Below are 136,107 nucleotides of genomic sequence, written 5' to 3' on the forward strand. Positions count from 1 at the left end.
TGCCTTTTAAATTAATTGACCATCCCCTCAGGTCCTGTAGGAGGAGATGGGGAGGGAAGAGCGCAGCCTGATCTACCTTACCTCCTCTCTTCCCTTCATTATGGTGGGTAGCTGGGCCATGTCCCCGAGCTTCATCGCCAGGGCCAGCTCCGGCTTTTCTGCCGCCCCAAGCGGCGAAGGAAAAAAAAACTAAACTAAAAAACCCAAGACTGGTTGAACTGCTGCCGAAGTGCCACCGAAGAGGAAGAGAGGGACTGCAGGGCTGAGACCCGGACGTGCTGCCCCGATGACGGACGGCGTGCCGCCCCGGTGACGGACGGCATGCCGTCCCTTTCTGTTGGCCACCCCAGGCCCTTGCTTCCTTCGCTGGTGCCTGGAGCTGGCCCTGTTCATCGCTTCCAAGGCCAGAAGGGACCACTATGATCATCTCATCTGCCCTGCTGTGTAGCCCCGGCCAGCCAATTCCCTGGAATTAATTCCTGACTGATCCAGAGCAGGTCTTTAGAAAACCAGCCAGTCTCAATTTAAACACTGCCAGTGACAGCAAATCCCCCACGCGCCTTGGTAGCTTGTTCCCATGGCTAGTTATCCTGGCCCACACGTCCAGTCTGAATGGAGAGAAGGGCGTCATCTGATTTGCCCTCCGTCCCCGAACACCGTGGGTTTGCACTCTGCTACACGTTCAACAGAGCTTTGCAGCGAGCTGGCCACAGCGGGATTGCCCCTCCCGTGGTTTCTATGAGAGGGTGGATGGCCCAGTGGTTAGAGCACCAGCCTAGGCTTTGGGAAACCTGGGTTCAAGTCTCTGTTCTACCAGAGGACATCCCCCCATGTGATTTAGTCTCTTTGTGCCTCAGTTTCCCACCCATAAAATGGGGCTAATAGCTCTGCCCTGCCTCCCAGGGGAGTTGTGAGGCGAAACACGTTACAGATCGGGAGGTGCTCAGTCACCGTGATGGGGACCATAGAAGCACCCGAGACAGATAAACGAGGGGCTCAGATTATTCCTGCTGACGTGTGTCACTTTGCAGGTGGCCTCGGGCTGGCCGGCCGGCTGGTTTGTAAATGGAAAGAGAGAAGCTGTGCCACCGCTAGGAATCATTTGGCCAGTGCTGCTTTTCCAGGGGGGATTTGAACAAAGAGGAGGAAAGTAGGCAAAAACATTAAAGAGTAAAAAGCATGAGCCAGATTTGCTTGAAGACACACGTGCTGCGTTCCCTGGGGCACCTGGGACCAGAATGTGGCCTCCTCCTTAGATAAAAGCGTTCTTAGAAATGCTGGACACTGACTCAAGAGGAGACTCCACCCTAAGGTACGTAACGTTGTTGGCTGTGAGGGATGGCGTCCTCTAGTGACTGGACTCACAGCGGGGATAAGAGACTTGATACTGCTGCTGGCGGAGGGAGATCTCCAGTAGCTTCAGTAACAGGGATGCAGTTAAAGAATGAAAGGAGGGTGATATAGTTAATGCCCATCCACACGGGCTTATGGAAAATAGATCCTGTCTAACTCGCTCGGTGTCTTTTAGATGAGATGACAAGTTTGGCTGATAACAGGAATAGTGTCGCTGTAACAGATTTCTGTGAGGGGTTTGACGTGGTACCTTATGATACTTTGTATTTTTCTAGTTTTTAATCAAAATCAGTGTGGCACGTCTTAAGGAGATTAAAAGCTGACTGAATCATAGAATATCAGGGTTGGAAGGGACCTCAGGAGGTCATCTAGTCCAACCTCCCCTGCTCAAAGCAGGACCAATCCCCAATTTTTGCCCCAGTTCCCTAAATGGCCCCCTCAAGGGTTGAACTCACAATCCTGGGTTTAGCAGGCCAATGCTCAAACCACTGAGCTATCCCTCCCCCCAGAGTAACTGGTCTCAAAATGTAATTCTAGAGGGGAATCACCATTGAGGGGGTGTGTCCCCAGTGGGGTCCCCCAGGGATCGGTTCTTGGCCCTACGCTACTGAAGGGGTTTATCAATGACCTGGCAGAGAACATGTAAGCATCACCAGTGCATTTTGCAGGTGACGCAGAATTGGGGGAGTGGGAACTAGCAGAGAGGGCCGGTCACTGATACAAAGTGACCTGGATCGCTTGGTAAGCTGGGCACAAGCAAACAGTGTGTGTTTCAGTACAGCCAAATGTGAAGTAAAAAATCTTGGAGCAAAGACTGCCGGCCATAGGTACAGGGTGGGGGACTCTCTCCTGGGAAGCAGCGGCGCTGAATAAGATTTGGGGATGGGGATGGAGGACCAGCTGAATGTGAGCTCCCAGCGTGATGCTGTGGGCAAACGGGCGAATGGGACCCTGGGAGGTACAAACTGTAAGCTTGCGTAAGAGGAGGGAGGTTATTTTCCCTCTGTATGTGGCCCTGGTGCCACCGCTGTGGAGTCCTGGGTCCAGTTCTGGTGCCCACAACGCAAGAAGGAGGTTGATAAATTGGAGAGGGGGCAGAGACAAGGCAAGAGAATGATGGAAGGATTAGAAAACCTGCCTATAGGGAATGGACTCGAGGAGATCCATCTATTTACCTTAACAAAGAGCAGGTGGAGGGGTGACTTGATCAGTCTGGGAGTACCTGCGTGGGGAGCAAAGAGCTAATAACGGGCTCTTCGATCTAGCAGAGGAAGGTCTGACACGATCCAGTGGCTGGAGGCTGAAGCTGGACAGATTCAGACTGGAAGTGAAATGAGGGGTAACATTTTTAATGATGAGTGTAATTAACCACTGGAACAATTTCCCAAGGGTCGTGATGGATTCTCCATCACTGGCCATTTTTAAATCAAGATTGTTTTTTTTCCTAACAGCTCTGCTCTGGGAATGACTTGGGGGCAAGTCTCTGGCCTGTGTTACACAGGCGGTCACATGGGATGGTCACACTGGTCCCTTCTCGCCTGGGTGGTAATTGTGCCTTGCGAGCATCCCGCGTCCTGGTGAAGCTGATGCTAGATGCCTGGTGGGCTGCATGGGGGAGGGTACCCAGCATTGTAGAAAGTCACGAAGCCGCCCCACTCTGAGAGCTGCGTCTCTGTCTGCAGATTCCGGGGCAAACAGAAACTCCCCAGAGGCAGGCCCAGCCTTCGTGCTGTTGTAACCCACACACCTTTGGTCTCGGTGCCCCTAGATGGGACAGAACACCACATCCAGAAGGTGCGTGGGTTACACTGCCACATGGTCAGATGGTTTGTCCCGCTAGGAATCCAGATCTGCGTTCAGATTTCCATGTCCCCCAGCTCTGCACAGTTGGGGCTGGTTGAAGCTGGGTGCCTGGATTAGGCCCTCCCTAGGAGCCACTGGACTGTAGCAGCCGCTGTCCCCCAGGAGCATGTGGGGCGAGGGCACACATGTGCAGATGGGATGTGGAAGGGAGCAGAGGGTCCTGCCAGGGAGGCAGCTCAGGAGAAGGGGGAGCAGAGAGACTCCTGCAGGAACTCCCCCCATCCCATCCGGAGAGGCCTAATAGCAGCCGTCCAGGAAGGTAAGTAAAGGCAGCAGAGATGGTTCCCCGCTGGGTGAGGACCAGAATAAATGGCATCTGTGTCTTCCTCCTGCAGAGCAGAACAGCCCATCAGGATGCCCTGCTTGCTGCCAGCTGGCTCTGTGGGAGGACGGGCAGCCCCCCAGGGACACTCGGCTCTGCATGGAGCATTGCATGCTGGGATTTGTAGTCTCCAGGGACCGCACCGTTGCAGATCCAGATGCAGCTCTGCCTGCTGGCCCCGGTTTTGAGGAGCACCATTGGGCCTGCAAGGGCTTGTCTATCCATGCAGCTGGCGCAGGCTCCCGAAGAGACAGGGCTGTTGAGAGGCCACGGGGCTGCCCAGCCCTCCCCTACTGGGGCCCGTCACAGGGAGTCGTAGCGGGTCAGCGCCACGCTGCCGGGCATGGGGCCCTGGCTGTACAGCGCTGGGTGCACAATGTCTCCTGGATGGCTCACCCACACGTCATACACGCTCTTGTTGGGGGGCATGCCCTGCATCGTGTGGTCCAGGTCCACGGAGAGGCCAGGAAGTTGTGGGCCCTGCTGCCTGGGGGCCACCGAGGGGCCTGGCCTCAGGTCCCAGTACACCGGGCTGACGTAGCTGGGGGGTCTGTAGCTGTAGTACGGCAGGCCCGGCATGGTGGGGAAGGCAAAGAACGGGGGGCCGCTTGGGGGAGCCACAACGTTGGGGGCCACGCACTTGGTGTAGGAGGTGGGGAGCTGCTCCCAGCACGGCCGGGGCATCAGCGTGGGCGATGGAGCCGGGGTGCAGCCTTCGGAGCCGTCGGAGTCCGAGCTGGAACCGCTGCTCTCACGGGCAGCCAGTAGCCGGGGGCGCTTGGCCGGGGCACGGGAGCCTCGCGCCTGCTTCGACCGCCGGCTGCCGGGGTCCCTCTCGTCGGACGACAAGGAGCTGAGGGTGGAGATGCTGCTGGAGGAGGAGGAGAAAGACTGCGGTGCAGCCAGACTGCACAGGGGTCGCCAGGGCAGCGACGGGGGCCCAGAGGAGACACGGAAGATGGGGACTGGGCCCCACAGGTCCATGCTGATGGGAAGGGAGTCTCCCGCTGACTGGCTGGGAGGGGGCTGTATGGGCTGGGGGTGGCCCCCGTCCTCCCGGGGCTTCCCGGACAGACCCACCTCCTGGAAGTCACTGAGGAGGGAGTCGATGGTGAAGGAGCTGCTCGGCCTCGGCGCCTCGCCGAGCTGGTAGCCGCTCTCCTCATTGTCAGAGCCGGTGTGGGTGGAGGAGGCCCTGGCGCCCTGCAGTTGGTGCTGTGCCCCCTGGCAGCCGTAGGGCCAGCCGTGCAGGATGAAGGGGGCCAGGTCGCTGGCGAAGGAGGCCGCCTCCTGCCGAGAGATGGCCGTGTTCTGCAGCTTCAGGGCGTCCGGGGGGATCTGGCTCACGTCCACCGTCCAGAAATTCCCTTTGGCCTTGGGCTTCGCGGGATCCTTCAGCAGCTGCCAGGCAGAGAGCGAGACGGGCTCAGTGCGGGGATCGGCCTCCGGGGGAGCCATGGAGCAATCCTGAGCCTGAGGAGGCCCCGACCCCAACCCCAGGAGCTCGGGAAGTCAGGGCAGAGCTTCCCTGTGTGTCAGGCCTGACTGATTCACCCCTCAGAGCCTAGCACCCCCCACCGCCTCATCCTTAGCCCTGGGCTCTCCCGCGGCCCTTCTCCAGCTCCATCAACCCTGTCCTGGGGCCTGACAGTCCATCACCTACCCCCAAAGCTGGATCCTTACTCCCTCAGGCTCCCCATCCCATCCCCCTACCCTCGGACCCAGTCGTCCCCCCCAACATATTGTATCTCCAGAGCCCCCCGGAGGCTGTTCTCTTCCCCAGCCCCCGCTCCCTCATTGCACCCCAGCGCTCACCTTGGAGAAGCAGCGGTTGGAGGACAGGTTGTGGCGGATGGAGTCCTTCCAGCCCTGGTAGCCCTCGGTGAAGAAGGGGAAGAGGGCGCCGATCTCCTGGATGATCTGAAACCGAGAGACGGGGGGTGAGAGCCCCTGGCCGCGGGCGGAGCAGACCCCAGTGCCAGGACCTGTGAGACTGCTCCGTTCAGCGTGCCTCAGGCTGTCCCCGCCTGGACTGCAGGGCTGCTGGCTTTGGTGCCACCCCACTGGGACCCGCGTGGGACACAGCTCTTGTGCCACACAGTGAACAGGGAGCCAGGTGGGCACCTCAGATTGTGGTGGCACAAATTGGGGAGGCTCCTCCCTCCTGGGGCCTTGTGTGCAAGTCCCTGACTGCTGGGGGCTGCGGCCGGCCCTCCGCTGGCTCAGAGTCCTCGATTCCAAGGCCAGAAGGGACCAGCGTGACCATCCAGGCTGACCCCTTGTGCAGCACGGGCCAGAGCCCTGCCCCCAAGTTGTTCCCGGAGCAGAGCAGTTAGAAACACAGCCCATCTGGATTTAAAAATCGTCAGTGAGGGAGAATCCACCACGACCCTGGGTAAATTGTCCCAGTGGTTAATGACCCTCACTGTCAAAATCGTGTGCCTTATTTGCAGTGTGAATGTGTCTAGCTTCAACTTCCAGCCACTGGATGGTGTTAGACCTTCCTCTACTAGACTGAAGAGCCTGTTATTAAATGTGTGCCCCCCGTGTAGGTACTGGGATCGAGTCCCCCCTTAATCTTCTCTTTGTTAAGCTAAATAGATTGATCTCCCTGAATGTATCCCTGCAAGGCAGGTTTTCTAATCCTGGAATCATTCTCATATCTCCTCTCTGACTCCTCTCCAGTTTATCACCATCCTTCTTGAACTGTGGCCCCAGGACTGGTCTCAGGACCCCAGCAGCGCTCGCACCAGGGCCATATACAGAGGTGACATAATCGCTCTGCTCCTCCTGGAGATTCCCGTGTATACGTCCCAGGATCGCATTCGCCCTTTTGGCCACAGCGTCGCACTGGGAGCTCACGTTCAGCTGATTATTCACCATCACCTACACATCTTTTTCAGTGTCCCTGCTTCCCAGAGTTCTCCATCCTGTAAGCCTGGCCAATGTTCTCTGTCCATAGATGTACACGTTAACATTTAGCTGTATAAAAATGCATATTGTTTGCTTGTGCCCAGCTTACCAAGCAATTTAGACCTGGTCTCTTTGTTACTTACCACTACCCCAATTTTTGTGTCATCTGAAAACTTTGTCAATGATGATTTTATGTTTTCTTCCAGGTCACTGATAAAAATGTTAAATAGCCCAGGGCCAAGAACCGATCCCTGCGGGACCCCACTAGAAACACATCTTCTCTATGACGATTCCCCATTTACAGTTACATTCTCAGATCTATCCGTTTGCCAGCATTTAATCCATGTAATGTGTGCCGTGTTCATGTTATATCTTCCCAGTGTTTTAAACAAAATGTCCTGTGGTACCAAGTCAAATGCCCAGAAGTCTAAGTAATAGCGTATCAACACTGTTACCTTTTCCTTCCAAACTTGTACTCTCATTAGAAAAAGATACCAAATTAGTTTGACGGGATCTCTTTCCCTAAACCTTTGTTGATTGGTATTAATTATATCACCCTCCTTTAATTCTTTGTTAATCAAGTCCTGTATTAGCTGCTTCATTATTTTGCCTGGGATTGATGTCAGATGAAAGGCATATAATTACCTGGGTCATGCTGTTTACCCTTTCTAAATAGTGGCACAACATTAGGTTTCTTCCAGTCTTCTGGAACCTCCCCACTGTACCAAGACTTATTGAAAATCAAGATTAATGGTCAAGCCAGCTCTTTTAAAACTCTTGGATGTAAGTTATCCAGACCAGCTGATTTAAAAATATTGAATGTTAGTAGCTGCTGTTTATCATCCTCCTGAGAGACTAGTGGAATGGATGAAGTGTTATCATCATCATATGATGAGACGCCATCATCTAGGTTTTTTTCCCCAAATACAGAACAAATATTTATTGAACTTTTCTGCCTTTTCTGCATTATGATTAATAATTCTACATTTCCATCTAGTACTGGACCAATACTATTGTGAGGATTCTTTTTGTTCCTAATATACTTTGAAAACTACTCCTTATTGTTCTTAACTCTGCCGGCCTTAGATTTCTTGTGTTCCTTTGCTTCCCTTATCAATTTTCTACAGTTCCTAACCTCTGATTTATACTTATTGCTGTCAACTTCCCCTTTCTTCCATTTGTTATACATTATTTTTTAATTTTGTATAGCTGCCTTCACTTTCCTCTGAACCAGGTCAGCGTTTTAACCAATAGGGTCTTCCTTAATTATGGCTTTTTTGAGCATCTAACAAAGTGTTGTTAAACAATTCAGAGTTTTCTTATGTCATCTTTCACACCTGTGCAAAGCGGGCTGGTGACGCTTCATTCCCCCCCAGCGCAGATGAGACTGACGGCACAAGGTGCCAGGAAGGAATTGTCAGGCCCCTGGTGGTCATGGACTGGAGCAGATTGCAGCTGGCTGCATCTTTAAGGAGGCACTGTAGCCTGTCAGGAAGCAAGGCTGGGGCACAGGGCGTGGTGCAGAGTGGAGGGTTTAATCCCCTCGAGGACAGCCATCGTGTTGGTCCTGTCTGGCTCTTGCTGGATCGTGACTGTAGCCATTGGGTGGCGTGTGAGACCCAAATATGGAGGGGTGCATCCCCGTTCCTAGCAGGCCAGGGGACACGCTGTGCAGCCCCCCCCGCCACCACAACCAGCACTAACTAGCCCTCCACAGGGGCCAAGGACCGAACAGGCCAGGGAGAGGGAGCTCCCCTTTCCCACAAGGTGGAAAAGGCTGGTGCTGGGGCACCCCCAGGTCTGCTCTGCCTCTGGGTGCACACCTGTCCCCGCGGCCTCTCCCCCATGCCCGCCCTTCCTCTGTGTGAGCTCAGCTCACCCACCTGCTCCCAGTGAACCCACGGCACCGGGAGCAGAGGTTACATGGGAGCAGGGCTGGGCTCTGGTTCCGGTAATGCCCATCTCCCCTCCCGGCCCCGGCAGAGGGCCTGAGCTGCACCAGCACAGAGCCCCTGCAGCATCCGTGAACCTGGGCAGGGGGGCTGGGATTACTCAGCACGGCAGGCTGTTGGGGGCTCCCTGATGCCTCCTGCTGGCTTCCAGCACTTGAACAGCACCCCAGGGCCAGGGCTGGGCCACTCACTGGCAGCAGCCCCCCAAAACAGCCCACAGAGCCCACGGCACACTCCGGGGAGAGTCTCCCCCGGCTCTGCCCTGCCATTCCAGAGGAGCTGGGGACCCCCTCCCCCGCAGCACTTGCCCCTCCGGATCTCAAAGCCCCCAGCCCCCACTATTAACCCTTGCAGCACCCACAGTGCCATGGGGCAGGGCAGCTGGGGCACCAAGCGGTGAAGGGGTCCGAGCAGAGCTGAGCATGTGAGTCCAGTCTGGTACCTGACCCCCCACCCCATGCAGAGCTGATCTGGGTGGAGCTGATTGGCTGACTCGTCCAGGCCCCGCCCCCTCCCAGGTTGCCCGGGGATGTATGTGCCGGCTGTTAGCCTGGCTTAGTGGGGGGCCAGTACCGCAAGCTGGGGGCAAATGCCCAAGGGGAGCGGGTCCCTTAGGGTGAGTGGCGTGCCGTGCCGTGCCGTCTAATGGCTAGAGCAGAGCACTTGGAACCAGGCACCTGGGTTCCGTTCCCACTGGCTGGGGGACCTCGGACGGGCCCCGTGCCTCAGTTTCCCCAGTGCAGTGATACTGTCTGGCCTTGCGCTCCGTGTTTGTAATGTGCTCTCTGAGCTTCTGGGCTTTTCGCAGCCGCCGGCTCCCGGCAGCTCGGCCCGGCGCTGGCCCAGGCAGCTGTAAAGCCTCGTGTGACCCCTTAGACCCTGGCCTGGGGGTCGAGCGAGCTCTCCATCCCAACGTGCTAATCCCCCCCTCCCCGTGTCTGTACAAACTCCCAGGTCACCTGACCCCCGAGGAATCCCCCCCCCCCCCCCGCTGTTCCTAATCTCCTTCCCCGGCCGACCCCTGACCCGCGGCTTATCTACACCATATACAGTAGGCGCGGGGCTGAATGGGGCTCGGCTCAGCCGCCGGGTCCCGGCCGCTGGGAGCAGCGGGAGCCAAACCCTCCCTCCGCGGGGGTCTGTCGCCTGCCCCCATCCCCGATCCGCCGGCCGCTGCACGCGCCCAGCTCGGCCCCAGAGCAGGCCCTGGGAGGGGAGGGACAGTGCCCGGGTCTCCGGGCATCCCCCTCGCCCACCATTGGTCCTGGGGCTCTCCCAGAGCCGTGCAAGCCTAGCAAGGGGGGGCAGGCCCTGTACCAACTGGAGCCCAGTGTCCCCCTCCCTCCCTCCGGCTCTGGGCTGCCCGGCTCTCCGAGGGGCGCCTGGAGCGGCGGGGGGATTAGAGCAGGGGACCTGGGGGATGCGCATGGCCTGGGAGGTACAGGAGGTCAGACTAGATGGTCCAATAGTCCCTCTGCCCCCCCTCCCCGGTCGCCCAGCCTGTGGGACCGGGCACAACAGGGGCAATCAAGGCCCCCAGACTCCTGGGCCCCTGCCCTGCTCTTACCTGGGACAGCTTCAGCTTCCTGCCGGGCGAGGCCTGGATCACCAGGGCGATCATGGCCAGGTAGGTGTAGGGCGGCTTGGGGTGGCGGTTGTATTTCTTCTTCTTCTTCTTCTTCCCCTTCCTGCCGGAGTCCTGGGGCTCCTCGCCCGGCCCCGCTCCATCCCCAGCGCCCGGACCTCCCCGCTCCGGGGCACAGCGCTCGGGCGCTTCCCCCGGGGGGCTCGGGCAGCCCCCCGCCTCTGCGCCGCTCTGCCCAGGGGCTGCATCTCCCGGAGGGTGGGACATGGCCCGGGCGCTGCTCCAGCCGCTGCTGCTCCGGGTGCCGGCCCCGCTGAAGGTGAAGGGCAGCCCCGGGCCAGGAGGGGCAGGGGGCGGGCTCAGGTGGGAGGCAGGGGCTCTCCTGCTCCGACTCAAGCCTTTCTCATGCTGATCCGCATCTCTGCCCCAACTGGGGAGCCAGACTGCTGGCACCAGGGGGCAGGGCCGGCCGGCCAGCCGACAATTAGCAGGGCTCTGTTAAGCGGGGGGCCTGGGAGGACGTTAAAGGCTGATGGAGGTGAGACCCAGCTGGGGGAGAACCTGCGGCCTCGCAGCCGCTCTCCTGGGCCGGCCTGCTGGACCCCACTAGCCCGCAGGGGACTGGCCCGAGGGGGGCTTTGGCAGCCCATGGTAGAGCTGAGTCTGAAACATCTGTCAGGCCCCCCTGGCCAGGGCCAGAGCCTGAAGCCCATGGGCATCTGGCCTGGGGAAGGCCTGAGCAAGGGGTTCAGGATCTGGCCCGTTCTCCCCTGCCCCGGGTCCAGGCCAGGGTCACTCCTCACACTGGACCTGGAGGGCTTGGGCCAGTCTAGCCAGATGGCCTGAGAGCTGGGGCCTCGCCTGCTTCCCAGGGAAGCTGAGTCCCCCAGCCCCGGGCAGACCCGGGACGCCAATCCACAGGGGGGGCTTCGCCCCTAGCGCCCCGAACAAAGGTCCCCAGCAAGGGGCCCAGTCAGCAGCGGATTTTGGTGCCTGTAACTCCCCGGATAGACATGGAAATGTGAGGCCCCGGGCCATGCAGCAGCTGTGGATGCTCAGGGCGGGTTTCCAGCTGAGTTTGCCAGGCCTGGGCCCTGTGACTCTCTGGGACTCGCAGTGGGTGACAGTGAGCGACTGTGGGCCATGGGGGTGGGGTGCCTGCCAACAGCCCCAGACCTGGCACAGGACTGGCCCAACAAGCGACTCCGAGGAACCTCCAGCCTGCTGGAGGGAGCGGCATTGGGGACTCAGGAGGGGGCGCTCCCCACTCTTGGACCTTGTTTTCCCGGTTTGGCTGTGACAGGGCAGGTTACCCCTGGCTGGAGTTTACAAAGTCTGGGCACAGTCCCAGAGTCCTGCCCTGGGGCCCGGCCATATAACCAGGAAAAGGAGAGGCTAGACTCAATGTGAGGAGCGCATTGTGCCAGCTGCCAAGGATGACCAGATGCCCCCATTTTATAGGGACTTTTCCGATATTCAGGGATAGGCGCCAGTTCCCGCCTCCCCTCCTGAATTTTCACACATGCCACCCTACTGCTGCTATGGGTTGCAGGTCTCTAGCCTGACCGGGCTCTCGGGTTACGTCTACACTGCAATTTGCAGCCCCATCCCCACAAGCCCGAGTCAGTGGCCCTGGCCTCTGAGACTCAATGCCACGGGCTTTTCACTGCGGTACCCACAGAGACCTGGCTGTGCTGACTGGTGGCTCGGTGGTTGCTCTGAGGTCAGCTAAGCAACTCCTTCCCTGACCTGGTGCCTAAGGGAACATGCCTCCTAGGACATAAAGGAACCCAGAAGTTCTGGGGGCCAGGGTTGGTTTGGAGGCCTCCCTCTTAAAGGCCTATTAGTTTGGAGCTGGCCTCTCCCTTCTCAGCTCCCGTACAGGGGAAGAGGCAGTTTCTAGCATTCCTGCAGCTTAGCTGATCAGGGCAAACCCGAGGCTGCCCCTGTAACACCTGTGGCAATTGCAAACTGCCTTGTCTAGGTTTCCCTGTGGGGAGACGGTGCTGTCCCGTGTCATCACTCAGCAGGGACTTCCCTAGTGTGGCTGCAGTCAGTGCTAGCCCCAATGCCCCAGGGTGGCGCTGGGGCCGCTGCACTCCAGGGAGCAGGGGTTGGGCTCAGGAGGGGGTACTGGAGTGCTGGGAGTGGGGCAGGGGCTCAGGAGGGGGTGCTCTCCCCTGGCAGTCGGTGCTGACCCCAATGCCCTGGTGTGGTGCTAGGGGGTCTGTGGTGCAGGCAGTGAGGTGGGGGCTCAGTAGGCGGTGCTGTGGTGCGGGGAGCGGGGCTCAGTAGGGGGCGCTGTGGTGCAGGGAGTGGGGCGGGGGTCGGTAGGGGGCGCTGTGGTGCAGGGAGCAGGGCGGGGGTCGGTAGGGGGTGCTGTGGTGCAGGGGGCAGGGTTTCAGTAGGGGGCGCTGTGGTGCAGGGAGCGGGGCGGGGGTCGGTACGGGGCGCTGTGGTGCAGGGGGCAGGGGCTCAGTAGGGGACGCTGTGGTGCAGGGAGGGGGGCAGGGGTTCAGTAGGGGGCGCTGTGGTGCAGGAGGCAGTGGCTCAGTAGGGGGCGCTGTGGTGCGGGGAGCGGGTGGGGGTCGGTAGGGGGCGCTGTGGTGCAGAGGGCAGGGGCTCAGTAGGGGGCGCTGTGGTGCAGGGAGGGGGGCAGGGGCTCAGTAGGGGGCGCTGTGGTGTAGGGATCCGGGCGGGGGTCGGTAGGGGGTGCTGTGGTGCAGGGAGGGGGGCAGGGGCTCAGTAGGGGGTGCTGTGGTGCGGGGAGCGGGGTGGGGGTCGGTAGGGGGCGCTGTGGTGCAGGAGGCAGTGGCTCAGTAGGGGGCGCTGTGGTGCGGGGAGCGGGGTGGGGGTCGGTAGGGGGCGCTGTGGTGCAGAGGGCAGGGGCTCAGTAGGGGGCGCTGTGGTGCAGGGAGCCAGGCGGGGGTCAGTAGGGGGTGCTGTGGTGCAGGGAGGGGGGCAGGGGCTCAGTAGGGCCGCTGTCCCTCGCAGTCTGTGAGTTTCACACCTGCTGTGTCCTGCTGTCGGCCGCGCCCGGTTTTGGCGCTGTCTATTTCAGGGCCCCAGGAGTCTGTAACCCGCTGATCAGCAGCAGTGCAGAGCTCTCCACTGGCACACGGCCATCGCTTGTAACCACCGAGCGCCTCCTGACTGTGCCAGTGACGCCGACTGACACCCCTCGCCTGGCGGCCTTGCAGGCACATGCTGCTCTCACGGTTAAAACCGAGGCTGGGGAGTCAGGACACCTGGGTTCTATTCAGGGCTCTGCATGGACTCGCTGGCTGGCCTGGGTGTCCCTTTCCCCTCTGCAGCCTGCCTGGAATGATCTGTCCCCACGCGGCGGGCTAGCGGTGGGTTTGGGATGAATCCAGCCTGGGGCGTACGGTGCTTTGGGTGCCCCGCCCAGTGGAGGATGGAGATCAGCACTGGTAAATCGGGACTCCGGAGCCCCTTTGGTCCCGAGCATGGAGCCTTATGGGCTGGCATGTGTCATGTTCCCAATATCTGTCAAGAGACATGCCCAGATCCCCTACCCCACCCCCTGGCTTTCCCACTGCTAAGGAATTTGGCTGGGGTGGGAGCTGACTCCCTGGGGATGACAGTATGGCTGGTGCTGTCCAGGGGCTGGCCATGTTGTTGTGTACCCCACCCCCACCCCCGCCCTGGGGGGAGCTCATGGTGCGGGAGCCCGGGGCCAGCCCAGGAGCAGAGGTTGGGGAGCTGGGAGATGGCAGTGGCTGAGCTGGCCAGGGCAGGGCCGGGCGAGGAAACACACCCGCTTTTCCCTTTGCGACCTGAGCCCCCCCAGACCTGTGTCGCTAGGGGTGGAACCTCAGCAGGTGGGACAGGTGCAGCTCCAAGGGGGCTGGTTTGCACCCGCTGGGCTGTGGCCGGGACGTGCACCGGTGCCCCTGGGCCCCGTGGGTCGTAGGGACTTGCTGGCTGGCAGGCGGCTCTGACCCCGCACAGGCTTTCCGTCCCCGTCTGCTCCGTGTGCCCTGCCTGCCACCTCCGTCATGCCCCCAGCGCCACTATGAGCCACGTCCTCCCTAGTGCACTCTCCAAGCCGTCCGCCAGGCTCCCAGCCCAGCCCTGGAGCAGCGAGTGCCCATGCCAGTGCCCGGGAGATCTCGCCTCCAGCCTAAATCCGCTGTCATTAATTCCACCCCCGCCCCCGGCTCTCCCCAGCCAAGCCTGCTGGTTCCCATCCCCCCATGGCATGCAGGGTGCAGGCCTGTGCGCCCCATTTCTGGCTGCTCCCCCCCTTGTCCTTTTGACCCCAGAACTGGCATTGGTGCATTTGTCACCTCCCCGCCAGGGCTGCTCCCCCCCAGAGGTGTCTGCGGCCATCTCCCTGCCGCCAGGCCAGGCAGGAGCTCCCTTTGTTGGGCTGGTGATTGAGCTCAGCAGGGCCTCCCCAGCCCCATTGTTGTGCGAGATCAGGGGGGATGGGGCAGGAGCTGGGAAAGGCTTGTTGATGTGGCCGCTTGACTTGGCCAGCACCAGGCCTGACAGTCCCCATCGCCCTGGGGAGGAGGGATGTGGATTTCCGTCTGCGGATGTGAAGGCAGGGACCCTGGCTCCATGCCCTGGGCAGGGGGAGGAGGTGGAACAGCACCAGCTGCATCAGGCCCAGAGCAGAGAGGGTCTGTGCAGGCTTCACAACCCAGCTCTGCCCGTGCCCCTCAATCGCGACCTGCAGCCCGCCAGGTAGCCCAGCCCTGGGCTCCCCACCCCCCAGCTCTGACGATGCCCCTCAATCCCGACCTGCAGCTCCTGCTGCTGTCCCAGCCCTGGGCTCCCCCCACCCTCCATGTTCTGCTGGTTCCCCGCAATCCTGACCTGCAGCCCCCACTGCTGCTCCGAGCCTGGGCCCCACCCAAGCAGGATGGGGAGAAGTGAGGGAGGTTTTAAAAAAGGGGGAAACAAAAACAGCAGCAAGGAGCAATGGGGGAGGGGGAGGTGGGGGCAGTATCTGGGTCTACAGAGAAGCAGGCGGAGTGCAAACCTGGGGCCGGGGCTCGTCTCTGGTGGGGGGGGTGTTTGTGTGTGTGACGGGGTGTGGCTGTGTCATGGGGGGGGGTGTGTGGCTGTCTCGTGGGGAAGGCTCCGTGGGAGAGTTTCTTGCCAATTCTTACATCTGGTGTTTTCTTAAAGCCCCAGCTACTGGAGTCAGGTGAGCGGGTGAGATGGGCAGCTTCGCTTTACAAAGGGCCCAGTGCTCCCTGGTTTGGGGGGGAAAGCTGGAAACTGTGACCCCAAAGGCCCAGTGACCAGGAGACAAGTGAAGACTCAGCCTCGATTAGTATGAAAATCACAGGGTCTCTAAGCCAAGCTTGTCATTTGGGAGGGTGGGGGTGGGGGGGAGATTATGTGATTTTTGACCACTAGGCGTGAGCAATACTCTCTGTGTGTGTGTGTGTGTGCGCGCCCAGCTCCTTGCTGTAGGGTGGCTGAGCTGTGTGTCTGTTTGTCTGTCTGTCTGTTGGTTGTGCCCGGCTCCTTGCTGTAGGGTGGCTGAGCTGTGTGTCTGTCTGTCTGTCTGTCTGTCGGTTGTGCCCGGCTCCTTGCTGTAGGGTGGCTGAGCCGTGCGTGTTGGTCCGTCTGTGCACAGGTGTAGCCAGGTGTTGGGGGACTGTGCCTGTTGTTTCCGTGGCTGCAGGGCCCCTGCTGTGGCCTGCCCCAGCGCTCTGGGGGTGGGGGTGCGTGACAGACCCCAGGGCATTGCTCCTTTGAGGGGGCTCCTGGCTCCCTTCCCAGGCGCCAGCCTCGCTAAGGAGACACACAGCGACCTCTAGTGGTGCAATGATGTATTGGTCCCTGTTTTCCTCTGGCCTTGGTGCAGAGTGAGCCATCAGCGCCCTCAGGCCAGCCCCAGGCTCTCCTCCCTCCTGGGAACCGGCCCTTTCACCCCAGTGGGGAGAGCTGGGCTGGACCAAGGGGTGCTGCCACCCCGGGGGGCTCCTGCACCATCTCGGAAAGCATCACATGGCACGGAGCCACCAGGGGCCCCTGGCATTCCTCAGGCAGCCTGTGGCCCCGATCCCCCCTGCCCGGCTCCTCCCCCGCTGATGGACACATCACTCGGACACTGGTGTTCTCCGCAGCCCCCACGCTCCCTGGGGGACCCGTCCCAGGCTGCCGGCCCTGGCCATGGGTCTCTGCAGGCCCCAGTAGCTCTGAGCTCCTGCCTGGCCCCCAGGCTGGTGCCCCCCTCATTCCACGGTTCCCCCCTTCTCCTTCCCTGGTTGCTCAGGCAGAGGGTACCTGGGTTGTCATGGGCCCTGCTCTTTATCCGGTGCCCTGCAGCCCAGCTCAGCCCGCCTTTGCCCGTCCGTGGCTGTGGCACACGAGGCTCCCACCATGTAGGTGCTGCCTGACCCCTCTCCTGAGTTGGTCCTGGGGCTACCAGCTCCCCCCCCAGCTGAGCTGCAGGCAGATCACAAGGGACTAGTGATGGCTGTTGCGTTTCTCCACAAAGCTTGGCCTCTTCTTCTTCATGGTGTCTCCCTTCCGCCGGGAGCCCTGGGGCCTCCCCTCAGTCACGGCCTCAGGCCGGGGCGCCTCTCGCCAGGGCTCCCTGGAATTGGATCGGGGTGGCCTGGAACCGCTCCGAGGCTGCCGAGCCAGCCGGGCCCCTCGGTGCTCCTTTGACGCCACTGCCCTGGTTCTTCTGTCCAGCTCCCTCTGCCGGGCGGCTTGGAACAGCTTCTCCTGTGCTGCTGCCTTGGCCTCCCTGCGGGATCGTCTCTCGAAGGCTTCCACTATCCTCTGGACACGGCTCTCGGCCTGCAGCTTGGCAGCTGCAGCCTCGGTGGCAGAACAGGTGCCGGGCCGAGACTCGTTGGCGTGGTCTCCCCTCCGCCGGCCTGGTTCGGAGCCCGGGCCGTGTCTCTGGGGCTCACAGAAGAGGCAGGAGCACGTGCCCTGCGGGACGGTCGCTGCGTTCAGCTCCTCGTGGCCAAGGCCCCTCGCCACAGGCTAAGGCAGAGAGAGGTGGTCACGCAGTGCAGTGAGCGGGCATTGCGGGGCTCCGACCCCCAGGGCATCAGGTGCTGGGGGAGGGACCGGGACAACCATGGTCCATCTCATCTGGGTACACCCCACCTGCCCGGACCAGGACAGACTAGGGTCCATCTCATCTGCCCCCCCTCCCCAGACCAGGACAGACGATGGCCTGGGCCCCCCTTCCCCAGACCAGGACAGACCATGGTCCATCTCATCTGGGTACCACCCCACCCTGGACCAGGACAGACCATGGTCCATCCTACCCCCTGCCATAGCAGGACAGCCCAATAGCCCATCAATCCTGGGACCCTGTCTCCCATGCCAGATGCTCTGTGCAAGTTGGACATTTGCCAGGTACATCTAACTGCAACGCTGCCATGGAGGGAAATGGTTTCCTGACGCCAGCTGGTGATCCGCCCTGAGGCCTGAGATCTCTTGTTGTGCCCACTGGGGAAGCTGCAGCTTAGCCACAGGAGTGACTAATCCTTTCCCCAACCCCGGAAATCGGAGTGGGGTGGAGAGACCTAGCAGGTCATCTGGGACGTCGGCTCCCAAACGGTGGCCTGCAGGGCACTGCTGGCAGCCCCCGGAGAGCGGCTGGGCACACTTGCATGGAGGCAAACGCTGTGGCCTGCTCCCTCTCCCAGCGCGAGCTCCCCATCCCCAGCAGTGGGGCTCCCACCCCCTAAGCCGTCCGTTCTGACCAAGCCCTGAGCTGAGCCCTGTGGGGGCGGGGGGGGAGGGGTTAGACAGGGCCCAATCCTGCGCAACTTGCTCCATTTTCACTCCTTGCAGTCAAGGGTGTGTTCCCAGTGACGGGGGAGCAAGGGCCCTCTGCTGTGTAATAAAAGGGGTGCCAGGGGCTGCCTTCTCTGCATGCCCTTGTGACATTTCCCTGATAGACCGTGCACCCTTGTTCCTTGCCAGTGAGCCCGGCCCGCTAGCCTGGCTCCTGTTCCACCTCTGGCTGAGCGTCTGTCTATTGCCAGACAGGCTGGACACAGCCGGCCAGTGGTGTTTGGTCCCAGTTCCCATCCCCCTCCCCGTAATCCCTGAAAAGCCCCTGCTCTCCTGTGGGGGGGCGCTGTGCCTGGCTTGTCAAAGCCCTGGGCCACGGCCATGGGGATTCGCTTTGAGGGGGAAGGTGGGCAAGGCTGATGGAAGCAGCTAGTCCCTGCCTCCGGGGCTGGGCTGGTCCCTCCGGAGTCTCCAGGTTTTTGTCTGGGCTGGTTTTCAATGGCCCAGGCAATGGGGCTCGAGGCTGCTCCCCACACGTAGCCCCTCCGTTCTGCCAGGCTGGTGGATCTCCTCCCTGCAGCTCGGCCAGCGGCTAGCACCAGCCTGACGGGGAGCCCTGACCTCGTGACCTGGGCTCACAATGCCACCACGCTGGCTACTGACAGCAGGACTATTGCACCGCGCAGGGGCCTCTCTCTCCCCCTTCCCTTGCTGTTAAGCCTCCCGGCCCCTCCTCACCTGGTGGTGCGGGGGGTTTCCTGCTTCCCGTTTCCCTCTCCTGCTGCCCCACTCCGCAGGCTCTTTGCGGTTCCCTGGGTCCCCGTCCCGCTCCAGCCTCCTCCAGGTCCCACCCTCTTTCTGACCCAAGTTCCTGTAGCTCTCACAGGCATAGAACCAGCCTGGGGCAACCGGGCTTGGGGCCCTGTGGGTCTCTGGCCCCGGACAAAGTGAAGGCTCCTCGGCCATGGATTGCTCCAGCCATTTCTGGACCTCGGAGAGCCTCTGCCGGAGCTGCCTCTGCGAGGGTGCTGCTGACCTCGCCCTTCTGCTGGGGGCGCTCTCCTCTTCCCGTGGGGCCCAGCTGTTCTCGTAGGTGGCCTCCTCCCCAGGCCAGGCCTGCAGGCTGTGGTTAAACTGCTGGCAGGCCGTACAGCTCTGGAGATGAGCAATCACGCAGTGTGGCAGTATCCGGGGCGGCCCGCCTGCCTCCAGGCAAGGTCTGCTGCACCCCCTCCTGTGGGCAGGCTCTTCCCACCCCGGCCCTGCTGCTGTCCTGTCCCCTGGCTGGAACGGCCCCAGGCTCCGATCGAAGGCTGCGGGGTTGGGGGCATCTCCAGAACTGGGCAGCCGCTGGAGGCCTCCGCTGTCCCTCCTCCTGTTCCTCTGTCTGGTGTGACTCCGTCTGGGCCTCCCACCCTGGTCCTGGGGGGCCAAACCACCCTGCTGGGCTCCTTCTCTCTGATGCACCAGCTGCCCCTCTCTGTCTGTGCCGCTGTGGGCCCTCCTCCTGCTGGCAGCCTCCGGCCCTGGCTCATCACCCAGGAGCTCCTCGTTCGCATAGGTACTGGAGTTACCCCGGGCAGGGCGGGGTGGTGCGGGGGCCTCTTCACAAGCTTTGAGCTTCTCGTAGAAGAAGGTGTCGAGCTTCTCGGCAGCGTTGCACTCAAACACAGAGGCCCTCTCGATGCCCGTGCCCGCGGAGGAGTGCAGGTAGATGCTGGGGTACGGCCGCAGCAGGCGAGTCCCGGTGCCTGGCCGCGGGCTCCGTTGGATTGTCTCTCGAGAGCTCTGGAGGTGGCTGTCCTCAGCAGTGGGCGGGCACCGGTGCCCCCTGTTCTCGTAGGATAGGACACGGGGTGTGCCTGGCTTCGCCGTGCCAGGCTGGTTCAGCTCACAGCCACGGATGGAGTTCGACAGATCTGAAACAATCCCAGAAAGGAGAGTAAAATCCAAAACAAGCAAGGCAGGGTAATTGCCCTCCACCTTCTTCTAGTGCCTTCCCTGGGAGGGGAAACTGAGGCCTGCCCGGGGCTGTGACACACAGCTTGCTCAGGGTTTGAGCTGGGCAGGGCTCCTAATTCCCAGCCTCCTGCTCCTACCATTGGTCTGAACTCCCGCAACCCAGAGCACGTCTAGTGATGGGGCATACAACAGACAGTCTGTTCCCACAGGGGGCTGTCCAGCAGGACTCGCATTTGCTACGGGTTCTGTTTCCTGGTCCTGCCATCATCGAGTACGTGTGTGCTTTCTCCCCCTTCCCCACACATTACTCTGTGTCTGTGTGTGTGTGTACAACGTGACCTTTCTCTCTCCCCCGCCCCCAGGACATTACACTCTGTGTGTGTGCATCATGCATCTCTCTCCCCCCCCTCGGACATTACACTTTGACGGACATGGTTGAATTTGTAGTAGAAATGGGACCAAAGGTTCCCATTGGGTTGGGTCACAGACTCAAACGCTGCAGCAGGGACCGTTCCCAGATTGTTACTGGAACCCACATCGGTGAGCCCTGGAGCTGAAAGTGAGTAGAGAGGTGTAATGGGCAGTGTTCCCTCTAATTTTTGACAGTCTGTGTGCGCAAAAAATTTCTTCTGTGCAAATTGTTGTGCGCGCGGTGTTTTGCCGTGTGCACAGGGTTTAGGATCTGTGTGCACACGCGCCCAGCTTAGAGGGAACAGTGGCAATGGGTCTTCTTGGGGCACACAGCAGTACCCACGTCTGTTTGGCTGGTGGTCAGTTTCCCTACCTCACACCTGCACGGACATCGCTCCCCCTCGGCCCCACATCCTGCCCCAGGCTGTTTCCCAGCTGAAGCAGCAGCAAGGCTGAGGCTGAAAGGGCAGCAGGAAGGAACGTGCCTGGGAGAAGGGAGAGGTTGGCCCACATGTTCAGTGCTCTCGGCCCATCCACACATCCCCACGGGCAGGCAGAACCCCTGCGGTTATTGTCAAGGGTCTTTTCCCAGCATTCTCCCCGGTCCTTACCAGAGATGATGGAGGCAATGGAGATCTCAGAGCAGGCTCCGTGGCCATCCCCTGACCAAAAGCCTCTCTCGGTGGCGTCATTTATATAGTCCGGGTCGGTCTCCCAATCATCGGCTTCATCTTCACAGGAAGGAAGGAGCCCAGACCTGTCTATTCTTCCGTGGTGCCCTCCTCTCCTGCAGGCATGAGGGGATGCGCCCCACGCTGGCCCAGCCTGGGCCATGTCTGGGGGCTGGGCCAGATCTCTCTGACGGTGTGTGCTGAAAGGTGGAGGCCTGCTGGCCCGGAGATCCTGCGCTACGGGATGTCTCCGGGGGCCACCAGCTCCGCGGGCTGTGGAGTCTCCCCACTGTGATGTCAGCAGAATGCTCCCATGCTCTGGTGGTTCCCCCATCCTTCCGAGAATCCACCTGCAAAGCATGCTGGGTGGTGAGTGACTGGCAAACAGGGCGCTACTGAGCGCCAGCTGCCCTGCCTAAAGGTGATGGGTGCTGTGAGCCGTCAGTACCTCGGGGAATTTGGCTCAGGAAGGCTTAGCAGAGTCAGGCCGGCTCAGTGTCTGGATGGGAGGCCACCAGAAAAACCAAGGGGGCTGAAGGACTTAATGGCTGCTTTCATGAGACGGTGCTGAGCCCGGTGCTGGACTGCAGGGGAAGGTGTGGATGATTTTAGGGCGGGAGGCTCCCTCGCCTCGCAGTCAGTGCTGACCCCAATGCCCCAGCACAGCGCTTAGGGGTGCTCAGTAGAAGGCGCTCTCCCCAGTGAATTTGCACTGATCCTAGTGCCCCAGCGTACGGCTGGCATTGGCGGTTCAGCGTGGAATTCCCATTGGTACAACACTTTGAACATGTGAATTGCTGTCAGTGTTAATAAATAAGGAGAGGTGAGGCCATTCTGGTGGTCATCAACTTAGGTGATCCCATTCTAGCTCTCCCTAGGTTTGCAGCCAGGATGTGCTCTGTGTCCGAGCTGCTGGGGAGTGTTACTGGGTGCTGGCAAACAGTCTGTGCATAAAGAGCAGGGAGAAGCAACGTGGAAAAGCCCTACCTGGCCAGGTGTAACACAGAGGAGAGTGTGTGCGTGTGTTTCAGGGGGGTAATTCTCCATCGAGAACAAGTCTGAAACTGAAGCAGGACAAAATGTCACTGTGAGGATCTTTAGGGCAGGGGAGAGAGCAGGCAGGGAGGATGTGGAGAGCCCATCCTTGGGCGTGGGATTATTCAAGGCTGGAGTGGGGGGACGGACACTGTGGCAAGCTGCTGTTGGAACTGCTGTGCAGGAGAGAGAACCTGCTCCCAGGCTCCATTTGCAGACAATGCAGACTCCCCTGGATTGCACTGGGTGTTGGAGCCAGCCCTCGCTACCCACAGAGGTGCTCTCCAAGCTGAGCATCTGTGACTAGTCAGGATGAAAATAAGCCGACGTAAGCCTTGGTTGGAAAAGGCAGGATCTGTGATGCAGAGACTCCAGGAGAAGCTGGGCTTTCGCTCTATCCGCGGCTGCCTTTTCGGAGCTGGAACTGGAAACTGCCTCGGGGGGACATATCCAGGAGACACGGCTATTCCCCGAGTCCCAACTAAGTTCATGGGACCCTAAGGAGAACTAACAGTTGCTACACCTCCTGGCTATTCACTTGTGTGTTTCAGATCTGAAGCCCCTCCATGGCTGGAGTCAGACAGTGCAGAGAACTATTGATGTTCTTCTTCCATCCACCTAATATCCAAAACCCAGAACTGCTGCTCTCTGGCACATTTACTGCATAGGGAGTTGTGCTGAAAGAAGCTGGGGGATCTTAGGGGCTCTATGGAGTGTGTTTGCTAATGGGTTTTACAAAGCACTGTTCCTAGAAACGCTCGCAGGAAAGTAAAGGGGGGATGTCAATGGCAGCAGCTCTTTTGGTTTGGGCTGAACCTTCCCCTGGAGCTCTCACAACAGCCATGGTTGCACCCGTCCAATGCATCAGCACCAGCTGTCCTCGCCCTTCCTGACCTGCCTTGGCTAAGCTGCTGCCCCATCCTCTGACTCTCCCGGCTTTTCCTTTCTGCCCTTTCCCTTCTTGTCTCCTTTCCTCTGTCTGCTTCTGGGTTTGCTCCCCCTCCTGCCTCTTCCCCGTTCCCTGTCCAGCTCTCTCGCCCTCCCCAGCTCCAGTGCGGCTCCTAGTTATTCTTCTCGGCTGTGTTTCTACCAGTGATCACAGCATGTCTCTGGCTGGCCGTCCTGCCCCACTACCTCCACTTTGGGCCCCCCTTCCCCCTTGCCTGCTAGTCTGAGCCCTCCCCAGCTGTCTGGGCTTTCTTCTTCCTTCCATCCCTCACCCAGGGACTGGTTTCCCTACCCCCCTGCAGTGGCGGTTTCTCTCGTACTCCCTGTGTGAGGTCATGAACACTGCAGGGAGCAGCATTATGTAGCCCCAACTGTGGGGGAAAGTTGGAGAATATAGGTCAGGATCCAGCATGAGCAACAGTCATGCCCTGCCCTCGGGCACCCTCCACCGGTGGGAATCTCTTTGCTAGGGCATGCAAGCCAGGGGGAAACTGGCTAGGCAAGGGCCATTGGCTGAAGCAAAAGATATGTGGCCAGCACCCACCCCTAGGGCTCTGGAGAGGAGCATTTCTGGGAAAGGGAAGAGTAAAAAAGTCAATGACATTTTACATGAATTTATCCAGGTATCAAAGGGGTGGAAATGTACCATGGTTTGTGAATAGGATTTTTCTTTTTCTTTTACTGAAGTAGCAACAATTAACCTACAGCCATCAATGCAACACAAAGTAAAAGCTAGAGATGCTCTTGAAAGGGAGAAAAATCAACCCTCCAGGCAGACTGAAGACACAAACGAAGGCTGTGGAAATGTGGGAAGAAAACATTGCACTGAAAGGAGCAAAGCTCTTGGTCTAACTCCATGAGGGCCTGGGGTCAGGGAAAGGAGAGAATGTGCCGGGAACGGGGACAGCTGGTGCCTCGTGCTAGGATCCAGTGGATCCCATTAAAAAGCAGATGCTAGCTAGAGTATTTTTTCTGAGACTGGTCCAGTCCCACTTACATGAGGGGAATGTCCAGGGTGGTGAGATCTCTCAGGCCTCCTGCTGTGGTGTGAGCCCTGTTCTCCATTCGAAGGGCTCCCATTGGAGTCACTTGGAGCAGGATTGGGCCCTGGGTATAAGTGTAAATATGGGGGGTAGTGACATCCATCAATGGCACCAACTCTACATAGGCAGGCGGCATTCGAATGGCAGCCGGAGCCTGAGCTGAGGGCTATAGGGGCCCTGGCCCAGATGGCCTGGAAAACCCCGCTGGCCCTTTATGAAGGCAGGGCGGCCTGGGACCCTTGATGCAGGTGGGTCAGGACTCTGAGCTGGGTGGATCAGGAAACCCAGCTGGAGACGTGATGTGAAGGAGACGGGGCCCCTGGCCACTCCCCAGTGTGGAGGGGATGGGGCCCCCAGCTAGGCGTTGAGACGGGGGGCGATGGGGGCACCGTCCAGGCCCCAAGGCGGGGGGAGATGGGGCCCCCAGCTAGGCCTTGAGACGGGGAGAGATGGGGGCACTGTCCAGGCCTCGAGGCGAGGGGAGATGGGGACCCCAGCCAGGGCCCAAGGCTGGAGGAGATGGGGACACTGTCCAGGCCCTGAAATGGGGGAAGATGGGGACACTGTCCAGGCCCAGAGGCGGGGGGAGATGGGGCCCCTGGCCAGGCTCCAAGGCAGGGGGAGATAGGGACACAGTGGAGGCTCCAAGGCGGGCGGGAGGAGATGGGGCCCCCGGCCAGGCTCTGAGGCGGGGGGAGATGGGGACACTGTGGAGACCCCTAGGCAGGTGGGGGGAGATGGGGCCCCCGGCCAGGCCCCAAGGCGGGAGGGAAATGGGGGCCCCGGCCAGGCCCCGAGGCGGGGGGGGGGAGATAGGGCCCCTGGCCAGGTTCCGAGGCAGGGGGAGATGGGAACACTGTGGAGGGCCCCGAGGTGGGGGGGGATGGGGCCCCCGGCCAGGCTCCAAGGCGGGGGGGGAGGTGGGGGCCCCGGCCAGGTCCTGAAGTGGGGGGGGAGATGGGGCCCCCGGCCAGGCTCCGAGGTGGGGGGAGATGGGGACACTGTGGAGGCCCCAAGGCGGGGGGGGGGGAGATGGAGGCCCCCAGCCAGGCTCTGAGGCAGGGGAAGGGGGGGGTGGCTACACTGTGGAGGCTCCGAGGTGGCGGGGGGGAGATGGGGCCCCCGGCCAGGCCCCGAGGCTTTTCACTAAGTCGCCCCCAGCCCCGCCCTTTGCTCCTCCTGGCCCCACCCCCTACCGGCGGGGGCGTGGCCCGCACTCCCTTGGCCCCGCCCCCCGGCTTCTCGCCCACACTCGACATGGCGCCGCCGGCGCCTGCCCTGAGCCGCCCAGTTCCGGCGGGAGCTCCGCCCAGAGCGGAAGTGTGGATGGTTGCTATGGCGAGGCGCTCTGGGGACCCGCCCCTACTGGGGAGAGAGCCGGAGAGCGATCCGGCTCCTGCCGACGGCGGCGGGTGAGTGCAGCCGGGAGCGGGAGCGTCCCCATGACAGGGGGCGGGGGGCCTGTGCTTGGGGGGCCATTGGTGGGGGGGGGCTGTGGAGGGGGCGGGGGGCCTGTGATGGGGGGGCTGTGGAGGGGGTAGGGGGGGCCATTGGTGGGGGGGGGCTGTGGAGGGGGCGGGGGGGCCTGTGATGGGGGGGCTGTGGAGGGGGCCTGTGATGGGGGGGCTGTGGAGGGAGCGGGGGGGCCTGTGCTTGGGGGGGGCTGTGGAGGGAGCGGGGGGGCCTGTGCTTGGGGGGGGCTGTGGCGGTGGCAGGGGGGCCTGTGCTGGGGGGGGCTGTGGGGGGAGGGGGGCCTGTGATGGGGGGGCTGTGGAGGGGGCGGGGGGGCCTGTGGCGGTGGCAGGGGGGCCTGTGCTTGGGGGGCTGTGGCTGTGGCGGGGGGGGCCTATCATGGGTCAGTTGGGCTATGGAGGGGATGGGGGTACCATGGCATGATGGGTATGGAGTGGGTGGGGGTATGATGAGGACAGGGGTCTCATGGCAGGGGCCACCATTACCAGTGTCTAAAGCGGGGTAGGCGACCTATGGCACGCGTGTTGAAGGCGGCACGCGAGCCGATTTTCAGGGGCACTCACACTGCCCAGGTCCTGGCCACTGGTCCGGAGGGCTCTGCATTTTAATTTCATTTTAAGTGAAGCTTCTTAAACATTTTAAAAACCTTATTTACTTTACATACAACAATCGTTCAGTTATATATTATAGACTTATAGAAAGAGACCTTCTAAAAACGTTAAAATGTATTCCTGGCACGCAAAACATTAAATTAGAGTGAATAAATGAAGACTCGGCACATCACTTCTGAAAGGTTGCTGACCCCTAGTCTAAAGTGACACTTGAAATGCTGGTGGCACATATATTTCCCTCATTTCACTGTGTCCTGACACTTCTGGCAAGCGGGGTCGGGGGGAGCCCAGTTGGTCTTGATCCGAGTGAGCAAAGAAGAGAATTCCTATAGACTGAAAATGTAGCAGAGATTTCTTCTCCCCACTTTTCCATGTCTCAGGAACAGCAGGAGAGGGTTTTTGCCCAGCTTGGGAAACTACAGCTGGAGCAGAGAAATGTTCTGCAGGTGAGAATGTGGGGAAGGGAGGGTGATGGCTATTCATATATTATTTCATGTTTATGTTCTGGGGGCCCCAGTCAGGATCTGGGTGCTGTGTAAACACGTAAGTGACGTAGTCCTTGTCCCAGGGAGCTTTCAATCTAATAGGATGTCATACAAAACGTAATGGACAGGCAACACGGAAGATAGACACAGAACGTGGTTAGTTAATTTTCCCAGCTCCATTCTTCTGTTCAGGTGCTTCACCCAACTTGCTTTAGCAAGCTTAGTAACCGTGCCCTACTTCCACTCTGCCCATCATATTCTATTTGAATTCCACCACTTTTAGGTCATTTCAATGCCTTTTGCAATACTTTTCTTGCACTTCCCTCCCAGCGTCCTTTCCTTTCCTGATTAGAATGCAAGGCCCCCCAGCCATGTTTTTCCAGTTCAATCCAGTTAGTCGTTCTGGTCATAGTCGGGCCTGTGAAGGCCTGTTCCCTTCCTGCTCCATTGCCAATGCCTCTGTGGAACATAGGAATTGCCAGACTGGATCAGATTGCTAGTCCATCTAGCCCAGTATCTTGTCTCTCAAAGTGGCCAACACCAGATGCTACAGAGGAAGGTTTAAGAAGTCCCAGAGTAAGCAGATATGGGTTAATCTGCTCCTTGTGAAGGTCTTATCCAAATCACTAATAGTTAGAGATTAGTTTAAGTCCCGAAGAAGGAGGTTTAATATACCTTCCAAAATGCTTGTTAACGAGAATATCCAGGGTTATAATATTGAATACTATCCAATAAACGTCCAGCCTTTTTTGAACCTTGTGAAGTTCTTGGCTTCAATGACATAATTTCACGAGTTCCACGTCTAATTACATGTTGTGTATAAAAATATTTCCTTTTGTCAGTTAGAATTTGCCACCTTTTAACTTAATTGAGCGTGCCCTGTTCTTGTGTTAGAAAACAGGGAGGGAGAAGAGAGTTCTTGATCTGTGTTCTCTAGGCCATTCATTAGTTTGTATACTTTTATCATGTCCTTATTTGCCTGGTTGGGGATCCGTGGAAATGTGGCTGGCTTGGTCTCTCTACCCCACTGCTTCTCCTCCTCTTCTAATATCCATCTTCTCAGGGTGGGGACTGTACCTTTCTCTATCTTTTGAACCAGGACAGGTGCACTGTCAGTGTTAGTGACTAACAGCTTGATGTACACAACCTGAATTTACTTAGTACAAAGTGCATCATATTTGTATGGCACATGTTGGAGAACAAGATTTTCCCTAGGTGCAGAGCAATACTAAGGGTTTGTCTACACGCAGTTTTTTTGTACTCTCTAGTAACTGATGTAGTTAAATCAATTCAACCTCCTAGTGTAAATGCAGTTATACAGGCATAGATGTAAATTACAGAAATAAGCAATAGTGATATAAACACCTCTATGCCGGTATGCTCCTCATGTCCATTCTAGGGGGTTACACAGTTAAATTGGTACAAAGCCCCAATGCTACTGCTCTCCTCCAGTCCTGTGCATACTGCTTCTGCTGATCCTATTAATTAGCTGATGTCTGGAAGCTCATTTGAGGATGGAAAGAGCAATGTAAGTGCTAAGTACTATTAAGTATTATGATGCTAATGGGATTCACATGCATACATCGGCATGTGTGATCAGCTTACTTCTCCTGGGTGTAGCATAGCCCTGAAATAGGTGGCTCACCAGGAAATGTGTTAATGAGTGACAAAGTAGACTGCAAAATGCTAAAACCAGTTTTCTTCATAAAACTAGATCTGTGTAGCATTTGGCCTAGTTCTGGAGAACAGCAAAATAATCCCTGAATTTTCACCCTTTGTTGTTCTCCATGTTGTTCTGCTCTGGAGGCTGTTTGTTAATTTTTCTAGCACGTATTGCCATGGCAATGAGGCTTGTGGTAAGTACCTGAGCTCTCTGAGAAATCACTAAACTGGTTCTCGTCAGTGCATGACAAGTCAGGTCCATGGCCAGTGGGGATTTTGGGCTGGACTATATTTACTATCACTTCGGTGGCGCATAGATTGCAGTGCAAAATGTGTTAACCTAAGTAACTGGATTACCTCTGTTTTAAACTCCACAGAGCTTTTTAAAAAGGATTTTACAGCTATGAATTTCCTCCTCACCCTGAAATTTCTGGTTCTTTGCCAGAGAGTTTCTGATAACATTTTTGACACGATTTATTAGAACTGCCACTCCCTGGGCTTTGAACTTTAAAAGCCCAGGTTGCATGTCTCTATTTGTGTCCAATCAAATAATGCTTTTCTTCAATTGAGGAATGTTATCTTGTGGATAAAGGCAGAGGACTTGGAGTCAGAGTTGAGTTCTCATAGGGTCATAGACTGTAAGGTCAGAAGGGACCATCATGATCATCTAGTCCAGAGGTTCTCAAACTGGGGGTTGTGAGGTTATTACATGGGGGGTCGTGAGCTGTCACCCTCCATCCCCAAACCCCACTTTGCCTCCAGCATTTACACTAGTTTAAACCTGCAAGTGACCTGCACCCCATGCTGCAGAAGGAGGCGAAACCCTCCCAGGGTCTCTGCCAATCTTACCTGGGCAAAAATTCCTTCCCGACCCCAAATACGGCGGTCAGTTAGACCCTGAGCATGTGGGCAAGATCCATCAGCCAGACACCTGGGAAAGAATTCTCTGTAATAACTCAGAGCCCTCCCCAGCTAGTGTCCCATCCCCGGCCATTGCAAATATTTGCTGCTAGCAGTCGCAGATTAGCTGTGTGCTATTGTACGCAGTCTCATCACAACACGCCCTCCATAAACTTATCAAGCTCAGCCTTGAAGCCAGTTAGGTTCTTTTCCTGAATCCACAACATATTGCCTCTGGGAACTTGGACAAGTCCCTTGATTTTTACATGTTTGTGTCCTCTTCTGTAAAATACCTGCCTTGCAGGCATGTTGTGCAGATGAATGTTTGGAAAGCAATTGGGGGTGTAACATTCTATATAATTACGCTCAAGTGCTGGTTGGGTTTGGTAGGATTGCTCGATGTGGGGGCTGTTGTCGTTCATCTGGTCAGCACTAAGGCAGTCCCAAAGTGTGATGTACTTGTTGCACAATGGTACTCTTACGCTTGGATGAATAAGGACTGGCTTCACAGAAAGCTGTGTACGAGGATATTAGATTTCAGTAAATCATGGGAAATTACGACATGTGTGACCAAATTCTGCTTCCGCTCCTCACTGCGGGAGTGACAGAGTTATAAGGGTGATAGTGGGGAACAAGGAGAAATGAGCTTACAGTGCGCTAAGCTTACTAAAAGTCCAGTGTGACGTATGGGATGCATATGGAAATAACTACCCCTTTCTCAGGAGCTCTGGTGTGACCAGACCTGGAATATTTAATGCACTGTGGGAACCATGTTACCAGAAAGATGCTGATCAATTAGACGGAGTTCAGGGGAGAGCAACAACAATGATCAGAGGCTGCAAGGTTAGATGGGGGATGAGAATAAGCAAATTAACCATGTATCAGAGGGAGCAATTATTCAGAGTGATACGGGGTTGAGGGGCGGGTGGTTAGAAGTATTAGTAAGAGAGAGGAAGGAAATGAGAGAGGAAATTTAGGCTCAATCTCGATTAAAAACTTCCCAGCAGTCAGACCTGTGCATCTCAGTAGGGTCTGAGCTCCAAACCCTACTGCTTTGCGAGGTCTTGCTAACACCCACCCTGACCCAGGACTCGGCTGGTCTGTAGTGTCAGAGCAGCTGCATTCTGCTCCATTTCATGCATATTAGGCACCACGCTCAAGTGCCAGACAAGTTGTCATTTGTATTCCTCAGCTGGGCAAATTTGGGAAGCTTCTTTGTGGAAGGGCCTCTGCCTGCTCGGGAGGTGTGTGGCTGAGACTTTACCAATGGTAACAACCTGCAGTTCCCATCCTTAGAAACATACTTTTGTGGAAGCGCCCCGACATAAATCTGCCTTTGGCCACATTTTTCCCATGTGAGTGCTTAAAGCAGGGCACCTAAATAGATTGTTCTGCTTTTCAAAAGTGCTGAGCACCCACACAGCAGTGGCTTAAGGGGAAGCTGCAGGAGCTCAGCACTCCTGGGGGGACATGACTGTAGGGCCCTTCGTTTGAAAACTGTGGCCATTATGCACTACATCTATAAATCTTAAATAGCCCCAGTCCTCCTTTCTCCTGCTATGGTGCGCAATAACCGTGCCATCGAGCTAACCATCCTGATGCAGCCAAGCATGACAGTCAGCTATCAGGCCGCATGTTCACTTGCTCCATATGTAAATATTTCATATTATGAAACAGTCCCTCAACTCTCTGGCCTAGTGTTTGGTTGAGTGCCTTCTGTTTCCAGGTAGGATGGCGTTCGTGGTGTCTGAGCTGCCATTTCTCAGTGGAGTTCTCGCCTCACTCTTCTGTCTTTAACCTTGTTTCATTTGTCCACCGGAAAGTGACATCGCTGGCAAGTGATGTCAAGTGACTCCCTGAAGCTCCAAGGCAAGGCTAGTGCGCTCCAAGGCATGATTTCTGCTGGTTGGTCTCAAAAACAAAGCCCAAGCCACCTGCGCCGCTGCCGCTTTCAGAGAAAAAAGCATTAAAAGAAAAGATGAGCTTTCAGAGAAGGGCATCTGCATGGAGGTAAAATATTGTGCTCTATACTTCCGGTAGTGGGACGTTCAAAGGAACAGCAGCACAGTTCTCCTTAACCTTGCGCTTTGGTTGTCTGCCTGCATTTGTCCGGGCTGCCTGATTGCTTTTGCCGAGCTGGAGTGGGGTCCTCAGCCTTTCAGGGCTCAGTGCACAAAGAGACCTTGCATGAAGTCACAGAAATAAGAGATGGAAAAGGTTAGTGGTCCCCTGGAGTTCATACCTCTTTCTGGGTGGGGACCGTTTCCAAAAGTATATGCTCTAATGCCTTGCCCAGGTCACTTTCAGCTGAGGTTTCCATCACTTCCCTTAGGAGACTATTTTACAGTCTCTAGATTTCATTGTTAGGCAGGGTGGATTGATTTAAATCCAGGCATTTAAATCACCAAGTGGAAAGTCTCGATTTAAATAATCAATTTTAATCAATTTTTCCATTTGTACTTCAGTTATTTTCTAAAGAAAGATGCATTCTCATTGGTTGATATAGCTATTAAATTGATTTACAACTCAGTAAAGCCTTTACACTAATTTGGTATATTGTTTTGCCACCTAGGAGGGTACGCTATACATACATTTGTTAAGCAATTATATAGCTTAATATTGTCAGATTCTTATTAATTGTATACCTTTAGTATGTTAGAAAATGGTAAATGATATGTTGCTTATTTATTAGATAATTAACTTTTTGCTTATGATTTGTGTCAAGCTGAATTAGGATGGTAACTGGAATTTAATTAAACACACAAAACGGCATGTAAAATTTATTTTTATTAAACAAAATAACCTTAAATGTTTTGTTTACATAAACTTCTTTTATCAAAACATGTTCCACATTTATAACTAAATTATAAGAAGTTTGGGTTTTAACATATTTTTTATTAAACTCAGATTTCATTATAAACAAGTTTTTTTAAAAAAGGTATAATTTAAATAATTAAAAATCAATTTAAACAAAATAATTCTGATTTATCTATTTGTTTTAAATAATTGATTTTTATCCACGTTGCTGTCAGGAAACACTTCTTGGTGTCTGTCCTAAATTGAGAAATTCGAAGCTTAACTTTCTCCCTCCTTGGGCGGCACTGTAAATAATTCTTTCTACTTGATGTTTGCACCCTTCAAAAATTTGTAGACATTTGTCCTCACTTAGCCAAGCTAAACAGATTCAGCTCTTATAAATCTCTTCTTATAAACCAATCCCTTCAGGACCAATCACTCAGTTCTTCTCTCTATCTTAGAATCATAGAACCATGGTGTTAGAAGGGAGTGCAAGGGTCATCTAGTCTAACCCCTGCCAAGATGCAGGATTTGTTGTCTCTAAACCATCTAAGACAGATGGCTAGTGAGCCTCCTTTTGAAAACCTCCAGTGAAGGAGCTTCCATGACCTCCCTTGACAGTTTGTTCCATTCTCCTAGTGTTCTTACAGTTAGGAAGTTTTTCCTGAGATTTCATCTAAATCTGCTGTGCTGGAGTTCGAACCCACGGCCTCTTGTCCTGCCCCCTGTGGCAAGAGAGAACAACTTTTCTCCATCTTTTTATGGCAACCGTTCAAGTATTTGAAGACCACTATCATGTCCCCCCCGCAATCTCTTCTCTTCCAGACTAAACATACTCAGTTCCTTCAGCCTTTGCTCATCTGGCTTGCGTTCCAGCCCTTTGATCATCTTTGTGTCTCACCTCTGGATCCTTTCCAGTTTCTCTACATCCTTTCTATATGGCGGTGACCAAAACTGGACATAGAACTCCAACTGAGGCCTAACCAGTGCCAAGTAGAGCGGTACTGTCACCTCCTGTGACTTGCATGCTGTGCCTCTGTTAATGCAACCCAGAATTGCATTTGGTTTTTTTTGCAACAGCATCACATTGACGACTCATGTTGAGGTTGTGATCCACCACAACGCCTAGATCCTTCTCAGCGGTGCTGCTGCTAAGCCAGTTATCCCCCATTCTGTATTTGTGCATTTGGTTTTTCTTCCCTAAGTGTAGCACCTTACATTTGTCTTTGCTGAATTTCATTTTGTTGTGTAGCCCAGTTCTCCAATTTATCAAGATCTCTTTGAATTTGAACTTTATCCTCCGAAGTGTTTGTAACCTCCCCCCCCACCCCCAGCTTTGTGTCATCTGTAAATGTGATCAGTATGCTTTCTGTTTCTACATCCAGGTAATTAATAAAGATATTAAATAACAGCAGACACAGAACAGATCCCTGTGGAACCCCAATGTGTTGTTATTTTTCTGGCAGTAAAGTGCCCATCGTCAGCTATCCAGGGACAGTGTCACCAGTGCTATGGGAATTGAAGTGTTCTGAGGGAATACTGCCTCAAAAACACTCTTACTTAATACAAAATATAACTAAAATGTTGTTTGCAAAAGAACTGTGTTGATGAGAACTGTGAAGAGAAGGTATCTTTCCCCAGAAACTGCAAAAAGGGAATCATCTCCTTTGTTAAGCAGATTTCTTTGCTGCCCAGGTACTGATGTGGTCTGTGACTCTTGTTTCCAGACTACTGAATACTCACCTCCTACAGTTTGGATCTGGGGAGCCATGCCTTGTACATTTGTTTCCCCACAAGTACTTGGAAATTTGGTGATGACCAGATGGTACGTGGTATGGTAGTGAAGGACAGCGATTCGTATGCTGCAGTGCTGGCCTCAGATCACTTTCCCTTCAGAGCCCTGATTAATCCTTATAACAGTGTCCAACCCACCAAAGGCTCTGATGCTTTAACACAGGCAGCTGCTCGTAAATGTCCCAGGCTTAAAATCCGTGATGAAAAGTGGTTCCTCATGGGATCATCTCAGCCAGCCACATGACAGGTCCCAGTCCTCTCCTCTAATCAACAGCTGGCTATAGACCTGCCACTGTAGCAGTGATATCTTAAGCAGCAGTTGTTGCTATTGTTTGGTTTAGACATTTCAGAGACTATTTTAGTTTTCCAAGGCTAATTCTAGAAAGTATGTCCTGGAGTCCATGCAGGGGAATGAACACAGAGTTAGACATTCCTAGTCCTTTTTGGTTTGGCCACTGGATTCAGTGGGAACAGTTAGAGCTCTGTCAGACAAGTGCTCTTGGAGGCCAGAGATGGGTGAATTTAGAATTCTCTTTTGTCACGGGTGGTGTGTGTGTGGTGGTTGTGGGGGGGCAAGACATCCTGAGTGTGGGTTATTGTTTGTAGCCTTCGTGGGAATAATGAATTTTTGTGTTGTCCATTTGGGTAAAGAAATTATGTTTAAGAAGCCTGTGGGTTACTTTTTGGGGTTTGACAAATTCACTTCTTGTGCATCTCAGACAACTGATTGATCTGCCGCGACAGGGAGATTTTCCTAATGTCATTCTTGGGCTAGGTCAAGCTCTCACAAGAGCAGTGGGGTCTCTCACAAAGGGTGTTGGTCCACTGGTACTTGTGACCCCCTAGTGTCACTAAAGCCTTGGGTTGGAACAGTCCTAAGAAATGACTGGATTTATTTGGTCATCAATAGTTTAGTAGTTGGCGTATGTAAATCAGTGGTGAAGGCTGGAGGCTGTATGGTTGCCAAAGACTCGGAAAGGTGATTCAGCTGTCCAGAGACCAGGTTTGTGTTAGGCCATGTCTGCACTAGCACTTATGGTGACAAAACTTTTGTTGCTCAGAGGTGTGGAAAAAGCCACTCCCCGAGCAGCATAAGTTTTGCTGGCATAAGTGCTTGTGTGCACAGCGCTATGTCGATGGGAGGCGCTCTCCTGCTGACATAGCTAGTGCCGCTCATTGATCTGGCTTTATGTCATGTCAACAGGAGCGCTCTCTCCCGTCAGCATAACGCGACACACGGGCACTCTGACAGTGGCACAGATGTCTTAGTACGGCTATGTCGCTGTAAGCTTCTGAGTATAGACCTGGCCTTAGTCTGTGGCTTGCACATAATGCAGACCCTTTAGTAATGTTGTATGAGATCTTATAAAAAATGTTTTCTGCTGGAGTATTTAGCTCTGTAGCCTTGTTCCACCATGGGAAGGAAAAGCATCCCAACCAGAAAGGTCCTCAGGATTTCTGTTCCCCTCTTTCGAGGCCCTGCATTGTGCTGAGTTTCTTTGACTTGGTAGGACTGAATGTGAGTCATATTGGAACTCATCCCCACCACTCATGCGTAAGACCTGTGGGGTATCTCATGGCATTCCCCCTCACTTAGCTTAGCACACTGTTTCTGCTGCACTTTTGGTTCCTGCCAGCCTCAGGTGTGAGGCACGTAGCCTGAAAAGTCTAAGCTGGCTATCGCCTGTTTCCCCCAAATTTCTTGTTTTCCACGGGCATCAGTTAAACCCTCTGAGTGGTTTTGAATCGGTTTTACTCTCTTGGAGCACCAGACACTCCTTTCTTGCTGCTGACACCTCGTTTGTTGCTGGAAGTGTGGTGTTCCCTCCCCTCCTGCAGACCAGAACCAAACTTTTGGCTTCTGCTTAAAATTGAACACTGATATTGGCAATTGCTGCTGCTTTTCTTCTGCTGCAGATTTACCAGGTGTTAGGCCCTGTGGTGGTTCCCTGACCTGGGTACGGGCAGAGCCACGTTACTGTCTGGAGTGTCAAGAGGAAAAGCTGACCTGAAGAGTGAAAGTTTGGGAAAATTTCTGATGTCTGTGGAACCCCTTAAGTTCACAGACTTCTCCTCCCACCCTCGCCCCAGTCCCTCAGCCTGGTGCTGAATGCTTGAAGCTCTTGCTGCTGTTAGGAAGCCTTTAGCTGAAAACATTCCTGGGTCTGCACATTTCAGCAGCCGCTCATATGGCTCAACTATTTTGCACTTCCCATCTGTAGATCTCAAACCATTCTACAGAGGTAGGTGAGTGGCATTATTCCCATCTCACAGATGGGGAGGTTAGGTGACCAAAATTACGCAGTGAGTCAGTGGCAGAATTGCAAATAGAACCCAGCTCTTTACGGAGGCAGGCAGGCGTGACCGCAGTTCATGCAATATTGCTCTTGCTGCATTTGTACACACCGTCTTAAAGATAAAGACACTTTGGCCACAAGTGAAATGAATTTGGTCTTAGCGAATGTTTACCCACCGCATGAAACCATCCCAGAAATCGGTACACCTGGCAGTCTGACCGGGATACAAGGAACTGGCACTGCTGCCTGCTCAGTGTGTACCTGCAGCTATGGGGACTCCTGGTGTTATGCTGGATCATATTAAAGAAGTTCTGTATTAAAATCACAAATGAGTTTGATTCCCCATAGTTTAAATTCCAGGGTATTACTAATTAAGAGGTCTCTTGGTTTTTGGTCTCTTGTTTTTACTGTTTCTCCCTCTGAGTGTGAAACTTGCAAGCTGCTAATTGTGTTAGTACATAGAAGCATAGAATATCAGGGTTGGAAGGGACCTCAGGAGGTCATCTAGTCCAACCCCCTGCTCAAAGCAGGACCAATCCCCAACTAAATCATCCCAGCCAGGGCTTTGTCAAGCCTGACCTTAAAAATATCTAAGGAAGGAGATTCCACCACCTCCCTAGGGAACCCATTCCAGTGTTTCATCGCCCTCCTAGTGAAAAAGTTTTTCCTAATATCCAACCTAACCTCCCCCACTGCAACTTGAGACCATTACTCCGCGTTCTGTCATCTGCTACCACTGAGAAAAGCCTAGATCCATCCTCTTTGAAACCCCCTTTCAGGTAGTTGAAAGCAGCTATCAAATCCCCCCTCATTCTTCTGTTCCGCAGACTAAACAATCCCAGTTCCCTCAGCCTCTCCTCATAAGTCATGTGTTCCAGTCCCCTAATCATTTTTGTTGCCCTCCGCTGGATGTTTTCCAATTTTTCCACATCCTTCTTGTAGTGTGGGGCCCAAAACTGGACACAGCTCTCCAGATGAGGCCTCACCAATGTGCAATAGAGGGGAACGATCACGTCCCTTGATCTGCTGGCAGTGCCCCTACTTATACATCCCAAAATGCCATTGGCCTTCTCGGCAACAAGGGCACACTGTTGACTCCTATCCAGCTTCTCATCCACTGTAACCCCTAGGTCCTTTTCTGTAGAACTGCTGCCTAGCCATTCAGTCCCTAGTCTGTAGCAGTGCATGTGATTCTTCCGTCCTAAGTGCAGGACTCTGCACTTGTCCTTGTTGAACCTCATCAGATTTCTTTTGGCCCAATCCTCTAATTTGTCTAGGGCCCTCTGTATCCTATCCCTACCCTCCAACATATCTACATCTCCTCCCAGTTTAATGTCGTCTGCAAACTTGCTGAGGGTGCAATCCATGCCATCCTCCAGATCATTAGTGAAGATATTGAAGAAAACCGGCCCGAGTGCCGACCCTTGGGGCACTCCACTTGATACCGGCTGCCAACTAGACATGGAGCCATTGATCACTACCCGTTGAGCCCGACAATCTAGCCAGCTTTCTATCCACCTTATCGTCCATTCATGCAGCCCATACTTCTTTAACTTACTGGCAAGAATACTGTGGGAGACCGTGTCAAAAACTTTGCTAAAGTCAAGGAACAACACGTCCACTGCTTTCCCCTCATCCACAGAGCCAGTTATCTCGTCATAGAAGGCAATTAGAGAAGGCATCCTAAGACAGAGTCTGTTCTCAAAGCAATACTTTATAACAACTACTCACACAGAGAGAGACTCAAAGCGATACTTTGTAACAACAGAAACAGCACACAGAGACTCCCCGCCCTTTTGTTGTATTTATCTCGCTTTGTTAACAATTGTGATTAAAATAGAGATAGAGGATGTATGTGGATGGATGGTTGCTGTGGATAATAAATGAATGATCAGGGAGGTGCCAGCCTAAGAATCCAGAGTCCATCAGCCGAAGAAGGCATCAAGTGGAAACAACCAGAAGGCAGACTGGAATCTACCCAACAGCCTCAAGGATGGGCGAACCGAAGAACAACACGGAGCCGTCAGGAATGTGCCATCTGCTGATTGATTCAGCAACAGCATGATGAAGCAATTCCCATAGACTGGCATAGGAAGAAATTCCTATAAAAATGGACTCTAGAAACTGAGAACTTTGGGGTCTGATTCTGCAAACCAACTTCCAGGAGTGTCAGATGTGCATCTGACAAGGCCCAGCTCCCTCCTCGTGTCCAGGCCACCTGGCCAGTGGCCTGGCACGAGCAACAGTAAGGCTGGTAACTATGATAACAACCTTGCAGAACCTGTGTGTGTGTGTGTATGAATGAATGTGTGAATAAAGATGAGATTGAATGGAATGTTATAGCCATAACTAACTGCTTACTATGATTCTTTCTGTATTCACAATAAATGTGGCATTTTGCCTTTTCCCCTTTAATAAGATCCTGCTGGTTTTTATTTTATTGGTATAACCCTGGGTCCAGGTGCTGACCCCTCAGTAAGAACAGGTAGAAATGCAAGTGCCCCGGCCCCAGGGCCACGTGGTGGCTGCTTTGTGCTGACTAAGAGGTCAGTGGTAATACCTTGAGCGCTTTAGGGAATTAAAGTATCTCCTACCAAAGCTGGTCAAAAATGTTCTGATGGAACCTTTTCTGAGCGGGCAACCCCAGGAGGCAGCAGCCAGGGGAGTTGGGCAGCTGGGGCCAGGCTGAAAAATTTTGCATTTGTTCTCTGGAATTTTTCAGAATTTTTCTTCCTGTGAAAAATATGGGTTTTTTTGTTTGTCCCAGTGTAGAATGAAATATTCCCCCACCCCCTGACTGAAAGTTTCTACAATAGGGAGACTGAGCTGGTTGGAAAACAGACTCTCCTACTTCATCAAAGCCCTGCTCCTGGCAGGGGCGTGCAGCAGACTTCCCAGTGTCCACTCCTTGTTTTTCAGCCATCCACCATTCCCATAACTCCTTCCACAAAACACATCACCTGCTTCTCTTTCCCTGACTGAATGCTGTCTCCTCCCCAGTCAGCAGGTCTGGCTAGCAGTTTGGGTCAGGTGTGGGGAAAGAAAGTGATGCATTGAATCTTGGCTTTTGGGGTTGAAGGCAATTGAAAGGTTTGGCAGGATTTCCCCAATTTGCTTGACCCAGCTGTGTCAGGAGGGCTTTGGCAGGGGCCTGGAGCTCCCAGGATTGGAATATTAGGTGGGGCTGGATTGAGGTACTCTGGCAAGTCTGTGTGGTTGTGCAGGACTGCAATAACTCTGCAGTGTTGTAAGAAATGACCGAGGTACATTTAATAGAGCCGTCTGGGGGAAATCTTTTGTACTATTCCTTGTTTTTGCTAACTTTAGCCTTACTATTATTTATGACTGACACCATAATTGTGAGTGATGCTTTACAAAACAAGGAAATCACAAGGTGGAATTCCTGCCCAGAGGAGTTTACAATTGACATAAATAGAACAACAGGAGACAGCAAAACAGGTTGTCCGAAGGTGAAAACAGTACAAGCACGCAGGAATGCCTGTGAGCTGAGGTTTCAGAGTGGTAGCCGTGTTAGTCTGTATCAGCAAAAAGAACGAGGAATACCACAAGTACCTCTCATTCTTTTTGTGAGCTGAGGGTGCCACTGTTTTAATATATGCAAAATCATAGTTTGCCATGACCAATCCATACTCTGAGTCCCCAGTTTAAAAAATTGTCCCGTGGCAGTTAATCTTATTAAACAACCAAACAATGGGGATCAGATCTCTTAAATATACGAAATAATCCAGCAATCCTGTGTATTTGCCCTTTGACTGGAGAGCAGGTTTTCATGGAACTCTCCATAGTCTTCAGGAATATGCTGTTTGCTCCATCAGGCTGTGATCTCATCCATCTCCTAAACAGGAGTGGCAGAAGTACCCTAAAAGTGTGGGGGCCACAGGCGCCCAAACCATGGCCTTGCCCCCCACCATGCTGTGCCCCCACACTGCCCCTTCTCCCCATGTTCCTGCCCTCGCACCCTCTCTTCCCCCAAGGCCCTGTTCCTGTGCCACCTCTTTCCCTCCAAGACCTCACCCCCCACTTGCTCCCCTCTGCGTCCCCACCCCGTCACTTGTCCTTATGGCCTAGAAAAGGTGGGAGTCATGCTCCCTGGCCCGCCCTGTTCCGGCATCCCTGCTCCTAAACTAAGCCTGTTTTGGTCACTGGTTAGAGAAGACATCCAGGTGCTGCAGGAAAAGGGTGTCGGTGATTCAACATTCTTGTGAGTCAGGATTGAACTAGCACCTCAGCATAGTGTTAGGAGTGCTGACAAGGACCCAGCTACTACTTGCTCGCAGTCCTGGGCACCTTCCAATTTGGAAGTTACATTCTGCCTGCCTCTCCTTCCTCCCCCGCCCCCGGCTTCCTCCACTGTGGTTTTAACGGACACTCCACTCCTAAACTGTTGTGTATCATTCGGCTGCTGTTAAACAGCTGCTGCATTTAATCTCAGAGGTGGCTGTATTTCAGTGTTGGACAAAATAACTTCTGTATATATGGTAAAAATCTTTGAGATGCTTCTGAAGGAAAGGTTTCAGAGTAGCAGCCATGTTAGTCTGTATTCGCAAAAAGAAAAGGAGGACTTGTGGCACCTTAGAGACTAACAAATTTATTAGAGCATAAGCTTTCGTGAGCTACAGCTCACTTCATCAGATGCATTCAGTGGAAAATACAGTGGGGTGATTTATATACACAGAGAACATGAAACAATGGGTGTTACCATACCCACTGTAACCAGAGTGATCACTTAAGGTGAGCTATTACCAGCAGGAGAGCGGGGGGAGGGGAACCTTTTGTAGTGATAATCAAGGTGGACCATTTCCAGCAGTTGACAAGAACGTCTGAGGAACAGTGCGGGGTGGGGTGGGGGATAAACATGGGGAAATAGTTTTATTTTGTGTAATGACCCATCCACTCCCAGTCTTTATTCAAGCCTAAGTTAATTGTATCCAGTTTGCAAATTAATTCCAATTCAGCAGTCTCTCGTTGGAGTCTGTTTTTGAAGTTTTTTTGTTGAAGAATTGCCACTTTTAGGTCTGTAATCGCGTGACCAGAGAGATTGAAGTGTTCTCGAATTGGTTTTTGAATGTTATAATTCTTGACGTCTGATCTGTGTCCATTTATTCTTTTACGTAGAGACTGTCCAGTTTGACCAATGTACGTGGCAGAGGGGCATTGCTGGCACATGATGGCATATATCACATTGGTAGATGTGCAGGTGAACGAGCCTCTGATAGTGTGGCTGATGTGATTAGGCCCTAGGATGGTGTCCCCTGAATAGATATGTGGACAGAGTTGGCAACAGGCTTTGTTGCAAGGATAGGTGCCTGGGTTAGTGGTTCTGTTGTGTGGTGTGTGGTTGCTGGTGAGTATTTGCTTCAGGTTGGGGGGCTGTCTGTAAGCAAGGACTGGCCTGTCTCCCAAGATCTGTGAGAGTGATGGGTCGTCCTTCAGGATAGGTTGTAGATCCTTGATGATGCGTTGGAGAGGTTTTAGTTGGGGGCTGAAGGTGACAGCTAGTGGCGTTCTGTTATTTTCTTTGTTGGGCCTGTCCTGTAGTAGGTGACTCTGGGTACTCTTCTGGCTCTGTCAATCTGTTTCTTCACTTCAGCAGGTGGGTATTGTAGTTGTAAGAATGCTTGATAGAGATCTTGTAGGTGTTTGTCTCTGTCTAAGGGGTTGGAGCAAATGGGGTTGTATCGTAGAGCTTGGCTGTAGACAATGGATTGTGTGGTGTGGTCTGGATGAAAGCTGGAGGCATGTAGTAGGAATAGCGGTCAGTAGGTTTCCGGTATAGCGTGGTGTTTATGCGACCATCGCTTATTAGCACCGTAGTGTCCAGGAAGTGGATCTCCTGTGTGGACTGGTCCAGGCTGAAGTTGATGGTGGGATGGAAATTGTTGAAATCATGGTGGAATTCTTCAAGGGCTTCTTTTCCATGGGTCCAGATGATGAAGATGTCATCAATGTAGCGCAAGTAGAGTAGGGGCATTAGGGGACAAGAGCTAAGGAAGCGTTGTTCTAAGTCAGCCATAAAAATGTTGGCATACTGTAGGGCCACGCGGGTACCCATAGCAGTGCCGCTGATTTGAAGGTATATATTGTCCCCAAATGTGAAATAGTTATGGGTGAGGACAAAGTCACAAAGTTCAGCCACCAGGTTAGCCGTGACATTATTGGGGATACTGTTCCTGACGGCTTGTAGTCCATCTTTGTGTGGAATGTTGGTGTAGAGGGCTTCTACATCCATAGTGGCCAGGATGATTTTTTCAGGAAGATCACCGATGGATTGTAGTTTCCTCAGGAAGTCAGTGGTGTCTCGAAGGTAGCTGGGAGTGCTGGAAGCGTAGGGCCTGAGGAGGGAGTCTACATATCCAGACAATCCTGCTGTCAGGGTGCCAACGCCTGAGATGATGGGGCATCCAGGATTTCCAGGTTTATGGATCTTTGGTAGCAGATAGAATACCGCAGGTTGGGGCTCCAGGGGTGTGTCTGTGCGGATTTGTTCTTGTGCTTTTTCAGGGAGTTTCTTGAGCAAATGCTGTAGTTTCTTTTGGTAACCCTCAGTGGGATCAGAGGGTAATGGCTTGTATAAAGTGGTGTTGGAGAGCTGCCTAGCAGCCTCTTGTTCATATTCCGACCTATTCATGATGACGACAGCACCTCCTTTGTCAGCCTTTTTGATTATGAAGGAAAGGTGCTATATGAAATGTGAGATCCCTCTATCTGATTCTGATTTAAGGAGTTCCACCAGAGTAAATGTAGAGTAACTCTACTGATGTCTGTGAAATTATTTTGGATTTACATCAGTGGAATTGAGATTAGATTCTGGCACATTCTGTCACTACACAGTGCTACACGTAGAGCAACCATTCTAGCCACAACAGTCATAGTCTAGAAAGGTCTTTCGAAAAAAGTAGCATTTTATCTTCTGTTAGGACCATACATGCTGTATCACTGCCTCTCCTGCTTCCTGGCCGCCCGGATCAGTGTTTTAGGTGCCACAGGAAATAGGGCAGAGAGCCCTGGTTTTGTTCTCTTGGTGGTAAGATATAATGTGCCTTAATGCAAAATTAAGGTTTTGTCTCTTTAATTTGCATCTGCCTAGTGCATTTTCCTTGTCAACATATGTCTGCTCTCGGTGCCAAAGGTTTAAGCTAAACCTAAAAATGTTTAATGAGGTTCAGAATTGTGGTGAAATTCTTCAGCCTTCTCCCCCACTTCCCGGTGAATGTGAGCCTTAAGGACGAACTAAGCACATTCCTGTTTGTTTTTCCGTAGTGATTTTGGCTTTCAGAGGGAGATTATGGGTGTCACAGGAATTCTTGTTTGTCGTGCTATATATGGCATTTCTCCTGAGCTGTTCTGATTTAGTTCCTCCTGTTTGTGATGGGAGCCCCTTTTTTCCACTTGTCATACTGTGCAGACACACATTTCCACCAGGCACATGGATCAGGCTGATCACTTCAAGAAGCAAGCTGAAACTGCTCTGAAACAAATCCCAGTGGCTACAGTATTCTGGCTGTCTGCTGCTGTGAAGTTCTTGTGAGTTAGTGTTGTAACAAAGGCGAAGAGTCCTGTGGCACCTTATATGCTAACAGATGTATTGGAGCATAAGCTTTTGTGGGTGAATACCCACTTCGTCAGATGCATGTACGTCTGTTGTAACAGAGGTGCTGTTTTATGCAGCTACCGGCATACGCTTTTGGGTCTCTTGCCCAATGGTGTAAAACAGTGGTGTGGCCTCATCTGGAATACTGTCTGCACTGCTAGCAGTGATGGTTTGGCCAATGGGGCCCCGGCCAATTGGGGGCCCCCCGGAAAAACGGGCAAGCCCCAACACGCTCAGCCTCCTGCTTCTGGGCTTAAACCAATGTTTAACTAAGAGAGACGAGGGTGAGACTTAATAGCGGGTAGATTATCCCACGTCTGCTACTGTGGGGTTCTTACACATTCCTCTGAAGCATCTGGTGCTGACCACTGTCCGAGATGGGTTATTGGGCTAGATGGACCATGGGTCTGTCCAGTTTGGCAGTTTCTATGTTTCTGTGACTCCTGTTGACTGGCTGAGTGTGTGGTGTTTAGCTCAGGTTCTGCTCTCACTGTTGATCTGTCCTGAATGGCTGGTACCAAGAATACACTAGAAAAACGCCGGCGAATATTAGGGCCCGCCCCACTGTGTGATTTCGGTTGTGCACAGTGCTCTTCCATGGGAAGTGGTGTGTGGGAGAAAAGGTGGTCTTGTGGTTGTAGTAGAAGACTAGAAGTTGGGACACCTGGGTTCCATTCCCAGGTCTGTTACAGACTGGCTGGGACACCGCTCTGTGCCTCGGTTTACTCATTGGTAAAATGGGGATAATAATTCCGACCCACCTTACATTATTATGTGTGTTACTGTGGAGCCCGATCAAGGAGCCTCAGTCGTGGATCAGGCCCTCATTGTGCTAGGGGCTGTACAAATAGAGAACAAAGAGGCAGTCCCTCCCCCAAGGGACTAGGAGTGTTTTGTGCTCTCTGAAGGGCAAAGTGTGTGGTGCTGGTCACAGCTAGACTGGGAGTGCTAAGAGAGCCGGGGAGCAGTCCTGCACTGGCCCCAGAGATACGCTTAAGACCTAGTAAGTTTCCCTTCCCTTCTCTGATTCAATAATAAGATGAGGAGTACTTGTGGCACCTTAGAGACTAACCAATTTATTTGAGCATGAGCTTTCGTGAGCTACAGCTCACTTCATCGGATTCATCCGATGAAGTGAGCTGTAGCTCACGAAAGCTCATGCTCAAATAAATTGGTTAGTTTCTAAGGTGCCACAAGTACTCCTTTTCTTTTTGCGAATACAGACTAACACGGCTGTTACTCTGAAACCAATAATAAGATGCTTTGGCCAATTCTGGAAACTTCATGTCCTCAGGTAAGTAAATAATCTGTCCCTCGTTGGCAGGGACTAGTGACCCTTCAAGGTGAAGGAAAGGGTTTGTTTCCATGCTAGGCTGTTACACAGGAGCTTTCCTAGTGGGGTGGCTATGGTTACTGCTTTGAACTGCAGAATGTTCTTCAAATAAAGTCTGAGACAATGAAATAAGGTGCTTGGGAGATGGAGCGGCCTTGTCTCTGGCTCACCCTTTGGGGGTCAGATGCCTCTGTAATCCGCTAACTCAGTGCAACTGTGTTCCTAGAGGAAGCTTTTATTTTCTTCCTCTTGGTGCTCTGAATGCCAGTTTACCCAAGCAACACCCTGGATTGCAGGGGAGGCTGCGAGTTTCCAAGCCTTGGCAGGTCTGTCGGAATGCTGCTGGCACAAAGGTGTGCTCTGGAGGGTTGGCCTGTGCGGGCAGCTTCAGTGAGGGAGAAAGAAGCTTTCAATTGCTACTGGCAAAGCTCTGGGTAATTTGCTTAAACTTTGATTGTAGGTTAATCCTGGATTAACAGAGGGCAAAAACAGCATCGGGTGGGGTGCAGAGGGGGGTCAGGGTCTTGTAGGGAGGGGCAGGCTCTCTCCCCTCAGCAGTGCCCTAACACTCCTCCCCCCCCGTTTTTTTCCCCTTGTTCTTTTCTTTGCAGGACTCCTGAAGCTCCATGCTCCAGGCGTGCTTGACGGAGGATAGCAGGAAGCTCAGCCCAGCTTTCAAGTGTCACTGTGACTGACTGCAGGGAGGGAGGAGTTGCCAGCTAGTCCAGGGAGGCCGCCTGAGCACTTGCACTGACTGCCAGGATGCAAGCCGAGGTTTAGAGATCCAGCTCCTGTGCAGCTCTCCTTTGTGTCCACCCCGGGGAGGGGAAGTGCAAACACACCGCTTCCTCTTGGAGGGCTTTCAAGCAGCTCCAAGGGAAGCAGTTAACTTGCAGAGCACCGGGGGATGTGGAGTGAGGGACTCTCCCTCTGACAATGAGCATCCATGTTCTCAAAGCTCACCGAGCACCTGGAAGAATGTAAGTGGCAAAGACTGGAGACCACATGGAAGAAAGGAATGCAGAAGGGATTTCTCCCTGCAACCGCTGTGACAGGATTGTACAGTGCTGTGGATATGGTGACACAGATGGCGTGTGGATCTGCCTTTTCCTCCCATTTCTTCCGCTTGATATTTGATCTCGGTCCTTTGGGGCTGCTGGTTTCTGGTGGTAATGGGCACTAAATATTCACTGGTGTTTATCTCTTCCATTGGGCAGCTTTGAACGATCTCTGTGGGGAGGACACAACAGTCATAGACAGCTTTCTGGAACAACCTGTTGGTTCCCGGTACTGGGAGGAGCCCAGTTTAGAGATTGCTGCTTGGAATGAGGACAGCTGAAACTAAGTCATCAGTAAATTATCCCCTTACTTGCCCCCCCACGGCCCTGGCTTCATGAACACAGGAGGCAAAAGGGAGGACGTTATCCAGTAATTAGCTTCCGAGCATGGACTTGGTGACAGACAAAATAACTTCGTAATAATTCCCACTGTGAGTGTGCCTGAGAAGCCGTCCAGCCTTCCTCTGTACTATGAATTGCTGGGGTGTAAAGGCTCAGGTGGGGTCGCCTCCCACTGACTTAATACAGGACTGAACAGTAGTGCTGCTCTGGGGGACAGACAGATTTCCCGACTTAACTTCCCAAGGCTTCTGTCTGCTCCCAAAGAGTAGTGTGGACACAGAGCTGATTGGCTAACTCAGACCTTTAAGGTGGCTATCTGGATGGCTATACCTCCGGGGCTCTTAATTTAATTGTCTGCCTTTACCTTTGAAACCACGCAGGCAGAGCCGAGAGAGCATTGTACGGGTATCTTTGGGCCTCCTATGAAACCGTGTGTGGGTGGAAAGAGGCTGCAAAGCCCAATGAACGACGATTCTGTTGCTGCTGCTCTTCGTCCCTGCGTGGCCGTTTGCTGGGCTGAGGGCGTAGGAGTGGGAGCCTCTCTCACCCACGGTACAATGCACTTTACTTATTAGCTGGTTTGCATGGTGGGAGTTTTTCTGGAAAAATTGCTGACTCCCAATTCATGGGAAAGACCCCCAGTGTTTGAGGCCTGGGAAGACCATCAAACCACTCAGAGAGAAACCCAGAGAAGAGGGGTGGTTATGGAGCAGAACCCTCTATCTCCAGAAGGGGTGGCAGAACCCCAGAAAGCAGCCAGGATCCAGGTATAAGACAAGTTTGCACCATTCATGTTCTCTGAGGCTGTGGCCTGGTGACAGACCATTTGAGGTGGTGCAGGTGATGCCCTCTGGAGGCAGGGATCCTCACGCCTCTCTTCTATACACGCCTGGGCTTTCTTCCCAGCGCCTTGGGGCTCCTGTGTCTGGAACCGAGACGTTGAAGAAGAGCAGTCTGTATTCCCTTCCCTGCAGCAGCCATGGCGGAGCACCTGGAGCTGCTGGCGGAGATGCCAGCCGTGGCCAGGATGAGCACCCAGGAGCGGCTGAAGCATGCACAGAAGCACCGGACGCAGCAGCTGAAGAAATGGGCACAGTCTGAAAAGGAGGCCCAGAGCAAGAAGACGAGAGCAGAAAAGAGGAGGAAGAACAGCAGCAAGGGGAAGCGAGTGCTGTTTCCGGAGAGCATCAAGCTGCTGGAGGCAGCATCTCGCAATGATGTGGAGGAAGGTAGGAAGGGCCAGGTACCCCCAGACTGAGTGTAAGAGATGGGGGTGCGGGCTGTGGCATAGGCACTATGCGTTAGGGGTGCTGGATGGTGGCGGGGGATTGCAGGTGCCCCCATAAGACTTGGGAGGCTTAATTTTTAAAAATATCTTCAAGCAGAAATTGTTGTTCAGAAATGACGGGACCAGCCGCAATGGAATCTGAAGGCCTCTTGGGTTGAACTCTGTAGGTCGTGTGTGGTAAGCAGCTGCATCACTGCCTCTGCTCAGACTGAGGGGCTGTAAATATCAACTCACTCCTAAGCAAGAAAGGCCCCATTGTGGGGTGATCTTTTGATGTGGGCTTCTTTCCACTGGAGGAAGAGCTGAGTCATTTTATTGAAGGGTGAAGACTATTTACATAGCGTAGGGCCCTGACGAGTTCGAGTTCGGGCACGGGTAGCAGGTCACCTTCTCTTGTTGCAGGGGAATCCCATTTCCTCCTTCCATAGAGGATGTAGATAACGCTGCCCATCCCTGTATGCTTATTGTCTTTGATAACACGACTGGTTCTGGGCACCCGCGATCTGCTGTGGGGCCACATTCACCCTTCCCCACTTTGTGGGATAGGGTAATTCTTCTTGGGGGGGAAGGGAGGCAAACAACCCAGGATGTGCAAACCTCTTGCCCCTCTGGAAAGGTGGCATTTGGACACCATCAGACTTTATTTATATAACACAATCGATAAAGAAATGACGGTGAGTGTGCTGAAAGGTGCTGGTTCTCTGACAGCAGGCTGCTTTCAGTGTACCTACAGAACACGTAGTTCTGTTTACACTAATCCCTCGTGTGAAATCACTGCTGTCCTATGACTCACTGCGTGCCCTCGACTGCCATCGAGCTCCGTGAGAGCAGAGGGGCCTGTGAGGAATGGGCCTGGGTGCCTTTGGCCCGTCTGAATGGCGTCGGGGGAAAAGTGGCTACACCAGAAAGCACACGATGTCACCGGTCCCTCTCACCCCCTCCAGCATTTCTAGCTCTTCTGGGTTTACCTCAGGCTCCCTTACCATTTTGTTTTAAAATGGTGGCAAATCCAGAACAACGAAACACCTGCACAGCTACTGCAGTGCCAGTTCTGGCTAGCAGGAGGCACTAGAAAGGAATGGCAGAGGAGCATGGTCTCCATTCTCAACAGGAGTCACTGTACAAATGCGTAGCTGCCCGACATCACTTCTGAGGAGGCTGAACACTGTTGCCGCGAATCCTTGCCCCAAGTTGTTGGTCCCCTGAGGCTCCCTTTTCTCGTACGGTGTCCTGCAGTCTGCAAAACAGAGCTAAAATCCGTCGTGGGTGTCAGTCGGCGGTGCACAGCCTCCAAGGGATAAGTCAGGTCCAGAGGGGAGCTGGGGAGACCCCGGCTTTGTTTCCTGATACTGTGAAGAACCTGTGTCACAGGCCACAAGCTGAAATTTGCCTGTGATTTTTTCGACATTCAATTTATAGCCTTGATGCACCAAAGGAGAGACATGACTGGGAGAAGTTGCAGAGAAGGGGGCAAAGGGCGGGGGGGTGGGGAAGAGGTCATAGGTCTCTTCAGTCTCTAACTTCTCTGATTTATTAAGTCAAATCGGCTCCACCCCCTTCTGCAGGATTTTCCCTCTAGTGTCTCTTCCATATACGGAATTGTGCAAAGGGCACAAGTAGCTACAGAATTTGACCTACCAAGGAGGTTTGGTGCCAGGAAGCAGCTGGATTTAATGAGGCAAAGCTCATCTCTGTCTCTTGCAGTTGGGTGATCATAGTTAAAAGGCAGGTAGTGTTGCAAGTCTTAACAATATTTAACACGGGCCTGGTGAGAGAGAAGCCCAGCGGTTGAGGGTTTAGAACAGGGGTCGGCAACCTATGGCACGCGTGCCAAAGATGGCATGTGAGCCGATTTTTAATGGCACCCTGCTGCCTGCCTGGTCCGAGCCGCCGGCCCCGCTCAGCCCACTGCCGAACCCAGGTCGGGACCCTGGCAAGCAGCAGTGTGTCATTAAAAATCCTGCCCGCCCCGGCCCGCTCTTCTCCGTCCCCCCGGCGCCACAGGGGCAGGGTGAAGAAGCTTGGTCCTGCTGGCTGCTGCTGCAGGGCAGGCAAGCTCCCCCTTCCCCCGCCTCTTCCCCCAGCGTGCTGGGCTCCTCCCCCTCCTCCTCTCCCTCCCTGCTGCCGATCAGCTGATGGCCCTTGAGAAGAGTGGGAGAAGCGTGCTCTGCTCCCTGCTCCGGGGAGGAGGCGGAGTCAGAGAAGAGATGGGGATGGGGCCCTGGGGAAGGGAGGTGGAATCAGGGCATATCCCCTCCAGCCCTCTGCCATGAGCCGCTCTGGGCAGGGGGCTGGGAGCACCCCCACGACCCTAGTCCACATACCCCAGCCCTCTGCCCTGACCCCTGCACCCCCCCACGACCCTAGCCCTGACTCCAGCACCCCCACACATGCCCCCAGCCCTCTGCCCTGACTCCTGCACCCTCCTCACACACCTCCAGCCCTCCCACACCCCATGCCCTGACTCTTGCATCCCCCACATTCAGCACCAAACGGGAGCTCCTGCGCGCGCACACACCCACATTCCCACCTGCACACCTCGCACCAAATGGGAGCTTCCCAGGTAAGCACTCCACACCCAAACCTCCTGCCCGAACCCTGAGTCCCCTCCCTCATTCTAGCTCCTGGCCAGACCCTACACCCCAACCTCCAGCCTGCTCCTTCACCCCCAGCCCTGTGCTCGGTGCACTCCCACCCTCAGCTCAGTGCAGAAAGAGAGGAAGAGAATGGGCTAGAACCAGGGAGAAGGTAGGTACCTACTCTGTGTGGGCAGGGCCAGGATCCCAGACCAGCAGCGGGCTGAGCGGGGCCAGCGGCCGGGACCTGCCTGGCAGGAGCTGGTGGACGGAGTCTGGGGTTCTGGCTGCCGGCCCGTTGCCAGCCAGGGCACCGGCTGCCGGCCCCGCTCAGCCCGCTGCCGGCCTAGGTGAACGGAACCCCAGGCCGGCAGTGGGCTGAGCGGGCTGGCCGTGTAAGACCAGCATTTTAATTTAATTTTAAATGAAGCTTCTTAAACATTTTGAAAACCTTGTTTACTTTACATACGACAATAGTTTAGTTATATAGTATATAGACTTACATTTTAATGTTTTTAGAAGGTCTCTCTCTGTATCACTGTCACATGAAACCTTAAATGAAAGGGAATAAATGAAGACTCAGCTCACTGCTTCTGAAAGGTTGCCGACCCCCGGTTTAGAAAGAGAAAATGGGTCAAGGAGCTGTTTTCAGCTGCTGCCACAGACACACCGGAATTACATTCTGTAAATCACATACTTTGATTTGCCTTTTTTAAAACTAATTTCTGTAGAATCCCACAGTTCGGGTTAATTTTAGTTTCCTGAGAACTTTTTGACTAGAGTTCTAACAAAATCTTGATGGCTCTTGTGGGTAATGGAGCCATTAGATAATGGGCAGCTGCTTGAGCTCTATACAGTATTGAGAGTCTATTCAGCATTAGTGAAATGACATGAGAAAATGAATAGCAAACTACAATGATTACATTGCTTTTTTATTCTCTGCTGGACATTAAGTTGTCAGCTGAAGATGAGCTAATGGTGTTAAAAGGAGTATTGACTTAACAGTGACCTATAATTAACTATGTATCTTTATCATCAGTGAATACAAAAATGTACAAACTGCTTGCCTAATGGAGGGTTTATTAGACACCTGTAGCCTGAGGATTAATCCAGGGTGCAATTTGCACTAGTCACAGGTGACGGGTCCTTTCCCTTAGTGGCTATGTAAATTATTCAGCTGTACAGATGAGATTGGTGAATCACATGACTAGAAACATTCAGCCTTCATTTAGCAACAGCTGTGAAAGGAGTGTCCCAACCCATCAAATCCTGAGGCAATGCCCTGCTAAGAAGCCTGTCACCCCAGCTGCTGAGAATGATGAAGGGAGCAGCTCCTGGGACCCTCCTCTGTCTCTTGTATCAGCCTCTGGCTAGCAGGCTTCTGTTCATTAGAAGCATTCCCCTTGCCCGTTTCTGGCTTTTGAAAGGGTGAAGGAGCTTACCCTTTCCCTCTTCCCCTCGTGGCTGGAGGTGGTTTGCTGGGAGTTGCCTCTTTGCTACCTACCATATTCCTCTCCCAGCCTCCTTTATTTCTGGGGTTGACAGAGGGGTCCTCCCAGTGGTGAGCTGGCAAAAGCTGAAGAACCAGTTCCTTCAGTTGCTCCGGGTCTTCGGCGGCACTTCGGCCGCAGGTCCTTCACTCGCTCCGGGTCTTCGGCAGCACTGACGGACCCGCTGCCGAAGTGCTGCCGAAGACCTGGGCCGCTGAGTGAGTAAAAATTAAAAAGGGATTCTCAGGGGAGCCTCCACAGCTGAGAGCTCAGGTGAGCCGGACAGGCTGGAGTTTGCCCACCCCTTTAACAACCGGTTCTAAACCAGCTTCAAAATTTAACAACCGGTTCACGAGAACCGTTGTGAACCGGCTCCAGCTCACCACTGGGTCCTCCTCAGTTCCTGCTTTTACTGCTGTTCATTGGTTATTCAAGCAACAGCAGAGTGAATGTGCTGTGAGTATTTGTCACTTTCACTGCTGCCCACAGGATTCTGCCTCATGTTAATTTCTTAATTCTCTCTGTGCTTGGGAAAGATCTGAGCAGCATCGAAGGCCCTGGAGCTGTTTGCAGACTCAGAAAGACAACACTGCATCAGGTCAGATTTGGGAGGTTCCCTTCACAACTACGAGGGCTAGAAACAGGAAATGGATGGCGTAGCCATCTCACCGTGCTTGTCAGGAACTCTCTTCTACTTGCTATTGACAAATGGACAAATGAATTCCCTCTTAATACTCTTACTCTCCATTTGGATTAAGCAATTTACAATGGCCTTTTTTTCCCCCTCCTCTCCCAGCACAGATTCCAAGTGAAAGAGGGGATGCCCTCTCTGCCCCTCCCCCTCCCTCTGGCCTGACTAGATAATGACACAGTATGGTCCTCAAATGAAAAGGCAGACTGGCTAAAAATAGAAATGTTAACCAGCTGAATCTCTTCAGGACTCGGTTACGGGCTCTAGTGAAGGAACAGAAAAGGGGCTTTGTGGCTTTTTGCATTAAACTTCACATGGAGGAAAACTGCTGGCTCAGTCAACCTGGAGGCTGATGCTCTCTGTCCATATAATAGGTGTAGCTTCCCTACATTGCCCTGCCAGCTGGAGGGCTGACCCCTCTAGTGGCTTGGTCTCTGTGTAGGGTTGCCAACCATGCAGGACTGTCCTGGAGACCCCAGGAATTAAAGACTAATCTTAAATTAAAGATGATGTCATGTGATGAAACCTCCAGGAATACGTCCGACCAAATTTGGCAACCCTGTCTCCGTGGCCTGCTCAGACCTTCACCTCTCTGCCCCCAGGACTGGACTGAGATCCACCAAGTCATTTTACCCAGGCCACTAAATTGCCATCTGACTGGGCAACAGCTCTTGCCCATTACTGACCTGAGCCCTGTTTGAGAGGAAAGGCTCCGTATGCCCCTCCTCAGTTCTATTATCTGTCTGTGGTTGCTGCAGGATAGTGTTTGGTAATTGTTCCTCTGCCCCTAAGAACCCTGTCTGGAGGTTATCTTAAAGGCCTATTTTATCCCCTCCTGTTCCTGATGTATATCAGGCCATTGGGAAGGTAAGGAGGGGTGTAGTCAATATGCTGGCATCTAGCTCTGTTTCATCACCACTGACCTGGCCCGGTATCTATATGAGTTGGAGCTTGGCTGAGGCTCAGTCCAAATTATGTTGGTGTCCCTGTTTGATGGAGTGTGAGACCATCATTTTGTTGCTGTGATGTTGCTCAGAATTTTGCAATCTGGGAGTGAAATTCTGGCCTCGCTGAAGTCAGTGACAAAATTCCCTAGGTGGTGTGAGGTCCTATGTTACTCTTAGACCTTGTCTACACTACAGGAGAAATTCGATTTAAGCTACGCAATTTGAGTTACGTGAATAGTGTAACTCAAATCAATGTAGCTTAGATCTATTTACCGCGGGGTCCACACTGCGCGATGTCAATGGGATTCGCTCTTCCGTTGACTCCCCTTACTCTTCTCGATCCGGTGGAGTACAGGAGTTGACGGGAGAGCGATCTGTGGTCGATTTAGCGGGTCTTCACTAAACCCGCTAAATCAACCGCTAATGCATCGATCGCTGTGCAAACTTTCCATCTCTGCTTTGCTACAAGAGTGCACCTTGTCCTTTCCAGTATGGGCTTTGCTTCAGTTATGCAAGCACTTGTCACCTCGATTAAATTGCTGTAATGGCATTGTATGATGTTGTTCAGAAACTGAAACTATTGTAGAATGTGGTGCTTTGCTTATTATATTGTGCCCTGGACTCAGTCCTAGGTGCCGGTAAGCCTCCGAGTGGAGATCAAAGTGCTGTGTTAAGCTGTGAATGCCCTAAGTGGTTTGGGATGCATTGACCTGAATGGCAACCTCTCTCCCTGCATGGTATAACCAGTTTAGATGGGAGGGGACTGGCGAGACGTTCCGCAGAAGGGACTTGACTTTGGAACTGGCTCCTGCTTGGGACCCATATAGCCCGGGTTTGTTAACACTCTATAAAGCTCATTTCATAGAATCATAGAATATCAGGGTTGGAAGGGACCTCAGGAGGTCATCTAGTCCAACCCCCTGCTCAAAGCAGGACCAATCCCCAACTAAATCATCCCAGCCAGAGCTTTGTCAAGCCTGACCTTAAAAATATCTAAGGAAGGAGATTCCACCACCTCCCTAGGTAACGCATTCCAGTGTTTCACCACCCTCCTAGTGAAAAAGTTTTTCCTAATATCCAACCTAAACCTCCCCCGCTGCAGCTTGAGACCATTACTCCTTGTTCTGTCATCAGCTACCACTGAGAACAGTCTAGATCCATCCTCTTTGGAACCCCCTTTCAGGGAGTTGAAAGCAGCTATCAAATCCCCCCTCATTCTTCTGTTCCGCAGACTAAACAATCCCAGTTCCCTCAGCCTCTCCTCATAACTCATGTGTTCCAGTCCCCTAATCATTTTTGTTGCCCTCTGGTGAACTCTTTCCAATTTTTCCACATCCTTCTTGTAGTGTGGGGCCCAAAACTGGACACAGTACTCCAGATGAGGCCTCACCAATGTGGAATAGAAGGGAACGATCATGTCCCTCGATCTGCTGGCAATGCCCCTACGTATACATCCCAAAATGCCATTGGCCTTCTTGGCAACAAGGGCACACTGTTGACTCATTTGCTCTGACGGGCATTTGAGGAGGATGTTGGAGTGATGGGCAAGATGTATAGGGTTTGATCTGGTGATTATTTGTTTAGCTTTCACAATATGGTCACTGCTGTGCAAGATCCAAAAATAGCCAGTCCTTGCCTCTGAGAGCCCAGTGTGAGAGATTCAAAGGATGGGGCCTACTGGGAAATCCGGAGAGAGGGACGATATAGTAATCACAATTTATTTAAAAAAAAAAATTCTCTCTCACTTTTTGCGGACCATGAGGAAACATGTTTGTAGGACAGACTGGAATGAAGGTGTCTCTCAGAGCAGCCTAGCCTGGTGAATGTGTGTGTTGATAAAGCCTTGGTGGCTGTTAATATTCCCAGTAATTTCTTATGTTGTCCTGGGTGTAAAATCCTTTAAAGGAAAATTCCTTTGTGGGCTTTATACTTGGGACAGAGAGGAGATGGGGAATAAGTGGTGACTAACAGAATGGGGAGTGAAGAGCTGAGGGAGAGTGGGCCCAGGGCACCCAAGCAGAAGAGTCTAGTGGCAGATCTTGTGGACTGAGCTGGGTCCCTCACTTCCTGTGCTGGCAAGGCCTGGTAAAGCACTCTGCCCCTACGGGAAAGATTCTTACCTCTTATGTCCTGTTTAGGACTTCTTCTGTCTCTCTGACAGAACAGAAACAGTAGCTAAATCCATCCATCCTCTCTGAGGGAGGGGACTCGCTTGCGGGGCCTGGATGGGGTAAATGGAGAAAATAGGGAGGACCTTGGAAGTGCATGAACCTTCTTTCTTTGTCACCCTAAGAATGTGGGGAGAGTGGGATCAAAAGGGGAGCTAGAAACGTAGGCCCGAGGATCAGGTGGAGAAGAGGCGGAAACAAAAGGGTCTGAAGGAGGAAATTCGAAACCCAGCCTGAAGCTGATTTGTGGAGGAGAGGGGGAGAACGCTAGAGACAGACGTGTGCCGCCTTACTGCCTATTTGTGTGGGTTTCTAATGGCCGAAGGCCCTCTCTGCACGCTTGCTTTAGAATGAGCTTGTAAGCAATTCTAGACAGCTGAGCGGAGACTACTGCTGCTACTCAAAACTACGCACACAACATACTTACAGCTGGTGCACAAGTTTGTATAATTGTAACTTCATCCTGCCTCCTTGCTGGCTTGTTTCACCCACCAGTTGCATTTTGTCTCTAGATTGTCAGCTTTTGGGGCAGGGATCATTTTTGTCTATATGTCTGTACAGAGCCTGGCAGAGTGGGACCCAGACTACCTAATACAAATAATAAAAAGGAAATAGGAGATGTGGTCATCTTTAACCATGGTTTATATTTATACATCACAAGGGTTCATACTTATTTAGTAGTCACGGTAGCTCTGTGCAGGGCCCTGTGTAATCTGCAATTCCATGGTCACTGAATTTGTTGTGGAATTCACCCTGGTGCAGTAGAATTGTGCTCCAGACTCTGACGAGTCATTTAAAAAATTGTCCACTCCTGAGGGTTATGGAAAAAATATGACCCAAGTGTAAACTTGATGTAATGTCATCTGCCTGTGGCTGCAGAGTCTGGAACAATAACTCTGAGAGGTGTCACCTGCCCCGTTTATCTCGTCCAGGGCTGTAGTGACTCCACAACTCCACGACAATGTAACTCGGCACTTTGAGAGCATCTGGCTTAGATTTTAAGTTCTTGAAAGTCAGTGAGACCTGGTCATCTACACTTAAAAGTTTTGCTTGGTAGCATAGCAAGGTAGGCTAGTCCTAGTGTAGAAGTATTTATCCTGTTGAAAAGGCCCTTTCCCCAGTATACCTTATTTTGCTTGGGGAACTGGTATAAGCTATGCTGGCAGAAGAACTCTTTCTGGTATAAGCTGTGTCTCCACTATAGGAGGATTTGCCACTATAGCTATGGCAGCAAACCCTTTCTAATGTAGACGTGGTCGGAAAGTTTGGCACCCAACTCCCTCTGGCCTCGTTGTGAACCCCAGTCTAAATCTTTCATGGCATCATAATGGTCCCTCTTCCATCTGCTGAGTGAAGTTCGATCCTTTCCTTACAGGTAATGAATGACCTCTTCAAAATAGCATCGAAACTAAAGCCCTGTGTGTAGAAAACTAAAACAATATTTAAAACAAAAGTGCAGAAATAGTACTGGCGCATACTGTACATATTCTTGCACTGTATATTTAAGAATATATGCAATAGACAATAAATGTGCCCTGTATCTGGCATTTTTGTTTCCATCCATATGGTCCGTTCAGTACCAATTTTGGAAATGAAAGAATCTAAAATAGGCTGTGATCGGAACTGAAGAATCTAATGGGTGACAGTAATTCCATAATCTAGTTCAATATGATCCTCCCTGGGTTTTCATGGCCTGCTGTCAGATCAGATTTGTCCCCCAAGTTTAGGTTTTGGTACAAATGAGCTTTTACAAAAGCTGAGACTAGTAGCCACGCTACCACGATCCCTTTAATTAAAAAAACGCAAAAACCACCAAGGCAAAGCCTCTTGTCAAACGTATCCCTGCTGCATTTGCAACCCAAACATTACATCCGTGTTCTAGGGCATGCGAACCCTGAGAGGGAAACTGGGTAGTACGTTTCAATTATCCAAAATGGGTGACATGCTGGAAGTAAACAAACAGCATAAAGAGGCATCATTGTCCCATGTATAAGGCACTAGATTGGAACTCAGGAAACCTGCATTCTGTTGTCGTGACTGACTTGCTGTGCTATCTGGGGGAAGTCACTTTCACTTTTTTCTCCCCCTCCCCCCCCACCATCCTTTTCTGTCTTGCCTGTTTAGCTTGTAAGTTCTTTGGGGTGGGGACTGTCACTTATGACTAAGTTATTACACTTATTACGGAATCCGTGACTTCCACTGACCTCCGTGACTTCAGCCTGCGGTGGTTGGGAACTGCAGGGTCCCCCACCGCCCGCTGGGGCCAGGAGCTCTGGAGGCTGCCAGAGGCAGCGGGGGACCCCCTGAAGATCACTGCTGCCACGGGTGGTGGGTGCCCTGGCGCTGTGGGTGGTGGGGGAACCCCGCAGCTTCCATGAGTGGCGGGGGTTACCCCTGTGGGCAGCAGGGGCCCATGGAGCTGCGGGCAGTGGGGGAAGCCCCGAGCTCCTGGCCGTGGTCGGCATTAGGGGCCCCCGGAGCTGTGGGCGGCAGAAGATCCCTGCAGCTCCCAGCCACTGCGGGCAGCGCAGGATCCCCAGAACTGCAGGCGACAGGGTTTCCCCGCAGCCCCCAGCTGCTGCAGGCGGTGGTGGCCCCACAGCTTCCAGCCGCTGCTCAGCTGTTCCACTGCAGGTGCTGTGGGGATCCACTGATCCCCATTTTGTCACAGATATTTTTAGTAAAAGTCATGGACAGGTCACGGCTAGTGAATTTTTCTTTATTGCCCGTGACCTGTCCATGATTTTCACTATGAAGTGAGCTGTAGCTCACGAAAGCTTATGCTCAAATAAATTGGTTAGTCTCTAAGGTGCCACAAGTCTTCCTGTTCTTTTTACTAAAAATATTGGTGACAAAACTGTAGCCTTTATTATTACATATCTTCTGCACAGTGCCTAGAACGGTGGGGCCCTGATTTTGGTTGGGTCTGCTGGTGCTGCTCTAGTACCAATGATGAGAATTGATAATTTTCAGAGTAGCAGCCGTGTTAGTCTGTATTCGCAAAAAGAAAAGGAGGACTTGTGGCACCTTAGAGACTAACCAATTTATTTGAGCATGAGCTTTCGTGAGCTACAGCTCACTTCATCGAAAGCAGCTCATGCTCAGATAAATTGGTTAGTCTCTAAGGTGCCACAAGTCCTCCTTTTCTTTTTGAGAATTGATAATTGTTTGTCTCAATGATCTCTGGCTGGTAACACAAGGGAGACTCATTTATTTTTAAATATGATTATTAACCTGATCATACCATTCACTTTAATGTACTTCCGAGACATGATTCAGTTGAGCTCACAGCCCTTCTGTCTGTGCCTTATCTCTCTACGTCTTCTCTTCCCTCACTCCTTCTGCTCATCTAGCACCAACTTCCTCAACACATTTGGGCCACTTATCTGCAGCTATTGCTTTCTGGAAAAGCCCCCTTGTGTTTCTCTGCTTTGTTCACTCTGTTTTAAGATCTCCTGTTTTTAAAAATATTTTAACTTTGCACAATAGCTACATCTAACTCTATCTAAAAATCTCTAAGAAAAAAATATCAAATATGAAACTTTCATACTAACTGACGTTCTAATGTAAAATCTGTGTTTGGTGGTGATGAGATGTGGGCTTACAGCAAAACTCTTATAGTAAATCAGCCTGTTTTGGAGCATATTTAAAATGAAGGCTTGGGCCAGTTCTCAGTAATCCTTGTTGCTATTTCATGGAAGCAGCTTTTGTAGTGACACTTCCCAGCAGGAGCTCCAATCAGGTGATACAGATTAGGACACTGGAGAATGCAGAGGCCATTAGGCCAGGGTTGTCTCTTATTTTTTGTAGAAGTGAAGAAATATTTAATCTCCTTTAAATTTTTGATTTTGCTAAACAGTTCTGTAAAATATACCCAGTGCAAAATCATGACTAGAGTGGGGCGATTTCCCACAGTGGTTTCTCCTAAAGATCACAAGTTATTCATGTTCAGGCTTCCTGCCTTTGGGGGCCAGGAAACCCACAGCCATAGATCTGGGATGGAGTGGGGGAGCAGACTGCTCCCCAGCTGTGGGAGGCTGAGGGTGCTGCCATTCGTGATGTCACAAGCTCCCTTCCAGCCAGCTCTGCTGAGCAGCCATGTGTGTGGATCCTCAGCCAGGATGGAGCCAGCTGTAAGCATTCATTGGACTTAAGCCTCGGGAGCACAAAGTACCAACCAAAGCACTGGAAACAAAAGATAAGATCATATTACCTTATAATAGTAACTTAATTTATTACTGTGTATAAATTTATAATAGAAACAAAGTGTGCGCATCATTCTGCTGCCAGCCATACACCTGCTGCTATGTCTCTTTTCTGAGCGGCTGTGCAGGAAATGAAGGCTAGATTGTGGAGAGCAAAGGCTCTGCAATGGTTTGCAGGGAGTGCTGTGTCTGGGTGCGCCACGCCAGTTGACACTGGACACACTGAACTGCATCAGGGCCAAGCAGTGCTCGTCATGCTGTAATATTTAACCTTGCAATGGTGCAGATCTCCAGGATAGGGAGTCTGCAGAATTCTCTTGCCTTCATTACAGAAATGGAGGTGAAGTACCTCAAAATTCCCAAGGGCTGGAACCAATCCCTTAAATACTGAAGACCAGCTTTAAAAAAAATAAAAAATAAAAGTACTTTGCATTTATATAGATCCTAGAGTGCTACAAATGATACTACAAGGATTACTTCGGCCAGCACTGAAATGCAGCCATATCTGTGTGGACCAAATGCCACTGCTTTAACAGCACACAGCACCACTACACTACAGACTAGGACATGGAACAATAATTTATCCAACACAAATGACAGGAGACCTGCCAAAGGCGGGTAATTAGCCTTGTGCTTCTTTAAAAAAAAATCTTCAATTTTTAAACCCAGAAATATCAACTCTGCTCCCCTGGTTTTGCGGGAGAACTCGGCCTCCAGGGATGCGCACTGTGAACCTTGCTTGAAGCCATGGGAATGTTGAACCCCTGGCAAAGGCTTCCTTCCTCCCAAGTGCTTTTGACTCATTGTGCTCCAGTAGGTGGTGTAAACAGTCTGAGCAAAAGTCCTTTCCCTCCTCCCCTGTTCACATTTCCCTCTCGTGGTCCTTTGATCGCATCACTTCAGTAATTCTCCAACTACCAGGTTCTTCTCCATCCCCACCCCCTCCTTGTGGCCTCTTCTGGGGAAGAAACCTACCAGTGCTGCTTTGTCCATAGAAAAAGGGCACAAACCCAATTTTTTTTCTCACTTAAGTTGTGGAATTTGGCCAAGACACCAGGGACAGCACAACTTGCATATTCTATGAAAAGGGCCTCGGGATCTTTAACCACAAGCATTGGGCCATGGGATCTTTAACCACAAGCATTGGGCCCTGCGTATGTCTCATCTAGCATACAGTGCCTCCCTAGTGCTGGGCTGAGCACTACTTCAGTATTGACGGGGAGAGGGGAGTGCTATCTACTGAATTACCGGAATCCTTTCCTCTTGAAGATCTCCTGTACATGTGCTGACCTGGCCTGACCCTGAATATCTTGTGCGGTATAATAAGCTTACAGCCTGAGACAGTACTGTGGCTGCAGATATCGATACTGTATGTTCTGGCTTATTTCACACAGGACTTTTGCTGGGTTCTTCGTTTCCTTTCCCCCCCGACTCACTTGGTCTCCTTTTTATAAATCCCCAATTTCCACCAGGTCTGACCTGCTGTCTCCCTGACACCGCAAAGCCCTTAACGTCTTTCAGCCTGAAAGAATAGCTCCGTGGGAGGCTGTGTCAGTATTTACCGGTTCCCCTCAGCACGCAAACACTGGGAATGGGTGTTTACTGTTTCCACAGGCAGGATTCTTTGCTTGTTTTCTCTTGGTTCTTTTTGTTGCGTTGTGTAAGTTTCTGGCAGGCGTTAGCTTCCTCCTTGATACAATGATTGCTGAATGTCGGCCCTTTCTGTTCTGAGGAGTGCTGCAGTTTCCACCCTCAGTGGTTGGTACTGAAGTGTGAGAGACCTGTACCTCGTGGCATGACCATTCCCTCAGGCCCTCCCTGGGTTAGCTTCACAAAGCAGCAAGGAGATGTGTTCTCTTTTAGGGAACAGGAGATCTCATTCTCGTGGGATTCCTTTCCCAACCCCACTGGCAGCCAAGGCTCAGCCCTTACCAGACTGTGTGTCATGAGATAGATTAGTGCTGTGACACTCTTACCTGTCCTTAAAGAAATTCTCCCCCAAAACCTCTGGAGGAACAGTGCAGTTAGCTCTGGATTGAACCAGCACTTCTGGGTTCTTTTCAGCTCTGCCATTGATATGCTGCATGGCTTTAGGCAAGTTGCTTTTAACGTTTGTGCCAGATGTTTCCACGCTTGGTGGAAGACCAAAGACTTCCCTACACCAGTGGTCGCAGCAGGGCAAACCTCTTCCACATTGGCAGTACAGTGTGCCGCCTCCCTGATGTGGTGGGGTCACCTTGGGGCTAGCATATTCATTCTTGTAGCTTAGAGGCTTCCACCTAGGGAGCCAATAATGCTCGTCGTGGTGCTTATTGAAACCCCCCATTCCTCCCTTGAATGGAATAAAGTAGGTTCTGTAACAGAGGAGAGCCAGACAGGGAAATAAGTTATCCAAGTCAGTGCAGTTCTGCCTCGGCCTTCCCTGCCAGCCCTGGTAAAGGAACCATTCTTTTTTACTTACAACTGAGTATCAATCAGAGAGCTGTAAGTGGAAATAAAACTTGTAGAATAGGAATCAATAATGAGGATAGCACTGAGGTCAGGTTAAAGTATGAAATCTGTAGTGCCTGACTATGAGGCGACACACAACTACCATATCAGGATTAGTTAATATTTATCTACCAGCACTGGTGTGTTTGGTATTTTGCAGACCAGTAAGAAGACAAGGGTCCTACCCTGGGATCTTTTGCTCTACAGAGAACCAAGCAAACAAAATACCCCACGTGATGAAGCAGTAATAAGGGGTTGGGGTAGATAGCAGAAAATAGCGAGGAAAGAGGAAACCGCTTTAGCATCCTGATTATTCAAACAGCTTGAGCAGCTCCACAGCCATTTGGATAATGGGAATACTTGGAAAAGGAGAAGCTAGTGGCTCAAGGTGGTTCAGATACTTGGGGCATGGCTAGCTGGCGTCCTCTTGTATTTACAAAGAGTGCTGGTCAGTCATGTCGCAGTTGTGTTTTCTTTGGGTTTGATTAATTAGGCCTGAAATGGGAGTAACTAGCACCATTGTAGAGATGAGTAGTGGTACAGCGTGGTAGCCTTAAGGAGGGAGGTTGCTGGGGGCGCAAGATGAGGAGGGTTGTGCCCTGCTGAGTGGACTTTAGAAACACTAAAGGAGAAGAGATGGGACTTTGTGTGAACCTGAATGCAGAGAGGAATGATGGTGACAGGGAAGTGCTATAAATCCCATGGAAGGAGAGGAGCTGTTCTGGTTAATGGGGGAAGGGCCACTGGACAATCAGGAATAACTGAAGGAAACTCAAATGTGGGCTGTCAGTAAAAGCTTCCTACTAGGAAGAGGCTCTTCCAAGGGAGGTGGTGAGAGCTCCTTCTCTGGGTGCCTTGGAAATGGACTGGACAGAGCTCTGGAGGGATTCTGACTAGGTGGCAGGGAACAGGCATGATAACTGAATGTGTCTGTTCCATCTCCGACCTTTGCACTGCTAATGTCATAAAGGAGTGTCAATGAATTGTCCACAAAATAGCTAATTATCGGCCTTGTTCAAAGCTCTGATAGTAGGCTTCTCAGGCCTCCTGCTCTGGAGTGTTAAATGAGCACTAACTGGGATCTGGAGAGACCCCGTCCCCCAGTATTGCACAATTGGGTAGATCTTGAGGATTTTCACTTTCCTTTCCTATGAAATATCTGCTGTAGGTCACTGCTTGAGGCAAGAATACTGTACTATGTGGACAATACTATGTCAATTCAAAAAAGAACTAGATAAATTCATGGAGGGTGGGTCCATCAATGGCTATTAGCCAGGATGGGCAGGGGTGGTGTCCCTAGCCTCTGTTTGCCAGAAGCTGGGAATGGGCGACAAGGAATGAATCACTTGATGATTACCTGTTCTGTTCATTCCCCCTGGGGCACCTGCCACTGTTCACTGTCGGAAGACAGGATACTGGGCTAGATGGACCTTTGGTCTGACCCTGTATGGCCATTCTTATGTATTTCCTATGTTCCTAGAATAAATATTAGTCGATTAAAGGATAAAGAGGGACACTGCAGCACAAATGTCAAGGAAGAACTGGGAAGAAAGACATTTCTTTTGATCAAGAGTGGCTTTTGTGTTCCTCACAGGTTTGAGAGACAGATACTGATCTGATCAAGCTTTAGCATGGGCTGAGAACATCCAGCTACCACCTCTTTGGTTGCTGGTTTCCTCCCCAAGCTTTTCAGCAAGTTGGTATCCTTTCGTCTGCAAGCGACGGTGGGGATTGCAGCCTATGATGTAGATGGTTTGCAATGTCGCAAGTGACTGAATAGTCCAATCCGAGATTTGCATGATCTTTGGCAGTTATTACAAATGTATCTATCTCGGTTGAGAGCTGCTTGCTTCCTATGGGCTCTTTTCTCTTCAAGCTGTAGAGGCCAGCTCCTGTCATGGTCTTTGATACCCTGATGGAGATGATGGTGCCACTTGTTATGATCATTTGCCAAGATTTCCCATTGGTCAGGATCAATTCCAAATTCCTTCCTATCTCGCTTGCATGTGTCTTTATAGCGAAGCTTGGGATGTCCTGTTGTTCTTGTTCACTCTGAGAGCTCCCCATATAGCATGTCCTTGGGTATGCGTCCGTCTTCCAACCTACTCAGATGGCCCAGCCGTCACAGTTGTCTTTGCTTGAGCAGGGCTGTCACAGTTGAGAAATTTGCCCTTTGAAGAACCTCTGCACTGGTGACTTGGTGACTTTATCCTGCCATTTGGTGTTTAGTATGCAGTGTAAACAACATAGGTGGAAACTGTGCTACCTTTTCTCCTAATGAGCATAAGTTGTCCATGTTTCCCTGCCATACACGAGAGTGCCAAGGCTGCAGGCTTGGTACACTAGCATTTTGGTCTTGATGGTCAGCTTTGAGTTGTTCCGTCCTCTTTTAGTTAATCTGCTAAAGGTGGTGGCAGCCTTTCCAATGTGAACATTTAGTGCGTCATCCAGTGAGAGGTTGGTGGTCACTGTGGAACCTAAATAGCTGGACTTTTGGACTACTTCTAGCTGGTTTTGCATTTAAGGTAATTGAAGGATCTTGTGGAACCCCCTGTCTTAATACAACCATTTCTTGATGCTGACGGTGAGAGCAAATGTCTGAAGGTACTTGAAAGGCAGTCCATGAGTTCTTGTAATAGATAAGAACATAGAACATAAAACAGCCATACTGGGTCAGACCAAAGGTCCAACTAGCTCAGTATCCTGTCTTCCAACAGTGGCCAATGCTAGGTGCCCCAGAGGGAATGAACAGAACAGGTAACCATCAAGTGATCCATTCCTTGTCGCCCATTCTCAGCTTCTGGCAAACAGAGGCTAGGGGCACCATCCCTGCCCATCCTGGCTAATAGCCATCGATGGACCAATCCTCCATGAATGTATTTAGTTCTTTTTTGAACCCTGTTATAGTCTTGGCCTTCACAACATCCTCTGGCAAGGAGTTCCACAAGTTGACTGTGTGTTGTATGAAGAAATATTTCCTTTTGTTTGTTTTAAACCTGCTACCTATTAATTTCATTTGGTGACCCCTAGTTCTTGTGTTATGAGAAGGAGTAAATAACACTTATTTACTTTCTCCACACCAGTCATGATTTTATAGACCTCTATCATATCCCCCCTTAGTCATCTCTTTTCCAAGCTGAAAAGTCCCAGTCTTATTAATCTCTCCTCATATGGCAGCTGTTCCATACCCCTAATCATTTTTGTTGCCATTTTCCGCACCTTTTCCAATTCCAGTATATCTTTTTTGAGATGGGGCGACCACATCTGCACGCAGTATTCAGGATGTGGGCGTACCATGGATTTATATAGAGGCAATATATTTTCTGTCTTATCTATCCCTTTCTTAATGATTCCTAATATTCTGTTCACTTTTTTGACTGCCGCTGCACATTGAGTGGATGTTTTCAGAGAACTGTCCACAATGACTCCAAGATTTCTTTCTTGAGTGGAAACACATAACTTAGACCCCATCATTTTATATGTATAGTTGGGATTATGCTTTCCAATGTGCATTACTTTGCATTTATCAACATTGAATTTCATCTGCCATTTTGTTGCCCAGTCACCCAGTTTTGAGAGATCCTTTTGTAGCTCCTTGCAGTCTACCTGGGACTTATCTGAAAATCTAAGTACACTATATCCCCCTCGTCCATATGCTTGTTGACCTCAAAGAATTCTAGTAGATTGGTGAGGCATGATTTCCCTTTACAAACACCATGTTGACTCTTCCCCAACAAATTACATTCATCTATGTATCTGACAATTTTGTTCTTGACTATAGTTTCAATCAGTTTGCCCGGTACTGAAGTCCGGCTTACCGGCCTGTAATTACCGGGATCACCTCTGGAGCCCTTTTTAAAAATTGGTGTCACATTACCTATCCTCCAGTCATTTGGTACAGAAGCTGATTTAAATGATAGGTTACAGACTAGTTAGTAGTCCTGCAATTTCACATTTGAGTTCCTTCAGAGCTCTTGGGTGAATACCATCTGGTCCTGGTGACTTATTACTGTTTAATGTATCAGTTTGTTCCAAAACCTCCTCTAATGACACCTCAATCTGGGACAGTTCCTCAGATTTGTCACCTAAAAACAATGGCTCAGGTTTGGGAATCTCCCTCACATCCTTAGCTGTGAAGATGGATGCAAAGAATTCATTTAGTTTCTCCCCAATGGCCTTATTGTCCTTGAGTGCTCCTTTAGCATCTAGATCATCCACTGGCCCCACTGGTTGTTTAGCAGGCTTCCTGCTTCTGATGTACTTAAAATTTTTTTTGCTATTACTTTTTGAGTCTTTGGCAAGCTGTTCTTCAAATTCTTTTTTGGCCTTCCTAATTATATTTTTACACTTCATTTGCCAGAGTTTATGCTCCTTTCTATTTTCCTCATTAGGATTTAACTTCCACTTTTTAAAGGATGCCTTTTTACCTGTCACTGCTTCTCTTACTTTGTTGTTTAGCCACGGTGGCACTCTTTTGGTTCTCTTTCTATGTTTTTTAATTTGGGGTAAACATTTAAGTTGAGCCTCTATTATGGAGTCTTTAAAAATTTCCATGCAGCTTGCAGGGATTTTACTTTTGTTGTTGTACCTTTTAATTTCAGTTTAACTAACCTCATTTTTGTGTAGTTCCCCTTTCTGAAATTAAATGCTACAGTGTTGGGCCGCTGTGGTGTTCTCCCCGCCACAGGGATGTTAAATTGAATTATATTATGGTCACTATTCCCATGGGGTCCAGCTATATTCACCTCTTGGACCTGATTCTGGGCTTCACTTAGGACTAAATCAAGAATTGCCTCTCCTCTTGTGGATTCCAGGACTAGCTGCTCCAAGAAGCAGTCATTTAAGGCGTCAAGAAATTATCTCTGCATCCCATCCTGAGGCGATAAGCACCCTGTCAATATGCGGATAGTTGAAAGCCCCCATTATTATTAATAGATCTTCATTGTGGGCTATGAGAGCAGCAGCATCAGCGAATAGAAGTTCCCTAATTAGCACCTTTTGACTTTGGTCTTGGACTTAAGTCGGGACAGGTTGAAGAGTTTCCCATCTGATCTTGTGTGGAGATACACTCCATCTTTCATGTCCTTAAACACATAGTTCAAGAGTACCAAGAAGAAGGTTCCAAAGAGTGCAGGGGTGTAGAACACATCCTTGCTTCACTCCGCTTTTCATCTCAAAGCTGTCCGAAGTGGACAGAAATATCATGTCTACAGTTGATCTTCCAGCCCTGAATCCGCACTGCAATTCAGGGTAGACATGATTCACCAGCTGTTGTAGGGGCACTAAGATGACTTTTGCGAAAGCTTTTCCCGCTACACTTAGTAGTGAGATACCCCTGTAGTTGTTGCAGTCGCCCTTTTTGCCTTTATTTTTATACAAAGTGGTGATGTTTGTGTCATGCACCTCTTGTGGTACTTCACCTTCTTTCCAGCATTTCAGGAGCAGCTGATGAAGATACGGTAATAGGCTGTCTTTCCCGCACTTGAGGATTTCCGCTGGGATGCCATCTTTACCAGGAGCCTTGCCACTTGATAGCAAATCAATGGCCTTGCTTAGCTCTTCTCAGTGGGCTCTACATCTCTGGCATGACCTGTGGAGTTGGTATTTGGTCCAGTGATTCACTGGTGATGTTTCTTTCTTGTGCATATAGCTCTGAATAGAGTTCAACCCAACGAGACAACTGCTTGCTTTTATCTCTAATGATTTCACCGGTGTGTGATTTGAGAGGGGCAACCTTGCTGACAGTGGGGCCTAGAGCTTTCTTCAGGCCATCATATGTGACTTTGAGGTTTCCTGTGTCTGAGGCTGTCTGTATCTCTTCACAGAGCTTGACTCTTGATGGAGGAAATGCCATCAAAAGGCAGATGAGCAAATTCACTCTGTTTTTGCCCACGACATCCACACAGGACAGATTGGGCCCTTCAGCTGTGGCTGATAATCAATCTAGGAGTGGAACCCCGAAAGGCAGGCAGGTGAAAGATCTCCTCTGCTCTGGCAACTCCTGCAGCATAGATGGTTTCAAATGTATCGACTCCCGTCCTTCATTTGGTCCAAACCAGTGAAGTCAAGAGGGGGACGCTGACATATGGGTAAAGCAGTGCCTCCATATCAACTGCCCACGCTATGGCAGCCACATCACATAGAGAGGACACAACATGGAAGGTGGCAGTTACGGGTAATAAGCTCTCACTTAATTGGTGTAGAACAGGGCGCCATGGGTCACCTTCAATGGTGGGAGGAATCACTGCATTCCACTGGTCAGCCACCGCCTGCCACAAAGCCGGGTAGCCCCTGGACAGTTAGTTGCTGACCTGCCACAGTCTGCCCGCCTCATGGGGTGTGTGGTACTAGACCAAAAGTTGAATGGCAGATGGAAGCCTTGCACCTGGCAAAAATAAGAAACTAATAACTTTCCGGCTTGGCAGCTGGAATGTCAGGACCATGTGTCTGGGATTGACAGGCGATGACGACCTACAATACATAAGCAGCATACAGAAGCCAGATTTGATAGACCATGAGCTGTATAAACTCAATGTTGACATTGCAGCACTTCAGGAAACAAGACTTGCAGATGCTGGTTCTGTCCAAGAGACCAATTACACCTTCCTTTGGCAAGGTAAAAGCAGCGAAGAAAATCATCTGCATGGTGTGTGCTTCGCTGTGAGAAACAAGTGGGTAAAGCTCTGCTTCGCTGGGAGAAACAAGTGGGTGAACCCATTGGGAAGTCAGAGCGTATCATCTCACTTAAACTTCACACAACCATCGGCTCTGTGAACATCATTAGTGCCTATTCACCAACACTCAAATCTAGCCCTGAGGAGGATACATTTTACCACTCTTTGCATCAAATTGTCAAAAGAATACCATCAACTGAGCAACTTTTCCTCCTTGGTGACTTTAATGCAAGAGTCAGTGCAGACAACAACTCATGGCTAGATTGCCTAGGACATTGGCAAGATGAATGAGAACGGCCAACGACTTATTGATTTCTGCACCCAAAACCAAATGTGCATTACCAATTCATATTTTACAGGACAAGAGCGCCACAAACTGTCATGGCGACATCCACAATCGGGCACGGGCACCAAGTAGACTTTGTTATCGTCAGGAGGAAAGTCCTACCCTTAGTGTAGAACACTCACATGCCTTTCCATAGTGCTGATTGTGGCACTGACCACTCCTTGATTATTAGCAAAGTGAAGATTACAGCCAAGAAACTACATAGAGCAAAACCTAGGAGCAAGCCCAAAGTCAAGGCTATTAACACCGAAAACCAGAGGAAATGCCAGGAGTTTGTGAAGGCTTTTGACTTCGCATGCTTGGAAGTCATTGCCAGAGAAGGCAGAGGAATTTTGGGAAGATTTAAGAACAACAATCCATGAAACAGCTTTAGCTACATTTGCGGGATTTTATCAGCAGTGATTTTACACTGACTTCTAGATCCCGGATGAAAATATTGACTAGGTTGGGCCTAGTACCGAACCCTGTGGAACCACCCTAGAAACACCTCAGTTTGATTCCCCATTGACAACTACTTCTTAAGATCTCTCAGCCAGTTATTAATCTATTTGATGTGTACTCAGTTTGCATTGTATAGTGCTAAATTTGAATCAGAATGTTGGGTGGTACTATTCCAAATTACTAACATAAGTCTAAGTGTATTATACCTATGCAGTTACCTTGAGCAAACAAACTTGTAATCTCATCAAAGAAGGAAATCAGGTTTGACAAGACCTATTTTCCGTGAAACCAGGTTGACTGGCACTTATTACGTTCCAGCCTTTTAATTCTGTATCAGCTGAATTACGTATCGGCTTTACCATTATTTTGCCAAAGATTGATGTCTGGCTTGGTGGCCTATAGTTACCTGGCTCATCCCCCATGGCCCTTTTGAATAGTGACATAAGTTCAACATTCTTCAAGACTTCTGGAATTTCTTTGGTATTCCAAACGACTTGGTTGACTCTCAGCACCAGAAACATGTCAGGTAATGCTAGGAGGCAACACCAGAGGTGCCCACTTCTGGCCTCTGGGGTGAAAGAACAGATTAAAAGAGGAAAAGTGTTCATATACAGCAGAGCATGAAAGCATATATCTGAATCATCGACCTAGAAGTAGATCCTGGAACAGCCAACATGAGGCATCCCTGAGACTTCAGGTTTACAAGACTGACTGATTATGCTTCTGTTTCAGTATAGAGACCTCTTGCTGACTGCTGCCGGGCACAAGATGGCAAGCGGTGCAATTGGCAGTCCACTTACGCCTATTGCAGGGTCACTGGAACAAATCAGCTTATACAGAAGAGGAAGATCAAGGGAAGGAGTGTTGTTTAGTGGATAGACAAGATTTGGGGCATTTCTATTATTGGATCTGCCAGTGGTCATTCTCTCTCTCTGACCTTGTGCACGTCACTGACCTCTCTGTTCTTCAGTTCATCCATCCTTAAAGTGGATGTCCTTACCTACAGAGCCTCTTGGTCCCCTGAGCCTGAAATGGGTATATGTAAAACAATGAAATGTCCTTGAATGAAAGGAGCTGTGCTAATGCAAACAATTATATCAAGAACTCCTCTTTATTCAGATGTGCCAGAAATCTGGGCAAATACAGAGCTCGGTCATGTCTAGCTCAGGTTGAGACACAATGCTGGCCTGCCTTTGATGGCCACGAATGTGCTCGGGGGCCAGGGCAGGCAGTCACCGGAAGACAGCAAAAGAGATTGACTCAGCCTTGGGCATTTTGAGGAAATGGAGCAAAGGTCAGAGACTGACTAACTGGAGGTGCCCCGAATGCATTAAGGTAGTGATCAATGGCTCCATGTCTAGTTGGCAGCCGGTATCAAGCGGAGTGCCCCACGGGTCAGTCCTGGGGCCAGTTATGTTCAAAATCTTCATTAATGATCTGGAGGATAGCATGGATTGCACTGTCGGCAAGTTTGCAGATGACACTAAACTGGGAGGAGAAGTAGATACGCTGGAGGGTAGGGATAGGATACAGAGGGACCTAGACAAATTAGAGGATTGGGCCAAAAGAAATCTGATGAGGTTTGACAAGGACAAGTGCAGAATCCTGCACTTAGGACGCAAGAATCCAATGCACCGCTACAGACTAGGGACCGAACGGCTAGGCAGCAGTTCTGCAGAAAAGGACCTAGGGGTTACAGTGGACAAGAAGCTGGATATGAGTCAACAGTGTGCCCTTGTTGCCAAGAAGGCTAATGGCATTTTGGGCTGTATAAGTAGGAGCATTGCCAGCAGATCGAGGGACATGATCTTTCCCCTCTATTCAGCATTGGTGAGGCCTCATCTGGAGTACTGTGTCCAGTTTTGGGCCCCGCACTACAAGGAGGATGTGGAAAAATTGGAAAGAGTCCAGCGGAGGGCAACAAAAATGAGTGAGGCTGAGGGAACTGGGATTATTTAGTCTGCAGAAGAGAAGAATGAGGGGGGATTTGATAGCTGCTTTCAACTACCTGAAAGGGGGTTCCAAAGAGGATGGATCTAGACTGCTCTCAGGGTAGCAGATGACAGAACAAGGAGTAATGGTCTCAAGTTTCAGTGGGGGAGGTTTAGGTTGGATATTAGGAAAAACTTTTTCACTAGGAGGGTGGTGAAGCACTGGAATGGGTTCCCTAGGGAGGTGGTGGAATCTCCTTCCTTAAAGGTTTTTAAGGTCAGTCTTGGGGCTTGGTCCTGAAGCAGGGGGTTGGATTAGATGACCTCCTGAGGTCCCTTCCAACCCTGATATTCTATGATTTTAACCTCAGCAGATTGTGCTTGGCCACACACAGCTGCACAAACATTAGCATGCACCCCAGTTTGTGGCTGAAAACTCGTTACGTTGTGGCTAGAGGGGCGGACTTATCTGAGCTGCTTTGCCTATGTCCATCAGCAGTGAAGGCAACACCATTGGACCTTAAACAGAAATCAAGTGATGTGGCAGATTCACAATCGCTGTTTCTCTAGATTTTGAGAGGGGAGGCACTGCGGTCTTGGTAATGAGTCTGGGGATCACTGTGACTCGGGGGGCAGTGGGCAGCACAGTGCTGAGTGGGAAGTGTCCAACCCACCTTCAAGCCAGCTTGAATGCTCTGTGTGTACCTGATAAACCCTGCCAGTGGATGATATATTTGATTTCTTCATGCTTGCAGCTTGGTGGCAGGACCAGCCCTGTCAGTCACTAGCAGTGTCCTGCCTCCCCAAGTTCCCACAGTGTTACCTGCCTCTCCAGTGGCTCCCCCACCCTTCCCTGCTGCCAGGCTTTTCAGCAGGAAACTCCAAACTTCAGATTTTGACCAACATCTGGCTTAGTGTCTGTCTACTTCCCTGCCACATCCCCGCTGCAGTCACCTTTTGGGGCGATTGTCCCCTCAGCTCTGTTTCGCTTCCTGGGGCACTGGCAGTAGCTGCTACCCTTGCAGATTTCTGGGAGGGAGCTCTAGACCAAGAAAAGCCAGAGGCCAAAGGGTGGGTCTGTGTCTCCTGCTTCTCCCAACTTATTCCATGTCTTACTGGGGAGCTCAGCCGACGCTCTGGGCAGAGTGGAGTTTCCCTCACAGCCCAGTCTGGGCAGGATAACCTCAGCCTCCCCATCTCTGCACTGGGAGCGAAGCCAGAAGGGCAGTGCACCAGATGGAGAATTGTGCTGGAGTTCCTACATCCCACTCCAGCAGCCATACATATGTCTGCAGTGCTTAGCTGCCTCCTTCCTCTGTGCCTCCTCACGGGTCATGGATGGAGGGCACTGAACACAGCACTAATTCTGCCAACGCCAGAGAGTGTGGTAAGGGGTCTTCAGGCCCATCTCCCTCCCTTTCTATAACACCGCTGTCCCCCATATTCCAGGCTGAGATCTGGGGAAACACAGGCCCATCTGGGCCATGTGGATCCTATGCTGTAGAGAGGGGTAGAGCTTTTGGGGAGCCCATCCCTGAGTCCCAGGCCAAAACCTTCCTGGAGAAAGCCAGAAGTGTTCCACGTGCAGGAAGGGAGACACTAAGCCCCGCCTCTTTGAGGGCAAGGAGGTCACTAGTCACGTGAAATATTTTTGGAGAAATATCTGTGCCCAGCCTTTCTCCCCAGCTCTGAAGCAGGATCCTAGGGGCTGACTCCCAAAGGGAAAATATATCACCACCGGTTCCCCTGCTCACCGACAGAGAGTGCTACATGGCAGGTCCATGCAGAAAAGACCAGGCTACAGACATGTGCTGGTTTCTTTGGGTATATGCATGTGTACACATAAAAGGAAATTCTTCCTCCTCATGGGAGGGAGGCCAGCTGTTTGGATCAGCTGTGTATCCCGCTCCTCATGCTCCTTTTGAACAGTGGTTCTCAAACAGGGGTCTGGGGCCCCCTGCGGGGACAGCGAGCAAGTTTCAGGGGGTCCACCAAGCAGGGCCAGCATTAGACTTGCTGGGGCTCATGGCAGAAAGCCAAAGCCCCACCACATGGGGCTGAAGCCCAGGGCCCTGAGCCCTGCCACCTGGGGCTGAAGCCGAAGCCTGAGCAATGTAGATTTGTGGGGGCCCCGGAGGCATGAGGTCCCAGGCAATTTCCTTGCTTGCTACCCCCTAATGCCAGCCCTGGCTTTTATATACAGAAAACCAGTTGTTGTGAGATAGGTAGGCCTTGGAGTTTTTCTACCATGTGCGGGGGGGCGGGGGGAGGGCTCAGAAAGAAAAAGGTTGAGAACTCCTGCTTTAGAGGACTTAATAAGGGAATGTGTGTTCCTGCCACAGCTAAATAACGGGAAGTATTGGGCTGTCATCTCCAGCTGCTGCTGCTGGTCACCACACCCTAATGTCCAGGTTATGGTTCCTGGCAGCTGCTGCAGGTTCTGTTTTATGTGGGTTCTTACAGCACATTGATCACTGTAGCTTGACATGCCTCACTACTGCTACCTCACCTCCTCCTCTCTGGAGCTGGCCATGGAACGAGAAGGGGGACAGCAGCCCAGGTCTGGAAGAACAAGCAGGCACTCACCACTTTTCTTTCTAGCCCCCTGGCCTCTATGTTGTGAGGCTGGAAGGTTCTTCAGTGTGCAGCCATTCAGCTTCAGCTTGGGTGTCGCTAGCAAAGGGAACGATGGCTCTTGTCCCTGCTGGTCAAGGACACTCAGTGTTTCTCCCTGGGGGAGATTTTTACCTGAAAAAGGATCCACCTCACCATACAGGCCCTTCACAGGCACCCTGTTGCAGGCAAGCATGACCTCAGCTCTAATCCGCCAGGGCCTGGAAGCTTCCAGGTGGTCTCAGACCAACCGCCCGCCCCCCCCCCCCCCCACACCAAAAAATAAGTATGAAGTGTTATCTGAGAGCGTAAGTGCTTCCGCCTGCTCTGGCAAGCAATGCCCACGTGTGTGAGTGGCACTGCAAGTGGGGGCCCTCTCAACCTACCAGTACAGAAGGGTAGAAATCAGTGTGACAAGGGCAACTGGGGCTTTAGGCAGATCAGTTTCCAGCTCTTACTCAAACAGTGGGAAACTTTTTGCAAAGCTGAGGCTGTTCAGAGTCATGGGAAAAGTTGACTTACTCTCCTGGCTGCTGACAGGTGCTATAGCAAGGAACCCGGGTCACATGGCAAGTTGAAGCAGTCCCTGAAGTACAACAGGAGAAAATACCATGCTGCAAAGGGGAGAAAGAACATGTGTAGGATGCTGGGGCGAGGTCCACAGCTGCCCTCCGTTACCTCAGAGCAGTCTGCGTGACCCTGAACCAGCCCTTTCTGGAGTTAGACCCCGGATTATCGGAGCAAACGGGACACTGCAGGGGGGCACTCTGTGAAATTACAAGAAATCCCAGGAACAGCTTTGTCCCATTCCCAATCTCAAGCAACCCACGGAAATGCAAGAATGTGAATGAAAACCATCCACCATCTACTTCAAATTGGGGCAATAAAACGAATTTCCACTCCTGTTTCTAGCCTCAGAGAGTTTGGAACAAACAGAGCATAGTTCTGTCTGAAGCATGTGAGCGAGTTTCTATGGGAGGTTTATCTTTGCATTCGCGTGTTACCATCCCTCAGATAATTGTTCCACTCTGCCACTGGGTAGCAAATTCCCACCCCCACCCCCCGAACTTTGATAAACACTATTTGATCTGACAAGTGCTCCCAGGGTCGCTTTCAGAATCATGGTAGTATTAATACTGGTTTTGAGGAAGAAAGAAATGTACTTTATTTTCCTAGACAATTTTTTCTGATCATGGCGCTATACAAAGAGAAAGCTGAAAAACAGCGATACAGTTTCTGGAGTATCAAGGGTTACATTCTTGTTCTGATTGTGACAGTCAACACACCTGATGGGGTTTTCATGAATAAACTGAGAAGAATGTGATCCGCCCTACCCCAGAGAGAAATAACTATTCCTGATCTAGGCAGAGGAAGTTTCTTAACTCTGTGCATTGCTTCTCAAGAGGGAGGGGAAAACCAAGACTGAAATGCCAGAAGTTAGAATAAGCAGGGTGGAACCTGCCCCCTGAATCATCCAGTCATTCTACGTCAACTTGAGGGGCTGGTGATTGACCTCTTGGCAAATGGAAACAGCAAAGTGCCCTGTGGCCTCTCCATGTGTCAGGACCTGGGATGGGAGGTGGTGAATAACCTCTTGCAAAGCTGGGCAAAGTATCTGTTCTATGCCTTTTCCACTGGTCCCCAGGATTGTACAAATGATCAAAAGCAGAGAACAGCAGTGATGCTGTTGAAGAGGTTATGGCTCTCTGGTCTGTGGACCTTCGGCTGTTTCTAGCTCATTGTTTGCTATTACCAAAACCAGTCCTCCATCCAGGAGGAGACGGATTCAAAGTGGGTACTTGGATGAAGTGATTTAAAATGCTTACGGACCCTCAAAGAAGTTGACAAGTAGAATTTATTCAGCTGGCTGTGCAAAGTCCATAATTTAACTAGCATGTAACTCAAATGAAGCTTAGCCATGAGTTCCTCCAGGAGGGCTTTAGTGTGTGTATAGGACTACCAAGCCCAAAAGTCGGGTCTCAGGAGTATAATGTTCAAGAAAAGGAAGTTTTGTATGAATCCTGACATTAAATATTCCATGAGGGTAACAACCCACAGGACCATAAAGCACAACCATGGAACCTCATACCGCTCCTTATGGCATTACCCAGATTGAACCCCTGCAGGAGTTGTCCTGATTTATTAGAGTAGACCTCCTGACAGCTACTGTCTCCAATCAGAGGAGTTTTTGAAGTTGAGAGCTTTCTTTGATGAGACTCAGTATTGTGCTTCTAGTTCGGACACGTAGTTCTGAACTTTCAAGGCATTGATTCCCAGAGCAAGGTCAGACATTTTTCTTCCTTCTGTTAAGCATCAAAATACAGTCCTTAGGAATACTAACAGTCTTTGGGTAGAGAAGTCTTGTCTTCAGGTGACATTAAGCAAGTCCTTTAGGTGGTCATCAAAACATGCATTCACCATAATGCTATATATGGGTCATCCAGTCTTTATCCGATGCCTTTTTTGGAGGGCTGGGGGTGGGGAGCAGAAATCTTCTCCACACCTTAATGCCCAGGGGAATATGAAGGATATGTAATATACCTGCTTTGGGATGTTCATATTTAAAGGATGATCCTGCTTTCAACCGTGGAGGCACACTGCTGTGAAAATCCCAGTGTAAGGGGTCTGTGGACCTTAGCACAAGGAAGAATAGGACAATTCATCTGTATTAACCTGAAAACTTCCATTCTGTGAGTAATAAGGTCCACAGATCAGGCCCACCCTGGGACAAATGGATCAACCAAGTAGAAACTGACATACAAAGATTCACATACAAAGGTGCCACAAGTACTCCTTTTCTTTTTTCTTTTTACAAAGATTCAGGTTTGTCTCATAAGGGGAATTCTCCATGCTCTGCAATAAGATAAATTGTTGTGCTTTTTCCTGAAGGTATGTTTAACACAGTCTGTAGTTCAAGACAGTAGAATTGAATTCTCCTGGCTTTGGAAGCTCTCTCAACTGGAGGGAATGTCAGAGGGCAGGGCATTCCCCTGCTGCCAGTGACTGACAGGTCTGGTTCTGCTCTATGCTGCATGCAGGTTGAAGTACCTATTGTAACAGATCTGCAGGCTTCATTACTTGAATAAAAGAAATTTTCAGGTGAGCACAACCTAGTGTTCTTCTCAGTCATAATGGAATATCTTCTTCTGTGTCCATCGTAAACAATGATCAGAACCACTCCTAGGAGCAGGTAGGCCCAATGGTCTGAATAAAGGCCTTAGATCTAAATGGCTCCTTGGTTCTTCGGTAATTCTGGCTGAACCATTGACGCAGTGTGTGACCTTGATAATCCAGTTGATCTTGTGTCTTTTTTAACCCAGCTGGAAAATTTGGTGAAGGAACCTCCCTAATCAAAGCAGTAGTTGCTTTTGAGCTGATTGTTTCCCAGGGAAACAAATCGCATGGTACAATAACTTTTATTTTGGACGGCATCAGTGGATGATCTCCACACCCTTGGCAGAGTTGAGTAGCAGAGAGAGATGAAGAGATCTGGGCAAGGGAGAAAAAGAGATGATGGTTTTTATTGTATTCCTTAGATTTGTTTAAAGCACCTCTGGAAACGTCTAGGTATTTGCATATTTGTATAAAAATAGTTTGAACTTTTAAGGAATTGGACAGTTGATGAGGCAGAGCATTCCAGGCACTCAGAGCTGCAGTGGGAAAGGCTCTTGTCTGATTAGAAGTATATCATGTGACGGGGCAGAGATGAGGGTGGTGATAGATGAATGGGGAGAGGAGAAAAAAGAATGAGGCAAGATGCAGGATTAGCTGGGGGAAGGTCAGTGAGGCCTTGAAAACCAGCAGAATTCTATTCTGTTTAGGGGCTTTATACAGCCCCGGACACCCTAGTGTCTGAGCGCCTCAAATCATTAATGGATTTTATCTTCACAGCCCCTCTGGGAGGTCAGGGACAGTTATCCCTGTTTTGAAGACAGGAAGCTGAGGTACAGGGTGGTGTAAGTGACTTGCTTAATGTCACCCAGGAAGTCTGTGGCTGAACCGGGAATTGAACCAAGGTCTCCTATGTCCCATTCCAGCGCCCGGATCTAAATCTTTTTTGCTTTGCCTGTTAAATGAGATCTAAGACTGGTAGCATTGTTTTGAGCATGAGGGTCTGGAATCCCATTTCTGTGTGTATCAGGAGGGTGAGCAGCAGCATCCTGGGAGATATGAAGAGCTGGAGCTCGGGGAGGCCAAAGGCAGAGAAGAGGAAGGCAGAGCTGGGGACTTCTTTCCAAATCCTAATTTGTATGACTCTTGAAGAATAACGTCAAACAAGGGCCATGAAACCCTCCTGTGCAGTGCTACCTCTAGCAGAGGGCACACCTACCCAGGGACTCCTGGGGAACGGATTGTGGGCAGGGTAGCTAGACCCAAGAAGAACCTTATCTGAACCCTTTGATACACATTGTTATTGGTTTCTCTTGGTCCTAGTCCAAGGATAGCATCTCCTGCTGGCTGTGGGGGGAGAAGCAGCCTGCAAAGACGCAGACTTCTTCTTGGGCACTGACCAGTTGAACCAGTGCTCTCACACTCCCTAGGAACTAGAGGTGTTTCCAAACTAAGCAGTGCAAAGGAATTCCATCTGGAGTCTGTCATGCTTTAGTTTGCTGAGGCAGCTCTCAAAGTGGAGGGGCTCTGATAAGGTGAGAGGATTACCTGCTTCTCAGTCCTTGACCAAGGCTCATCTCCATGCCACCCACGGTGGATTCTGTCACATGAGCAAAAGCGGATGTATTCATAATGCGGAGCAGTCAGTGAGAGATCTCAGAGCCCTCTCAGTTAATCTGGCTTTCGCTTAACTGTGACCAGAGCCCTGTAATCTCGTTGGGTTTGTTTTACCACTTTACCTGAGGATTTAGAATGATAGACATTAAGAGAAGGGGAAAAGATTTTGGATCATCTAGTCCTTCCCGCAGGGACCAGTGCAGGACTCTTCCTTACTCTGATGACATCTAGTGTTTTGTCAAGGCTAGTGTTAAATGCTTCCAAAGGTGAACTGCAGAGCAACAGACATGCCGATTTCCTTATCTCTGGTGTGTGTGGGGGGGGGGGGGAGGGGGGAAGCTGGAACCTAATCAGTTAAGTAAGTCTAACTTGGGCTCTTTGATGACACTGTGTATTTTCCTTTTTTGCCCACTCTGGGTCTGAGATTGTTGGTAATTCAGTCTCCTTGGGAAACAGCTCTTGTCTTTAACTGTTGGTTTTACCTTCCTCTGCCCATTACTGACCTTTACTTTTAAAACCTGACCTCACCCTATCTCCACCCCACTCAGTTTGGTGATTAAGGCACAGTCTATCTTAAAACCATGGCAGGGGGTCTACTTACAACATGGCTATCCCCTGACTCAGCTAAAAATGGTCACAAACTGTACTGTAGATTGGAGCTTAATGTGTCCCTGTAACGGGTTAAAGCCTTGGGCAGTCCAGCATCTCAACTCAAGTACAGGGACACAGCTAAGCTCCGGCCGTACTGTAGCTTCAACCATTTACTATCCGCTCCTGTGACTCAGTTATTAGTTGTAGCACTGCGAGATACAATCTGTGCTACAACATTCCTTGCGAGACAAAAGAGGCAGCAGCCAGGGTCGCAGCAGTAGCGGGTCTAGCGCTATCTGGGAGGTCTTGTGCAAAGAAAACCTGCCGTGTCCCTAACACCCCAGTGATGAGCGAGACAAAGGAGAGGACGGGTGATATGTTTTATTGGACCAACCGACCAACTTCGCTTGGTGAGAGAAAGAGCCTCACCCATTGTCTCTGGGACCAGCACAACCACAGCACCCCGTATTACTCCAGTGGTTGACACATTAGCTCTCCAACTACTGGTCCTATAAAAGGATGTAGAACAAGGCTTATGGAAATACTCCCATATCTGACTGCCCCGGATCTTCTGCACAGTGGTGTGGCTTGTGAGTCTGCAGGTCCCAGCATACAAAGCTTCACCTTAAATCACCCTTCACTTGAGAAGAATCAGATACACTCTACAGCCCATTTTAAAATCCAGCCACAGTACCTGGATCTAAGTGACTGTGGCAGTGAATTCCACAGGTTAACATCACACTGCATAGGGCAGAGTTCCATTCTTAATGGTGATGATTTTGCCAGATCATATTGATATTTACTTTTAAGCATTTTTCTATTTTTATCCATTTAAATTTTCACTGTTGCACAAAATTATGGGTTTTAAGCAATTTGTGGGAAGTTTATGGAGAGGTCAGACCATAATTATTTCATGACAGCAGAGATTGAGATTCAAAAAGTTAAAGCTTTATAACTGTTAAAACTCAAATTGTCCAGCATCACATGTCAAAATATACAAATTAAATCGCCTTAAACCAAACCCCAGCAGGTTCTCAAGCAGCATTTTCCTTACTTTGCCTCTCTGTAAATTCTAGTGATTATCGCTGGAAATATTTATTGACAGCTTGTGTGTGTTCAGTGAAATCAACGTTTACCGGTAAAAATCTAAGCCTTCCCGTTTCCTGTCGTTCCTTTCGTTTCATTTTCAACATCCTGCCCGTTTAATGTTACGGTGTCTCTGTGTTCTCCTGCTAGTAGACGGCGCTGAGAAGGAAGAGGGACTGGCCAATCTGATGATGTCCTTGCAAAAGCTGAATACCTCAATCAAGCCCCCATCTTTCCCTTCTTCTTTCTAACCCAAGTAACACTCCTCTTTGCATTCTCTCATTACATTTAACCCCCCCCCCCCCGTGACCCCTAATCACCTTCGATTTCTTTCTCTGCAGTTCTTCAGTCTCCACTCTTTCTCTCTTGAGGTCAGGCCATCAAAACTCAATTCTCTTTCAGTCCAGCGCACCTACTGGTATGCAGGGGACCACCCGGTCTGTTAGGGGTGAGTTCTGTTTCTGGGCTCCCCTGAAGCAGACATAAGAGCTGTGTGTGCAATGCAAGGCATGTTTCTGTTACAAGGGGAAGTACTTGCCCCTGTGCTCTGCAGGACTGTGGGGGGGATTTTCAAAGGCACATGGCAGCTAGGCACGTAACTCCCACTGAAAGTCAAAGAGAGTTAGGCACCTGACTTCCATTTGTGCCTCTGAAAATATTTGGCTGTCTCCTCTCTCTGCCTTGATTACACCTACCAGAAATCCCTCTGGATCCCCCTGCCCCAGTGACCCTTGTAGCTGCAGGTGAGTGTGTGGAGACCCCTGTCTAAAAGCTCTTTTTTTTACAGTTCGCCAGTTCCTTCAGCGTGGCATCAGCCCCAGTTTGTACAATGAAGATGGCCTCACTGCATTGCACCAGGTAAGCAGCCTTCCCAGGTCCCCACTGGCAAGAGCCCTTTTCAGCTACCGAGCCTTCCCCGCAATCTGCTTCTGCCACAGTTCGCTTTTCAGTGTCCAGTCCCCGCACTTCTCCTGTTCAGTACTTGTCTTGCATCCCCCAGTCTCAGGGCTTCTAACTTACTTTCACTTCCTCCAGCCACACTGACTTGGGAGGCTGTGACAACCATGTAGCCTCTCCCCCCTCCCTGAAAGCAGTGCCTAGCCAGTCCTGTGCTAGTAACTGAGGCAGAAATCTGTCCTGACTCCCCTTCTTTCTCTGTCTCCACCTTCTAGCTAAATGCATCCCTTTGCCAGCTCACTCTTCTCACCTGAGTCCAAGACACTGCTCCCCAATCCCTTACTGTGTGGAGTAGCTGCACCAACCATCAGACACCAGCTTTGCAGGAGGGAAGGGCCGAGAAGCAGGGTCAGTATTTTTCTTGGTCACGACGACTTTAAACTGAGTTGAAGCTGCAGGTTCTAGACGTGACTCTGGAGGCACCACCTGGTGGTTCCAGTGGGATCATTCCTGTTTTCTTATCCCCCAATACCCCAACCCCTTCGATCCTTGAAATAAGAGATGCTGGTGCCACAGGCGACATCATCTCTCACTGCAGCTAATAACTGCTTCCGATGGCCTAGATCTGGGCTCTCGATACTTTGAAGAAAAGGCAGACCTTGGACCAGAGTTTTCTCACGACTTGGGCTGGGAACACTGGCGAGGGAGGGGCCGAGTGTCAACTGGAAGCTACAAGGTGGTGCTTTTAGCAATCACAGACATGAGTGCAGCTTGAAAATAAGGTAGATTTTTCTCCCCCAGTGAACATATAGAAATTAGTGCCTGAGTTTATCACTCACAATGGTTCTTGCACTTCAGAGTATTTACAGTCTCTCAGTGATGATAATAAAGTGTCTTGCTCTTCTCCAGCACCTTCCAGTGCTTCTCAAAGTGATCTCTCTCTCTCTCTCATCTTCATGACCCCCCTGTGATCCAGGGAAGTTCTAGTGTTCGGAGTGTGAGTTCTCTGAGCCAGGAACAGTCTGTATTTCATTTCCTTTATAGCCCCAAGCACACGACTGGTGCTTTTATCTGTATCTGTCTGCCAAAATAAATGCATTTTACAACTTTGGCACTGGGGTGAAGTGACTTTATTCACTGCATATTAGTTATAGAGTTAGGAATAGAACCCAGGAGTCCTGACTCCTAGTTCTGTGCTTTAGCCACAAGCTGGTCCTTCCCCAGCAAACTTTGTTCTAAAGGTTACAGACGATCTGGTGAATAGCTGTTTTGGACCCATTAGAAACTAACATGGAATGAACTACAGCTGCTAAAACTCATAATTGCTAACCATCCGTATGGCATAACGACCACAAATCATAATCATTGATACCTCCGACAGCCACCAAAAATCTTCACGATTCCAGTCCAGTCCCTGATGGCTCCCCTAGCAGCCTTGAATCATTCCCCGTATTATGATGCCGGTAACTACAGAGCTAAGTAAATAACCAAGCAGTAAAATGCAACGGGGCATTCCCACCTAGAGTGAGCTAACTGTTACAGCAGCAGGCACCTCCTAGAGGCTGATGACTGACTCAGAGCAGTTAATGGCCTGAGACACAGCGGAGTCTCCTTGCTTCTCTTAGGGGAATTCTCTCCATTACTTCTCTGTTCAGGTGTCTGCTCTGAGGAAACAGACTCTGGCCCCCTCTCATCATCTGTCTTCTCTCTCCTTTCACCGTCCTTGCCCGTTGCTGTCTTGTGCACTTTTTCATTAATCTCAGGTTTAGTGAAACTTTCATAGACTTGCCTAGTCGAGGCTTACCCGGAGACGAGTGGCAGCATGTCAGTGAGCCGGAGCTAGCTGCAGCCACCTTCACTTTTAATGAGTAGAAGGGGCTGGTGGAGGCTCTGCTTTGAAATGCTCCATCTTGAGCTGAGGAAAAGACCCAGGCATCACTGTGGAGGGTACAATAAAAACCTTTCCTCAGTGTGCAACAGCAGTCAAAAAAACAAACAAGACATTAGGATGTGTAAGGAAAGGGATGGCGAGTAATGCTGAGAATATGCTGATGCTGTTCTATAAATCACTGGTAGGACACACTCACCGGCCCTCACTATGTTCAGTGGAGGTCTCTATCCCAAGAAGGACATAGCAGAAATAGAGAGGAGGTTCAGATACAGATGACAAAAATAGAGTCCTGGAAAGAGTTCTGTATGAGGAGAGACTGAAAAGACAGGAAAGGGGTGAATAAGAGAAGGTAAAACAGAGGTATACAAAATACCACATGCTGTAGAGTAAGGCAGTAGGACAAACAGAAGTGCTTCCTCTCATTACAAGAACAAGGGGACAGTTAATCAAAATGTAAAGTGACAAATTTAAAACTGGTGCTCTTTTTACTCAGTATGTACTACCACTAGTCAGCATTGAGGCAAAGGGTTTGCATTAGGGTCGGACAGTTAAATGGGCAGTGAGAACATCTATAATTAGATTAGATAGGATGAAAAAAATTACAGGGCTATAAACTCCCCTTCCTCAGGGCATGAGCCAACCACTAGCTGATGGGGGGTAAGGAAGAAACTTCCCTGATGGGCAGGTTATTGTGTAATTGTCCACTGCAAATTTTCATCCCTTCCTCTGCAGCAGCCGGTGTTGGCCACTGTCACAGACAGGGTGCTGGACTCAGTGAATCACTTGTCTCATTTAACATGGCAGTTCCTAGGTGTGGATAGTCTGGTGTGTGTGGTGTGGCATGAATGTGTTTGCTTTGATTGGCTGCTAAAAGGAACATGGATAAATCCTTAAAAAGAAAAGGAGGACTTGTGGCTCCTTAGAGACTAGCAAATTTATTTGAGCATAAGCTTTCGTGAGCTACGGCTCACTTCATCGGCTGCATTCAGTGGAAAATACAGTGGGGAGATAAATCCTTGTGAAAGCTGCATGATGCTCCTCTGCAGCAGAGAGAGGCTGAGTGACCAGTATTTATAAACACTGAGCCAGCAATGTCTGTGCTGAGACAAGCATGTGTATTGACATACCCAAATGAAAACAGCAGACACTTGGATTAAGGAAAGCACACACCCCGAAGGAATTAGAGGATTGTAAATGGCCCAGAAATCTAGTAGCAATGTAATTAAATACCCCCAGGCCCCAGCAACCATCTCTTGGCAGGGTTGCCACTTCTTAACATTTGTTTAGACAGACTTGTGTATCCTGATGTTCTGACACCCTCCAGCCAGTGTTGTTGCATCATGACTCTTGATAGACTGACATCAGGACCTGTTAATGGCTCTGCAAGCAAGATACAAGATCATCCAATCCACCTTGCTGACTCTAGGCTAGAGGCAACCCAATGAGGGCAGAGTGAAGCAGTGCTCTTTCTAGTCCCAGCCATGAAGGGTGGTGATGGGTTGGAGGGGGTTCAGAGAAGAGCCATGCAAATGATTCAAGGATTAGAAAAACCTGCCTTATGGTGATGGAAAGAAAGAGCTCAGTCTATTTATCTTAACAGAGAGAAGGTGAAGGGGTGACTTGATCACAGTCTATAAGTACCTACATGGGGAACAGGTATTTTATAATGAGCTCTTCAGTCTAGCAGAGGAAGGTCTAACACGATCCAGTGGCTGGAAGTTGAAGCTAGACACAATCAGATGGGAAATAAGGTGTCAATTTTTAATAGCGAGAGTAATTCACTATTGGAAGAGGCTACCAAGGGTTGTGTTGGATTCTCCATCACTGACCGTTTTAAAATCCAGATTGGCTGTTTTCCTAAGAGATCTGCTCTAGGAATGACTTGGGGGCAGGTCTTCAGCCTGTGTTACACAGCGGGTCAGACTAGATGATCACAATGGTCCCTTCTGGCCTTGGACTCTCAGAATGAATGTCGTAGAGTCGAACACTCTCACATTACACCGCTGTATACACCAGCTAGTTAGTTGCTAATCTCCAGGAAATGTCTGCTGCCTCAGGTGTGAAAGCGATAATAGCAAACGAGTTTATTTCACACTAGCTGTTTCTCCCACGGGCTTTTCCTTTGCTTTTTGCCCTCTCCCCATCCTTGTAGGATACAAGGCGACAGGGGCTTTGCAGTGTAAACACATGGTGAGTAATAGCCAGTCACAGTGGTTGTCTACACTACCACTTATGTCTCGCCGGGGTGTGAAAAAACACCCTCCTGAGCGATGTAAGTTACAGTGGAGTCGCATCTTATGTGGGGGTTAAGTTCTAAAGTCAGCGTGTAAGGCAAAAATTGTGTATAGTCAAAATTGCCCTTGAAAATCCCCTAAGTCATCCATAAAGTACAGTATACTGTCCATGGTTTTGTGTATACAGCCCTGTACAGTAATATGTATAACTGTATAATGTATACAGTAATGTACAGTATATAATAGAGAACATATGCAAAATATAATTTTACAGCATTGTATCTTTCATTACAGGGGGATAATTACAGGGGGTCATCAGGGCTTGATGTCGATCCAGGAGACGGAGGTGGCGGAGAGCTTGGGTGACGGAGAGCGAGTCGGAGATGAAGTGGTTGGCTCTGGTTCAGCTCAAGAAGTTGATTGCGTAGGCTCGTCTGCTGCCGGTTGTTTTTCCTTGAAAACCATGGTGATCAGCAACTGTCGCTGTTGCCTCTTGAGCGGCTCAAACATTTCTTGGTGCGGTCTCAAATCGTGCGTAATACTCCGTGTGATTTTGCGGCTTCGTTCCATAGAGAGATCGTATTCAGAAATTAAATCATTCAGGTGTTTCGCTGCTTGGAACACTTCAGCAAATTTATGAAGATTCCAACTTGCTGGCTCTTCCTGGTCGTCGTCGTCATCTTCATCTTCTATAGACGATTTTATCAGTTCCTCTGACTCTTCGTTAGTCAATGTTTCTCTATGGCTCTCGATTAATTCTTCAATTTCTTCCTCAAGGATGTTGATGAAACCACCACCGCCCACTTGCCTGGCCACCTGAACAATGCGTTTCACTTTTTTGTCAATGGTCGGGAAACCCTTAAAATCATTCACACATTCTTTCCATAGGTTTCGCCAACATGCTTTGACTGTTTCAGCCTTGATTGCATCCATTGCCTGTTTAATATAAGTGATGCAATCGGCAATGTCGAAGGACTTCCAACACTCCATCACATTGAGATTGGGATCAGCATCCATAGTGCTACGTATCCATGAGAACGTAAGCCTCGTGTACAGGGCCTTGAAACAGCGAATCAGGCCTTGGTTGAGAGGTTGGAGGATGGAGGTGGTATTGGGGGGGGAGAAAGACAACTTCCACATTGTTATGCGCAAACCGGAGTGCCGCAGGGTGGCCAGGAGCATTGTCTACGATCAGCAGCACTTTAAAGTCAAGTCCTTTTCTCTTTGAGGTACCGTTTAACCTCCGGAATGAAACACTTATGGAACCAATCCAGAAATAATGCTGCCCTCACCCAAGCCTTTTTATTTGATTGCCAGAACACAGGCAGGAGATTTTTGTTCTTGCCTTTTAGGGCACGGGGATTTCCAGCCCTGTAGAACAAGCCCGGCTTTATTAAATGCCCAGCCGCATTGCCACAAAACAACACAGTCACACGGTCTTTAGCTGCTTTGAAGCCGGGGGCTTGTCTTCCCGATTTCAAAATGTAAGTGCGGTTCGGCATTTTTTTCCAGAAGAGCCCAGTCTCGTCAGCATTAAAAACTTGTTCGGGAAGAGAGCCCTTTTCTTCGGTGATTTTCCTTAATTGTTCGGGGCAGGCTTTTGCTGCCTCTTCGTTGGCAGATGCAGCTTCACCAGTAGTCTGCACGTTTTTGAGGTCGAAGCGGTTCCTAAAACTGTTCAGCCCACCTTGGCTGGCGTTGAATTCCTTCTCCTCAGAAGGCTGTCCCCTTCGGCGGGAGGTTTGAACAGCGCGTAGAGGCTAAGAGCCTTTTCTCGCAACGTGTTGCCATCGATAGGCACACGTTTACGGTTCATGCCTTCCAGCCATAAGTTTAATGCCTTTTCAGTCTTCACTAAAGTCTTATCACGCACCTGGCTCGTCACCTTAGCAGTTATTGGAGCACTTGATGCCACGGCTTGACGAATTTCTCTCTCTCAAATCTTGATGGCATGGATGCTAGATTCGTTGTGGCCATATTTACGCGCCATGTTGGAGACCGACATACCATCCCTCAATAAGTCCAACACAGCCAGTTTTTCCTCCAGCGTTGGAACAGATCGCTGTTCCTTTGGCTGAGCACTAGATGAAGTAGTTGGCTTGAGTTTAGGGGCCATGTTGTATGAAAAATACGAATCTTTAGACATGAGAATCACACTCACCGCGGCGAGATGCTCACGCTATGAGAGGCACGCAGGAACTGAGACCGAATGAGGGAACAGCAGATTCACGTCTCCCATTTCACGCTCACTCCGGGGCAGACGCTCATTGAGTGGAATGGTGGGCGAAATCGCCCGCACTATTTACAGGTATCTTGTTATTTTTCTTTTTTTTGCCAAGTGCGTGTAGTTGAATTCGTGTACATTAAATGTACGTATGATGCGACCTGTACACCGAGAGACGCGCCGGTGTGGACCACCCTGTCAGCGGGAGAGCTTCTCCCCGTCATAGCTACAGCCGCATGTGGAGGTGGTCTTACTGTGTCGACGGGAGAGCTCTCTTCCATCGCAGAGAGCGGCTACATGAGCACTCGTACTGCTGTGCCGCTCTAAGCTCGCTAGTGTAGATATGGCCTTCGGTCTGGCTGAGGTCTCATTTCTTTCTGTCTCAAACTTCGGTGTCTGACTGGGGCTTTAACATTTTAGCCTAAGTGACGAGTTCAGCAGTGGAGCCTGCCCGTTCCGTGTGGTGAGTCACGTTGTGCCGGCCGGTGCCTGGGCGTCTCGCCTGGTGTGGAGCACTGCGCTGTGTGCAGAGACCGCAGTTAACGCCACACGTACACAGCAACGGAGCTCCACCCCCTTTATCTGTACGGTGGGTTTGGGCTCCTGCTAATTCCAGTCGAGATTCTGCGGTGGCTGGTGCTTTGGTTTTCAGATCACTCCCTGCTCATCTGCTCGATGGGCTTCAGTACCCACGGTTCTTAAGCCCTTTGAATTTGGCCTCCTAGGGTTCAAAAAGACCAAACCTCCCATTTCAAGTGGCTCCGATCCCCTGACTTGGTGTAAAGGAGCTTTTGCCACTGACTTCAGTGGGAAGAGGATCAAGCCCAAAGTGATCCTAGCTCTTCCAGGTTCCCTCCAGGGCCCTCTTTTCCGCTCTGCTCCCTGTCCCCTGCCTCTTTCCTTTCTCTTTACACCTCACTCTCTGTGATCTGGAGAATGTCCTGATGCCAAGCCACTGATGTGTTTCTCTTCACCAATCCCCAGCATGCACTGAACTCTTGGGAGAACGTAATGCCTTCTCCCTCTCTCCACCCTCCTGCAGGCCAGGACTTCCTGTCTGCCGATGCTAGGAGCTCCAAGCGGTGACAAGGCGGGAGCTCTTCACATGGGCTGCAGATGGTACTGAAGAGGGGTTAGGTGCATTATTGGCCTCCCCTCCCTTAGAAGCCTGTCAGTCCATCATCAGGCAGGAATTTGCAGTATGAATCCACCGATCAGTTCTAAGAACCTCTCAGAGCAATGTCCCCTTCACACCCATCTAACAGGACTGGCTTGCTTCCACCTCCTTTCCCAAGAGCCCTTCTGGTGGGTGTTTGCAGTGACCAGGATCCCCCCAGCGGCTAAGCTGTCAGTGGGGACAGAGAGCTGGTGGGTAGAAGTTCTCTGCCCCTGCTCTGGACCAACATCTGGGACCAACACAGCTACAACACTGTGTACTGCCCCTTCCTGTCATGCAGGTTCCTTTCCCTTAGTAACAGGCGGGCCGGCATCCTCTCCTGCTGTTGCCATGTCTTGGTTTGCTGGGAGTAAGCAAGTCCCATCCTGGTCAGACAGGGTCAGCATCTTAAAGAGCTGCTTATAAATCTGAACCAAGACCCCTTCAAAAGGAAACTGCGTTCTCCAGGTTGCTGGTTCATGGATGTCAGGGACAGAGACCTATTGGGCCCCCGCCTCCACCAGGCTTAGGAACAAACACAGATGGTTCCCAGCGGAGGGTTAAAAAATCAGCACTTGGCTAGTGCCCCAGAGTCATTCTACCTGTCTGCTCTCTAGTGCTCTGCAGGAAATGCTGTGGCCTTCGCTCCAGAGATCTCAAAGCCGTTTACAGACATCCATGAATTTATCCTCACAAGTTCTTTGTGAGTCTGGTCAGTAGAGTTAGCCCATCGCACACAGGAGGAAGGAACTTGGCCGTAGTTACCCAGCAAGTCCATAGCCGAGATGAGCCTAAAGCCAGGAGTCCTGGCTGCCTGTCCTGTGCTCTAACCAAGAGAGTTGGGCTTTCAGTCCTGGTCCTAGTGGCTGAGATCCACCTCACAAAAGCCATTCCCATGAAATAGCCAAGGACTGGCTGAGCCATGGAGCCCCAAGTCTCACCCCCTCCGGAGGGGCTCCCTCCGGGGCAGGTTTAAGGGTAATTGGTGGAGGTCTGCAGTGAGGGGGCAGCAGCTTGCTCTGTCTTGGCTGAACCTTTCATGCAAAAACAGGTCCTGTTCCTCTAGGCCTGTCAATCCCAGCTGCAGTGACCGCCGTGTTCTGCTCCCTCTCGTGTTACAGTGCTGCATCGACGACTTCGGGGACGTGGTCGTGCTGCTGCTGGAGGCCGGCGCTGATGTCAACGCCTGCGACAGCGAGCTCTGGACGCCGCTGCACGCCGCTGCGACCTGCGGACACCTGCACCTGGTGGAGCTGCTGATTAAACAGTACGCAGGTTCTTGTGCGTTCCAGGCGGGGGGGCCAGGGCGGGGGCGTGACGGTGGGTGAAGGGAATGAGCGGCCTTCTCTCCCCGTAGCGGAAAGGGGCTGCAAACAGACCAGCCTGAGGTGAGGAAGGAGCGGCAGAGTTAGGGCTCATGAAGAAACCTACCAGGTGCACCATAACAGAGCGATGTACTCCCAGAAGGAGACTATATTCTAGCGGCTGCTCTGGAGTTCAGAGGCTCCTGGGACTTGATTGGGGCAGTGACCCTGCAGCCTTGGGCAGGAAAGGTGCCTTGGAGTGAGGGCACCCAGAACTGCTTGGAATCCTCCTTGGCCCTGGGATTGCCACCCCCCGACCTAGCTTTGAGTCAAGGGAAGTGAACCTGGCACCGGGTAGTCTGACAGAATTAGCCCACCCTGGGATGATTCCTGCATCTGGAGAGGCTGTGACTGTTTCTATCCCAGTCTCTACCCCTGTGATCTGAAGGAGAGCTCTGTGCAGCTTGAAAGCTTCTCTCTCCCCAGGAGAAGTTGGTCCAATCAAAGATATTACCTCCCGCACCTCGACCAACATGGCTACAACCCACAGCAGTTCCACTCACCCCCCACCCCCAGTCCTGACTCTGGAGCACCCCCTGCTGTCCAGTCCTCATACTTTCTTATGCAGTCGCTGAGCTCTGTCAGGGATGATTTGCTGAATGCCACCTAGAGGTCCTATACCTAGCCCAGGCATCTCTCTTTCCTGTGACCCAAGCCAGGGTTGAACGCCCAGGTTTTCAGAGGAGGCAGGCCGGAGTATTAACCCTCGGGGGCTCGCCTCCCCTGGAACAATTGCATCTTTTGCAGCTTGCTTATTTCCCCTCCCCTCAGATTGAAGTCACGTTGTCAGACTCCGTTGTAGTTGTTTGGAACCCTGCTTGTCGGGCTGTAAATGTTTAATGGGGGTGTATTGTTGACCAAGTAACCCAATCTGCCTCCGTCTGGGCTGCTGCAGGAATCTCCTGTTAGTGAGGCCTTGGCCCGGCTGCAGCTGGACGAGACAGTTTGCGTCAGTAAATCCTCTGATGCTGCTCTTGCTGTACAGCATGACCGAGTTATGAAAGGCCTTTCCCCATCACTCCCTGCCCAGAAGGGCTGGGGTTTGAATGCCAGCTGAGGACGAGCATGGACCTGCCTGCTGATCCCCCAGCCCCTCGAGGCTGCTTGCAGTCTTCATGGCACCCTGGTCGCTCGGCAGCACCTCAGCTGAGTCTGTGTTTTAAAGCTGGAAGTAGGGTTAGGAGGAGAACGGGGGGTGCATCAATCTGGGGCCGCCTGGGGAAGGCAAAGCGTAGCCAGGAGGAGTAAGCCTGGGTAGGAACAATGGGGGAGGCAAATGGGGACAGACAGGCTCCTGAAAGAACAGGGGTAACATGGGCTTCTTCAGCGTCTCATCAGACACCAGATCTGCAACTCCCACCGGCTGGATTTCTGTGCCCCCCCCCCGGCCCCCCAGAGCCTCTTTGAAAACATCCTGGAGAGAGGACTCTTTTCCTCTGCCGCCACCTCATCCTGCCAGGGACGTCAGTGTGGAAACAGGAGAACAGAGCTGCTCCTTCCCCAGCGGAGTCCAGCCGTCCCTGCCGACGCCCATCACATGGGGTGGTGCCGGAGGGGAGTGCAGTGCCCCAGAGGGGGACTGCAGGGCTCTGCTGAAGAAGCAGCAGCCAGGCCCTTGAGGAGCAAGGATCCTGTTTCATGCAGCCGTCCCTGGCTGATAGTGGAGGCGGGACAAGAAACCCAATCTACAAGACAGGCAGAATCATGCCCATGGAGAATGTTTTCCAGAAGCCGTTGGTGGCTCGTTAATAAAAACGGCTCCTTGTATCTGTTACACTAGCTGCCCAGCGGCACGCGGGTGCTGTGCATGGCATTACCATGGACACAGCAGAGAGGTAGCCACCTGCCTTGTTTCCTCACTGTTTATTTCTTCTTCTTCCCCTGCCCAGTGGTGCCAATCTCCTGGCCGTGAACACAGACGGGAACATGCCATACGACCTCTGCGAGGACGATGTGACACTGGACTACATTGAAACGGCCATGGCAGATCAGGGTGAGTCTCCCCAGTCCTGGGCTGGTGTCTCATTCCCTTTCCCTGTTGTCACATTGATGTTTCATGGTTATTCACACACTGCTGGGTGCGGTCCCCTCCCCCCCCCGGGCTGTCCTATTCTGTTCAGGCATTGCAAGGCCCCTCCATGGTGCAGCAAGCCACTGTCAGGGCTGGGCGGGTTGGCACCTTGGCAGCAGTGTCCAACCCAGAATGCCCCATTTACCTTCCAGTGAGATCTGTGTTGGGTTCTCTCCTTGCGCAGCTTCTGTTTCTAGTGCTCTCCCGACACAGAGAGAGATCCTAGAATGATGGAGCATCACTTCTTAAGATCAATATTTTGACTCCTCCCCTGTTTGATGGCTCCAGGCTGGGCTGGGAAAGGGCTGTAGGGAACCCTCTTAGCAGTCTCCTTCCTCTTAACCACGGAGATTTGCTGGTGGGTGATGAGCCTCTTGCATAGAGACCATTGATTTCTTGCTCCTTTTGTTATTTATACAGTGCCATGGGTGTGCATGGCACTTGACGGCAGACAGACGTGATCTTCCCCATGAAGAGCCGCTAGTCTACGTTCAATAAACCCCACTTAGACACAGGGAGAAACGCTAGCTGGCAAGGGGAGTGGGAGTGATGGGAAGCTCGCATACTTTGAGGCTAGGAGAGTTACCTGCACCAAACACATCCATTTGTTTATGTACAAAACCCATCAAGTTGATGCAGGAGTGCGGGACAAGAGTGGAGCTGGTGGAAGAAATGGATTTTGAGGAGGGGTTTGAAGGAGCAGCGTTCAGGTTGTCTGGCATACAGGACCAGGAAGGACGTCCCACGGAGCGAGGGCGGCATGGACAATGGCTAAGGGTGAAAGAAAGTCAAACTGGGCAAGCAGGCTAGTGGAGGGAGACAAGGGAGCAGGGGAATGTGGGCCTGAGCCCTGAAGGGGAGGAGGGAGGAGCTGGCCCCTGATGTGGAAGGTAGATGTTGAAGGGCCTGGGGGAAAACTGGGGATGGGGGGAGATTGATGATGGGAGATCCAGTTGTTGGAGACACAGGTACAGATGGGAGACTAAGCAGAGGGGAGCAACCCAGGGGAAGGGTGGATTTTGTCAGCAATGAGATGGAAGCAAAGCCATAGGAGTGGAGTAGGTCACTCGGGTACGGTGCAGCGTGGATGAGGGCACCAAGGACAGATGGCTGCTTTTGGGCAAGGGATGTGTGTGCGTCTTCCTGGGTAGACTAGTGCAGATTGTAAGAAACCAGCATGGTCCTTGGCCTGGAGTCCAATAAGCAAACATCTCCCAGCCTTGCTGCTGGGGTACAGGCCAGCCCCCAGTCCCATCTGCCATGGCTACCCTCCTGGCACTTACTCTCTGTGTAGGAATAACTCAGGAGGCGATTGAGGAGGCCCGAGCCGCCACGGAGCACAGCATGGTGGAAGATATCCGAAAGCTGCTTCAGGCAGGTGCCGATCTGAACACTCCACTTGACCACAGTGCCACTCTGGTAAGTTCCCCGGTCATAGTGCCAAGAGCTAGGGAGAGCTCTGCCCGAGAAGGGAGGCGCAGGAGACCATGGCTGCTGGGGAACACGGAGTGGGGGACTGGTCTTAGGGAGGCAGCACAAGCCCCACCTCTTGGGGGACAAAGCACTGGTGAACATACTCAATCCGGCCGTGGCTGGGGAGAGACTAGAACTGACCCGTTGCTCTGGAGCTCCTCCTCATGCGGGACGCCTCGTAGGCCACCAGCAGCAGGGCCGGAACCACTAGCTTTTCCTTCCAAGGACTTTGCCTGTTCAAACCAATAGCCGTGGAAGCACTGCCAGCAGTCAGGGCCACCACCTGTGCCTCTAAGCAAGCCAAACTGAAAGCTAGCAAAACCCAGTCTGCACATCCCCCAGCAGCTGCTGCAGTCCTGGGGCCTAGGACAGCCTGTGGCTCTGGTGGAGAACCATCTCCTGTCCGCAGACAAGGCAAGTCCATCCTGCTGCGTTTGCCATTGCTGAGCACCGGGTTCTCCCATCCCACCTAAAGGCTGTGCAGTGAATGCAAATGCACTGAAAGGGCTCAGTCCGAGCCCACAGAGAGCCATCTGGGGCCACTGTGTCTCCACCTGCAGAGTCCCAGTCCATGTGCTCGTATATCGGAGTGCTCAGACGCAGTCCATGGTCTTGGGGTCCATTTGGATCCCTCAGAGCTGTTAGAAGTCAAGGTAGCCATGGCAGCAAGAACCTCCCACTTCCACCTGGGTCTGGCCAGAACATCTGCCCTTCTCTCTGCTCGGTGTCCCCGTCCGGTTCCCTTGTTTGACCCTTTGACCGCACTCCCGTCCCTGTTGTTCATTAGTTGTCCCCCGTAGTTACTTGGTTTCCCAGGTCCTGTGGCTCTCCCCCTTATCCCCCGCCCCAGCCTCCTTTAGCAGTGGGCGAGCTTCGCCCGCCCACTTCCTGGATCCCAATAAGGCTCCCATCAGGCTCTGGCCTGGTTACAATGATTCACATGTCTGCGACCACCCGGGTAGATCATTGCAACCCTGCATTGCCAGAAGCTGCCTGCCCTGAGAAAGCTCCAGCTAGTACAAAATGCAGCAGTCTGTCTCCTCAGCCGCATGGGGTGCTGTGAAGACATTCCCCGATGCACCACGCTCTGCGCTGGCTACGCACTGAGCGCGCACTCCAGCTCTCTCTGCCCTGATAACCAAGGCCCTGCATGCGCCTGCCTCTGGAGGATCCAGTTCACAGTGGAACCCCCTCCTTGCACAGCATGTTGGCTCCTGCTGCAGAGCTGCTTGGGTGTGGCCTGGGAAGAATGGCCAGCTGGCTCGTTAGCTGTCCCCTCTGTGCCCATTCCTTGGCCTGTTGATCACAGCAGGGAAGGAGGTGACCCCATACCCTTCTGTCTCTGGAGACTGCTGATCAAATGGGACAGGCCCAGATGGAACTGACTGGTCTCCATCTGAGCCCAAGTTCACACTAGAAACTTCATAGAATCATAGAAGATCAGGGTTGGAAGGGACCTCAGGAGGTCATCTAGTCCAACCCCCTGTTCAAAGCAGGACAGATCCCCAACTAAATCATCCCAGCCAGGGCTTTGTCAAGCCTGACCTTAAAAACTCCTAAGGAAGGAGATTCCACCACCTCCCTAGGGAACCCATTCCAGTGTTTCACCACCCTCCTAGTGAAAAAGTCTTGCCTAATATCCAACCTAAACCTCTCCCACTGCAACTTGAGACCATTACTCCTCGTTCTGTCATCTGCTACCACTGAGAACAGTCTCGATCCATCCTCTTTGGAACCCCCTTTCAGGGAGTTGAAAGCAGCTATCAAATCCCACCTCATTCTTCTCTTCCGCAGACTAAACAATCCCAGTTCCCTCAGCCTCTCCTCATAAGTCATGTGTTCCAGTCCCCTAATCATTTTTGTTGCCCTCCGCTGGACGTTTTCCAATTTTTCCACATCCTTCTTGTAGTGTGGGGCCCAAAACTGGACTCAGTACTCCAGATGAGGCCTCACCAATGTGCAATAGAGGGGAACGATCACGTCCCTCGATCTGCTGGCAATGCTCCTACTTATACATCCCCAAATGCCATTGGCCTTCTTGGCAACAAGGGCACACTGTTGACTCATATCCAGCTTCTCGTCCACTGTACCCCCTAGGTCCTTTTCTGCAGAACTGCTGCCGAGCCATTCGGTCCCGAGTCTGTAGCGGTGCATTGGATTCTTCCGTCCTAAGTGCAGGACTCTGCACTTGTCCTTGTTGAACCTCATCAGATTTCTTTTGGCCCAATCCTCTAATTTGTCTAGGTCCCTCTGTATCCTATCCCTACCCTCCAGCATATCTACCTCTCCTCCCAGTTTAGTGTCATCAACTTCGACGGTAGAGTAACACCAGTGTGGGGAGCGGGAGGAGTTATTTTACTTTCTGTAACGCTTCTCTACTGGCATAAACCCTAGTGTCAATGCAGCGATACTGGGCAAGGCACTTGGATGCTGCTATCGTTTATTTCACTCGGGATCAGTATAAGCTGTCCCAGCAAACCGCCTCTTTGCAGGTGTCAGCAGCATCTGCCCTGAGCAGGTTTGCTGGTTTAGCCATCCCAGCCAAGCTTTGCTGGAGAGAGCAGCCCTGGCGTTAGGGCCTGGCCCGGGGTTCTAGCGCTGGCAACTTCTGCTTTGCAGCTGCACATTGCCTCGGCAAATGGCTACCTGGAAGCTGCCGAGCTGCTGCTGGAACACAAGGCCAGCATGAGCGCGAAGGACAATGATGGGTGGGAGCCCCTCCATGCTGCCGCCTGCTGGGGGCAGGTGAGTACTTGTAGGCAGGTGAGAATGCACATCTAGCCCACTGGCTGAAGGGTGGGCAGCTGGTAACTCGGAGTGTTCCTATTGGGAATTTCCGACCCTAGAACATCCTCCCAGTGGTGGAGTACAGCGCCTCCTAGTGGCACAGCCACCTCAGCACTGGTCATGGACTGCATTCCCTTGCTGTCGGGCCTGCCGACTTCCGTACTTTCCGTAGGAATGTGCGGGGGCCAGGCATATGGAAGCGATGGCTACTGAGAGTGGGTGCTGGGCACAGGGCCACCCCAACTCCTCCCGAAGGGCCCTGGGGTGTCAATGGGCGGGAGGGAGCTCAGGTGAAAGCCTGCTGTTCCAGCTCAGCAGTCAGGAATCAGAATGTGCTGTGGATGGGGGAGGGGGTGGGCAGGGGGTGCTAGAAATCTCCCTCCTGTCGGGCACAGGGCATGCGGGGCCCATTATGGCAGTGGGAGCCGACAGGCCCAGGACGCAGGAGGGAGCTGATCTGCAGAGGCTGCAGCGTCTCCGCTTCTGGCATACGCGGTTCCCAGCTGGGTGGTGATGGGGGCAGAGGGGCGTTTTCCCCTCAGCTCGGGGGCGGAGCAGGTTTGTGTGTTAGATTCTTCCTGCTTCGCTAAAGGCAACTTCCCTTGGTGCCGTCAGATCCATCTGGTGGAGCTGCTGGTGGCCCATGGAGCTGATCTCAATGGGAAGTCTGTGCTGGACGAGACGCCCTTGGGTGAGTCAAGCCGTTAGGAGAGTAGGGAATGGAGGAGGCTGGAGGGGTGCAAGGGAAGGGGAGAGACCGAGGGAGGCAGAGGCTGGTGGAGATGGATGGGATGGGGAGGGGAGTGGAGCGGGGAGGTGATGGGGGCAGTACAGACTTTCTGACTCTGCAAATCCTCCGAGGTGCCTTGTTGTGTTTCGTGTGGCAGGCTCCTCCCCAACCCAGCAGTACATTCCGAGGACTCTGCAGCCACTCCTACTGCCAATCCCACCTCGTCCTGAACCCCCTGAAAGGCCCTAGACCCCCTCCTGTCCTCACCTCAAAGCCACGCTTTCCATTCGGGGATCAGCAGGGGTCCTTCCCAGCCCCACCTCCTTTTTCTGCCTCCACGCCTGCTCCTCTGAACCCGCCCGGGAGAGTGAAAATGCTCCATTTCTCTCAGTCCTGCTGGGGCTTCCATCCTCCAGGGGCTCAGCAGCACAGAGCCCACCTGCCCCCTTGCCTGACCTCCAGTGCCTAGGGAGCCGGAGTCCCAAGCATGGGATTATGGTCCGCAAACATAATGCAAATGACCATTACACGCAGACAGCATATAAACGATCATGTGACACTGCCTAGCCAGGTAGCCTGAACAGGCTAACCCAAGCACAGTGTGTAGGGGGCAGGCGGTGGGGAAAGGCGGATACAACAGAGAGGTTGAGGCAGACTGGGCGTGGGGTATGCTGGAAGGCTGGGGCTTAGTTCTGATTCGGTTCCCTTTGTCGGCATGGTTAGGCTCTTGGGCTGGGGAGAAGAGGTGGGGTGTGAGGAGGATCGGGGGCAGGTGAGAGAGCAGAAAGAGGCTGGTGTTTGAGGAGCTCCTGCCGTCTGAAGAACCTTTCCCATCTCTCCCCACGTCATCTGCTCTCTGCCCCAAACGTTCCCCCCCTTCCCTGGCATACTCCTCTTCCCTGCTTGCTCTGCTGGTGTGTACTCCTCTGTGAGCGGTGAGGTGGGCTGGCGGAGTGCAGGGGATGAGAAGGGCAGAGTGAGTGCTTTGAGGGGGGACCATCCCAGAGGCTGCGTGGCTCAGCGGTCAGTCGGGAGAGTGGAGGTAGCAGGGGAGCTGGAGAGGCGGGAATGCCTGAGAAGGGGGTGGCAGCAGAGGAGATCCCAGTGGGCAGGGAGTGGATGATCCTTGCCGTGGCGGGATTGCAGAGCTGGGAAGGAGGGGCGCGGAGTGCATGCCTGGGGCTGGCTCTGCTCTGGAGCCACGTGGCTGTTCACCCCCCGTCCCTCCCCCATGTGACCCTTGCAGACGTGTGCGGCGATGAGGAGGTCCGGGCCAAGCTGCTGGAGCTGAAGCACAAGCATGATGCCATCATGAAGTCTCACGACAAGCACAAGTCGCTGCTGCAGCGACGCACCTCCAGCGCTGGCAGCCGAGGGTAAGGCTGGGGGGGACCGCTACGGACAGCTGGCCTCCCTCGCAGGGGGAAGAGGCCACCCCAGAGCAGGACCCTCATTCCCAGGGGCCAGGCAGATCTGGGGAACTCAGCTGAGGCTTCCCGTCATCGGAGCTCTGGACCCTTCGCACTTTAGCCGCAGATAGGCTCTGATGTCCCCTGCACCCACCGGCTTTGTGCTCAAACTGAACACACGATGGCACTCTGCTGCCATCGGGGCTGCTGTTAATGGGCCACCCAGGCACCAGCCTCCCCCGCCAGCTGAGCAGGCTCCAGCAAAACCACGCCTTTTAAATGTGTAGAACGGCTTGAATATAATCTGTGCCCATCCCCTTCATCCGTAACCATGGAAAGATAAGTGATCAGGCCAGTGGCAGGATATCTCTGGGCCTGTCCGTGCACCATCCGCTCCGCTTTTCAGCACCAGCTGGAAATGAATGTCCCGCAGGCGTTTGCCCCCAACCGAATAGCAGCTGTGGAGAGGTCAGTCCCTGGCGTTCATCTGCCCGGCACTGGCTCACTCCCTGGCGAGAAGCACTCCCCTGTTTCCCAGCCATGCTGATCCTGCTCTCCGCTGTCCCCAGGAAGGTGGTGCGGCGGGTCAGTGTGACGGAGCGCACCAACCTGTATCGCAAAGAGCACGAGAAAGAGGCCATCGTCTGGCAGCAGGTGGAGCACCGGGAGAACGAGGCTGAGCTTGAGGACGAGGACAAGCAAACGGACACTGAGCTCCAGCAGCATCTCTCCGTGAGTAGGGGCCTCGCCCTAGTGGGGACAGCCACAGCACCCCCACATTCCCTGCAGCCCCTTGGCACGCCGTGTTGGAGTGAGACGGCCGCGTTGCATGGTCCCGCCTGGCGCTGAGAGTGTCTGTCTCCTGTCCCTCTTCTCAGCTCCAGGGAGAGGAGAGGTGGCTTCCCGCCTCGCTGCTACCCCCACCCTGAATGGATGCTCAGGGCTCCTGCCTCCACCCGGCAGCAGCAGGCTCCGAGAGCCCTGGACAAGGCTCTTGGGTGCCCCATGTGGTTGGAACCGAGTATCACTGGCCTAAACCACCCGAGCACGTCCCAGGTCCTGCTCCCCTGGCAGCCCTTAGCACTTCCCTCTCAGTGCCCCGTGTGCCCCCAGCAGCCCCAAGCCTGTGCTAGTGGGACCCCCCCATGGATTCCTGCAGGGCTCCAGGTGTCCAGACCGAAGGCTGAGTACTGTACTGTTCTCCTCCCCATCAGGGCGCCGAGGCAGAAGTGGCAGGTCCAGGGGTCTTGGTGGGAGACGAGCATCAGAATCCGGGGCTGAGCCAGAGAAATGGAACTGCGGGCTCTTCTGCCCCTGGCCCCCCCAAACACCTCTACTCCAAGAGGCTGGACCGCAGCATCTCCTACCAGCTGGCCACCCAAGAGGAGCTGTCAGCCGACCTGTGCAAGGAGAAGTCCCGCCACACACTAGCAGACCTCAAACGCCAGCGGGCAGCCGCCAAGCTCCAGCGACACCACCCAGAGGACTATCCTCCCACCGAGGGTGAGGGCCCCCTCGCGCCTGGCCTCGCTGAGACCCTGCGCAGCAGCAGTCACCCCCGCCCGGACGTGGAGCAGAACTCTGTCCACTACACGGCAGCCAGTGGCGACCCACCTCTTCTGAAGCTGACGGCCCCGGCCGAGGAGACCCCCGCTGAGAAGAACCGATGCTGTAAGCTGATGTGAGGCGCTGGCAAGAGAAGGTGTTGGTGGGGTGTGTCCCCTCCCTGGCATTGACCGATGGCACTAATGCCCCAGGGGGCTGCCTCTGGAACGCTGCAGCAGGGTCGGTTCTGGGAGCTGGTTTATCTTACAGGGACTCATCCATGTTCCAGACCCAGACACCGATCAGTGGCTGGGCTCCAAGTGCCCCGTCGAGGGCAGCGTGGGCAGCAGGCTGGGAGCCAGAGGCCTGCCCAAATGGGAGCAGAATGCAATGACCTTCGTTGTCAGTACAGAGATGTGTCCTGGACCGTCTACGGCTCCCCGCATGCAATTTGCCAGCCTCTGCTTGGGTCAGCCCATAGCACGTTGCATGCTGGGACCTGCAGTTGCAGAGGGCTGCATCTCTGTTGGACCTGGTGGCGTTGAATGTTGTGTAAAATGCTGGGCCACTTTTGGTCAGCTGGAGGGTCCCTCCTAGGGTGTGTGTGTGTCTGTCTGGGGTCTGCGTGTGGTTCCCAGGAAGGAGTGGAAAGCCTATGGGAGCCCTCAGAGCACAGTGTATACCACGCATATAGCACTGGGGGGCGAGGGGATGTCCCCATGCTTACCTGACACTAAGGCAAATGGCTGCAATGGGGTGAGAATGTTTCTCTTTACACAGAGTTTGTAGCCCAGCAGTCCCATCCTAGGCCTGGGCTGCACACGAGCTGTCCTGGTTTAACGAACGTGCATTTCAAACAGGATGGAAAGCCGTGTAGGTCCCCATGCACGCCCTTTGTGGTGGCTTACAACTGGCTTAGATCACACTCACTGGCTTGGATTCACTAAAGAAAGCGCTGGACTGCGCTCGGCGTGTGCTGGAACAAGGCCGTCGGCTGTAATTCCCATCTTTTCTTCCAGCGGCGTTAAACAGAACTCTGAATTCAGCGCGGCCATACGCAGCCTTGCACTGAAACAGCCAAAGGTGCTGATGGACGCTGAGTTCACCACGTCAGTGCAAGTCCGATGTGGGTCCGCCCCAAACAACGTGGATAGAAGCTCGTTGTAAACCAGTATGTGTCCACATTGCACAGTGGGTTTGTGTGGGTTTAACTACATTAATCTGAACCCCTGTGCCCCCTATGGTACACCACACCATGGTGCCGTGTGCCCTTCCCTCCCCCCCCAGAGGACACCTGGTGTGGGGCTGTGTGCCCTCCCCTCCCCCCCAGAGGGCACCACGCTATGGTGCCGTGTGCCCTCCCCTCCCCCCCAGAGGACACCTGGAGTGGGGCTGTGTGCCCAGCCCCTTGTGAGCTCCTGCCCTCAGCAGTAAAATCACTTCAGCAAAGCACCTCACCCCAGGCCAAGCACAGCCTCTTCTGCTGGCCGCTCTCCCCAGGAAACACGGCCTGCGAGCGGGACGTGGGAGCTGGTTTCTGGCCCCACAGTCCTTTGAGGCCTTGGCCAAGCCATGGCGCTTCCCAGGGCTCAGCGTCTGCATCTGCCAGAGTGGGAGCTGTGGAGGCTGATGAATCTGTAATGGTCTCTAGCCGCCCTGTGCCTGGGCCCTCGGAGCAGCGCTCGAACTGGGAGCACTCTTGGACAGCACCTCCCGCTCCCCGTTGCTTACACGGGGCTTGAACAGGGCATGCCAATGGCACCCTTCTCTTCTCCCGTTCTCTGCAGAAACGCCGGCCCACCGTGTGTCCCCTCCCTGCACAGGTGAGACATGTTGTTTTTGTCCTCCTGCTGCAGGGGGCTCCCAGGAGCCTTATGTTGAACCCCGCACCCCCACCCGAGGGCAGCTCTGGTAGCGTCTCAGGCGTCCGAGGGCTACCCCAGCTTCACGCCCATTGAGGGGTGCCCTCAGGGGCCCAGTCCCAGTGTGCCAACTCCCAGGTGAGCTCAGCAAAGCCCCTTTGGCCTGCTGCGGAGGGTGGCATGCTGGAACCTGGAGGCCTGTCCCTCTCTATTAATGACTGGGGGGGCTATGGCAGACTTCTTTTGACATAGGGCATCAGGCTCTGCCTTCTCGGCCTGCCATGCTGTTGCTCCGGCGCCGGGCTCTACAATTAGAACTTCAGGAGGCGGGTGGAATGGAAGTGGAAGAGCTTCAGCTAGAAATGTTCTCGCCTTTCAGCCGCAATCAGGAGCATGCCGCTCTCTGGGATCCAGCCGGCTGGGGGGTGGCGTCCCTCTGGGGGGTGGCTCTCGTGGCTTGCAATAGCTTATCCCCTAGATGGGATTGTCCCCGCTCGCTTATTCCTCTCTGCCCCGTTACATCCAGCCATGGCTATTCAAACCCACGTGCTAGGCCTCTCGTCCCTCCGTTCTTCACCACCCCTCACGGCCTGCGAAGCGTCAGCCAGTGCCATCTCACCAGCCGAAGATCAGCCCTAGCAAGGGCCCAGCTGGATGTAATGCTGCTCACTATCTGGGGGAAAGCAGGAACCTCACCTTTGAATCCTTTGGGGAACCCCCTTCAGCTCTGACCCTCCAGCTTGGAGAGAGCATCTCTAGGCTGAACTTGTACTGACCGTGGGGCCAGTGAAATCTTTCCTCCCACGGTGGTTCTGCTCCAAGAGCCTCCTGCCTGCCCCTGGGAGAATACAACTGCAGGGAGCTCTGGGCCTCTGCTAGGCTCTGGGGCTTGTGCTCGCCAGTGATGGCGGCTAGCGTAAAATCCCCTGCAGGGACCGGACTCTGCACGGTGCGTTTGTACAGCGGCACCACACTCGTTTTGTACGAGCACTCTCCTTTGATCACAAAGTCCATTTCCAAGGAGTCCTGTAGCCTTGGTTCCAGCCCAGTCGAGCTGCCCGCCGGCGGGTTTGGAGGTGCTGATTTTATACTTCATTTGGCACAATCTTTCTTGATCTCTCCAGGTTTTGATTTGTAGCTCCTGTTGTCTCTTTATTTCCTGTCCACAATAAACCAGCATTGGAGCAGTGAGCAGCCCTTGTGCTTGGGCCCAAATGTGCCCCTTGCCCCATCAGGACTAACTGCCTCCACTCCCTGAAAGAAATGAGTTAGACAGAGCTGGGCTGCCCCTCCCTGGACCCAGGCAATGCAAGGATCCACTGCTGGGTGTTCTGCCACCCCAGGTCAGGTAGTGTCTCTGCACGGGGGATGGGCCTTCAGGACCCACACCCCTGAGCAATTGGGCTGCAGAGTGGGGCTCATCCTAGCGGTGCTGTCACTGGCACCCGTTAACCCTTAGCACCCTGGCACCCAGGAGTATTGGGATTCCTAACACTCAGCCTTCCGGAGTAGCCTGAAAACGCCCCAGTCCTGCTCCTGTCTCTGCCTGAGAGGCAGGGAGGCTTGAGTTCCAGATGTTCCCATTCACTGCGTCTGGGTGGGGCTGGGACAGAGTGTTCTGCTAACAAGATGGTCTCACAGGCATGGTCGTTAGGAGGGAAGAAGGGTCTAGTGGTCACAGCAGGACATGGATCCAGGACCCTGGGTTCTCCTTTGAGTGTTCTCTGTGTATTCCGGCTCAGGGAGAGGTAGAACTCGAGCTAGCAGACGCGCCTCACTCACCCTTTCTTCAGTGACGGTCACCCATGCCAGGGTGAGGGTTTCAAGGAGGGTCGCATGCCAGCTGCCTCCGTTCCCTCGAACCATGTGTTGGGTGAAGCTCGGGGCTCTTTCAGCTCCGTGATTAGGTGGCAGAGCAATCAGCTTGGCTACGAAGTCAAACGCAGGGTGGTTCAGGTGGTGATTTACAATCCGATGGCATCCTGCTCTCAGAACAAGCAAGGGGGGACTCGTTCTCTATGGTTACACCTGGAGCAAAGAGCCTTTGGATCTGGCGTATCGGTTACAAGGTTCATCCAGTAGCAATCCATGTAGCGGGGAGAAATCTGTCTGAGTTGGTCAGTATGGCAGATGCACAAGTGATCTTTGAAGGACGAAACAGTAAAACACCTCTTCAGTTTAGGGGCCCCTCTGCCAACACACCCCGTGTGGCCAGCAGCAACAGACGTGTCAGAAATTTTGCTTGAGAGCAGGCAGAGCCAGGGAATCGCTATCCAATGCCTTTCGAATGCACTGAGGTCAGGGCTTCCCCCATGTCCCCTCATTCAGAAAGTGATAAACAAGAGAAGCCAGGCCAAGGCCACGGTAATTTTAATAGCACCAGCATGGCCCAGGTAATGGTATCCGCCCTTAACTCACCTGTCCAGAGGGCTAATGGAGCCTCTGCCACTGGCCCTGGACTTGTAGCAACCACAGGGGCTGGTTTCTTACTCAGATCTACACTCTCCATTTAATTACACTGGACGTGTTAGAAGAAAAGTGGTTCATTCAAGGTGCAAAATGTGCTGTTGCATTCTAGGAACGTGTCCACATGGAAGCATCGTTGTCACAAATGGAAAAGATTTTTATTGTGGGTTCCCATGTATGGTATAGAGCCAGGTGCCGCACCACTTAGTTCCATTTTACAATGTTTATGGTACCGAAAAGAAACAGATCTTTCACTGCCTTCAGGAAAGGGTCCTCTCTCAGCCATATCAGCGTATCGGGTATGAGGGGGTGTGTGTGTGTGCGCGAGCGCAAATTAATTTTATTAATGATGGAGTTAAAAGGTTCTTAAAGAGCCTAAATAATTTGTACCCTCCACTAAAACTCACTATGCCAGCTTGGGATTTACCCATAGAGCTCTCACAATTGATGGACGCCCCCTCCCGCCCCCCTTTGAGGCTGTAGGAAGCTGTAATTTATTTCATTTGTCTATTAAGACAGTGTTTTAAGAGCCCTCACCTCCGCCAGGTGTACATACATTAATGGCTGATCCGCACATCACAGGTTTTCGTAAAAACAAGGTAATTCTCCATACACGCTCCCAACGTTTTTAACGAAAGTGATCGATTTTCCTATAAACCAGTTTACCTTTTTACTGGTTTTCCCCCCAAGCCCCCTTCTCAGGTTGGAGAGGCTGTTACATGCTCTGGATGTTAGAGGCATTTTAGCCTTTATCTAGACAGGACGGAACAATTCAGACGGTCCCCAAACTTTTTTATTGCTTATAAAAGAAAGAACAAGGGAAAAGCTGTTTCTGTACAAACCCTGTCGCCGTGGGTCAGACCGTTTTAAAGTCGTTTATGAATTGAAAGGGTCGGCCCTTCCTCGGGGCGTCAGGCCGCTAGATCAAGGGCAACTTCTGGGGCTTTTTCTAAACACTGCGCACTCCCATCTGTAACCTAGGTCTGAGGCAAGATTGGGCAGGGCAGTCCTGCAGGCCTTATTTCATTAGGACCCCATAGTCCCATCAGCCTGGACCCGAGTACTGCTTGTTAATCTAGCCCACGAGTGGGAAAGGGCAGAGGACACTCAAAGGAGAAACAAAGGTTGCTTGCCTGTCACCGGAGTTCTTCGAGATGGACTCTCCGCCTGCCATGCCCCTCGACTGCGGAGTCCTACTGACCAAAGGGGTTGGGGGTCACAGGGGAGGGAACGGAGGTGGCTGCAGCACCATGCCCGGTTTACGCACTTGCCCTGGGATGTTTGAGGGGTGAGGGAGGCGGGTGAGAGCCTATTCAGGCGGCAGCTGTTGGCGCATCCTATGAGTGTGGCCGTGCAGCGGCCGTCTCCCAGATCCTTGGTTACAGGTAAGTAACCTTCATTGCTCTGCCTGGCTCTGCCCCACCTCACTCTTTGCCCGTGGCCCTGTCACTTCCCCTCTCTGTGCCTCAGTTTCCATCGGAACGTGGGAGTCTGCGGGAATGAACGTTTGAGGCTGAAGTGTTACCAGTGACGTATTGAATGAGACGCTCTAGCCCATGATGCACTGAGCCCGAGGAGCCGACTGTCCTTCCCTGAGCCCGTCCTGCTGCTGCCCCATTTCTAGCAGAGGCAGGGGCCATGGGAAGGCAGCGCTGCTGGCTCCCAGCCCCTTCCGTGCTCTCCACGCCGTGAGGAACTGGCAGCCAGCTCCCCACCTCTCCAGGTCCAGGGGATTTCTGAGCCATTCCTGCAGTGTCCTGCTCCATTGTTCGTCCCTATGGATCTCCACTCCGCTTGGGTCAGCCTGGCCAGATCACAGGGGAGGGGGAGGTGTGATGGCAGGAGGGTTCCTTGGGGGCTGCTTGGGCAGTGAGCTACTATCACCCCACTCCCACCTGCTAGCACTGGGAGTGGGACTGCCCTATTGCTGGCATGGGGCCATGGCACAACTGCTCTAGGACCCTAGAGCAGCTGCTGGGGTGGGGGGTGATCACCAGAGAGTCTGAATTCATTGGAGCTTCTCTCTTCCCCTTTGTCAATCTTGTTCCCCTGCTCTAGTTCTCCCCAGCCCCCATCCTTGCGTGTGAACCCGGCCAGGGCTGGAATTAGGGAAAGGCAGCCAGGTAGTGGGAGGGAGTTAGGGTGGGGGAGGGGGTTCTGCCCTGGGGAAGGGGGTTGGGGTGGGGGTGCCAGGTCTGGGAGGGAGTTAGGGTGTGGGAGGGGGTTCTGAGTGGGAGTTGGGGTGCAGGAGGAGGTTCTGACCGGGGGTTGGGGTGGGGCTGTGGGGTCTGGGAGGGAGTTAGGGTGCAGGAGGGGGTTCTGAGTGAGAGTTGGGGTGGGGGTGGGGGTCTGGGAGGGAGTTAGGGTGCAGGAGGGGGTTCCGAGTGGGGGTTGGGGTGGGGCTGTGGGGTCTGGGAGGGAGTTAAGGTGCAGGACGGGGTTCCGACCTGGGGCAGGGGGTTCGGGGTGCGGGCTCCAGCTGGGCGGCACTTACTTTAGGCGGCTCCCGGTTAGCGGCACAGCGGGGCTAAGGCAGGCTCCCTGCCTGCCCTGACTCCGCGCTGCTCCTGGAGGTGGCTGGCATGTCTGGCCCCTAGGCGGTGAGGCCAGGCGGCTCTGCCCCCGCAAGCTCCCATTGGCTGTGGTTCCTGGCCGATGGGAGCTGCGGAGCCCACACTGGGGGTGGGGGTAGCACACGGAGCTTCCCGGATCCCCCGGCACCTAGGGGCCCGACATGGCAGCTGCTTCCAGGGAGCTGTGCAGAGCCAGGGCAGGCAAGGAGCCTGCCTTCGCCCCGCTGCCCCGCCAACTGGACTTTTAGCAGCCCTGTCAGCAGTGCTGAGCGGAGCCGCCCTTTTCGACCAGGCGTTCTAGTCAAAAACTGGACACCTGGCAACCCTACCCCAGATCAGTGGCCGCTTTTGAACTGGAACGTAGGACTCTGCCCTGGATTGGCCCTCAGAGGAGCTGCCTGTGAGCGAGAGAGAGCCAGGGCAAGCGCCCCTTCCCGAGTCCTGGGGTGGGGGCAGCCTTCACCCTACATCTGTGCCTGCAGGTCGGCGGGGCACGCGGCTCGGCCAGCATTAGCCCTGCTGAGGACAGCGTGCCCCAAAGCCCCAGGATGGTGGTGCTGCCCAGGCCTGGTGCATCCCGCATGGGGCTCGCAGAAGAAGAGGCTGGTGTCCCATGTGCCCAATGGGGGCGGAGGGTCTGACTCCAGGGCTTCACTCAGGCTGTGGGGGCTGGTTTGGGTTTGCCTGGATCCCCGTGCCCCCAAAGCTGCGTGCATGGGGGGAGGGATGGGGCTGGCGCTGCCCTTTGGCTCTGTGCCCTGGGCCAGCTTTCACCCTCTGGCCCATGGCCGGCAGCCTGGGAGAGCCAGGATACTGCTGTGGGGGTCCAGGGAGGTTGTTGGGATTCTGCCCTAGAGCAAGTCCTGCCCACAGAAACCCTCTCTAATCCTAAGGCCCTGCCACCCCCTTCTGATCTCTGCACCCCCAGGAAACCTCCCTCTGATCCTGGCACCCTGTCCCTCATCCTGGAAACCCCCCTCTAATCCCCGTACGCTGCTCCGTTGCCCTTCCCTTGCCCTGGATGTGTGTATGGAGCAGTCTGGTTTCTCCTGCAGCCCTCTGAGAGGGGCTGTCTCCAATGGTGGCTTATGCCCTTCGGGCCCTCAGGTTGGGGAGGGGCCAAGCTGCCCTTCTCCCTTGGCCCCAGTTTCAGGCCCATGCCCCCCACTTCCCCACAGGGCAGAGAAGGGTGAACACTGGGTTGTTGCTCCCCCGGTGCCCTGCAGTGCACGGGGTTGGGGCCAGCCTGGTCCAAGGCCTTGGGCTCCTATGACATGCTGAGCTCTGGGGGATCTGCAGGGCCGGGAGGGGGCTGGACCCGCCCCAGAGGGTGAGACTGAAACCTTCGCTGTGGCCTGCCCTTGGCACGGGACCCTGGGCGGCTCTGCCCGTCTGCGCGGGTGGGCTCGGAGGGCTGTCTGCATCAGGGGCCTGCAGCAGTCAGACACTGATCCCTGGCACAGTGCAGGCTGGCACCCGTGAGCCCGTCCTGCCGCACCTGCCCTGGGCCCCCGTCCTTCCCTGCTCAGGTGGGCATTGGAGGGGGATGTGGGGCTGGCAGGGCTCGCCTGGGTCGGCGAGTTCAGCGGTTGCTATTGCAGGCCCATCTGTGCCACAGCCCGGGGGCAGAGGACGGCGGGGGTGGAGCGATGTGGTGCCCGGCACTGGCGGGGCTTATCTCCTGCCTGAGCGGGTCTGTCCCTTGGCCGGTTCAAACTCCACCGGCGCCGTGGCACCTTGCCCCCCAGGGAGCGTGGGGGAGGGGCGGGATTCCAGGATTCTGCTCTCGTTGGGGGATGGGGGGTGTCATTAACCGTGTGGGGGTGGGGGTGGGGGGGGTCCCTCCCCTCCCCACGCTGCCAAGAGAGAGCGAAAGCAGCGTCACGCTGCACCCGCTCTGCGGTATCACCCCACCCATGGTCAGGGGACAGGGTCCCCTCTCGGTGTCCCCAGTTCTTGGAGGATGGGCCCAGTCTCTGTGCCCCGCCCCCAGTCCAAGCTGGTCTAGTGCCAGCATGTGCCGTGTGACTCCAGCTGCCCTGCGCGGAGGGGGCGCTGTCCTGGCACGGTGCCCGTCCCCCAGCCTTGCTGAGGGCATGGCCAGGGCTCGGGAAGTGGCATCCCTGAGCCCAGCTGTTGCCAGAGCCCCTTGGGACAGGGCATGAAGGTTGTGGGTGGGGGAGCTGATACCTTCCCTTGTCACCCCCAAACTTTGCCTCCCAGGGGAATTGCCCCAGACTTTCTGCGAGGGGTGTCCCCCAGCCCCGAGCACAGACCCTCCATCCCAGGGCAGAGGGTGTCTCAGCCAGGCCGGGGGGAGCCCTCGCAACTGGTGATACGGCCCCTCCAGACATCTGGGGGCTCTGATCAGCTGCACCCCTCACCCCACGATTCACCCCGTCACTGCCATACAGCCCCCTGGCTCCCTGGTGGACATGGTTTAAAGCAGGCCTGGCACTCCAGCCCAAAGGACAGGGGTGCCCAACTGCACCCAGGTGGCTGGAGGGGTGTGGGGGGGGCATTGCACCTCCATTGCCCCCTCAGGGTGAGGGCCAAGGGTATCTGTGTGGGGAGGGAACTGACATGAGGGGGCCCTGGGGGCTGGGCAGAGGCACCCAGTGCTGGGCTGGCAGGGAGGGGTGTGGAGGGATGGCTGGGAGGGGGGCGGTCTGGGGGAGGGTAGGTAGGTCACTGGAATGGCCTCTGGGGATAGGAAGAGCAGAGGGGGGAGGAGCTGCTGGGGCTGGGCTCCTGGGAGCTGAATCTCCCCACCTCACCTGTTGATATCTGAGCAGGGCCCCAGGCGCTCTCCCCTCCCCCCCGACGAGTGCCCCACTGACTGCTCCAGCTGTCAGCTGTGGGGCTAGCCTGACAGTTGGGCTGGGATGGCCCCAGCCGGGCCAAGGGACAAGCCAGACCTGACTCCTCGTGGCATGTGGCTGGCAGCAGATCCCCTGCCGGGGGGCAGGGAGGGGAGGGCAGCAGTGGGTCAGGCAAGGGGGTGCCCAGGAGGGGTTCACCTACCGGGGCTAATGGTCACCAGGCAGCTCCGGGCTGTAACAGCCCCGACCCCCCGCCAGGTGGTCCTTGTGTGGGTGGGTCCCAGCACAGACCCCCTGGGATGGGCGTGGTGCAAAGAGCCAACTCAGCTGGCCCTGACTGGCAGAAAGGCCGGGTACAGGCTGGCCCATGGAGCCTGGGTGCCCCTCTCCCTCCAGGTATGGCTGGCAATTGGAGATGAGTTCCCTGCTGCCCCGCCCCCGGAGTTGCGCCCACCCCCAGGCACAGGACAAGGCCCCAACAGTGGGGCTGCCCCTCCCCAGCGCTGGATCCTAGTGGCCACCACAGCCAGCTGCAGGGACGGACTCGCAGCCACTAGCCCCACAGGCGAGAGGGCACCGTGGCTCCGTGCATGGGACAAGCATAGGAACCCGCTCAGCCCTCCTGGGGGAGGCAGGGCTATCCTCCACTAGACAGGGAAACTGAGGTAGAGATCGGGCAGGGCCCGTGTCTCAGAGGGCAGGTGCTGGGCACTTGTGAATGTCGGCCCCTATAAGGGGTCTCAGCTCATGCACCCAGCCCCCCAAAAAACAGCACGCACAGAATGACTGGAATCCAGTGGCCCAAGGCTGCCTGTCCCAGGGTGCTAGGGCAGGGATCCACGCCCCCAGCCCCCGGGCACCGCCGGAGCCACCCTGCAGGGCTCCCACCCAGAGGGCAAGCCCTGGGCATTCAGCCTCTCAGCTGGGCGAACTCGCCCCCCCGCCATGTGTCGCTGAGGGAGCGCAGGGTGTGCGTCTCCTCTCCAACCGCCGAAGGGCGTCGCGTGGGCTGGGGCAGGCCAGACCCCAAGTGTTATCTGGGTTCGACGGACGCCTGCCCCAGCCCACTGGCCCCCGGCTCCGCTCCAGCCCCCCCGGAGGGGAGGGATGGAGGCGGGCGGTGGGAGTGGCCGGGGGAGCTGCCGGGGGTGCGGCAGGGGCGGGCTGGGGAGACCCGGCTCTTTACATTTCCTGAGCCGGCTGGGGCTGCCCCTGCCAGGCAGCTGCTCCTGGAAAGGTCACACAGCTGCTCCGGCTGCACACAGAGCGAGGCGACGCCCTCCCAGCTGCCCGCCGCAGCCCTGCCACAGGCTCTGGGGAGCGTGCGCTGGCGGGAGGGAGCCCCTGGGAGCCGAGGAGAGTGCCAGCCCCCCAGCGAGGTGAGTGCCAGCCCGAATGGGCAGCCACTTGCGCTCTGTGCTCCCAGGGCTGCCTGGACCCAGGGCAGGGCACCAGCCTTTGGGTCCTTTGGGTGGCTGATGCCCAGCAGCGCCCCCTGCAGCCTGGCACCGAGGGAGCAGCTCCCGTGAAGCTTTGCTTTATGCCCCGCTGCTCCCCTAGCCCAGCCCAGCACGCTCCCTCCAGGGCTACCTGGGCTGGGGCAGCTGCCAGGGCAGGGCAGCAGGGGGCGCTGGCTGGTCAGGTCACAGCCCCTTGCAGCGGGGAGAGCAGGGCTGTTCACTGGAGCTCACCCGCGGGTGGGACCACCCAGGCCAGGCGGCCCTTCTCCCTCGTCCCGCTGTGACTATCCCACGTGGCGGGGCTCCCCCTCCCCAACATTATGCCCCCAGGGCTGTGCCCAACACCCGTGTTCCTTGGCTCAGTGTCATCCCACTGCTTTCGATTTACCCCCGGCTCCCCCTTCCATGGTCCCGTCCCCTGGTCCCACGCCTCCGGGGCAAGGCCTGGCGGGACACAATCTCACGGCTCCAATCCCCGATGCTTCGGGCGGCTCAGCTCTGGACATCCTGCTCTGCACCAGTGTTGGTCTGGTACTGGAGAGTCCAACACCGGCTCTGCGTGCGGCACCTGGGGGCTCCGGGGCAGGAGGCCCCTGGGTCTGCAGTCCCAAATCACCCTGGGCAAACGCATCCACGTCCCACTGCAAACTCCTGCCTGAGTCATTCGGGGGCTGGGGATTGGGCTCTTCCCCGTCCAGAGCAATCGCTGCATTTCCAGCCGCGGTGCTGGGCCCTGCCCCATGTCCCCTGCGCTAGTTCTCCATCCTCGCTGCCTGTCCAGCTGCGGTGCTGGGCCCTGACCCATGTCCCGTCTCCCTCAGCCGCGGTGCTGGGCCCCTCCCCCGTCCCATGTCCCCTGCACTAGTTCTCCGTCCTTGCTGCGTGTCCAGCCGCGGTGCTGGGCCCTGCCCCTTGTCCCCTGCGCTAGTTCTCCGTCCTTGTGGGGTTTGCAGCTCACCACACGTCATGTCATCTGGGCAGTGTCATTACTGGTGATTGCACCAGTTGGGGGGCGGAGGGGGAAGGTCTGTTTATTCAGAGCGGGGTGGGGAGCGACTGCCCGCTCTGCGGGTGCTCCAGGCTGGTGCTGACGGAGCCAGTCTGGAAAGAGACTGGGAGTCTCAACAGCTGGTGATTGAGAAGGTGGGGCTGGGACCTGCGGCCCTGGCAGGAAACCCAAGGCAGGAGGGGCCCAGCACCCCCCATGCAGCCTATCAGGTCCCACCAGGCCGGCACAGCCTCCGGCTGGGCTCAGCTCACATGGACTGATAATCAGTCAGGTCCAGGTGGGTGTGTCAGCAGGGCCCTGCGGGTGCCACTTCTCCTTTAACCCTCCCAGTGCTGGAACCCGGGGAGGAGGGTGGCATAACCTCCTTCTCCCTGAATCTTCCTGCTTGGCTGGGAAGTGGGGCCAGGGGGCACCTGGATCGGGCACACCCCTGCCCTGACCTATTTCTGGAATCCCCTCCCGTTCTGGGACGTTACCTTGAGCCTCTTCCTCACTGAGGGCCGGTGCCTTGGCCTGGCTGGGGCAACCAGAGTCTGATGGACCCAAGCAGGAGGGGGATTGCGGGCTAAGCCCTGGCAGGTGGCAGTGCCCTGGATGCAAACGGTGCAAACTCACCGAGACTCTGAGTCACCCTGAGCAGCTGGGGCAGGGGAATTTGGGAGGTGCCGAACTCACCCTGCTCTAGAGAGGGAACTTGCCATACAGACTCCATGGAGCCGGGGGTTGTAACTGGACGAGCCAACTTCTGCCAGGGTGGCCTAAACCGGCTCAGCGGCTCCTGTGCACCTGGCTGAAGTTCAAGGGCTTCTCCATGGTCATTAGCATCGCGTCACCGCACAGGAACCTGGGCTGGTCCCCAGGGACACGCCCCGGCCCCTGGCAGAGCCACGGGGCCGGGAGCTGGCTGAGAACCCCCAAGGCCACCCAAGAGCCACATGCTGGGAATGGCGCTCAGGCCTCCTGCCTGCCTGGGCTCGAACCAGCGACTTGGCTGGATACCTGTGTATGTGGCAGGGCGGGAACGTGGAGCCGATATCAAGAGACATCCTAACAAAGCACAGCTGCGGGCTTTCGGGACCCGGGCGAGCGTGACAGCAGGAGAATTGGGGCTGACCCCAATGCCCCAGTGCAATGTGAGGGGCCGCTGTGCTGCAGGGAGCAGGGTGGGGCTCAGTAGAGGGCGTTCTCTCACAGTCAGTGCTGACCCTAATACCCAACAAGCAGCAGGGGGCGCTGTGCTGCCAGGAGACTCACTAGGGGGCGCTCTCCCCTGGCGGGTAATGTTGGCCCCAATGGCCCAGCTCCGCACTAGGGGGCGCTGTGCTGCAGGAGGTGCCATCTTTTGAATGAAGCCTACGACCGAGGTCCTGCCCGCTTGGTGGCCATTAAAGATCCCAGGGTACGTTTGCAGGCGTACAGGAGTTACCCCCGTGTCCTGGCCAAATCCCAGTGGCCATGATTCCACTGCGTCCCCTTTAATTTCAGCTGGACACAGGATTCTTCTTCACTTCCTCTCCTAAAGCGCTCTGTGCTGTTACTGCTCGCTGGGACGGCTGCTGCGCTCCACCCCAGCAGTGGCTGCAGGAATCCCTCAAGGGTCGGCGCTTGTAAATCAGTGTATTAATCACCTTGGGGTCCTTGCAGTGTGACTGTGCCCCCAGGCCCAAGTGTCCTTCCCCTGGCTCCCTGGGCTGGGGGCCGGTCCCCTCGCCACCCAGAGGCCTTCTTGCCAGCGCTAATGGGGGGGGGGGTTTACAAGGCTCAGCTCTGCCTGGTGCCAGACTTCCGCCTGTTGGCGCTGCCCACTGGCGCTCTTCCCCTCACCAACCTCCCGGCAAGACCCAGAGACACCCCTCCCAATGCCCCTTTGCTGGGTTAAATAGCCACGGGAGCAGAACTCGAGCCGGGGGGCCAGCGGGAGAAGGGAGATGGAAACGGACCGGAGAGCTGCACAGAGGCTGCTGAAGGCAGTGCAAGCTGCAGAGGGGAAGGCGCTCGCACCGACAGAAGCCAGCGTTCAGGAAGCTGAGCCCAGGCCTCGCGGAGCAGAGGGGCAGCGGGTGAGGGCGTTACAGGGTGGCTGCTCCAGACAGGAGGCGCTGCAGTGGAGGGGACATTCTCCTGCACAGAGAGCTTGGCGTTCGGGGACCCGGCCATGTATAAGCTGCAGTGATAGCTTTCGGCTACGCGGGAGCCCTGCCGGAATGATCAGAGCAGCAGACTAGCAGCCAGGATGCCCTATTCCTGGCTCTACCATTGGCTCACTGGGTGACCTTGGGTGAGTCATGGCCCCTCTCTGTGCCTCAGTTTCCCCATTGGGAAATGGGGCCCACCCTGCTCTCCCAAGGGGACTGCAAGGTGTCAAGCACATTGAGATTCCTGGAGGGGAGTCGGTCTGCTTGTGCTGTAGGGACCCAGGGACTGATCCAAAGCCAACCTGCCTCAGAGCTTGGCAGCGGCAGAGGGGAGAGCTCCCCCTACTGAGTCACCTGCCCTGTTCCCCTCAGCACAGCGCCCCCTTGTGCCGGGCAGGGGCATTGGGGTAGGGGCACTCTGCCCTTGCAGTTAGCGCTGTCCCCAGTGCCCCAGCAGAGTTTCATGTGGCTATGGGATTGCGCTTCACTCCCTGTCCCACTCTGCTGTGCCGTATTTCTGCTGAACAACTGCCATGCTCCACCCCAGAAATGGCTGCATTTCAGTGGTGCGGGAAGGGAGCCCCATACACAGCCTGCAAAGCAGAGCACACTGGGATGACAGTCACCCCAACGAGGCTCAGAACTGGGGAGAGAATGGCTCAGCTGCTCCCTGACACCGGCTTCCAGCCCTTCAGTGCCCAGGGGACTCGGGCCCCGCAGTCCCCACCCAGGCTGGCTGCCTGACTGGCCCAGGCAAGATTTCACTGGGCCCAGCCCATTTGGATTGGGCAAGAATCAGCCAGAGCCGTTGCCCCAAACTGAACCCCAGAGCTCTTGAGGGCTGGAAAATCCCCAGCCCATTTGCTGATGGCTGAGCCAGGGAGACCCTGGTCCCGCTCAGCGGATCCCTGCGGCGGTGGGGTGCGGGGCCCTTCTCGCGCTAACCCCAGATGCCGAAGAGCTGGTTCGGATTGTTTCCAGCTCACCCGGCTCAACTGAAAACTCCGGCTCCTCCGCCCCAACCTCTGCCCACTTCTGAAATTCCCCCGTGAGCACCACAGCCTTGGATCATACCGGCCCCCGGCCAGCACTGTGAAACCAATTCCTTGCTGCACAGCGGGCCCCTCACCCCACTCCCTGTGGCCCTGGCTGGTCTTGCTCCATGCCGCTCTGCCTGCCAAGGTGCCCCCTTCACTCCACAGTGAGGTGGTGCCGTGCTTGAGGGGCAGTGAAGGCCATTGTGCCACACTGTCTGCATCCCTGCTCCCATCGCCCTATTCTGGGGAGGAGCGGCCTCCCCTGAGTGGATCGCAGGCCGCTGGGTGGCTCCGTGCCCAGAGCTGGGTGCAGTTGACGTTCTCCAGCTGGCCCTGTGATCAACTCAAGCGGGGATGGTGGACTTGAGCATGGCTGAGCACCCATTACCCTAGGTCAGCCGGCGCAGGCTGGGCCCGGGGCCTCTGGCTGGCTTTGGGAGAGCCCAGCTGGTTGCCCAGCTCAGAGAGGGTCAATGCCCATGAGATTCAGGAGTTATCAGTGGGTCCCTGTTCTAGGCTTTTCCCCTCCCACGGCGATTATTAATTCCTGAAATGCTTCAAAAACTCCACCTATTGACAGGAAAGCTCCTGCATCATTAACGGGTTGCGTGGGTGAGCTGGAACACTCAGTAACAATCGGTCTCTCACCTTCTATGGTGGGTCTCAAAGTGCTTTACCAAGGTGGGTGAGCACTGTAACAAACTGTTCTACTGTGTGCCATATGCACTATACTGCCAACAGACAATGGAGATTCTCCTCTACACCAAGTGGCATGAGCCAGTGCTTTCAGGACTGGTTAATCTGAGCTGCCTATGCAGGATGGCAGCAGGTCCTGGGTGGTCACTCACAGATACTATCCCCATGTTACAGAAGGAGAAACTGAGGCACAAAGAGATTTATCTGACTCAACCAAGCTCACAGAGCAAGTCAGGGATCAAACCCAGGTGTCCGGGTTCCCAGCCCCACCCCCTGCCTGCGAGAGGAGGCTGCCTCCCCGGATCAGTCCGCTTGAACTGTTTAACCTGCCGGGACCCAAGCTCAGTTGGGTTCTACAGTTGGTGACATCGTTAACGCCCGATACCTGGGAGACAGCCCAGCTGGCCTCGGGCTCAGGCAGGTGAGTGGTGACTTGCAGCGTGTTCCCCTAGGTGGCTGGAGGGGTGTTGTTAGGGCAGCAGAACGTGATGGCTTCTGTCCCGGCTGGGCCACTGACTCACTGTGTGACCATGGGCAAGTCCCTTCCCCTCTCCAGGGTTTGGGGGAAGGGTGGGGCCATGAACCACCCACCCTTCTCAGGTGGTTCCCAGAGGCTGGGACCTATGGCTGGTGGGTATGTGTCACCCCTGCCCCTGGCTGCAGTGAGGCGGCCCACATAAGAACCCAGGCAGATCATCTGAACTGTTCAAGTGTGTCTCATAAGCTCTATACTGCTGCAGCTAAGGGAGAGTCTCCTTTACCCCAAGTGATCCAGGCCTAGTGGCAGAAGGTGCCTGGTTTTCTCTCCCTGCTGCTGGGCATTAAGCCTGGGTTGGCCAAGGAGGCAGGTCCCATTTGGGGGGGGGTCACTTTGCCCCAAGGTTCTCTGCCTTGAAAGGTGAGGAGAACGGGGGGACCTGGCCTCACCCTCTTCCCAGCACTGGCTGTGGGGATTGGGGGGGGCTGTTGACCCATCCAGGAACGGCCCAGAGGGGTGACGTACTGCCAAGCACCGAGTTCCCCACCCTGCAGCACAGCTCCCCCTACTGCCGCACCAGGGAACTGTGATCAGCAGTGACTCAGAGACGAGAGCGCCCCCTGCTGAGCCTCCCAGCCCACTCCCTGCAGCGCTGGCTCAGAGGGGAGCGCACCCCCTACTCCCTGCAGTGAGCGGCTCTGTGGGCTGGCGCGTTCAGCGGACCTGTGCCCCGGTTTTGCCGCCTCATGTGCGGAGGGAGTTGTGCTCCAGGCCTGGCCTGGTGGACACAGTGACCTGGGCTCCGCTGGGTGGGTGGGGCTGTAACATCGCTCAGCGCCCCTGCCCGCTCCCCAGCCTGATACCCCCGAGCAGGCTGTGGTGAGAGGAGCCCTCTTCCTTGGCCCCTTTGGGCAGCCCCACAGGTGTTACTGGGCACATCCCAGCATCCCAGCCCGCGGGCCTGTAGAAAGGCCTCTGGTGTGTATGTGTCTACAGTGTGCTCCACTGCCCTCTACTGGATGGAATCAGAACCACTTGACTGTGTGTCCTAGGCGCCGTACCACCTGTGGCTGGTGGCGATTCTCCTTTAGCTCCAGTTGCAGGAGCCTGGTGGCGGGGAGCCTGGGCACCGTTCTGAGTGGTGGCACCGTGACAACCACGACAGCCACTGGCAAGATACAGGGGCCTCCGGCTCTGCTCCGGACGCCCCAGGCCCACCGTTAGCCATCCAGCCTAGCCCTGCCGAGCCCTGGCAGCCCCCCGGGCCAGGAGCGCGGGAAGGGGGAGATAAAAAATCCAGTTTCCCTCCTGGAGCCTGGTGAAAAACACTGTGGGGGGCTGGGCGGGGGGGTGGGGGTGGGGGCTTTCTGCCATTGTGCCAAATGGGCTCCAGTCCTGGCAGGCTCCCAGGGCCTCCCGCGTCCCTTTCACTCCCTTTTCTTCTCCCTCCCAGGCCTGTGCCTCTTTCAGCACCGGGCTGTCTCCTCCCCCGCGCCCCCCGCCCCCCTTTCTGCCCCTTCTGCCCGGTATTAAAGAGCTTCTGAGCAGCTGGCTCCAGCTCTGCGCCTGGGAACCCGGGGCGCCTCCCGAGCATCTGGGTAGGTGCTCGCGTCCCGCGGGGGGTCACGCCTGGCTGGGGAGGGGGAGGGAGCAAGACAAGGACCAAGTCCCTGGAGGCTCCGGGGTGGGGTGGGGGGAGGGAACTGGGCCAGGGAAGAGGGGAGGGAGCAAGACAAGGACCAAGTCCCTGGAGGCTGCCGGGGGGCGGGGGGGGAGCGGGGGGAAGAGCCAGAGCCCAGATCCCTTCCCCTGGTCAGTTTCCTTCCCTCCCTCCCCGGGCACCTGCCGCCCCCATCCCTCCCCAGCCCGGATCCGCGGCTCCCCCTCAAGCCCCAGCTCCAGGGACGTCCCCCCGCCAGCCCCCCGCTCCTCCCGGGCGGCTCCCGCGGCATGAAGGCGCTGCAGGCTGCCGGGGCTGCGCGGGTGGCAGTGGCTGCGCTCAGCCGGGCACCCCCGGGGGCCCCGAGCCCCGGGCGCCCCGGCGCCCCGCTGCCGCCCCCGGCTCTCAGCTCCCTCCCCTTCTTGCCTTGCAGAGCTCGGGCGGATCTGGCCAGGATGGCGGAGAACGGGCTGCGGGACAAGGTGCTGAGCCTGGACTCCATGAACCCGTGGGTGAAGCGGGTGGAGTACGCGGTGCGGGGCCCCATCCTGGCCCGCGCGGTGGAGCTGGAGGAGGAGCTGCGGCAGGTAAGGGGCAGAGCCGCCCCCTGGATCGCTCGGCTGGGGCCTCACCCCGTGCCCGCCCCGGCTGTCCAGGCTGGTTGGGTCGCCAGCCCCTCGGGGCAGGGACCCGCTGTGCTGTTTGTACAGCGCCTGGCACTGTGCGGCCGCCCGCTCTCAGGGGCCCCTGGGGCGCTGCCGGAATAGACACAGTGTTGTTAGTAAGAGTTAGACCCCCTCCGCGGGCGAGGCGGGCATCACCATGGGCAGGTCCTCTCAGCAGTGCCCACTGGGCCCCCTGGCCTCCCTGTGCCCCCCAGTGCCTGGACACCTGTCCCCCTGTCCCCCCAATGCCTGAGCACCCTGCCCCCTGGCCTCCCAGTGCATGGGCACTTTGCCCCATGCCCCAAGTGCCTGAGCCCCCTTCATGGGCCCCGCATGAGCCCTCCCTGGGTCCGATCCTGAGCAAGGCCCCCCAGCTCCTCTTGAAGCCCATGGGAAGCATCTCCTGGGCATGGGCCCTGCTTTCCTCTGAGAGCACAGCGCCAGGCTCCTCTGACAGCTGCCCTCCAGTCATCGGGTCCCTGGCACCCAGGAGGGCGCCCAGCTGCTGATTTCTTCCCTGCGTGCTGGGAAGCCCAAGGTCTTGAGCAAAGCCCTGGACGTTGCCTGTGAATTAGCTGCACTTAGTGCCCTCAGCCCAGAGCCCTGTGCAGACTCTGTGGGTGCATTTCCCAGGAGCCCGCCAGCACTACGGAAATGCAGCCGCTTCTGGGGTGGAAAGGGGCAGCGCGCAGTAGGGCCAGGCAGCAGGCCGGGAAGGGAAGACAAACTCCACGTGGAACTGCAGAGGCGCTGGGGCAGGGGGTGGCCGGGTGATACTCCAGGCAACGAGGAGCTGATGGGCAGGAGAGAGACTGCTCGCACTTGCAGGCCCTCAGTTCTGGGGCTGGGACATCCTCTCCCAAGGGGATGGAGCGGGAGCCCAGTGCCTGCCACACTGACAGATCCTGCCAGACCCCAGGGACTGCCACACTGGCCGTGCCCTCATCCGGCGCCCTGTCTGGTTCTGCCTGGTCAGGCCACCCCACCAGCTGGAAGGTGAGGCAGGGGCGGGGCCAGTCACCAGGGTTACACTTGCACCTAGGCTTGTACTCTGCACACCTGGGCGCAGGTGTCTCCCTGGCCTGACATGGGTGGCTCACTTACATAACCTGGCTCCAATCCCTGTGTCACTCTTCCCCTCTCCTCCCTCTGTCCCCACGCCAGGACCCAGGCTGAGGCAGGAGGCTCCCAGAGGGAGGTGATCCAGGGCTGGGAGCTCCCATCTCTGGCACTGGCTGCCGCTCTGGTGGGTAGCTCTGTGCAGGGGGCTCAGCGAGGTGCTGTCCATGCCCGCTAGGGCTGGGCTGCGTCTCACTGTCCTGGTGAACTTGCTAGTGGTGGTGATGTGCGTGCAACCACGTGGCTCGGGGGCATCCAGTAAAGGTTAATGGGTGGGCAGGTTACGGCCCAGGCAGGCTCCATGCCGCCTTGCCAGGGATGGCCGCTCCCTCACACTGAAGGGCAGGGGGGGATGTCCCTCCTGCCCTGACAGCCACTGACAGCTGCAAGGTCTGGGCCCTTCCTGCCCGTTCCTGGCACTGTCTGGTCTGGCAGGTGCAGGCAGGCTCCAGGACAGGGGCTTTGACAGCCTCGCTCACCCTGGCACAGGGCGTCAGACCCGGCAGCAGTGACCGTCTGCCAGCCTGGCCTAACACAAGCGGCTGGCCAGGGCCGGGAGTGGTTGACAGCCCAGTCAGGGCGTAGGGGGTGCAGTGGCACTGGCCAAAGAGAGGCTCCAGGTCTGTGTGTAACCCCTGCCCTGGCTGAGACCTGTAGCTGCAGACAAACCAACCTGCACACAGAGCCAATCTGTGGGCACTTAGGGCTCCAGGATACCCCGGGGCTGTGTGCATGGGCACCTGCAATAACTCATCAACAGCCGGGTTGGGATTTGAATCCTCTTGCTCCAAAAACCCAGGCTCTGCCACTTGAGCTAGAGGAGAATCTCCTCAAGCTGTGAGCAGTACAGGGCCTATGACACAGCTGGGCAGTGCTGAGTCCATGCAGGAGAGGGCAGTGGTGTGTGGGTGTGGTCTCACCAGCCAGGCCTCCCCTCCTCTCCCAACAGGCTGTGGCTGTCCCCTGCCCAGTGACTGCTGCATGCTATGAAGTGCCAGGGGGGCAGAGGTTGAGCCCTCTGTAGTTAGCAGTGGCAGCAGGCTGGGTATGCCCCTGGCTGGGAGGGTTCCTCTGGCACCAGCAGGTTATGCTTTCCCAGGCCTCATGGCATGGTGCCACCTTGCCGGCTGCTTTGGCTGCCTCTCCTGCAGCTTGCGGTCAAAGGAGCCTGTCTCGCTGCCAGCCTCTGACCAACCACCACAAGGGATGGCCCGGTCCCCTGCACGGCCCCCATGCCCGCCCTGGATTGCGTCCAGCTGGCTTGGCAAGTGTCACGTCCCCACCACGTAGCCCACGTCCCCAGGTCCATGCCATTGCTCTGCACACACAAGCGGGGTCCCTCGTCCCTGCACGGGCTCTGGGCTCAGTCCCCTGGGGGCCCCAGACGGGGGTGGGGGAGACAGCCTGTCCCATCCCAGCAGCTGGGACACAGTGGGGCCCGCTCTCCCTCTCGCCCTGACCCTGGGGGCGCCTGGGCCCTGGGAGGGGCAGCACAGGGCAGAGGGCATCATGGATGGAGCTGAGAAAGGCCTGCCCTGCCTGGGGTCCTGGGGATGGGCAAGCATCCCTGGGGCGTGGGGCATGGGCTTGGGACAGGCAGGCCAAGCCCAGAGCCACTCGGCTCCTTGCAGCTCGTGTGCCCTGCCAGGGCCGGGCGCTGCCCTGGTTCTTGGCCCTGATGGCCAACCGGAGCAGCGCAGGGCATTCCCGTGCCGGGCTGACTGTGTGTATCCCTTGTGCAATGCCTGGCACGGAGGGTTCACCCGCACAGGTCAGGGCAGGCATGTGGCGAGGGGCAAAGTCCCTGGGGGCGGGGTGGGGGCACTTTCCCCAGCTGATCCTGGAGCCAAGTGCAGCGTCCCAGGCTCAGGGTGACGCAGGAATTCTTGCTTCCGAGACGCGTCATCCCGAGGGCACTGACCTCCCTGCCTGCGTGGGTGCTCCAGGTTGGGCATGCAGCCAGGCCTGGGACGCCCCGGCCCCGCCCACAGGAGGCACTGTGGGGAGCGGGGGCAGGAGTGCCGGTGCAGGAGCCTGGCTGGCAGGGACCCAGCAGCTCTGCTCCGGCCTGGCTCTGTGGGGTGGGCGCGCCGGCTGCGGGGCAAGTCGAGGGCTGCAAGGCAGGTGCGGCAGGAATCCGCCAGCCGGCAGCCTCAGTCAGAGCCCCTCACTGCGGTGCTGCACTGGGCAGCGGGACGTGCTCGCCCCCCACAACCACAGCCCACTTAGGGACACCAACGCCCCAGGGTGGCGCTAGGGGGTGCTGTGCTGCAAGGCAGGGGTGCATCAGGAGGGGGGGCTCTTCCCTCTGGATGCAGGCCCCGGGGTGGCGCTAGGGGCGCTGTGCTGCACGGCAGGGGGCGCTCTCCCCGCTGGATGCAGGCTGGGTATCATAGCTGGGGGAGGTAGCGCCCTGGCAGGGGCAGCTTTCCCAGGGTTGGCTCCATTCTCCCTCCTCCCTCTCTGCTCCCACAGGGTGTGAAGAAGCCTTTCACAGAGGTGATTAAAGCCAACATTGGCGATGCCCACGCCATGGGCCAGCGCCCCATCACCTTCCTGCGCCAGGTACAGCAGGGCTCTGCCACCGCTGGGAGTGGGAAATGGGGGGGGGGAAAAGGGGCGACCCTGCCCTCCGATCTGAGTTTGGGGGACAGGCCTTGGGCTGGGCCCCTGCCACTCTGCGGGTGGAGGTGGGGGTGGGGAGGGAGCTGGAAAGAGCCTGTGCTGAGTTTGGGGGTGGGCTATAAAACCCAGCCAGTGTGGCTAGTACCCCTCTGTCTTTGTGCAGGGGACACTGAGGCACAGGGAGGGAAGGGTTGTGTCTGAGATGGCTCATGGCACCAGTTGTGGAGCCAGCAATAGAAGCCAGGAGTTCTGGCACCCAGCCCCTCCCCTGCCCCTGGCTCTAACCACTGGCCAGAACTGCTGGGCCATTAGACCAGAGCAAGGGGGCACAGGACACAGACAGTGGGGATGAAAGGGCTCAGGAGCCTGTGGAACTCACTGCTGCAGGAGCTTGGTAACTCCGGGCATGGGCTAGATGCTGACGGCCCTGAACTGAGATGCTGCCAAGTCAGGACTCGAGGCTCCTCCCTGCAGCCCCATCACATGGAGCTGCGGGCCCTGCTGGTCCCCGAGTTCCCTGTCAGCCAGGCTGCTAGGCAGGGAGGGCTCCTGGGGTGGGGGCAGCTGCGTGGCTGTGGGGTGGAATGTGGAGCAGTCTTGAGGCTTTGTGCCCTGCAGGTCAGCGCCTTGTGCCTGTACCCCGAGCTGCTGAGCAAACCCCTCTTCCCCGACGATGCCAAGCAGAGGGCACGCAGACTGCTGGCAGCATGCGGAGGGCAGAGCATCGGTGAGTACCCCCCCCCCGGGAACTCAGCCTGCTGCCCCCCACAGGAACCCAGCCTACCACCCCCCCAGGAACTCAGACTGCTGCCCCCACCCCAGGAACCCAGCCTGCTGCCCGTTGCCCCCCTCGGGAACCCAGCCTGCTGCCCCCCACCCCCCAGGAACTCAGACTACTGCCCCCCCGGAAACGCAGCCTGCTGCCCCCCGCCCCCCAGGAACTCAGACTACTGCCTGCTGCTCCCTGGGAACCCAGCCTCCTGCCCACTCTCCCCCAGTCCAGTGTGCTGCCCGCCACCCACAGCCCAATGGGCTGCCCATCCTCCCCCCAGTCCAGCTTGCAGCCCCCTCCCCAGTATGCTGCCCACCCCCTCAGGCCCAGGGCGCTTCCAGGCCCCCACCCAGCCACAGCAGAGTCACACGTGGCCCATACGAGACCCGCAGGGGCGCGTCCAGAGCCACACGGGACATCTGCTTGGCTAAGGGCCCAGGCCTGGCCGCTCTGGGCGCACAGTGCCCACAGGCGAGGGCTGGCACAGCCTGGTAGCCTTGCTGGTGCCCTCGAGGGCGCCACATACAGAAGAGCAGGACCCTGGAATGTGTTAAAATCTCTGTGTAATCTACTGGGTGGCTTCTGGGGTAGATGAGTTTGGGGGGCTCCGGCTGACACCCCAAATCCCTGTCCCCGGGAGGGGCCCCTCCAGGGCGGACGGGTGCCCCAGAGACGCTGTCCCTGTTCCCTGCATGGCTGACAGCATCTCTCCAACCGGGAGCACTAACCCCCGTGATGCAGCCCCCCCCAGCCGGGCCCCAAGGGCAGCACCCCCTGGAGCCTCCTCTGTTCACCAGCAACCCCCGGCGTCTGCTACCCCAGGCCCTAGCTCGGGTCTCTCCCCTGCCAGGTGCCTACACTGCCAGCCCTGGCATCGAGATCATCCGCCAGGACGTGGCACGGTACATCGAGAGGCGGGACGGGGGCATCCCCGCCAACCCGGACAACATCTACCTGTCGACGGGTGCCAGTGATGCCGTCATGGTAGGGTGTCCCATCCCCCCCAGCAATGGGCACACGCCGGGAGGCTGCAGGCTGGGACTGAGGGGTATCAATAGAGCTGGGTTGGGGGGGAGTCCAGGAATGTGGGTCGGGAGCGAGGGGCACCAGCAGAGCTGGCGGGGTGGGGAGCCCCAGGCTGGGCTAGCAGGGGGCCGCGGGTCGGGAGTGGGGGGCACTGGCAGAGCTTGGGGGAGGTCTCTGCTCCCACTGGGATCTTTACTCTCTCCCGTTCCTGAGCTCTCGGTGCCCCCGTGCCCGGGGAAGAGTTGGTCTCTCGCTCTGCTGCCTGGTTGCTGATGCCCCTGGAGCTCCCAGGACCCCTCCCCCTGAGCCCCTCCCGCCCCGCTCTGGGCCCTGGGCCACCCCTGTTGGCTTTACCCTCAGGGCAGCGCCCAGGGGGCTGGGACCCAGCTCTTACGCCAGCGTTGCCTGGGTGCTCGGGCAGCCTCACAAAGGGCCCTTTGTGCCATGCTGGGCACAGCCCTGGCAGACTGGCAGCCACGGGCCTGCTGGGAACTCAAAGGCTGGGATAGTGGGGTGGGGGAAGGGATGACAGAGGGGGGCAAGAGGGGTATGGGGAGGCTGCCTCAAGGTAACCTCTGCGAGGAGCAATGGGGGGCAGGTGTCTGACCCAGCCCTGCACCCCTGTCCCTGGGGGTGGGGGGTGCTCCAGGGCCATGTGAAGTGGTCCAGTGGGCACTGCCCAGAGCATCAGTGGCCCTTTGGTCCCAGCCCCCAGGGCCCTGCTGCTCCTCGGGGGGAGCCCTGACCCAGGCCCTCGTGCCCCTCTGCCCCCCTGCGCTGCGGCCCCGGTGGACCCCTGGCCCCTGCGCTGCCCCTGCCCATCCCTCCCTCTCTCCCCAGACCATGCTGAAGCTGCTGGTGTCGGGGGAGGGCCGGTCGCGGACGGGCGTGATGATCCCCATCCCCCAGTACCCGCTGTACTCAGCTGGCATCGCCGAGCTCAACGCCGTGCAGGTCAACTACTACCTGGACGAGGAGCACTGCTGGGCGCTGGACATCGGGGAGCTGCGGCGGGCCCTGAGCCAGGCCCGCGAGCACTGCCAGCCCCGGGTGCTGTGCATCATCAACCCTGGGAACCCCACGGGTACCGCTGGGGCGGGCAGGGAGGGGAATGGGACAGGGGCCTTTCTCCCCCGGGGGCCGCCGGCTCTGATCCAGCCCCAGGGCAGAGACTGCCAGGCTCAGTGGGGCCCAGGGGATCTCCAGAGGTGCCCAGCCAGCACCTGTCACCAGCCCTTAACTCGTTAACTGGCTCTTTGAACAAAGCTCCAGCTTCCCCCTCACCAGCCAGGGGGCCGGGTACTGAGAGGTCAGCGCAGGGGGGCCAGGTCCAGGTAGCAGCTGAGCCCCGCAGCCAGGGTCAGGCAGAGGCAGGGTGGACTAGGGGTTACAGCTGGGCACGGGAAGCCGGGACTCCTGGGTTCTATCCCAGCACTGCCAGACTCTGTATGACCTTGGGCCCATCTCATCCTCCCCCTGCCCCCACGCGTCAGTTCCTGGCTGTAACACGGGAGCGACCCTGAGCCACCTGCCAAGGGCCTGTGCTGGGAATTAATGCTTGTGAAAGGCTTTGAGATCCGTGAGTGGGCAGAGGAAAGGGGCATGGCGACCCAGTGTCTGGGGCACTGGCACCACGACTTGGGTGCCATCCAGGCAGAGTGAGGGGCAATGGAGCGAACAGTCCAGCCCAGTGCTGTGCCCGCCTCCTGGCCTGTGCCCCCAGTGCTGGGGGGGACGGTGTGGGGGGCAGCAGGTCTATGGGGCCCTGTATAGAGCTGTCCCCCAGTGCCAAGGTGAGTGAGGGAGGCCTAGGGGGCAGGAGATCGAGGCTGCTGTGGGGCTCTGTGTGGAGCTGTCCCCCAGTGCCAGGGTGGGTGAGGGCAGCGTGGGAGGGCAGGAGGTGCTGGCTGGTGCGGGGCCTCCCTGTCCCCCCTGATGGGCTTGTCCTGTGCCCACAGGCCAGGTCCAGAGCCGGAAATGCATCGAGGATGTCATCAAATTTGCGTGGGAGGAGCAGCTCTTCCTGATGGCCGACGAGGTGAGGGCAAGAGTCGGCTCCCAGCCCCGACTGCCCCACGGCCAGGCTCCCTGTCCCGGGGTGCGGCTATCTCGGGGTCGGGGGCAAGTGTCTCTTTTGGGGAGCCAGCCTGGCGCCCCCCCACCAGAGGGGCGGGCAGAGCTCCGGGGCTGCCCATGCCCAGAGGAGTGGGCGGGGCTGTAGGGTCCCGTGGCCAGGTGGGTGTTGGCTCTGGCGTGGCCTGTAGGGTTGGCTGTATTCCTGGAGGTTTCATGATCACACAACGTCATCTTAATTAAAGATTCATCTTTGACTCCTGGAGACTCCAGGGCAATCCTGGAGGGTTGGCACCCCTAGGCCTGCCTGTGGGCCCGGTGGGCGCCCTGACCCCCCTCTTTCCCCCCCACAGGTCTATCAGGACAACGTCTATGCCGAGGGCTCCGAGTTCCACTCCTTCAAGAAGGTCCTTTTCGAGCTGGGCCCCATGTACTCGAGCGTGGTGGAGCTGGTCTCCTTCCACTCCATCTCCAAGGGCTTCATGGGAGAGTGAGTGGCCCCTGCCCGCCCCTGGGCTGCCCCACGCCCCGAGGGCAGCCTGCCCAGTGCCCGGGGCTTGGGGCAGAGCACGGCCAGTGGAAGCAGGGAGTGGGCAGCCCACCGAGTCAGCTGCTCAGGCCCTGCCCGGGGCCCCCCGTCCAACCTTCGGGGCGGTTCTGACCCGGAGCTGAGCCCAGCCGAGCTGCTCACAGACCTGTACACGCAGCCCAACACCCCCCACGGCTTGTGTGTCGCGAAAGCATGACATGCCGGGTGGCACCGAGCCGTGCCCCTTTGCCCTGGGGTCCCAGAGACCTCGCCCCGCAGGGGGCGCCCCCATGGGGCAGGAGGGACACAGCCCCCAGGGCATTGAGGGGCGAGGTAGAGACTCATGGGGTGCCTATGGGGGGAGCAACAAGTGATCCCTCCCAGTAGTGGGAAGCCAGGCCCCAAACCCCAGGGGTCCTAGAGGGATGGAGGACAGGCCCTGCCCCCAAGAGTCTCAGAGGAAGGGAGAGCCAGGCCCTGCCCCGCAAGGGTCCCAGAGGGACGGGATAGCCAGGCCCTGCACCCCAGGGGTCCCAGAGGGAGGGGGGAGCCAGGCCATGCACCCCAGGGGTCCCAGAGGGAGGGGGGAGCCAGGCCCTGCACCCCAGGGGTCCCAGAGGGAGGGGAGCCAGGCCCTGCACCCCAGGGGTCCCAGAGGGAGGGGAGCCAGGCCCCATGTCTCACCCTCTCATCCCCCAGGTGCGGGTTCCGCGGCGGGTACATGGAGGTGGTGAACCTGGATCCGGCTGTGCAGCAGCAGCTCTCCAAGCTGGTGTCGGTGCGGCTGTGCCCGCCCGTGCCCGGCCAGGTGCTGCTGGACGTCGTCATGAACCCACCGAAGCCTGGCGAGCCCTCGTACCAGAGCTTCATCCAGGTAAGTGCGGGGGGCTCGCAGACAAGGCCCTGATCCCGGCCACCAGCCCCAGCCCCTCCCTGAGGGGCACCCCCCACCAGCCCCATGGGCATCTTACCCCATAGCCACCAGTTGCCCCCTGCACCAGCCCCAGGGAAGGCCCCATCCCCGCCCTCCACCACCCCCATGGGCCTCTCACCCTGACCCCCAGGCCCTGCTATACCCAAGTGCCTGTCGCCACTTCCCCCTGCCTGCAGCCCCTCCCTTCTCCCCCACAGCAGCCCCCTGCCACTCAGCGCTGTGGGTCTCTCTCTCGGCTCCCAGGAGAAGCAGGCCGTGCTGAGCGACCTGGCCCACAAAGCGCAGCTGACCCAGGAGATCTTCAGCCAGGTGCCCGGGATCCGCTGTAACCCCGTGCAGGGCGCCATGTACTCCTTCCCCAGGATCCAGATCCCAGCCAGGGCGGTTCAGGAGGCCCAGGTGAGAGCTGGGCATGGAGCAGCCTGGGGGGGCGGGGGTGGGGGAGCAGGGCCTAGGGTTGCCAGGTGTCCGGTTTTCGACCAAGGGACCCTGGTGGCTCCGGTCAGCACCGCTGTGTGGGCCGTTAAAAGTCCAGTTGGCAGCGCAGTGCGGCTACGGCAGCTCCCTGCCTGCCCCGGCTCCGCGCGGCCCCGGAAGCAGCGGCCTGTCCCCCCTCCAGCTCCTAGGCGCAGGGGCAGCCAGGGGGCTCCAGGTGCTGCCCCCTCCCCATGCGCAGTTCCCAGCCATGGGAGCTGCGGGGGCAGCGCCAGCAGATGGGGCATCGCGCGGCAGGTGCCGGAGAGGGGACGTGCTGCTTCCGTGAGCTGCCTCGGGTAAGTGCCACCCGGGGCCCGCGCCCCTCACCCCCTCCCGTGCACCAACTCCCTGCCCCAGCCCTGACCCTCGCCCACCTTCCAAACCCCCCAGCCAGAGCCTGCACCCCCTCCTCCACCCCAAACCCCTGCCTCAGCCCGTAGCCCCCCTCCCACACTCTGAACCCCTCGGCTCCACCCCCCAGCCTGGAGCCCCCTCCTGCTCTCCAAACCCCTCATCCCCAGCCCCACCCCAGAGCCTGCACCCCCCAGGCGGAGTCCTCTCCCCCTCCCGCATCCCAACCCACTGACTCAGCCCGGAGCCCCCCTCCCATACTCCGAACCCCTCGGCTCCACCCCCCAGCCTGGAGCCCCCTCCTGCTCTCCAAACCCCTCATCCCCAGCCCACCCCAGAGCCTGCACCCCCCAGACGGAGTCCTCTCCCCCACCCACATCCCAGCCCACTGACTCAGCCCGGAGCCCCCTCCCACACCCTGAACTCCTCATTTCTGGCCCCACCCTAGAGCTCGCACCCCCTCCCACATCCCAACCCCCTGAGCCAGCCCAATGAAAATGAGTGAGTGAGTGAGTGAGGATGGGGAGGGTGAGCGACCCGGAGGGGGAGGGGGGAATATGGAGTGAACAGGGGCGGGACCTCGGAGAAGGGGCGTGGCAGGGGCGTGGCCTCGGAGGAGGGAGGGGGCTTAGGGTGTTCAGTTTTGGGTGAGTAGAAAGTTGGCAACCCTCGCAGGGCCAGGGGAGAGCCAGGCACGGAGCAGCCTCGGGGATGGGGTTGGGGGAGCAGGTCCGGGGAGAGCCGGGCACGGAGCAGCCTCGGGGATGGGGTTGGGGGAGCAGGTCCGGGGAGAGCCGGGCAGGGAGCAGCCTCGGGGATGGGGTTGGGGGAGCAGGTCCGGGGAGAGCCGGGCACGGAGCAGCCTCGGGGATGGGGTTGGGGGAGCAGGTCAGGGGAGAGCCGGGCACGGAGCAGCCTCGGGGATGGGGGTGGGGGAGCAGGGCCAGGGGAGAGCCGGGCACGCAGCAGGCATCTCTGCTCCCCTCCCAGCTCCCCTAAGCCCAGCCCTTGCTCCTCCCCAGGCCCGGGGCTTTGCCCCAGACATGTTCTTCTGTCTCCAGCTGCTGGAGGAGACGGGCATCTGCGTGGTGCCAGGGAGCGGCTTTGGGCAGCGAGAGGGCACCTATCACTTCAGGTAAGGGCCCCCCGGCCACGCTCTGCACCCGGGTCCCCTGGGAAGGGCTGGCAATGTGGAGCCGGGAGAGACCCGGCGGTCTGCACCCCCGCTCGAATCCTGACACCCACCCCCTCCGCCCGACTCCCACAGCTGCTCACACCCCGAGTCCTACCTGCCATCCTCCTGCCCCTCAATCCTGACCCACAGCCCTGCCCCCTCGGCAGGTCTCTGACTCCCGCTTTCTCTTGTGCCCGCTTGCGCCCAGCTGTGCAGGGTGATGGGGGGTGTTAACGGGAGGGGGCGGGGGCTGGCAGGATGGGCTCAGCCAGGTGCCCGGGGCTGAGGGGATCTCTCTGCCCACAGAATGACCATCCTGCCGCCTGTGGAGAAGCTCCAGATCCTGCTGAAGAAACTCAGCCAGTTCTATGCCAAGTTCACCCGGGAATATTCCTAAGGTGCTGCCCGGGGCAGCCGCCTGCTCTGCCCTGCCTGTCCATCCAGCGCCCGCCGGGGGCCGGGGCAGCTTCTCGCTCTGGCCGTGGGACTGGCAGGTGTCCATGCCCCCTCACTGGAATCCACCTGTACCAGCCCAGCTGCCCCGCTCGACGAGTGCTCCTGAGGGGTGCCAGGCGCTCTGGGGCTGTGCCCTGCCCCCGACAGTCCATCTCCCCCTGCCCGGCCTTTGGGGGTGGGGCAGCTCTGGCACAGGACACACCAGCACCAGGCAGCCGTGTGCCAGCACGCTCGCAGCCCCTGCCCTCCCCACCCCCGTGGCCCAGCTGGCTGAATTCCCCTAGGCCCGTGCAGCCTGCTGGGCACCGCTGGATGAGGTGCCCTGGCATTGCCAGTCAGTGGGACCTGCGGGTGGGCTCCAGCAGCACCCTCTGTGGTGCACCCCCATGCTCCCTCTCACGCACGTCCCCGGGCCAGGCTGTGTCACCAGCACTGCCCCTGCCCCCTGATCGAGGCCAAGCTCCAGGTGCCCACCAGCTCCTCCCCACCCACATAGTGCCTTGAGCCATCTCGTCCTGAAGTGCCTTGTTCCCCCACCTCCTCTGCTGGCCCCCGTGCCCTGCGAGGGGGCAGCCCAGCGGCTCTGTCTGCCCCACAGGCCAGGCCAGCAGGGCTCCCTGCGCCACCCCCTTCCCCGGGCTACAGCGGGTCGGACAGAGCCACCCAGGGACCCAGGCTGGGCACACGGTGCCTGCCCAGGTGGAGAGCTGCCTGCCGGGGGCATGGACAGCTGCAGCCCACGGAGGGACGTGCCCAGCCCAGGAGGGTCTAAGTGTCCCTGTTTGAGCCTGCGGGGCTTTACTCTGCCCCTGCCCAGCTCGTCCCCAGGGCCTCCCTGCGCCCGGGTCCTGGGCAGAGACGCGGCCGGGGGCTGCGCGTGGGCCTGACCTGGAGCCCCCAGAGCAGCAATAAACAGTTAATGACTGAACAAGGGCTGCCATGCTGTGTATGGGGGGTGGAGGTTCATTGCTCTGGGGTGGGGGCACGCTGGGACACACGACCACCCCAATCCCTGCCAGTGTACGGCCCCGCAGGAGTGAGCGCCACCCCCGTCTGGCCGCCCCACTGTGGGTCTCTGCAGCCCCCTCGTGGCTGAAGGATGAAGAGCAACAGCTCTACTAAGCAGGAACCTGCCCCACATACTGCAGCCAGCCCTTGCCAGGCCCGAGGGGCCTGCTGTGTCTGGGTGTGGGGCTGGCCGGGGTGGGCGCAGTGATGCTGGGGAGCTCGCCAGCTTTCACCCCTGTTTTGTGCTCAGTGTAGCTGGGCCCTGGAGCCACAGGGCCGGGCTGCAGGGAGCGGACGGGACTCAGCATCCCATGGAGAGCGAGCCGGGTTCCCTGGTTCTCCCGTGGGGAGGTGGCCACAGCTGGGGGCAGGGGAGACATCCTCATGGGGCAGAGGACAGGAGCTCGGGAAAGGAGGAGGCCGGGGAGGGAGGTGCGTCCCTGGGGATGGAGTCAGCTCTCTGCCCCACTTAGTGCCATGGTTGATACAGGGGCAGGACATGGGGCCGGGGTTAAGCTCAGGGGTCAGCCCCCGGTCATGTGTCCTGTCCCCCGCACCTGCCCCACTCAAGACTGGCGCCTGCAGGATGCCCCGCCGGACTCCCAACAGCACCGAGAGCGTGGGAGGGCACCGTCCCTGGGGTGAGCACAGCGCCGGCGTCCCCTCTGTGATGAGCTGCAGAACGGCCACTGTACGCCTGGGCTCGGAGACATGACGGCGCCACGCGGCCTGTGGCACCCTGTGCCCCCTGCCACTGCCCAGGCCTCGCCCCTCTGCCTCTGCATGCCGCGCCTGCCGGCCGCCTGGGCCACTAACAGCCGCTGCTGCCCTGCCGGGGGGTCAGCACCTGCCAGAGCCAGCCGGGGAGTCGCTGCAGCTTGGCTGGCACTTGGCACTGCCCGATTCTGGTAGGGGCAGAGCTCTGGCTGCCCAGGCCGCAGCCAGCTGACTGATAAACCCGCCGCTGTTTGGAGAAGGCTGGTTGGTGTCAGGGCAGATCCTGGCTAGGGGCGCTGGGCCCTGATGAGGGGCCAAGTCTCTGCCAGGCGTCAAGGGCAGAGCTCCCTGGGAAGGCAGGAGGGCTGGAGCCCAGACGAGCAGTCTAGGAGGCGGAGAGGCCGTGTGGCCTGCCCTGAAGCAGAGTGGGACCCCTGGGGGGTCTGCCCCACTATGGGGTTTCTCCAAAGGACTGTTTACAAGGTGGGGGGAGTGTCACAGCGATCCTGTGGATCCGTGACAGTGGGGTAGGACGCTGCTTGTGGAGTAGGGGGGGCGGGGTGAGGGCGCAGCCTGGAGATATGGGTGGGGGGTCAGGGTGCTGCTGGGAGTAAGGACTGGGGGATCAGGGTGCCACCCTGATGTCAGATACAAAGAGGGTCAGGGCACCACCTGGGATAGGTACCAGGGGGGTGGGGGTGGATCAGGAGGGCTTGGCCTTGTTTCAGCACCCATCAGCCCGAGGGCTCAGCCAGCAGAGCCGCTCTGGGTATGAGGAGCCGCCTGAAACCCAAGCCGCAGGCTTGGCCCATGTCCGCTGCCCGGAAGCTGGCCAGGCTGTGTGTGCCTGGCAGTGCCTCGGCAAGGCCAGCCCATGGGGCGCGAGCTCTGTCAGCAGTGGGCACCACTGGGGAAGGAGCAGTCGTCCTGCCCCAGCCAGCAGAAGCAGGTTCTCTTCAGCAGCCAGCTGGATGGCGCCGTCCATGCACCACCTGCCCTGGACCCAACCTGCCATGAGGAGCAGGACAGCACGGCACGAGCCGGGGCCATGTGGGCGGCAGGAATCGAACCTGCAACCTGACCCCCAAAGCACCAGTGCTAAGGCCAGACCCTCCAACCCAGCAGTGCTCAGCAGGCTGCGATGTAGAGGGCGACATGGACGTGGGTCACCAGGACACTAGTAACAGACAGGGTCTTTCCTTCTACCATCTCACGGCACGTCCCGAGGCAGGGCAGGAGGGGAAACTGAGGCACAGGGAGGGGAAGGGGCTTGGTCACACATTACACGGCAAGTCAGTGACAGAGCTGGGAAATGAAGCCAGGTGTCCAGACCTGCACTGAGGTGCCCTGACCCACCAGGTGAGGCTGCCTCTGCCAGGACAGTCCCAGGCATTTGTAGCCAGCGTCCCCAGGCAGCTTGTGTCACGCAGGCAGAAGTGCGACTAGGACAGGCTGAGAATGGCCGGGCGCTCGCCCACGGTACTGACCGTGCCAGCCCCAAAGGGGCTCTTGTCTCTGACTCACCCGTCGGGCACCCAGGGTTGATGATGCACAGCACTTTGGGGGGTGCAGTGCCCCCAGCTTTCCCAAGTACCCGCCTTGATCTCCCCAATATCCAGGGCCCAGGCTCCTCCTCGTCCACGTGGTACTGCACCCCAATGGCACCGGTCAGTGCTACGGCATCCGCATAGAGAGGGTGCCCGGGCACCAGCAGCAGCATGCCCGCCCTCCCGGGGTCCTGCTCATTGACCACCAGGGAGAGGACAAACTGGGCAAGAAATCAGAGAGGTCAGACAGCTCGGCTCTGACCTCCCGGCCCCCAGGAACATGGAACCCCCTGCTCCCAGTGGCATACACCACCTCAATAGCTGAGCTCGCCCACCCCCACAGCTTCCAAACAGGGCCTGTCCAGCCCTAGGAACTAGGTGAGCCATCTGCTCCCCCAGTGAGACTGTAGGGAAATCCCCATTCACTGGGGGTGCTGTGGGGAGCGGGGTCGGGGCGCTGGCTGTGGGGGACCTCCCAGCTACTCCATTCCCAGCCTTACCCAGCAGGGGGTGCTGTGGGGAGCAGGGCAGGCGTTTTGGCGGGGGGAGGAGCTCCTGGCTACTCCAGTCCCAATCTCTCCCAGCAGGGGGCGCTGCAGGGGGCGCAGGCTGGGAGCTCCCGGGCAGCTCAGCCATGGCAGACGTGGCGTTATGGTCTCTCACATGGTGCTAGGATTAGCGACTCGGTTACGTGGGGGAGCTCAGCAGCTGGAGGGGAGCCCGCCCCCTGGCCCCGCACCTGGGCAGGGCAGTGCCCAGGTTACCTTGCGTATGAAGGTGATGGGTTTCCGGCCCATCACATGTGTGGCTTGGAGCTGCAGTCAGTGAGCTCCTGTCAGGGTCTGGGTGCGCCCTAGGGGAGGATCAGCTGGACATTCCCCAGGGCCTGCTGCCCACGGCCCTCAGCACTCGTTACCCACATTGACCCAATAACCCCACAGCCCCCTTCACCTCTGCCAGGCAGCTCTGGGCTAGCCCCTTCGTATACCTGGGAAACTGAGGCACGGAGTGAGGGAAGGATTTGCTGAAGGCCCCACAGCTCGTTAGTTGCAGAGCCACAAATAGAACCCCAGAGTCCTGGCTCCCAGGCCCACCCTCCCTCCTGATACTGTGGGGCTCAGGGGCTGCCCCCGCCATGTACCAGGCTCGCCTAGCAGCGAAGGACTGACCGTGCCCAGTTCACGCTGCAGCCCTTGCCAGGAGAGGTCCCAGCACACCTCCAGTCCCAGGCAGTGGGGGCCAGGGTCTCCAGGGTCTGCCTGTTCCTCCAGCTCATCCTGGCGCTGGGGTTTCAGGACTGCTCTGAGCACTGGGGCCAGGGCACAGTGCCCACAGGATGCCCCCAGGCTGGCACCTCCCCCCTGCAGATGGTGACTGCAGGGGCCCTTCGCCAGAGCCCTGTGCCCTGCCCACAAACAGCCCTTGGTTGATGTTTAACCTGCCCCGTCCCTGCAGCTCAGCCCCGTGACACCAACGCTGGGCAGAGGAGAGCACACAGGCAGCCACCCGCCCGGGGCCCTGGGGATCTGCCTTTCCCTGTGGGGGCAACCCGAGATCTCCCCACATGCCGATTCCCTTGGCTCTCTCAGCCTGGCAGGCTGCTCCATTCACTCCCTGCCGTCTAGCCCGGGTTAGCCTGGGCAGAGAGGGGGCATGGGCTGTGCCCACATGGCCACTGAGACACGACGGGCCTGGCCTGGGAACAGGGTGAGTGTCTCCGCTCTGATCCCATGCCAGTGGCTCACAACACCACCCAGCCCTGCTCAGGGGAGTAAAGCCTTCGAGTGGGGCTGCTGGCGACCTGCAGGCCTGTCTGGCTGACCCATCTCTCTCTGCAGCTCTAAGGCATCACAGAGCTAGTCCGGAGGTAAGGGAGGGTGATCACAGTCCAGGTGCTCCCCAGCCAGGAGAGGAATCCACCTGGCACAAAATTGGCACAGCTGGCATCAATGCCCAGCAGAGACCAAGGTCCATGGCAACCTGGCTCCCCTTGGGGTGAATGTCTGCCCCAGATGGGCACACTAACCCCTTCCAGGCACCAGGGCCACCAAGCTTTGTGCCCATCCCGGACAGCTGGCAGGAGCCTGAGCAGGGCAGAGGCATCTGGTGTCTGAGCAGCAGGCATGGTCCCTTGGGAAGGAACATGCCTCTTAGCATTTCTCAGCTGTGCCCCTTGGCCAGACGCAGCAGGGCACCAGCAGGGATTGAACCCATGGCACG

At 55.1% G+C, this 136,107-nt stretch overlaps 3 protein-coding genes across 6 annotated transcripts; 2 read left to right on the forward strand and 1 right to left on the reverse strand.

The window, feature by feature from the left end:
• Positions 1-3,841: 3,841 nt before the first annotated feature.
• Positions 3,842-10,255, reverse strand: LOC141982022 (forkhead box protein H1-like). The gene is made up of 3 exons (XM_074943689.1): positions 9,971-10,255; positions 5,354-5,458; positions 3,842-4,939 (listed from the first exon to the last, which is right to left on the reverse strand). Exons 1-3 carry the CDS (start codon positions 10,253-10,255, stop codon positions 3,842-3,844), a joined length of 1,488 nt encoding a protein of 495 aa, XP_074799790.1.
• A 14,868-nt stretch (positions 10,256-25,123) lies between these two features.
• Positions 25,124-101,524, forward strand: PPP1R16A (protein phosphatase 1 regulatory subunit 16A). 3 transcript variants are annotated; one of them, XM_074943685.1, is made up of 11 exons: positions 25,124-25,219; positions 45,382-47,399; positions 81,223-81,293; positions 89,959-90,104; positions 92,091-92,194; positions 93,567-93,691; positions 96,365-96,490; positions 97,148-97,223; positions 98,509-98,638; positions 99,241-99,403; positions 99,886-101,524. In XM_074943685.1, the coding sequence occupies exons 2-11, from the start codon at positions 47,150-47,152 to the stop codon at positions 100,354-100,356; spliced, it is 1,662 nt and encodes a 553-aa protein (XP_074799786.1). In that variant the 5' UTR covers positions 25,124-25,219; positions 45,382-47,149; the 3' UTR covers positions 100,357-101,524. The 3 variants fall into 3 exon arrangements, with proteins under 3 accessions (XP_074799786.1, XP_074799788.1, XP_074799787.1); XM_074943686.1 differs by lacking the exon at positions 25,124-25,219 and adding an exon at positions 81,608-81,740 and having other exon boundaries at positions 47,375-47,399; XM_074943687.1 differs by lacking the exons at positions 25,124-25,219; positions 81,223-81,293 and having other exon boundaries at positions 47,234-47,399.
• A 14,853-nt stretch (positions 101,525-116,377) lies between these two features.
• Positions 116,378-131,537, forward strand: GPT (glutamic--pyruvic transaminase). 2 transcript variants are annotated; one of them, XM_074943683.1, is made up of 12 exons: positions 116,378-116,697; positions 118,848-119,001; positions 122,674-122,763; positions 123,442-123,550; positions 124,446-124,579; positions 125,462-125,705; positions 126,580-126,659; positions 127,048-127,184; positions 127,923-128,097; positions 128,401-128,556; positions 130,008-130,120; positions 130,466-131,537. In XM_074943683.1, the coding sequence occupies exons 1-12, from the start codon at positions 116,393-116,395 to the stop codon at positions 130,554-130,556; spliced, it is 1,788 nt and encodes a 595-aa protein (XP_074799784.1). In that variant the 5' UTR covers positions 116,378-116,392; the 3' UTR covers positions 130,557-131,537. The 2 variants fall into 2 exon arrangements, with proteins under 2 accessions (XP_074799784.1, XP_074799785.1); XM_074943684.1 differs by lacking the exon at positions 116,378-116,697 and adding an exon at positions 118,265-118,352.
• The last annotated feature ends 4,570 nt before the right edge of the window (positions 131,538-136,107 follow it).

Source organism: Natator depressus, chromosome 2 (genome assembly GCF_965152275.1).
Source record: "Natator depressus isolate rNatDep1 chromosome 2, rNatDep2.hap1, whole genome shotgun sequence".
NCBI classification, from domain to species: domain Eukaryota; kingdom Metazoa; phylum Chordata; order Testudines; family Cheloniidae; genus Natator; species Natator depressus.

What these genes read in the sequence shown, in the direction of transcription:
- PPP1R16A (XM_074943685.1), top strand. Translation starts at nt 47,150, where the DNA reads ATGGCGGAGCACCTGGAGCTGCTGGCGGAGATGCCAGCCGTGGCCAGG. An exon ending in TCGCAATGATGTGGAGGAAG is followed by an intron (nt 47,400 to 81,222) that starts GTAGGAAGGGCC and finishes TTTTTTTTACAG; the next exon opens with TTCGCCAGTTCCTTCAGCGT. An exon ending in AACGGCCATGGCAGATCAGG is followed by an intron (nt 92,195 to 93,566) that starts GTGAGTCTCCCC and finishes CTCTCTGTGTAG; the next exon opens with GAATAACTCAGGAGGCGATT.
- GPT (XM_074943683.1), top strand. Translation starts at nt 116,393, where the DNA reads ATGCAGGATGGCAGCAGGTCCTGGGTGGTCACTCACAGATACTATCCC. An exon ending in CAACCCTGGGAACCCCACGG is followed by an intron (nt 125,706 to 126,579) that starts GTACCGCTGGGG and finishes CTGTGCCCACAG; the next exon opens with GCCAGGTCCAGAGCCGGAAA. An exon ending in CGTACCAGAGCTTCATCCAG is followed by an intron (nt 128,098 to 128,400) that starts GTAAGTGCGGGG and finishes CTCGGCTCCCAG; the next exon opens with GAGAAGCAGGCCGTGCTGAG.
- LOC141982022 (XM_074943689.1), bottom strand. Translation starts at nt 10,255, where the DNA reads ATGTCCCACCCTCCGGGAGATGCAGCCCCTGGGCAGAGCGGCGCAGAG. An exon ending in GGAAGCTGAAGCTGTCCCAG is followed by an intron (nt 5,459 to 9,970) that starts GTAAGAGCAGGG and finishes TCTCGGTTTCAG; the next exon opens with ATCATCCAGGAGATCGGCGC. An exon ending in CCAACCGCTGCTTCTCCAAG is followed by an intron (nt 4,940 to 5,353) that starts GTGAGCGCTGGG and finishes TCTGCCTGGCAG; the next exon opens with CTGCTGAAGGATCCCGCGAA.